Genomic DNA, 144,179 nt, shown 5'->3' on the forward strand with positions numbered 1-144,179 from the left:
GGTATTTTGTTATAAGTAGTGCCACACTTCACAATATGATCTATCAGAGAGCAACATTTAATTTCAAAAAGGACAGGTTTTTATGCTCTTTGAAAGTTCCAGAAGGCTTTCAAGAAAAAAAGACTATAAATCAAAAGACAACATTGGCCCAGGCCTATTTCAAACAGTTGCCCTTGATATGATTCACTGTTCTAAAAGCAGTTGGTGTTAAAAATATTCTGAAACTAAGGAAAATATCAACCTACTACATCATTTGTACCCTGTGCCATTTATATAAGGAAGCATTCTGATTTCCTGGTAATATCACTTAAATGGTTTTCCATTGTATTGCAGGAGGAAAATGTTTAAAGAATGTTGAAATGAAACAAAGTGGTACTTCTGCTTTCAAAGATTAACCAAATACAGTAAGTCAGCGATTAATATCTTATATTTTTGTCAACTCTCTCCTGAGCTGTGAGATTTAGAATGTGTGTGTATGTATTGTATATGCATGTGAGCGTGTGACAATGTGTCTTCCTTCTCTTTCCAGTGCATACAGCTTCAGCACTGAAACACTGCCATTTACTCAATCTTCTATTTCCACCATGTGGTTTATGATAAGCCCTTCTGGTTTTTGAAACCTGCGGTGGGTAGGAGGGGCAGTTGCACTTTATAAGCTAAGGCAGCCACAGTTCTAGGATCCTAATGTGATCGCAATGACAGCCGAAGCCTGATCCAAACATTCCCTCTGTATTTATAAGTTCTTTGATCCCAAGGCGCTGGCAGCGCGGTGTAATTAGGCTGTCAAAGCCGCAACACCCCGCCACCCTGTTACAAGGCTGGCGCCCTCCTCATCCAAGGGAGAGACCCTTGAAGGAGAGAATCTCTTCACACCGTTAAGCGTCCCCCTACGGTCTCCTAAGCCGCTCCTCGCTCGAGCAGCAGCAGCTGGCTGCACGGCGTCCCCCTTTGCTCAGGTGCCTGTTTCAGCAGCTCACACCGGAGCGAAGTTTTACCCCAGAGAGCCGAGCGCGGGAGGAGGGGGGAGGCTTTCTCCGAGCGCAGAGAAGTGGAAGCGGGCCAGGCTGAGAGGAGACTGAAAGGGCAAAACTCTAAAGCCAGAAGTTCTGATGAGTTTGCTGACTTTGCTTTCATGCCTCGGGAGCTCACTTGACCACGGCTCCTATGACAAGCTTAATAATAATAATAATAATAATAAGAAGAAGAAGAAGAAAATCTTAAACTCTCTCCTCCAGCTCCGTGCTTTCCAATGCAAAGAGCTCACCCTGAGATAGACTGGCTCCAGCCCCACCCCCTGTAAGCCCTGCTCCTGCTTTTGATCCAGAGGACTCCATCTGTGTCTCCTGTCAAGGAGGAGGCGCGGGGGGTTGTGGGGATGGGGAGGACGGCTTCGTCTTTGGATTCCTCTCCAGCAGCCACCAGTGGGTCTCCGGGAGGGAGGCAAAGTCTCAGTGCCTCCTCTGGACAGCCTCCGATGGAAGTGACGGCAGGCTCCAGCCGCTGAGCGGTGACATCCCCCATCCACACGAGCATCGCCCCCGCCCCCGCCCCATGCTCGTCTCCCCCGCGCCCGCTCCGCGCCCAGTCTGAGCTGCGCTTGGCACGGGGAAGGAGCGCTCGCCTCCCCGCCGCGGACCAGGGGGCTCCGCTACGTCAAAGGCCGGCGCTTGGAGGGGGGCACCGAGGCGGGGGGCCGCGCTCCGGGAGGAGTCCCCCGCGGCGCTGCCTGGCGCTCGGCGCCCTGTGATTGGAGGGCGGGGAGCCCCCCGCGCCGGAGCTGCCCGGAGCGCAGACAGACTCGGCTGGCCGCGCAAGTTCTCCCCAGCGGAGCTAGCAGCCGCCCGGGCACATGTCTGAGAGCGTCCAGCGAGGACTTCGCCGGCGAGCCACCCCCAGCCGTTTGGATTAAAAGCCTCACTGCAGCGGCCGATCCAGGGGAAGAGGAGGCAGGTAAGTGCCGGCTCAGACTGGGTGCGGGTGTTTTCGGGGGGCGGGGAGCCTGAGGAGTTGCAGGGACGATTTTTGGCTCTGATTTTATCCCCTCGTTCTCCCTCGCTAAACTGTTCCCAGTCCAAAGTCAGATGGTGCTGATCTGCAGAGTCAGGAGGTGGCTTGGCGTTGTTCGCCTTCAGAAGTTTCCTTTTCGCTGTGTTCTCCGGTCTGTGTATTTGGAAAGAGACTGTATGCAAATAGCCTGAGCTCAGAGAGAGAGAGAGAGAGAGAGAGAGAGATCAGTGCGGTTTGGAAAAGCCATCAGAAATACAGACACCAGATGTGACAGCAGAAATCATCGAGAAGTGTAATAACGATTTCAAAAAGAAAATAGCAAGACAGTCGCCCTGTTTCTGCAGGTAAGTCACGCAGAAAAAGGGAGACGATTAAACACTTCTGCAACATTTAGGAAGGAACAAGTCTTTTTTCATTAATTGATGCAAAACTCAAGTGGCTCTCTTTGTTGCACCCAAAATCCAGCACCAGGTTTGCAAATGTGGAAATGAGAAAGGCTTATTTCTTTAATTAGTATTCAGCTAGTAAGGTTAGCTCTGCAGTGCTTGAGTGTTTGATACGGACCCCCCGCTCCCCCCACCCCATCCATACACATACAAGCTGGTCCTTCTTTCTTCGAGTAGAGTACATGCATTGCTGGTAAGTGTTTCATGGTTTGGATCCTCTGGCTTCAAGTTGATAAATGGAGAAAATGGCTCCCCCCCAAAGATCAGTTCTTGCCCCTGTGCTTTCGATAAATGATGTAGTTCAGGTGAGTCAGGGTTATGTTGTGGTTGACTTCCCTGGTGATACAGGGAAGTTTTTTTGGGGTGGGGATGGGGGAAGGATTAATGCTACTGAGGCTTTCTGATTCTGTGAATTGAAACGTTGATACTTTAATCCATTTCCATTGCAAAGAAAAATCTTCTGCTTGATTGATAACTTCTCAAGTCAAAGCAGAGACTTGAAAGGGTAGCATATACTTTATAGTCCCTCTGACAAGACATACTGCCCTGCCATTTTTCAAATCAAAATGGGTAATCATAAAACTTGTAGAAAATAAATTCATTCTCAGGGAAGGGGAAAAATAAGAAAACAAACACAACCCCAGTCCTATAGCTAAACTGTCTTGAATGCCAATCTCTAGAAGCACCTCAGCTTGGTAATGAAGTGTAGACACTTTACTTTTCTCAGACTTTATTATGATTAATACTTTTTTTCTCTTTGCTAAATGTTTTGAAGTTAACATGGCAAGGTATTTTATTGCGTGGTCATTAATGAGAGCCAGATTGACAGATTACATTAATGGCAGAAAAATTGTGTAACTATAACTTGGTTGAACTGCTGCCTAGAATAAGGCTTCTAAGGATACAGCAGGTAAAAATTGATTAGGAAAGATCATGCTGTCAGCAACATTAAAACAGTTTTAAACAATGACAGCAGTGTAATTAGGCTGTTTAGAAATAATCTGGCCATGCCTCATTAAAACTAGCATAGTTTGACTGTGCTGGTATTACCTTTGAAATATTCAGCTAGGGTCCAAATGTGACTTCTTGTTGAAAGTCCTTGTCTAGACTCTCTAGCCCTTCCAGCTTGCAACTACCAGGGGATCTAATCTAGACAACCTTTTGTGTTTTTTGGAGCAGTGAAAAAAGATGAAAAAGTATTTAAGCAAGCAAACAAAGAAAGCCCACGGCAAAGCGGAGAACAAAAAGAGAGTTAAGAGCTGGCTCTGACAACTTCTTATATTAAAAAAAAAATATTGTCCTTGGTTTGAGAACTTAACAGACACAAACTTCTGATAGTGTTAGGTAAATATCAGAGTCAATAGTCTGATCTAGTTCTGTACACTGGAAGTCTTCTTTGATTGGACCATTTCCTGTTGGTGAGAAAGACAAGCTTTTGAGATTACACAGAGCTCTTCTTCAGGTCAAGAGGTCTGTAAACTGGAAATCTTGTCTCTCTCATCAACAGAAGTTGGTCCAATAAAAGATATTCCGTCACCCACCTTGTATCTCTAATATCCTGGGACTAACATGGCTAAACAATACTGCATACCTTGGAAACATGTCAATTAATGTGAAGAAAAAAAAACAATAATCAGTAATGCAAACCATTTACCTGCAAAAAAAAAAAAGCCATTAAGCTTTGCAGTTTTAATCAGAGGGCATTGTGCCCTGATAATGTGAGATATTATTGTAATTAAGGGTTGCTATGGGTCATTAGGACTGTGTTAACAATCAGATGACAGCCTCACAACTCTTTTAAGTCTACTTTTATTGATTTAATAGCAAAATGCTTTTACCCTTCTGTATAAAAGTGCAATTGTAAAGCATCTGTATAACTGCAGTTTATCCTTGAATTGACTGTAATGTCCTATGAACAGAAAGTGATGCAGCTTCAGTGAAGGCTTCTGTTTATCCTTCACATATGTGCTCAACACATTGCAACTTTTTATGTGTATGTTGTGTTCATCTCTCTCTGTTCAATCTTGTTAGCAGTCAGGCAGTAAAGATTTGAGGAAATCTTCATTAATATATATTAAAAAAACTCCATGTTACTTTACCCTGAGCCAAAGTCCTTATTTATTAAACAAACATTGCTGAGGGTTTCTTAAGGCTTCTCAACACACAAATTGCATCCTCTGTGCATAGAAAATTGTAAGTTGGGTATTTTCAACTTGAAGTGATTTGGGGCTAAATTTGCTACTTAGGAGCTAGTTTATGAGTGCGGTGTTGGCTAATAAGTTTTCATTTTGCATTTCATTGGCTATTTCTAAACCTGATATTCTGATACCATTTTCAATGGATCCAACTTCTTAGCCATCTAATTTGTCTTAGATGATCACATACAATTTGTTTATGTCTGCTTTCATGTCACTAATGGGTATTACTTTCAAGTGGCAATAAAGGATCAGTTAATTCTAGCTGAGGGAGGGTGCATAAGATATGTGATGATTCCCTCAATCCCTGTCTGTAACACCACGCTTAACCATAAGCAGTAATACAGGAGTGCCTCCTCTGGGGATTTAGTGGTTCTACAGGGAAATACCACAAAGTAATTTCTTTCCCTAGGTATTGTATGAAATTCTACAAACTAACTTAGAATGCAAAAATCAAACTAAAACCATTGCTGAAATTTTACTCTTTGTGCTCTATATTCACAACTGTAAAAATACTGTTAAATGTTTATTTTCAGATATCTACATAACTGATCAAGTTAGCATGATCCTTTACAACAACAATTTAATACAGGGAGGCTACAAAGAACTTTCATATGGAGAAAATGACAGACTTTTTAAAAGTATACTTTAAAAATAGCATTTCAGCCATATAATGTCACATAATCAACTCCAGAATACCATGGAAGACTGAATAACAATCACTTTGCTTTCTGTGTACATTCTGAAAGACTGTTATTTATTAAAGTCTGCCTGTTGTTTTTCTGTTGTCTTGCCAAATCCTTTCACCTGAGTCAGAGGGTACTGGAGCTAGTTTTGTGTAACAGTGCCATATGTTTAGAGTAGTGTTAGTTTTTTGCTTGATAACCAGATGCAGACTACAGGATGTGCACTCCATTTACAGTGCTCCCATGTGAATATTTAGGCCAGTTAGCGGCAGGAGGTTGTGGTCTGTAGTTGTAATGTCATCTGGCACAGGGAGTTAATGGGTTTGATCATGCTGGCTTGACTTGTAGACCCTCACTTGCTCAAAGGAGCTCTTTTTTTTGAGAAGAAAGGTAAAGCCAGCAGTTGCAATCTATACTATAATTATCTAGATTTGTTCTCATATCTTCACCCGTAGTTGTCTAAACAAGCATGGATTTGATGTTATTTAATGTAAAAGAGACACCTGTGATAGCAAAGCCATGTATGACACTCTTTAGAGCCTGCAGTCACTAAAAGGGGAATTTTATTTTGCACAGAAAATGATACCATTTCCAACTGGCATTGTAAAATAGAATGCCAAAACATAAATATTTCAGTTGTAGTAGCTCAGCTATCCAGGGGCTAACCTGCTGATTCCACTACGTTCAAGGGATCATGGTTCAAGTTCCAGTGGCAATAGTCAATTCTAGAATTATCTCAGCACAGAGGGTGTTACTTTATTGAGTGACTGACCTGTAGTGAGAAAATTAAGGGATAACTTTGCACTATTGACCCATCTGGGGCATCATTTACTGGATATTATTGTCTTGGTCCCACTTCAGGGATATTTCCAGAGACAGTGAAGATCAGGGTTAACCTCTGTGTATTGCCATGGTATTGAGAAGTTAAAGCCATTTAAAGAAAGGATAATAGATGTGGGGAAGGAAAAGGGATTAGAAGTGGTAAAATTCTTCAGTTACACTCTTAAAAAATTGTCGTGAGCTGGCTGGGAGACTTCACAACAGAGTATTACACTGTCGTGTGAAGAAATGTAGGATTAGAAAAACTTTCAGACTATCATTTCCAAGCCTAGAAGTATTTGACCACATGTATTGGGGTGTGAAAGGCAAGGAAGTTAGGGTGGGGCTGAATAGGTGGGATAGGAGGAGTAACATGGTTCATGGATTAAACGGGCAATGAGACAGTAGTAGCAATGTGTGAGTGGAGGCCTATGAAAATAATGAGATAGATTTTCTCTGTAAAACAGAGGAGGTGGTGGGAGGAACTGAGGATCTTCTATTGAATGGCCTGGAAGCTTGGGGAAAGCAGGCAAAGGAAGAACTTACACCTGGATATCTAGAAAAGGTGAGGGGAAGAAGTAGGCTCACCCCTAACCACAAACAACAAGAACAAGTTTCATTACTGGTACAGACATTAGCAACTGAAACAAAATATTGGGCCAGATCTTCAGCTGGTTAAAATTGGCCTTGTTGCTTTGAAATTAATGGACTTTGCCAGTTTAGAACATTAAGGACCCATGATCTGGCTCTTTTCTTACAGTCAGGATTGCCCTTCTGAAACAATGTACAATATTCATTCTGACACCATCAGATTGTGCTGGCAAAATAAAAGCATATCATTTCTCAGTTTAAAAGTGTTCACTGAAACTCCTTTACTTGTCGAGTTTAGTTCAAATGCAGTTAAAATCTTCTCAGTAGCAAGATTCCTTTAGACCTGTGATTTTTTTATGCCATGATGTTTTACAGATCAACTAGCTAAATGTCTGTGTGAGAACACAAAAAATATACAGTAAATGTTCAGTGGTCACTCCTTATGGATTTTTCTGATTCTTCGGGCTCATTCCATAACACACACATTTCAGCCGTTTTGAGATATGCCAGTAGCCAACAGAAATATTAAAGATCCTGGTCACAGAATATACTTCCTTAGATTACAGATTTTATCCCTTGAATTACAGTTTGATTGTTCTTACTGATGTTTGGCACTTTTGGCAGACCAGGGAGCTTTGCACAAAGTAAATTACAAAGCTGAGCTCTTCCTGAAAGTGAACTGGAGTGACTTAAAAACATATACAATCCCAAATTATTTCACACCCTGACATTTAAAAACTGACCTTTTCTGCACCCACAATTTGAGGACACACATTTGCACCCCAAATTTGTGTGGACACAACCTGTATCATTTGGATGTCTGACTACTGTACCTTTTTAAAGGTGTAATTAGGTACTTAGATGTTTAACTTACATCAGTTGCATCTGCATATAATGTCTCCCTCAATCATTTGCACCCGGAATGCTGTGTGGACAACCTTATTCAAAACAAGAACATTTTAAAACAAGATAGACAATAATTGAGAATCAGTTTCTCCTTCACTTGGTACCTAGTCCTTCAACAGCAGAGGACGCAAATGACACTTAAATCAGAGGCCAGAGCTGCATTCCATACAGTGCTTTCAATGTTGGTTGCTTCAAGTGAAGCACAGAACCCTACATTTATGCCTAGGCAGGAAAAACGCCTTGCAGTTTACCTTTTGGCTCCATCAAAAGGATGATATTCCGTATAGATGCAGCAGATGATCCAGAAGAGATAGTTATTCCCCATATGTCTATTATTCTATATACATACAGTGAGAGAGAGAATATAAGATGATATATATGAATATACTGTATTGTATATCTGTGCAATCACAGAGATATGAATGAGAGAGAAAATGAAATTCATTTTAATAAATAATTGTCTGTTCTTCCAGGAAGCAAAGAATATTATGCACTGGATATTGATTTTTTAAAAGGAATTATCATGTTGAAATACTAAACATGCTGGAAGGGCAAAAAAAAAAAATCCCTAAAGAATTAGTTCAGATAAAATATCATATATTAATAGTAAGAGGAATAAAATATCCATTGGAAAAAGTGTGTTGCCATTTATCTGAATAAAAGTAATAATAAAAGTAATTGGAACAATGAGACAGTGTGATAAAACTATTTGGCAATGGGTAAGGAATGATTTGTTCTGAAGTACGAATATTGTATATGCTGCTTTTTATTAGATTGTGTTCTCTAGAATATGGACTGTATTTTGGCTAGTGTTTTGGGTGTGTTTTCAGTTCCATGCTGTGGTGTGTGGCTAGGGACCACAAGGATGGCACTCCATATGGTGGTTTCCATACTTTCCTTCAGGTGTAAAAGAACGGGGATCAGAAAATGTTCAAGATAAAGGTTACAGAAATACTAGGTTTTAAAAGTCTGTTCAGAGCAAGACATTTCAGAGTGCTTTGTAGAGAGACTGTAACACACTATAAATATTTTACTGACATTTTTAATGAAAATCCATTTCATATTTTTATCTCTGATAGATATTGCTGCCTCTTTCAAATAAACAGATAGTTTATCAATAGCAGATGTCTGCAGCTAACCTGGTGTAACAGAGATGTTGAGTTGGTACTTTGAGGGTGCATTTACAATTTCTGGTGTGAACAGCACTTCCCTGGAGAACCATCTCTTAACTGAACTGAATGGTGGAGTGAGAAACATGTCATTCAGCCAGTGAACAAATCCTTTCCTGGTATTATTCATGCTATTATTTTTGCTGTTGTTTTTTTTTTTAATAAGACTATTGTCTTAATGTAAGGCTCACATCAAAGTTGAGCTTTGGCTATTCAGAAGTAATCATTCAAACATATAATAAATAATTCATACACCAGTTAGTTGAAACTGGCACTTTTATGTTAGTCCCACTGCAAAAGGAATCTTCCATGTTCCAGAGATGCTTCAGAATCGTAGCATTTAGAAATCAGGGTCATGAGATAATAAGTTGCTTATTTTCTTCATTGCCTGTAGCAAGGCACTAGCTCTTTACATATGGAGCTTTCAAATTACTGCTGCTTAGTGAACATGCTTAGTGGGTTTTTGGTTTATCCCACCGGTCTCTAAGTAGAGCCTTTCTGTTGCAAGGCAGTACCCATAAGGGATTACTATAAAAAGGCATTAAATACAGACTGTAATCAGAAGGGCTTTTTATTTTTTATTTTTTTTTTTTTTTTTTTTGCCCTCTAGCTACCTTTAGGAGATATATAGAAATTGCACAGCTAAAAAACAAAACAAAACAAAAACTCTGGATACTGTGCACAACTATCAGAAACTGTATTTCACTCAGTTCTAATAAAGATGGTTAGTAATACAAAAATTTACCTAAAACATTTAATGTGTAATCGGTAGTCCACTCAGTTAAGTAAACCATGCAAAAGATTAACTCTTTTTTTCTTCCAGGGCTTTCTAGATCACAGTATTTCACTCTGTATGAATTACTGTACTTGGTAACCATTTTAACTTCATCCTCATTTGCCCTCTTATATTTGACACATTTCTAATGCATCTTGACTGCCTGACACATTGGCCTGATAAGGAGCAGAAATCCTTACTGCAGGAGGAAACATTGCTTACATAGAGTTCAACCAGTCAGATGATATCTCTGCAATGTAAGACCTACTTTTGGCCCTCTCAAATAACTCTATTTTTATTTAATTATTTAGGTTAAAGGTTTTGGGAAAATAACCACTTTGCGGTATAATTATATAAATATATTTGATAGATCAAAACATATTTAATAAATGCAAGAAGACAGAGAGTATATCAGAATGATTTAAATCCATGTTTTGGTAAATTTCCCATGCTATTTTGAGGCATTTTGTTGGGATTGGTCATCTTTCCTAGTAAATTATGCCAGCTCCTGAATAACCAGAATTTTGAAAGTGAAACAGAGAAGATATAGTATAAGAAAATGTTTGTGTTACTACATAAGAATCATTCAGCCTCACACCAACATTGCATTGAACATATAAAATCAAATTATTTTCTGACCTTTTTGAAAATATAAATAGTTGCGTAACATGCTTCATATCATATCTGACACTTGGTTTTGAAATGGGAAAAAAATGAATGGGGAAACTCCTGGCTTTTTAGCTGATCAGATTCAAATCAGAACACATCAAAACATCTGGTGCACTGTGACTCAGAATCAATCAAGTCGTTCTGAGTCACCTTATACTACCTTCTATCACTTTAAGCCAACATATGTCCTATCCATTGGTATGAATCACTGCTGTTAGATGCTTTGTTCTTATGTGCTAATAATAACAAGTAAAATTAGCTGTAACAGAGAGGAGAGAAAAATCAAAGCTAGTAAATGTAAAATAATTAGAAGGAGGGGGAAAGAGAAAAGACTGTGTTAGGAAAACTGCATAAATCAAGAGAACGTTCATCAGAAAATTATAAAATTGTGTATGATTTTATGATTAAAATACAGATCAACCAGCAAAATTAATATAATCAAAGTAAGACAATATAACATTTCAAAGCATTATTGTATAAGCTAAAGTCTGTTAATACTACTAATGATGATGAGAAAAGTTTTAGTAAAGTATAAGATGCAGCAAGTGAAAGCTGAAAGCAAATGTATATTTTTTAACTTCCTGACAACAGTTCTTGTCTTTTCCTCTGATAGGTACCTATTATACCATTTCTCTGGTGAAGGCTATTCAGCAGTGGTGACCTCTTCCAATTGAACACTCCACAAATTATTATCTCTGGAGTCCGGAGGCTAGAGCTACTGAGCCAACTGGAATTGCGCCCACCCTCTCATCAAGGTTTTTTCTTACACAGGGGAAAAAAAGATGAAGTTGGGCAAAGTGGAGTTCTGCCATTTTTTGCAGATAATAGCTCTTTTCCTGTGTCTTTCTGGGATGAATCAAGCTGAACTCTCAAGGTCCAGATCAAAGCCCTACTTTCAATCAGGGAGGCCGAGAACCAAGCGCAGCTGGGTGTGGAATCAATTCTTCGTGCTGGAGGAATACATGGGTACAGACCCTCTCTATGTAGGAAAGGTAGGGGATTTGATCAGCATTTGGAAAGTGAACATGCTTGTTTTCTTGATGCATTTTTCCAGTATGACTCTGAATTGTCATTCTGTTGACTTGGTAGGAGTAGGCCAAATGGAATACGTTTTTTTTAATAAAAAGATTGTTGGAATTAGATAAAAACAGTAACAATACCCTGTATCTTTGATTCCTCATTCAGAGTTTTTTTTCCCCAGAGCCATATATGTTAGCTATTAAAAAAAAGAATTAGGATAACCTAAGCATTTTACCATTGTTATCACAAATATGATTTTTAATTATTCAAATAAAGTTAATAGGTGCTCATTACACTCAACAGGACATTGATTTGTTACATAGCTATATAGCAACATAACTATACGTAGTCGTTTACAAGAAATAAGAAAAAAGGCAAACAAAGAACTGAGTTTCTGCCCTGTATTGCTTACAGTCTTAAGATCAGGGTCTACATCACTGAAGACAATGGTGAAAGGGCAGAATGGCAGGTTGTAGGTGGTGGCTAGGAGAATGAGGGAGTGTCTGGAATGCTGCTGTGCTCTGGCCTTCTTTGACAGTCATACTGGTACTTTGGGGCATAGCTGGCCAGTAATCTTTAGCTCAACCCAAATGCTGGGCTACACTAAAGGGGGCACTGGGCCAGTATAAAACAACCTCCAGCATCAGGGAGTCCCAAATGGTTCTTTTGTATCCCCTTTAGCTACATGGAGTGCATACTGAGTGTAACTGTGAAGCGGGGCCTAAGCTTAGTCAATGTTTTGTAGTGGCATGTAATATAGCTCCATTAGTACCTTTCCAAATGAGAAATGCTTAGATTTTATTTAATATCTCTGGTAACTGTTTATTAAATGAAAGAAACATTTTTCTCCTATTTTACAATCTAGTTTCTTATTAAGAAATATCTACAAATTAATAAAAGTAGTTAGTTTCTTGGCTAAATTAAAGCAAACATAAAATACAATAAAGTAATTATTTCTGGCAAAATCATAAAAGTTTACAAGAAGTCGATAAGAAGATCCAGGGTCCAAATAAAATAATTTGAAGCGTACTGATACAAACACAATTAGGCATGTGAAAAAAAAAATATTTATGTGATGCGTCCCAGTGATGTCAAAATTACTCATGCTGTAAGTGTTTGCAAAGTTGAGAACACCTTGATCCTACCAGGTGCTTTAACCACATGAGTAGCGCCAAAAAGATCAAAAGAGGGACGGTTCATATGCTTAAAGTTATGCACATGTTTAAGTGCTGTGCTGGGCAGGGGTCAGAGTGCTGAGCACCTTACACAATTGAGCCCATAAAGACCTACTAGGATCAGAGATGATGAGATGATCAGATTCCAGTTATTTCTTCTTATAGGAGTTATGAAAAGGCCTGCTATATTTAAGGTTATGTAAGTGTTTCCATTCTGATATCCTATTTTCAGTCATTTGTGGGTTTCAGCCTTTGAGGTTGAAATTGTTCCAGCTTGATCTCTGTCTGAAGGTGTAGGTCTGTTTAAATATTCAGCCACTTTTGACTGGTGGTAGAAAGTTGAAGTTTGGCTTGGAAATAGTCCTAGCTGAGAAATATCTACAGATATTTTAGAGAAAGTTGGTTTTGATTTGATCCATTGCAATTAACATTTTGCACGTGTTTAATACATTTTGCATGGAGTTCTCATTATAGCAGTACTGTGCACAGGTAAAGAAGTCCACACTACATGTGCATGGCTAATTTAGTGGTACAGTGAGGTATTTATTGAAGGTGCATAGTGAATGAGGCAGAGGCACTCCAAAGGCACTCTTGCCTCATTTAGGGGTACATTTCCAGAAGTTGGACTACAGTATGAGCTCTCTGTTTCTAGGTACAATTTGTATGCTGCCTATTTTTCTTTTTCATCCACAAAATGATTTGCTGGTACCAGAACTCATATTTGCACCAGAAAATCATTTTGCAGATGCAGAAAATATAGGCATAAATTTGCATGTGGGAAAACGACAATGCTTTACTGAAAAATACCCTTTTCTGTGCATATTGTAAGATAAGATGCACAGATCATAATGTTAACAGGAGAGGCGATCTGTAGTGTGGACTTCCTATGGGTCAGATTGTGACTTTAGCTATGCTTCCATGGAGGGGAGTGAAGGAAAGCAAGGAGTTACTTCTCTGTATGGGCTACTGTAACACTAGAGTGAGCAGGCATGGGTGAGCTGCTGCTTCCACCTCCATGCAAATGGTTGGTGAGTGGACAGGTGGGAGTGGTGATTGGGTGAGCCTTGCACCCCAGTTTTCGAGGAGGGGGGAAATAAGCTGTGTTGGGATAGTTTACTTCCCTTATGGAGCAAGGGGGAAACAGGAACAAACTCAAGTCACATGCCAATCTGCTCTGCTCTTGGGCAAGCTCAGTTGTGCATAGCTCCTTGTTCAAAATGCATTGCAAGATGCCAGTCCAGGTCTAACTGCACAGGACAAGACACCTTCCTGCAGCCCTCAGAAACTGTGGGGGATAAAGTGTTTCAATAATATTTATACAAATAGATCCACATTACAGTATGTGTTTTCCTATCATTTTATTTAAGAAGACCTAGGCATTTCAGTTTAAAAAGCAGTGTTAGGAGGATGTTAGAATTGCATGGGAAATCATGCAAAGTCACAAAGTGTCCACGTTAAATGCATGCTTCACATTAATTTTGTCCTCTTCTTTGTATGCATTTTGACACATCAAGTACATGATGACAGAGGGTGAAGTCATAGCCCCCGTGAAGTTAATGGTCAAAGTCCCATTGACTTCAATAGAGCCAGGATTTCACCCATAATATTTTTTCAAATGATATAATATCATACAGTTTTTCTAGACTTTAGGTGAATATATGGAGTGTTTTGTAATATTGCATTTTTGTATCCTTAAACAATTTTCCCTGCCATAATAGATCAATATACTTTTATATGAAACAGGGCCTGCTTCTTCTCTTACATTGGTGTAAAGCAGGTGTAGCTTCACTATTGTTGGGGGAGGTACATCAGTTTAAAACTGTTAGAAGACAACAGAGAATGAGACCATTAGCCTGTTTATATACATTCTTTTCTCTCCAAGGTTAGAATTTTAATAGTTTAGGTCTGTCACAGGGAAACTCTACTCACCACTGGGGCACCTCCTTGTGGCTGCATCTGTGGATTGCTCTTCACTCAGGTCTGACACCCCCTTCTGCTGGTCGCTGCACACCCTGTTGTTTTTCTCACACTCCTTGTGACTCTGTCTTCATGGCTTGGCCCTCCGGCCAGGTCATTATAGTCTTCCCCTTCTGGGGTATCAAAGACTTTACATACTAGTGGCCTTAGGCAGTCTTCTCATTCACTTCCCTGACGGTGCCACCTCCCCAGTGGCTGGTAGGGGAACCTAGGCCAACTCGGTACTTCAGGTTCCAGTCTAGGGACCCTATCTCTAGCAATGGTGGCCTGTTCACTCCCAGATCATGTTGCTCTTCCCCTGGACTCCTTCCTACATCTTTCTACTTCTCAGTTCTGTTTTCTGGCTCCCTCGCCTCTCTGGGTTTTCCCTCCTTCCAGGGATTAACTGCAGGCTACCTGGCACTGTAGCCCCAACACCTCCCTTCTCCCAGGGAGTGATGGCAGACTACCTCCATGCAGCCCCTTTCTGTTGCCAGCTTCCTGTTTTTATAAACCTGGCCTACCCTCTCCCCCAGCTGAACTTCATCAGCAAATTAGGTCTTAGCACTACCTGACTTTGCTCCAGTGGCAGCCTATAGGTTATTTTTAATTCTGCCCCCTGGTGCATACGTGTTTCCCATCACAATGGCTCAATCCTGCATTATGTTCAGTGCCTCCTGGGATGTGCTTAATACCTAGCAGGATAAGGTGCTTAGCCATATACGGCACAATTTCTTTCCATCCATCAGCACAGCATACCTCAGGTACAATTCAGGGCATGCAGCAGTTAATTATTTAGCAAATCTAACTGAATAAGAAATTATTTAGCAAATTGAGCTGAGCACTCCTGCATATGAGAGGTGAAATGTAGGGGATAAGCCAGTGAACTCTGAAGCCAATTTATCTGGAAACTTAGGTGGATTATATTTGTTGTTAAATGTTTACTATTACTCTGCAGTATTTTGTGTATTTTCCATATAAATGACTTTAATGAAGTCTGTTTGGCATACAAATAATAGTGCACAGTACTAAACAATTCTATGCATGTGTGTCTAAAGTTGTAGAAAAATTGTGTGCTATTATATTGTATTATTTGAGAACCAATATGTGATCATGTAATTAAAGTCTGTGTGGAAACATATATTCCCCAGGGGGCAGAGTTAAAATTGTACGTGCAACGATAGCTTGGGAATTTTCTGTTTTCTTGATTGCTTAACCATGTAACCCTAATGTTTTCTTAATTTTGTTTTTTGGATAAAACACTGATAAGAATTTCCGTCTCCTCAAGAGCATTGTGAGAAATTGTATGACACCAGATCTCATTCAGATGCAACCACTTCCATTTTTTGCCTGTCTAAACAAACAGACAAACAAAGAAACACACAAACAAATCAGAAAAAGAGAGGAAGACTGTGAATGGGAGTGTACTAGTTTACAGTCTGAATTCTGGCTTCACTAATTTAATCAGTGTTTGTCTAGAGAGAGGCACTAGCTGCAAAAATCAGATCCAAACGTGGATCTGGATTCTAAAATTTTCTAAAATTGGGAGCAATTGGAGTGGTGCTGTCCATCTCCAGTTCTCTGCAATACGTTTAATGAGATCCATTCTTTTTTAATACAATCTCAATAGGATATAAATGATTCTGCAACCAAAACAGAAAGGAAAATATATATGAATGAGCAGAAAGAAAAAAAGAAAAATCCCTGTGGACTTTTAAGTGTCATTTTACAGATGAGGAAACTGAGAAAGAAAGATTAAATGATTTGCCCAAGGTTATTCAATTAGAGAGTGTCAGAGCTAGATTTAGCACTCAGGACTTGTTGGCTCCCAGCCTCATTTACTTATTCGTTAGATGCCTCTTGGTGCTTCCTCTTAACTACTTGAAGTTAAAAAGGCATTTGGACACAATTTTCAAATGTGGGCCAAGATGTATAAACGGAATTATTATTATTAATTTATATTGCAGCAGTGTCCTAAAGTCCCAATCAAGATCAGAGCCCTGTTGTACTCGATGCTGTACAACATGGTAGACATGGTCCCTTCCCCAAAGAACTCAAAAACTAGGGCCCTAATCTTACAACTAGCCTGTGGAGACCACCATGGATGAGACGGTGGTAAGTAGTTGTCATCCATTAGGCCTGAGCTCTTATGCAACTCACACTTTCTTTTGAAGTGTTGTCCTCTGTCATTCTATCCCACCAGTCCCATACCCGCTACTGACATGTGCAGGGGACAATCACCTGCTCCTCTCCTTCCTCCTATTTTTTATAATGGGGTGGTCAGCTGGCCCACTTACCCTATCTACAGTTTTTGGGAGGGGAGATTGGGCAAATGGGCTCATACTCTATGTTTATTAAATGTTCTTAATTGGAGCCAGATAATCCACATCTCTTCCCCTACATTCTACACTGTCTCAGAAACACTTACTGTGAAAGGCCTCTGACTTCTCTGTGGCTGAAACATGCCAGAATCCTGTGGACTAGTGAGTGGGTAGAAGACCATTAGCCCACTGCCTAGAGGGCCAGTACATTTAAGAAAGTGTATATACACGCAGTGTGCCATTTGGGAAAGGGAATCTATGGGTAGGGAAATGGAATGGTCCAAATGTCTCCTTTCTTTTCTGTATGACCAAATGGGAGAGGGTAGCGTTTTTTTTTTTACAGCCCTGTCAGGCCTCTGAAAGAGGGTTACTGGGGAGAGTGTGCTCTCCATCCCTTTCTCCTTGAGACCAGGAGAGGAGATTTATTAGGGTACAGAACATTTCTTTTGCCTCCCTATAAAGGTAGGAGATGGGGGCTTGATGAAGGAGGGATGATATTCGCATACATTATTAATACTGTGCCAAAAACATACAGCACACTCTACAGAACATGTAGACTAAAGCAACAAAGAGCTACCCCAAAGAGCATAGCCCACCATTTTCAGAAGTAGTCATTTATTTTGTGGGATTTAATTTTGGGGTGCCCTACCTAGTATACTTAGACTGAAAGGCCAACATTTTCAAACTCCTACCAATATGATGGTACACCAGTTCCTGAAGAGGTGAGGACACTTCTTCAGTGAAGTAATGTAGAAAAGCTGAAGACCTCGTAATACAAAAATATTGGCTATTCACCAATTATTAGAAATTACCACCAAAGAATTTGTCATTGACACTGTGGAACAAATTCTCAATTGAACTCTGAAACTGCAAGGAAATGCCAAGCAATGGCCACTTACATGTGGGCTCCCAAATACTTTAAGTGTTCTTGCACTATATTTCCTAGCCATGTTCCTAATGTCTTTCTGGGAAGTACGAAAAAGTAGCCGCACAGTAATTTCAAACTCACATGGAGGAAATATGTATATTTGAAGTTTTTCTTGTCTATGCCTTTTTCTGTTGCATAATAGGTATAAGCTCTATTGCTTTGTATATTCACAGTAAACTGTTCTGGAGATTGATAAAACAACTCTGTTGTGCTTCTGAAGTTTATCAGTCTCAGCAGCTCTTTATTGCTTCATATAATACAAAGTGATAACAGTTGATCCTTAAGTAAAAAGGGACACCACCATTCTTGTCAATGATATTGCACTGCAAGTGCTGCCGCTATTTGGAACAAATGAGAAATAAAATGAATCTAAACTCTACTTACATATCTCAGCATGTCTTTTCTTACGGGCTGCGCACAGCCACACTACCCATTGTACTGTAGGGCATACAAAGGGCTGAAAGCTCCCCTCTGTGTTCCTGGCCAGGTTTATGGGCTTGTGTGGTGAGTCATGGCATGGGCCATGGCTCTATTTCCTCCCCACTACCTTAGGGTGGGTTGTGTTCCCAAGGTACAAGAGGCGGAAGTAGTCTTTGCAGTCCCCTAAGCATAGGGAATGTGATTGCTCTTTCTGGAGGGGACTTAATGGGAAGAAGATTCCTTACACTCTCACTCTTGCACCCACACAAGGGCCAAGGACAATTTTGACCTAATTTATTTATTAGAAAAGATAGCATGATTGAAATTTGCGTGATTGATTTAGTTGGGGATTGGTCCTGCTTTGAGCAGGGGTTTAGACTAGATGACCTCCTGAGGTCCCTTCCAACCCTGATATTCTATGATTCTATGAAAGAACTAACAGGGGATACCTACTGAATTAGGAACTGGACAGTGTCACTTTTTTGATCCTTTAGCATAAGATACAACACTGACATTTAAAGTGACGTATTGTGGAAGGGAAAGTTTTATGGAAGTGGTGACATCACCAGTAAGTTAAGTTGCCCTCACCTGAGCCTTTTCTTCAATGTCACAGTCATACTATTTAGATAATCTTTTAGTAGCTGTTCTGCATTTTGATTGGCCAGTGGCCTTCACCTATAGCATTATGCTTGATGTTTCTTTGGGAAGTTATTTTAAGCTACGTTTTAAGGGCTTCTCTAACTATATAGAGACGTAAAAGCTATTTTTGCAGTGACCTACTGTAGATGCAGGTCTCACGCATGCTTGGCTAGTTATCAGAAAATGCCTTTTCTATATGAGGACATGAACAGATTTACAATTTTGAGGACAGTCAAGCTCATGCTGCTTCAGCTTATATTTTTTAGTTTATTTGTTTTCCTTTCCTTCTGTTTTGCACTAGCATTTCCCCTCCTTTTCATCTTCTGAAATTGTTCTTTAGTTCTGTACCCATCGCTTTTGACCATCACTAATTGTACAGTTTTACCTCTGTCATATACTTTTATTGTTGCAAATTACTGACATCTGAAATGCAGAACCATTAAATGGAGGTTATTGGTAATGTTGTTGAGCCTAAAAAAAATGAATCCTACATTATTTTAAACTTCATGCACTGATAACTGTTTGTCCCACCTTTAAGATCTGTCTCATTTGTGGTCAACGACAGGTCAGGATGTATGTTTGGAACCCTTATCCTCCATACCAGTGCCTAGCTAGCTGTCCATAGGGTCTTATCCAAAGTCCGGTGAAGGCAATGGGAGTCCGTCTATTGACTTTAATGGGCTTTGGCTCATGCCCCTTGTGAGGTGATATCAGAAACATGCCTAGCAATTCTGATTCTTTTACAATCTGCTAGCATAGTGCATCTCTTCCGGGCAATCTTTCTCTTTACTTTGACATCTTTTGCCAAACCTTCCTGAAGCATTTGACACAAATGTCTATCTGCAGGCCCATCAGGCTTTCATTCCAGGTATTAATTATTTTTCATCTCTCACAACAATAAAGTGATGCTAGACCTACTGCTGTTCTATAGGCTATTACTTGCATCATAGTGCTTGTGCCGTCTCGTGTACGCTTTGTTTCTCCAGCTGTTAGATAACAACCTTGCCTTCTTGTCACAACCCTTTGTTTCTTCCATAATTCTAGAGACTTGAGAAAATGTTTCTAATGGAAAGATCCAATACATAAAAATCATATTCCTGAGCGTATGTGTGAGTGCATATGGGTCTTTTTTCTGTATGAACTTTCCCTCTTTGTTAAACAGAATATTTATGACTTGTTTAAGGACACTTGGAGATCCTGTATGTTCTAGTTTCTAAAGATTAAAGGCTCAAAGTTTGCTTTGAGTGCACAGTCAAGTGAACTTAAACATAATAGAGATTTGTGTTGCAGAATTTCCTCTGTGTAAGTGTACATCTCCTCTACACTGACAACATACTTGAGAGGAGAGGGTGCACAGAGTGTAGGAGGGGTGCATGTTGGGGCAGGTGGAGCTGAGTTCTGTTATTCCTGATTAACTCACCCTTCCCCATTAATGAGTGCGTATTACAGATCCTCCTTTGTGTCTGATCTACAGAGAAAATGTGACCATAAAGCTCCAATTAGAGAGGATTGACTCTTTAGTGGAAGCTATACAAGCTAATGCTTTTAGCTCTCGACATCTCTGATTAAGTCCTGAGTGTGTCAGCCAAAGTGGTGGCCATCACATGAGTTCCAGCTTCCACCAATGGTAGAAGTTAAAGAAGGTCTCCTGGTGTTCTAGCTTCCAGTGGGGGTGGAGGGATGAGGATCAGTGAGCAACAATCAGTTCCCTGTATTTTCCATTGCCAACTACATCTGAATGGGGAATTGGGGAATAGGAGGTTCTGTGTTCCAATAAAATATTTTATAACCTTTTATATGCATAGAATATCAAAAATGGAATGTAAAGCTAGATTCCTCACTGTATCTTACTTTTCCCCAACCCATGTGTGCATATAACCCACTCCTAGCTGGGCACACAGTAATAACTAAGTTCTTCAAAGTAGTTATATTGTATCAGTTCCACAATTCCATATGCACTGTATTTCAGGAACACTATAGCTGATTTATATTTGTCAGTACTGGTGAAAGTCTACATTCCTTTACATTTCAATATTTATGTCCTAACCCAGATTATCTATTTTGCTGTTTGCTTTGTATTAAATGAAATGGAACATCGGAAGATACATTTACTTTTGTCTCATTCATCTGTGCTGTCTGAAATGGGAAAACAAAAACAAAAAACCCAATGCCTAAACAACTTCTTAATAAAGGGGAAAAAGCCTCTCTTTTGCTCTCACTGAAGTCAGTGTCCTAACTCCCATTGATTTTAGTAGACGTAAGCCATGGCCCTAATTGCTTACATATTCTTTATGTTCATGTTCTATTTGGTGGGTAGTATTAACTTTTATAATTTTATAGTTCAATTAACTACCATAGCTGGAAATTTTCTATTTCTAATTCTTTCAACTTCAAAGAGCAACCATTATTTTGTTATATGCTCTTTATAATATTGGAGATATTTTTCAGTACATTCATATGAGGAAGAAAGGAATCATACAGTTAATTGAAATTAGCATCAGTGTTTTTGCTGTACCTTTTGCTTTGGACAAAAAATATATTGCATAAATATTTTGCTGCTAAGCTATACACTATGAAAGGGCTAGCAGGTTATAATAGCATAAAATGCATAGTTTATTTTGCCCCCAAAACATTGATAGGAGAATGATTATGTATGGATTTTTATTTTAGGGTAGCTATTTTTTTTCAGATGCAAAAAGGTGCAGAATAACCATCAGTCTTATATCCTAAATATAATATTAATGGCTTGCAGTACATATTTGCATAGCAATTGCACTTTTGTTAGTCAAATTCAATACATTTCCCTTTATAATTCTTGGTTATATAGAAAACATCTCTCTTGCTTACCAAAGTTTATTTTCTTCCAGTTTAAAGCAAACAAAAAGAATACCTCACTTGTTTAACATTTATTTTGTACAATCATTATTTAGGATAATTAATTTTAGGTTAGGAAAAGCTGATGAGGAAGACCAACAGGAAATATTGAAGGAACATGTGGTAAAATGGTTGGGGCAACCTAAACTGGAAAATACATGTGCGCTAAATAACCGTGTATATTCAAGACTCAGTCTCCCAGGTGTTTAGAGACAAATTTTGCACGTGCTGCCTTGGATAAGCCCAGTGCTCAATAGTGTTTTGAAGGACTGGACCATTGCGGCAGAGACCTTGTCTTTGTGTATGTGTGTATATCCTAAAATACATGGGAAGACAAACAGTGCTAATGGAACAGGAAAACACTGAGATACAAGTACAGTTCAGTAATTTGTGATAAGTACATGTACCTTTTGAAGGTACATAAGGGTCACAGAATTTGCCATAATGTGACTCTCATTCTGTGTTGCTCAGTATTCTGCCTCCAGGGGGGACAATACTGGCTGCTTCAGAAGAAGGTGAATACTCTATAATGTGCTTTTCTGATTGTACAGTGGGGTGGAGCTGAAGATTCAGTCCTGATGCCTGTATTATATTGGAGATACAAGGGAGAGTGGCCATTCTGCTCGGGGACGTGGCCAGATGCCCATTCACCTCGGGTGGGTGTTGCAACCCTGGGTGTATCCTGCCACTTTTTAAAGAGGTGCAACCTGAGATGATCAGTTTACACTCTGAAGCATAAGTGCTACTGACTCTGTTACAGCACGTGCATAATTACCTATGTTATTTTTAGCCATAAAATTATTCAGTCTGTTTTTTTAAAATCCAGTCACAAGATTTAACTCTACGAGTTATTAAACAAAGAGTGCTGAGAATTGCTGGACAACAAGTGGCAATATATTCCACAGTTTAGCAGTGGGGAAAAAGCACGCCTTAACTTCCTAAAGTTCTGTGTTCTTCATAGACTGCAGCTTATCTTAGTGCTTGATAGAGTTTCCATTAGATGAACAGGATAAATTTTAGGAACAGGAAAAGAATATCTGGACCAAAAATTCTACCCTTTTTTTGTGGGCTGAGAGAAATGAATAAAGCCCTACATTTGCCAAGTGATGTCTGGGTTTCTGACTTCCCCTGAAATGAACTGGAGTCACTTGGCGTTATCATCCTTTCACATCTGTGGAGATCAGGAGCAACTGCATTGATGTCAACGGAGCTATTGAGTTACATTGATGTAAAACTGGTGTGAGTGGAAGGAATCTTGAGCCCACGGGTTTGTGTCTCTGTGTAATGCATTGGGAAATTAAGAACAAGTCTGATTCTTAAACTGTGTCTGCACTGCAGTCAGGTTGTATTTTGCTCTCTTGTGTGATAGCTAGGTCGCTAAAATTATCAGTGAGAATACAGCGATGTGAGACATGGCATGGGTTACGCAAGCCTGCCTGGGTCAGTACTCATGTTGTAAGCCCACTCTGAATATTGCTCCCCCATGTCCTCCCTGTTTTTTTTAGCAAGCTAGCTTGGTTAAAGCTAGCATGCTGATTTCTACATGAGCTGCAAATTACACCTCTGGGTGCAGTAGACTTAGATACAGTATATGTAGCCTCAGATACAGTACAAAGAGGATAAGCTGTTAAAATATTTCTCACTGAAATATTAACTTGAAGTTTCTGTCTACTAGTAAATCAAAGCCAGTTCGTTTTTTTTCTATAAGGTTACACGAGTGTTCTGTTAATATAATTTTAGCTTGTGATTCTACAACAATGAAAAATTTTCAATCACAATCTGGGAAGCATATACCCAGTTTTTTGCCTAGATATGTCACAGCAGCATACATAGGATACCATAAATGAGTAAATAGTTTTAACTAGTTTTACATTAAAGGTGCTTAAGTTACATGGTATAAACTTCCTTGAAATTCTGTGATGCATTTTTATGTTTCCCTTTTAAGTTACAGAACTGTGATACTGTATGCGGCTTCTTTGAAGACCATTAATTAACTCCTCTCACTCCTAAGTGTTTATATTCTTCAAATATTTGTAGACTGTTATTATGCCCCTTCCCACAACCACTTAGCTGTTGCTTAGTCAAGCAATATGTATATTTCACTCTTGTAATTTTTCCTCATTAATCAGCCCTCTAGCCCAGTCATTCTCAACCAGGGGTACCTGTATCCCTGGGTGTATGCAGAGGTCTTCCAGGGGTACATCAACTCATCTAAATATTTGCCTCATTTTACAACAGGCTACATAAAAAGCATTTGCGAAGTCAGTGCAAACTAAAATTTCATACAGACTGCTCTATATACTGTACACTGAAATGTAAGTACAATATTTATATTCCAGTTGATTTATTTTAAAATATTGTAAAAATGAGAAAGTAAGCAATTTTTCAAAAATAGTGTGCTGTGACACTTTCGTATTTTTATGTCTGATTTGTAAGCAACTAGTTTTTAAGTGAGGTGAAACTTGGGGGTATGCAAGACAAATCAAACTCCTGAAAGGGATACACTAGTCTGGGAAGGTTGAGAGTCACTGCTCTAGCCCTCTGATCATTTTGTTGGTTTTTTTTTTCACTCCATCCAATTTTTCAATCTCTTCCTGGTAATGAAAAGCCCAGAAGTGAACAGTATAGTATAGCTTCAGCTAAACAAGAGATGCAGAAGGAAACTCTTACCTCCTGCTCCATTATATTATTCAGATTTTACAACTCAAAAGTTGCATGCCCCTTTTTATACCATATTATATTGCAAACTGATGTCCACTACCACCCCTGGATGGAGGTCGTTAAGCTTAGCTGGCTTTCAGGGTTTTCCCCCCCTGTTGAATGCAGCGTCCTTCTCCTGAGTCACCCCCTGAAGGTGCAACATACTTATGTGAGAGGCATTATATGGTCAGTGTTCTTGAGAGAGTGAAGTCCACTGCACCACTATAAAGTTTTCTCTGGCAATGGAAACAGTAGCTCTTGCAACTAGTTGTTCCGCTCTCTTTTCCACAGCTAATGTCATGCTGAGTATGACAGAGCAAATAAGGAAAGGAGGACATCAGGGTTACTTTCTTTTAGGGGGAAATAATAACAAAGACTACAAGGGGCTCCACAGTTCAGACTGCCTGATGTGGACTGACTAGCTAGCTAGGATTCCTTAGATGCCCAAGTACATCAACCTCTGACTGGTGTGAATACCCCAGGAGATGCCCCTTTGATCATAGTTTAGTTAGTCAGCAAACCCTTGGGGAGAGGACAGGCGGGGTGTTGGATTTTTATTTGTATTGGATTTAAAACTCCTTGATTTTAAGCGCAGGATCACTGTTGGCTTATGTGACTTCAAGAACCAGTTCAACATGTCGTTCTCATTTGGCTTGTATTCTTGAAAATGATTTAAAGTTGCTCTTGATCCATTGGCTGCACTTTGTAGACCAGCTGTATGCCAGCAATAGCCAAAAGAAAAGGGAGCTCTTAAAAATCTTATTTTTAGCCTTAATCTACTAGCTGGACCATTAGGATCACATGCAGAAGCCTCAGTGATCGAAGGGAGCAGACAGCTGGGTTTTGGGGTCTGTTAATGGATACACTGATGTTTTATAGCCTATTATCTATTCCTTTCAAGTCCTTTTGCTTGAATATACTTCCAGTATACTTATCCCCCTTATTTTCCTGTTCCTGGAGGTATTTATGATCATAGTTTGTGTGTGTGTGTGTGTGTGACGGGGGGGTGTTTTATTTATTTCTACTTAGAGCACTGTGTATATTATGCACTGGAATTTTTCAGAGGCAGAACTTTCTCAGAAAGTTGTCAGAGGCAGGCTGACACCAACTGTATCCTCAGGGAGTTGGAGGTAACACTCTGAGTCCACTTGATTATTAACCCAATTCCAGTTGCTGCTAGACCAATGACACATCAAACCAGGTCAATGACATCTCAGCCTAGAAACCCAAAGCCCTTATGACCAGCCAGATAGTGCTGTTTAGTGGAATAGGGTTTTCATTCAGTATTACTTTGTATTTTTCTAAGCTGAATTTCATTTTAATGTTTTAGAAATTCTCTAGTTCCCTTTTTATTATTTCTTTGGTCTTACTAGTTTTTTCAACTCCTATTAGTTTACTATTGGTGACTTTTATTAATATGCTGCTTACATCCTCTTCCAGATCATGTAGATGTTTAATAAAACCATGGGTAACATTTTCAGAAGTCCCTAATTTACTTACGAGTTTAAATCTCATTGAGTTTCAATGGGACTTAGACTCCTAAATACCTGTTACCTCTGAATATGGGATTTAGGCTTTTAATTCACTTAGGTGCTTTTGAAAATTTTAGTTGAGATCTCACACTGATTCCTTTCAGTACCTCAACAGATACCTTTCCCCAGGTTGATACTTTGGCATTAATCATTACATTTTGCTTAAGGTCCTTCAATTGATTTTCAGTCTATGTGTGTGAGTTTGTGTGCAAGCTGATTGCAGCAAGTGTTTGTCCTCCTGTATTGCCAGGTCTATGTACATCTAAAATTCCTCCTTCCACTGGGTCCATTGCTAGGCTAGATTTTTGTCTCAAAATCTAGGGTTCCAGGGGGCTTCAAACCAAGTACCATAGCTCATGTTACCAGTTGCTGTACTTCAGAGAGCTCAGATGCTGCCACCATGTTTCTTTCACAAAGAGTGAAGCTGAATGCAGGTTAAGTTGAACAATTGGAACTTTATTAAATCCTGTGGACTTCTCTGTCCATGCCACTGAGTTGCTTTCAGCCTATCTCCCTGTGTTCCATGTTTCAATGGTGTCCCCAAAATAAAAGGAAAGAGGGAGATAAACTAATTACATCAGATCCCATTGACCTCTCAGGAAGGCTGCCATCTTGGCTGATGCACCATAGCTTGAACTAGGAACCTCCAGAGTTAAAAACAAGAGTCTTGATAGTTTGAGCTGAAGAGCCAACACTGTTTGGTCGGGGCTGTGACAAATTTATATTCTCCGTGGATTGGGCACAGAGGGGGACCTTTAATACGCACTCACCAGTGGGTTACATTCTCATGCTTTTCATGCAAATATTGGTGAAAATCTTAAGTCATAAAGAGAAAACAGGAACATTGCCTTGTACCACAGTATTAAGAATTAACAGTTGTAGTTCAGATTCACTTCCCTGGAAAATTACTTTACAGAATGGTTAGCAAGATATCATGTGAAACAAATTATGGCTTGATCATTAAGATCGGAAGAATAAAGTTGTAATAAAGAGTGGAGTGATTAACAGTATTAAAAGTTTTCATTGAGTCCAACATTATAGCAAGTGTAAATAGCCCTTTATCCATAACAAAACAGATGTGTACAGTGAATTCAAGGAGAGTGGTTGTACAGAGTAATGGACTGAAACCAGACTGTTTTTCCAATAATTAGATTGTTCTGTTGAAAGTGTGAGTAAAATTAATGATAGACAATGTGTTCAACACTTTCCTAATCCACTGACAAAACCAAGATATGCTGCTAGCTTAGTTGGTGACAATGGAGGTATTGTAGTTGTTTATATCACATAAGATTGGATAGGATTTTCCAGTCCAAAAGAGTAAGAGATTCTTTAATAATATGTGACAGAGGATAAAATGATATTTTAGCAGAGATTTTAAGAGTCTGACATTCATAAATGCCAGGGTATATTATTTTAACTCATAGAGTTTTACAGAATCTTGGAAAGAGAAATTTGTTTGTCCACATTTGTGTCCCTAAAATCTGTTGTAAGTTTATTGAACTGGTAAACAAAGAAATGTTACAATTCTAAGATTGTAAACTCCTTGGGGGCAAGGGCCATCTTTTTGTTCCATTTTTGTACAGCACCTAGCACAGTGGGGTACTGGTCCATGTCTGGGGCTCCTTGGAACTACCATAATACTAATAAGATGTATTACTGCTATTAGTAATAATAATGAACTAGCACATATAATTCAGCTCAGAGAGCTCTTTGATATTGATAATTAAGGAGAGGAAGTTCATACCTTTAGTTGGATGTCCTTTTAGAATGTTTCAAAGGGTTCTTCTATATTTCCGTATATTACTTTGCTTATGGTGTGATTTTACTCTAAACAGTGACTGTGTAAAATGGTGCTTGCTTACACAAGAGATCAGCTCCCTGTGAGAGTCATATCTGCTTTCTTTGGTGACAAAAATAATTTTTTCTGCTCTTTATTTCTGTTAGCCCTGCTGAGCCAACAGTGCTGAGAGAGAGAATGAGCTGTTTTCTATTTGTGTGTGTGTGTGTGTATCATCTACAGAATTCTTTATGAGGTTCTAATGAGTTAATCCTGTGTAATCCAGTTGCAGGCAATGTGACTATACATTTGATGAGGGCAGAATTTGAAAATCAGACAGTTTTTCCTGGTGTAACTGCAGGACTTTTAGTTCTAGTGATGATGCAGCAGAATGGTAGAACACAGCTTTACAAGACTTGATTAAGGTTGCAAGATAGTTTGCTTTTCACTTGTCCACTGAGCCCATTTGATATGCAATAAATTGAGAGGCAATAAATACAGATTCTCACAATGCCATTTTTAACCAATCGTGTTTCAGAGTACAATGCACTTTAAGAGCAAAACTGTTTTCCTCTGAATATTTTTATTATTATATTTGTTTTAATTGGTAGGGCTGATTAAATCAGTTCTTTGACCAGTACAGTATTTAATTCATGGTGTTTTTGTTTTAGACATTTCATACATACATATTTCCCCTCTGTCCAAACCAAAATTTTATCATTTGCATAGGCTCAAGGCCTTCCCGGGCTTTGTTACTAGGCTGGCACTCCTCTGTTGTTGCAGTGACGAAAAATGGCATTTGGATAGCCCCTTCTTGCTTCCTTATCCACTTATCCATCCAGCTTAGTGTGATGAATTGGGGCTATATCTGTATGATTTTTTTTAATTCAGATTCATAATATGAAGTTGCATAATGAAAAACAGCTGTGTCATGAGTGCCTATATGTCCGTCACTGCTGACAAGTTCTGTAGCACCAGAGATATAATGGGGTAGTGCTTAGAATTCAACAATCCTATTTAGACACAAACACTTGAACTGCATCCTTAGAAAACTAGTCTTAGGTTAATTCCTCTGAAGGGAGGGGGGAGGCACGAGCAGTGGAAATTACCTCAAAGACAGAACAAAGGAAGCCAGTTGGGTTTAAGCAGCTAGCCACACAAGAACAGGAGGAGAAGACAGAAAGAGAAAATGTGCGTAGGCAGGCCATTTGTTTGGTTTTAAACCAGACAGTCCGCTTTTTGAATGGCTTGTTCTCCCGTTCAGTGCTGACACAAAACGAGATGAGGGTTTGTCCGGCATCAGATGGGGGATGCCACTTTGAAGAGCGCACCGCTCTGCCCCCGCCAGCCTGACATCACATGCTCCATGCATGCAAAATCACATCAGCAGGGCAGAGCGGCACACACTTTAAAATGGCATCCTTCATGTGATATGATTTCATATGCACGATGAGAGCAAGGTCATGCCAGTGCGGACAGAGTCACACCATTTCCAGAAGTATCAGAATGTCCTGTATTCTGGAAATGCATGAGTGGCCACCTTAAGTGTGGTGCAGGGTAGAACAATGTCACAGAAGTGGGGAAGGAACTCCATGAGGGAGAGAGACCAGCTATAACTGCATGAGGAGGGGACATCTTGCCTGCCTGGACCCCAATGGTCCCCCCCCAGGGCTCACAAGGGAAGGGTGAGCTAGAGAGTGAGGGATATTGCAGTTTCAGGTGTTTCCTGTTTTGTATGATCAGTACTCTTCTGTGCTTTGCATGATTAAATATATGTCCACACTTAAACCGCTACAGCAGTGCAGCTGTAGTGGTTTAAGTGTAGACATATCCTTAAACTGTAAACCAAAAGCTTCACACCTTTGGGGTGGAGTTTTGACAGAAGGGTGTGTTTAAGAAGTAGTTTTCTGACAGTTTAGCACTGCACCCAGAGGGGGTAGGTGGTGGGACAGCAGGTTCCAACACTCAGAGGCAGATGCCAGATAGAAGGCCTGCACCCTGAGTGTGCACCTAGGAACCCTCAGATTGGGGCAGTGGCTGGATTCCCTTTAAGTTCCAGAAGCATGAAACAAATCAGGGATCAAGAACAGCAGAGGCTTGGATTCCTCTCACAGTAGTCTTAGTGTGTGGATAGGGAGGGATGCTCTCTCGGATCTATGACACTTCATAATCCATTTACACATTCTTCACTGGAGTCATTTAGTCCTCCCTGTGTTTGCTTAGTCATCTGTAGCAGCATAGCAGACCCAATGATTCCCAGCTCCCTCTTAGATGACACCATAGGTGGCCATCAACTCTAATTCTGAAGACTATTCATGTGCTGTAAACTACATACTTTAAGTCTGTTAACATATTTTTAAATGGAAGAAAAAAGCTCCCTGTCTTCTCCTCTTAACAAATATGATTAGAGAGGTGCATGAAAAACAAGATAAAACAGCAAGGCAGAACACAGGGAAAAAAACAACAACGCAGCATTCCATTAGTGCAGGAATACTGGGCACTAGTTGCCTATGGATCTTGGGGGAAGGGACACGAGGCAGGAAAACTGAGCGCAGAGGACACGAAGTAAAAGGGGCATGATACTCATTTTTTAAAATAGAATTTTGGTAATGGTGGTTGAGGGCATAGAGGGAATTAAGATCAAGCCTTGAGCTGATCATTGAATTGATCAAATAGAATTTTCCATTTCGCTCTAGTGCTTGATTTTAATTATGTCTGAAATTTACTCATCCATGTTCTTCATTAATTTGACCAGTGTGCTTCAGATTTTTAATGTTTTTATTTTAAATTTATTTATTTGTTTTATTTTAGACAGCTAGATCTCATTAATTCATAGGCAATGCAATTTCTGAAGAGATCACCTTGTTATTTAAGGATGGTTACTGTAACATGCTCATTTTAGGTAGGGGAAAAGATTGGGACCAACTATGCTTAGGTAAGTGAAAAAATAGTAATAAACATACAAAAGCATAATTAACATTTGAAAGATATATATCAATGGTTTTAAAGTAACATTTTTATTTTTGAAAGTTATAAATTGGGTGAAAAATTGGTGCAGTCCTTTAAACTCCCTTCAAATATACAGGATTTGGAGCAATGGGGAAATGGTAGATTATTTTCCTCCCTAAAAATATAGGGACAGATTTTCAGTTGGTGTAAATTTACATATTTCCATTGACGTCAATGGAGCAATGCTGATTTACACCAGAAGATCTGGCCTGGAAGGGACTGCTCCCTTAAATAGGGTTAATTAACATGAACAGAGTGTTAAATAAAACACCTGTTATAAAAAAGCCCACAAGAAGGTGTTATACAAAGTGAAAATGCTTTGTGTAAAAAAAAAAAAAGTACATTGGCTTTAGAGTACTATAATTGGTGACAGAAGGCCAATCAATGAGACAATAATCCTGTAAAAATACTGGAAGATCAGATTGCTTGTAGAATTAGAAAGCTTTAACATGGTTGCATGGAAGGGGATAGCAAAGGAGTTGGAAACATTCCATATGCTTTGTATACAAAGTAATTAGATTGCGATCACTTAGTCCAAGAGGATAGAAATGATACACAATTCTGCCAAGATGAGACATGCAAATTGGATCAATTAAGCTTTGAGAGTGCTCAAACAATCTGGTGGAGAAGTTTACATGCTGTGTCAAGTGAAACTTAGCAAAGATCAGTCTTGAAAGCTGGGGGCAAGTATTACACTGATTTAAACTCTAATCTTCAAAAACAACACATTGGGGATTCAGGTTTAAAAATGAAGTGTTCAGACACTGAAATAAAAGTTTCCTTTAGGAAATGGTTGGTGATATACACAATCAAGAAGTATCAGAGGCATGCAAGTAACAGTAAATTTAATAGAGTTGATGTAGATGGGAGGAAACGTAAAGAAACTGATTTAGTTTGCAGTTAATGAAATAACTAATGCAAATAACTCCTCTACTTTCATGATGATCACAATCCTTAAAATACATGGAGTGTCCTCTTGGTATACTGGGAGTGCACTATCATTTCTATTCTTATCCTACCAGAGTTCATTCAGAGGGAAAAACAGCATGAAACCGATGATTAGATAAAGTGCTCTAATTTCCTCAGTTTTGTTTGGGAGTCTTTGTACATTCAACTTGCTTATACTATGGGAAATCTTTTGTTGGGGTAAAATGAAATATTTGTGTCATATAATAAGATAAATATTTATGTAAATCTGAAGTTCCCAGTGACATGGAATAGTGGAACCATCAGAAATGAGCTTGTGAACTGAAACTTTGAACATTTCCAGTAGAAACCAGACAGCTTTCAAGATTAGCACAGAGACTTCACAATTTGAATTTTAATGTAGATTCAGCAACCCTACATATCCATAGTAAAACAGCACATGCCATTTCACTAATTTCTTACCATTTGGTTGTAAATTGAACATAAATCCATTATATCACCAGCAATTAACAGTGGAGGCTAATTTACAAGAAACACAGAGACAATGACACAGATATGAAACATAGATAAAAATAATGTCATTTTCCTGGTATTAATGATCTAGGTCAGAAAAGCTTATATATACACAGAGATAGCTTTGATTTTAGTCAATTAATGTCTGCAGCTGATCATATCAAATGCTACAGGGTGCTCTTTTAAGGAAACAAGATGTACTGATAGAACAGGAGTGAGATGAGATTATATTTATTTAACACTCTGCATATTCAAAGGAATAGGAAGGGGAAAAAGAAATGCTGTCCACTTCAACTACCAGACTGGCATTACACCAGTCGCTATAAACCCAATCCAACTCCTGCTGAAGTCAGTAGGTACTATAAGCAGTTAGTCTGATAATCGCCATCCATACCACAGGTAGGTGGTTTGTTTTTGTATTTGCCCCCTTCCACTCGTTCCCAGTCACCTACAGTAAAAGTGCCTATCAAAATGCAAATCAGTACCCAGAGACCAATCTGGTTATATCCAGAAGTCCCAGTAGACCTGCAAATGTTAATGTTAAGAAAAAAATTGAGAAGAAACCAAACCATTTAAAGCACTTATTCACTGGGGATTACTTTAAATGATCTGAACAATTTAAGACAGACTCTGAAACATCCATATTTACAGTGCATACCATACTTCAGCTTGTTCTGAATACTGAACAGTTACACTATGAATTTATATAATAGAATCCCGTTGACTTTTAATGTTGCTTTTTGCAGTTAGTCTGTGCAGTGCTTCCCTCTCATAACCGCATTTCTGTTCATTAAAACACCCTTGCTTTGCATGCACATTAAGGCCCCAGATCAGGAAATCACTTACACATGTACTTAGCTGTAAACATCTATTTAAGATCCATTGACTTCAATGGGAGATTTAAGCGTGTGTTGAACCTTCGCAAATATGTCTGATTTCCTGACTCAGAGCGTTATTGACACAGATTTGGTAAGATGTAATATTGATTAAATTACTTAATTCTTGTTAGTGAGGTTAAAGTTTCAGCAATGTACTGGTTGACAAAAAAAAAAAAAAAGAAATCTTGGGAAGAAGAGAACATGGAAAATCAGTATAAATAAAAATGAGTAAGATGAGAAAAGATGAAGTGAAAAGGTACTATCTTGCCCATAACTTCTGACTGCATAAAGGGTAATGTCATCTATCCTTCCATCTGGTGGTCTGCCCTACAGAAACTGCAACTTTAAACAAACACTAGTGGTGGCTGGTGGAGAACACTAAAAAAGTGTTATGATTGAACATCAACCAAGCCAGTAGCAGTGAAGAACCACTACCCACCCTAATGTATATATATTCACTGAAAGCAAGAGCATTAAATGAAATGGGCATCAATGACCAGTGATTTGATCATTCTCCCAGACTACTGCACTGGGCAGAGGAGCATGGGGAGGAGGTGACCAGCCCTCTGTGGAGAAAGAAGTGGTTCGGGACAATTTAGAAAAACTGGACAAGCACAAGTCCATGGGGCCGGATGCGCTGCATCCGAGAGTGTTAAAGGAGTTGGCGGATGTGATTGCAGAGCCATTGGACATTTGAAATGAAGGGCTAAACAATGGCAGTGGATTTTGCTATTATTTTTTTTTAATGGACTTTACCCAGCACTGGCACTAAAACACAACACCAGCATCTAAGGGAGCATAATTAAATTGTGAGGTACACTAACATAAGAAGCTGAGCTATGCACTGGTTTCATATGTTACCCTCTGACATATTAGGAATGGAGTGTCTATGGCATGGTATAGATTTTCATTGGTTCCCTTTTTTTTGGTAAAATAATTTACCCATGCTAAAGCTCTTTACCCATGCTTCTCAGCTACTCTCTTCTTTTAATTTCTTTGCCCACTCTCAACTCCTTGCTGTTTGTCAGTGATGTGCCATAAGCATGGAATAGCCACCTATTGTACGTACATTAAGGCCCTGATCCAGGAAAGCACTTAATCTCATGATTAATTTTAAATCTGTGAATAGTCCCATTGAATTTAGTGGGAATATTCGTAGGAATAAAACTGAGCAAATGTCTTTAGTAATTCTTTAAATGAATGAATGAATGAACAACCCTCCTAAACCTAGTCTGTGGCACATTCTAAGTATAACCATATAACTTCCTTATACTATATAGCACTGCACTGATTGTAACAGACTGTAAGCTTGTCAGAGCAGGGACCTGTTCATTGTTCAGCCCAGATCACCCATACAGTTATATGGTTCTATATTTAATTATAGTAACTTGTCTTTTAAGCAAAACAGCTAGAGTTGAGCAAGATGTCTTATAAGTGTGTGTTATGAGTGGGATTGAAAGTAAGAAGAGGGAGACAAGCGATGATAATGTTATTTTATTTTAATAGTTTCATAGATTTTATTTAACAACTCTTTAACTGTTTTCAGGGAATTAAAGGTTAGAGTGGATTTGGACCCAGTTTATTGCATCTGTTCTGCATTATAAATCTTTCATCATTAAAATGATCAGATCACACATAGTGCTGCAGTCCAGTACTTTATAGACTTCTACAAAAACAATTAGTCACAGTAATTACTTTGACTGCTTTACATTTACACACTTTACCATTTTCACCCATCCTATTAGGGTTTCAGCACCTCTCAGACCCACTGATGTGCACTGTAATATTACAAGAGAATTTTCGGTAACATTAAAATTTCAACAGCAAAGGAAGTGTCAGTAAATGGATACAACATTGAAACAAAACAAAACAACAACAACAACAAAACCCATGTACCCTCCAGGAATCTGTTTCTCTGTATTAATGGATTAATGTTCTTCGAAAGCAGGTTCCTATGAGAAAATCATTATCAACCAAATAGTGCTGCAAGCTATTTTAGATAGTTCAAACGGAAAAAGAATAATCTCTCTAAACTGTAGATCAGTAATTTGACAAAAAAGACCACATAGAGTATATAATATGGTTTATACTCTGTAAACACATGGAGATTTGATATATGTACATATTTGTCTGTACATAGGACTATGTTTTATGCCAAATGATTTTTCATTTCTAAATTAGATATTATGGACATGGACAAACACGTACAGTGTATGCTTATCTACCCACTCTTCAAGTACTTACATAATAATGCTGTATATTATGAGTGATGCTACTATTGTATCTACTTCTGAGGTCTTTCTTTCCTGGTTTTTTTTGGGGGGGTATGGGGGGGTCTAAATGCTCTAAAAATGTTGATGGAAAAAATATACTTTTTTACGTACCCCAGACTCCTGTGTATTTATTCAGGTTTAGAATATCATGATTAACTAGCAGAATAAATATTGTGGCAGAACTAGCTTTCCTATAGGTAGGTCGTTTTTTTTTTTTTAATTTTCTTTTATGTATTCCCAAAAGCAGTGGGCAGGGGGAAAAAAAAATATTGCTTTTGCAGAATTGCAGTTGCATGTACTATGCAGATTCCCCCCCCACACACCCCCCACGAAGTACAGAACCGAATCTTGCAATGTCAAAAAGAAATCTGAGTACTTTAAACATTAAATAATTAATAAACAAAAGGAAAAAAACAACACTTTTTCCTCTAATATTCTGCAAACTCCATAAAAAATAGATGACTTACATAATGCAATAAAACCATGCAGTTTCTGGAAGAGAGTTCGCTCTTTCAAATTTAGTCTCTCTTTACATTATGCTAGCTAGTGCTTCTGGATGGTTTCCAATTGTGGGAGTAGAGGTGGGAAATAGGATTTGTTTTACATGTTTGGGGAAAATAATTTGGGGCAAATAGTTTAACCTTGTCAAATGCACTTGATACCTCGAGCTGCGCACTAACATCATAATCCCACAAGCTGCTCCATGTGAGCTGACCTATTGAAGTCAGTGGAGCTCTGTGCAAACACAGTGGTCCTTCTACATGGAACACCTTGTAGGATTGGGGTCTATGGTATTCATTTATTACACTGCATTCCTAATGCCTATTCACTTTTATAGGAGTTATACATGTGGAATACAGGGAGCCTTACAGAATTTGATTAGAAAGCTGAAACAGAGGGTAGCTGGCTTTTATTTTACAGCTTCAGTGCTTCCTGGCAACAAAATGAATCAAGTCACTGGACTAGTAAATACATTGGCATAGTAAATAATATCAGGAAACATGGTGCATTATGAATAGACATGGAGTATATGATAAAACCTGTAGCATTTTGGAAGAGAGGTATGACTCTATCTTGACATTTAAAGTAAATTAAAAGGTCTAAATTTGCCTTCTCCAGCTAATGTGAATAATTATTCAGTAACTTTTAAGTAGAATTGTGCTTCAAGCATATTTTCGCACTATTTGTTTTCATAAGCACTTGTATGAGCAAGGTTGGATCACTGATATTTGTTTGATCACAAAATGAAATCAGTTTTGGGTAGAAACAGAAGTAATTTATATTGGTTAGGTCAGAGAGAAGAAACAATACCATATAACTTATCTGGTGAATTATACAGTTTGAATATTGAAATAGTAATACTGAGTACTTGAAGAAATATTCACAGTAAACACAGTACTGTAAAATGCATGTTTCATCTAGTACATTGTTCAATGTACATTATTTTCCCTGTTCTAAGTTACAGCCTGATTGACTTCAGTGGAGTTGCATGTGTGTAAGTGAGGGAAAAATTGGGTTCTATGTATGTAACCACACAGTTATCCCTCCTTCTTTGCCCATTTCCCATTATGTAAGTGTGATGTTTCCTGTGGGCTGTTGGTGGTGCTACAGTACAGAATTGTTGCTTTTTAAAATTAAATATTTCACAATTAGTATATAAAGATGTACAGTATACAAATGTTTTTTACCACTCAGAGCTTCCAAACTGTCATTTAAGAGCGTGAATGACAAATGACCATTTTGAAGCATGACAAAGCATGATGATGGCCCATTAAAACTCCTCAAGAATACTCATGGACTACATATGCCACTCAGCTCCATCTACAACAGCAGCTGCCTCTGTGCTGTTTCTCTAACTGTGCTAATCTTAATGGGCTTGCTGCACATTTCCTTGCAGCCACAGGGCATCCAGTGCTCTTATTAAAACTGGGGCAGGGGAAGGCAGAGGTTTAGGATTGCAGCATCTGCAGATGTAGAGAATTGAGAGGACCCAACAAGGAGATTTATATCTCTGTATGACATTATATATTATGTATATATTTAGGTGAGTGAGATTGCTTGAGAGGAAAAAAGTTGTGTACATGTTATAGAACATGTGTGTGACTTGGCTTCTGTTATCACATCCAATTTTCTGTATTTTCTTATTAATTGTTCAACCTCCAGTCCTTAGATGACAGTAACTCATATTCCTAGGGGGACCCTGTCATCTGAACTTGGTGTTTCATTCAGAAACCTTGAGGGCTTACTTAAATTATAACTGAACTTCTTTGAGGAGTAGGTTTAAGAATATTGGCTTGGATTATGATTGAGTAATAATTTATCAAGCAATACAGATGTGTTTGCTTCAACATTACTTTATTTTATTGTTGGTTCAATGACTGTTCAGTTGGGTCCGAGGATGTTTAAAAATCTGATATGGGCTATACCGTGTGATATTAGCACCATATAGTACCAGTCTGGAAGGACAGACAGGCTCTGTGCTTCATAAAATCTCTTTGGCTACTTTAAAGATATAAAGGTTAAAATAAAAAGTGAGTCTTTTAAAAGGAAATTTATAATGCTTGTGGAAGTTAGAGGTTTGGCAGTCTGGTGAAGTCCTCCTTATTCACAGAACAGGTACTGCGTATGGCTTTTGCAGTGCATGCATCACCAAACTGTCCCATCAAATGTCTCAACCCTTGACTTGTAGGAGTGAGAGGACAGTTGAGTCTTCTTGTCAATTCAAAACTTGGCCTCAAGAGATAGCAACTATATTTCCTTTGAGGAAATGAATAAAATTCTTAATTTTTTATCTCTGTGACCCAGTGCCTACTCTCAGCTCTGGCCCCTTTGTGTTGCTCTAGTACCAAAAAGGGCCAGAAAACTTCCATAACAGGATCAGTGAAGAGTCATCTGGCATATGTGTCACAGTGGGTCACAGATGAGTATATCAGATTCGGGACAAACTGCTGAAAAATAGGGCAGAATTACTCCCAAACCGGTGGTTATTCTATCGTAAAATATACCAAGCCAGTAACAAAAGTAAACTTCTGTCTCACCACACTGGTTAACAAGAAGTCTAAAATGCATCAGTGATAAGTCTAAAATGAATCTTGAGGCATTCCAGCCCTTGCTTTACCACTGGACTCTATGATGAGTGGTTACTGAAAACCAATTTAGTCACATATAGGGTCTTCTAATCCCAAGAGATCAGCCACATAGCCAGGTCAATATTTAACTCAGATGTTATCCAATAATCTACACTGTTGCCAATCCTTTATTATCTAATATCTAAAGGATTATTTATAAGAGAAAAGAAAAGAGAGAGGAGAGAGTTAAAATGGTTAAGGAAGTCTTATACATACAATCATTGCAAAGTTCTTGGATCAGGTTTGTAGCAGTGATGTTACAGACTGGTCACTTGTAACGTCTGTGGTAATTTCCAAAAGATTGGAAGGTCCTCTGACCATAGTAAATATGGTCCTTTTATTGTAAATCCGTAGTCCAGAGATCAGAGCAGGAAAGAGGCAAAGTGGAGATGCTTCCAGGGTCCTTCTTTTGTACTTTCTCCCATGTGGAGGGACTGCTTAGTTTATGGAAAATTACAGGCACAAGATGGAGTTCAAGGTCACGTGAGCAAGTCAAATACCCTTGCATGCTTCGATGACTCACAGAAGCAGCCATTACCCATATTTTGGCTAAAGCATCCACAAGAAGGACCACCAGGCGGGGAGAAGCTTCTTCTGTGGCCCATTGTGAGATTTAAGTGTTATTTAATGGGCCATCAACTTGAATAGTTCATTCACAATGTGTTGGCCAGATTGGATATAAATTACCTTGTGGATGTTATCTCAGGAGCAAACACATTTGATATATAGATCTATATAGCCAATATTCATAACTTCAGATACAAAAATGATACATGCATATAAACAGGATAATCATACTCAGCAAAACATATCTTTTCCATTGACATGTTACATGACATACTTTGTACAAGATTTGTTGCAATTGTCTAACAGTGGCAATATTAATGATGCAAGTGGTCATATTTCAATCATACAGCATCACAGTAGGAAAGCTGGTTGGCTAGAGTTGACATAGCCAGCCCTATGCGATCTCTCTGACTGCCCATTGTATCAGAAGGGCTGCAGAGGCAGGAGATGGTGTGGCAATCATCAGCCAGCACAAATGCCCTTAATGGGGGGCTCTCAAAGCTGGCATAATTTAGAGCAGCCCCCGGCTGTTCTAAATTACTCTAGGGGCTCCAGTGACCCAATGCAGCCCGGGAGGTTAGTGAAGCACAAAAGTTGCTTAAAGCCATATTTCCATTTTCCCACTCAGCTATGCTCTGGAACAGAGCTCTGGAACAGCTGAGGATCTGAGCCTGTGACTCTAAATTTTGAAAAATACTCTAATTCTTTTCACTGCTCTGTGCATGTGTGGGCACTTGCATTTTTCCTTTTTTTCCCTCTAGCACCTGGTTCTGCTGATTCTCAACCTTTTTAAATTTACTACAGCCTTCACTGTGCCTCCCAATATATAATTTAACTGTTAATACAAATTTTCCCTGGAGAACATAGTTTCTCTGTAAACACAGGGTAGTTACAGCAAACATTTACAGTTACATGATGCTTGTCCAGCAGCAGAAAATGTTGTAAACATTCATAGGATATCCCTTGCCCAAGATGGAATATTAAAAATGCTGGTGAGCTGCTACCATTCTATCCCAGAGATTCTTTCTCCACCCCTAGACTGCAAAATCAGCCCCATTCACTACTTTATTTTGTGCTTTCTTTCTTTTATACCATCTCCATAGCTCTTTATTTTTTCTTTCCATTCCTTTTCACTTTCTATCTCTCCTGTTGTCTTTTCCCTCCATATTCTTCTACCCCCGTGCCTTCCCTCCTCCTCTGTTATCACTCTGACCTCCATGTCTGGTGTGCCCACTGCTTCCTGTCCCCATATCTGACATCTGATTTTCTCTCATTCTCCCCATATATGGTCTATGGCAAACAAAGTGTCTCATGGCCCGCCAGGGATTTACCCTGAAAAAGCCGTGAACCAAGTTTGGGAACCCCTGGTCTATGTTGTCATGTCTACTCTATTCTTTTCTCCCTGATGTCTTTTTTCCTCACATTTCGCTGCTCCCCTTCCTGACCCATATGGATCTGTTCTCTCCATTATCTGCCCACGTCTCTGCATTGCAAAGCCAATACTAGTCTCTTCTGCCATCTACATTCCATTCGGCATCTGCTCCTCATTGTATCTTCAGGCCAGTGCCCAGCAGATGCTGTGCTCTGGGTTGGACCAGGTTCTGAGTAGTCCTTGATGTTTCTGCCTATGTTACACAGAGTGAATGTGTGTTTACTGTGGTGCTACTTCCTCTATGGACTATGGTCATTTCTGCTCTTATATGACAAGATCCCAAAGCAACAGAGCCAAACACATGTGTCAGAAGGGTGAATAGTGCCATTGTGCCATAATTATCTACATTGATTCCATTCACGCATTGATGGCATTGCTGAGAGTGAAGGCTTGGACACCATGACAAAAGCCAAGCCTTTAGAAAGCATATTATTTAGAATAGGGTGGTTTTTTCCCCTTAACATTCCCTGATTAAGATTATAGTTATTTTTGGACATCCAATTGTATTTGGTACTTTTCTCTTTACTTTATCCCTTCCCTATATTGATTCTTGTATTAAAAAGCAGAACATAGTGTTTTTCCCCTGCGATCCTAGCATTGTACAGCAATGTAACATAAAATAACAAAAAACAAAAAAAACAAAACAAAAGGAAACATTTGCCCTCCAGGAGTTGTTCCTCAGTGTTCTTTGGAAGCAGGTTTCTAAAAGAAAATCATTATCAGCTGGGAAGTAAAATGGCTAGCTTCTGGGTGTGAGGTGAATGATGTGAATTACAAGCCGTTGCTGATGTCAGTTATGTGTATTACAATTATCTATTTCGATTTCACATGATTTTGTGATGAGGCAAAATGTCAATTCATGATATATGGTTAGATTTTCAAAAGTGCGCAGTACCCAAGAACCCATTTTGAGAACAATAAGGTCAATAAGTGGGTGTGAGCCGGGGAGAGAGAGCACCCTGATTTTAACAGGAATATGACAAGTCTGCAAATCAAATTTAACTTTGCACTAGCACTACATAGACTAATTTCATTCCAGATTTAAACTTTTACTCAGGTTGAAATTATTCCAATTCACTGAGTCTTGTTCCCCAAACACCCTCCCATATAACAAATATTGTACAGGTATATATTTTATGGAAATATGTAACACATTTTAAATTAACAATCACAATTCAAAAGGCCAATACAAACAACAATATTAAAATATATGACAAAATTGCATAGTTACAATCAAATAAAATAGTAAATCCAATAATATTAAGTATTTAAGTAACAGCATTGTTGTTTGTGACCATTTAAATAAACAAAATGGAAAAGAAAGGAGGCAAGCACATTGCTAAGATCATTTTGTTTGAGATTCCCCCTACTTTCATTCCATCTTCAGACAATTTAATATTTGAAAAGTGCCTTTAGTTTCATCTGGGCATGTGGCTGTGCATTCCCTCCCAGCTCCCTTCTCAGTCTTGCCAGTGGGATGGCAGCAGGTAGTTGTGAGTGTGTCCCCTTCACTTCACAATCCATCTCCAGTCTTTTTGGTGAGATGAGTGTGTGGGGGGGGACGGGAGGAGATGGGGAGAAGGGTGCTGCCAGGGACCTAGCTCATCCAAACTGTTGGCTGGACATAAAACCTGAAGAATCCACAATTGTAGAGCCAAAACAGAGAGTTCTGCCATTTTGTCTTTCTTTATTACTTCCCCCAACCCTCATCCTCCTATCTCCTCATCATCCCTGCTCAGTTTTAGTGTTAAGACAAGAGAGCAGGTACATTTGTGTCATCTCCACAGTACAGAGAACTATGAATGAGAAATCAGTTCTCCTTTGTCCCCCGTCCCTTTCTCATACTTTTCATAGTGGGATAGGAAAGCTGTGAAGTGTGGTGACTCCTCCTCAAGAGACTTTCTCAGTTATGCTGAGAATAAGTATCTATATTTGATTCAAAGCCCAATATTTCTGAATCTCTGAATACTGCAGCTTCTCATACTCTTTCTCTCTCCCTCTTTCTCACCACAGCCTTTGTGATCCTGTTGGTGGTGGAAAGCCTGCAGCTCCTCATGCTCTTTCTGTCCCTATGTTTTCCACTCTGCCCCAGGCCTTGCATCTCTGGACCTTGCAATGAAACAGCAGCCATTAACAATCCTGTCACCATGAGGAACAGCTTCAGATATAGATTTAAAATATATTTAATGTTAAAAAGAGGAAGACAGGAATATTAGCATTCCACCTCTTTTGAGGGAGTCTGAAACCAGGGAAATAGCAGTCCATGCCTCCAGAAGTCAGGGAGAGCCTTGCTGGTTAGACAAATTGACTCTGGTGCACAGGTATCCATAGTTATTGATGAAATAGATTTTTAGCTCTATAGGAGATACTACAACAGCACACAATAATGCTAAGTAATGCAAAATAATGTTATCATTGGCCCTGTGAATCACAACCTACAAGATGGCTGAAAGCAGAGAGCATTTAGTGTCAGTGAATCTGAAAGAAATTGACTAGACATTTGTTAGACCCTGAATGGGAGAGTAATTGTTGTCCTAACTAAATAAATACAAACACAGTAGGTCAGACTGTACCCTAAGCTTTAGCCCTTCTGGTTCAGCAGGACCCATGGGTGTAACTGAGGGCAAAATTTGGTTCATTTTTTGATTAGAGAAGTAGTGTCTGCTGGTCAGAATCTAAAGAGCTCACTGTATCTCTCTCTCACACATACACACAAGAATATTTTAAAGTGATTTTTTTTTAGGGCTTGATCCTGTGAAGCGCTAGGTGACCTTTATTCCTGTTGATTTCATTGGGAGTTAAGGGCTCTCAGCAACTTGCAGTGTCAAGCCCACAGTGAAAATAATTGCCATTAGTGATACATAAACCTCAAAAAAATGTGTATATGTAATTCAGATAATTACCAAACCTCTGGAGATCTCCTCACTCCCAGCAGGTTCACATGACCCGACTTTCTAGAGTTGTTAGTTCTCCCTAAATGTTTGTGATTATGGTAACATCCTCCCACTGTTAAGGGTGCATTCTGTGTTTTCCCTTTTAGAGCCTGGTGCCTTCACTTTTAGTTCTTGTGAGCTCTTGTGCACAATGCATGCCAGGGAAGATTAAACCACAGAACCTACAAAACCTAATAGTAGATGTGCGTGGGGCTCAGCTGAGAGGCATCTGGGCCCATACAACAGATCCTGGAAGATAGAGATAACGTGACCTAGATCCCCACATGTGTGTATGTGTGGTGTAGCTAATGTGAGGGATTGACTAAAGGTGGACTTGCACGGAGGCATTAGGAATTGGGGGGAACATGTTGTTCCTTCTTTAAATGAAGAGATCTGAAATCCTTGAAAAAAAAAAGTTTGGGGTTTAGAGAAAGTAATGAAGACCATTCCCCCCTAATTATGGCCCCTTGTAAAGAAATCTGTGGTTGGTGGGGTAGGAGATCTCTGTGAGGTTAAGATCACTGGATTGACTACAAACTGTGCCTGAAAGGCAATGAGTTAGGGGAACTCCAGAGTGGGAGTGGGCAAAACGTCCAAACCCTTTGGGATCCTTGGGACCACCCCCTCTGCAGAGACATGAGTCATTTATGTTGCTCTACTGGATAACCTCTCCCCTGAAATCAATGTATTTGCACTGCTACTGTCTGAGTCCCCTTTTAGGCTTCTGTGTTAGGTCCCTCTTGGATTTCTATGTGGGAAATCACAAGTGCAGTGGAGGGCCTATTGGGGGCAATGCCACAGAGCAATACTACTCTACCTTACACACAATCTGAGTTGCAGAAACTCTCTGGAGCTCTTCCACGCAGAGTTCCATAGTAGGGTTTTCCTGGAAAACAGCTGGCAAAGAGTGCTGCAGAGGTGGCACCATCTCCTTTTGCGTATTAATCCCCCGGGATCAACCCAGGTCAGTTACAAGGCCAAATATTAATATTTAGCCCTTCCAAGGGTCTCAAAGTGCTTTGCAGACATGTATTAAGCTTTACAAAGCTTTAGACTCTGACCTGGGTAAATATCATTATTCCACTTTCAGTCGGGGAAACCGAATAACAGAGTGTGACTAGTCCACAGGCACATTAATAGTCAGTAGCAGAGATGGAAGTAGAGCCCAGAACTCCTGGGTCTAAGTCCTGTGCTTAGTCTACAAGGTGAGTTACTTCCTCCATCTTAATAGTAGACTTACACTAAAGAGATCTAAAGCAAGGCTGATGTGTACATTCTTCAGCTTTCTGGATCCTTTCAGTACAGTTGAATTTTTTACATTGTTCCTTGCATGGAACTTTCATTTTTCTCATGCCGGTATGAAAATACTCAAAAAAAGTGTTTAAACAAACTTTTTAGGTTGTTCTTATAGAATGAGAGCACCACATTGCCTTCTGTGGTGATATACGGTTTCCCCTAGGGTTAAATAAATAGGGAGTGCTTCTGCAGCTAGTTGAGGCCGGGGCACCGTTTTTTAAAGATTTAGAAGAACAAAATATTCTGTAATTTTAATAAAACAAAATGGGCATTGAGTGTAGCTCACCCACAGCCTGAATTTTGTAGTATCAAAGAACATTGCTGGTCACTCTTTCAGTCTGCAAAGTATCAGTTGTCCGCTAAAAGCTCAGACTGCAGTCCATCTATTAAGATTGGTAGAAGGAGCATACTGCAACTGCATAAATAGTAGCTACCCAGGGGCTATAAGCTAGGTAATGTATATGTAATATGTAGCTCTTTATTCACTGGAAAAATTCAGAATTGGTCTCCAATTTTTCACAGCTGAAATGACACAGGCCTTTTGCAATTGTATTAAGTTCTGACTCAGACAGCAATTTTCTGCCCATGAATTCTGGCAGTGATTACAATCCTAGTGATACTCCCAGCTGAGAAAAAATATATATATTAGTGATGGAAAGAATGATAATGATGATGGTAAAATACAAACAGGCTCAACCTGCGTTTGATATGGGGGTGAAAGGTGTTCCAAAGAGGATAAAAGAAGCAACCAGTTTGAATATCTTTGTCATCGTCCTCAAGTAACATAATCTTTTAACAAAACAGCAGGTGCTAAAGTGCACATGACTAATGTTTTCACTTGTTCCCTACTGAAGTGTTTTTTGTTTGTTTGGGGCTTTATTGGGGGGGGGAGGGGGCGGGGGGGAGAGTTGGGGATGTGCATGTGTGGATTCTGTTACCTTCCCATTATAGCTACACTCTGACATTCATGCTGTGAAGTGGTAGACATTATATAAAGGTGTTAGGCCATCTCTTGGTTCTTTTCATCTTCTAGCCGAATACCTGTGTGAAGCAGAGTTGGTTCTAGCTATGAAACGCAGCTGTACCATACAGTGCTCTTACTACCTATGTAGGTGCAGATTGGTTATACTGTTCCTGTATTTTAGGACAGGCTTTAGATGATGTATAATGAATAAACTGATATCATTCCTGGAGCATAGAAAGGTATGACTGTTTTCCAGGTTTTTACTGATCTACACTTCTGCCATTTGTATTACAAAATTGCATTTTGCTCATGTTTTGGATGGAATTTTGTGAACTTTATCTTGATCTCAATGAAATGATAATTTTTAGCACTAGTGCAACTCTTTGCAGGCTGGTAAGGGTTATCCACATTTTACGTATGAGGAAACTGAGGTATAGAATGAAGTGACTGGTTCAAGGCCATACCATTTTGTTAGTAGCAGAGCAAGACTCCTTGATTCTCTAATCTGTTCTGATTCTCCCAGCCTATGTTGTACAATGAACACTGGGAAAACTATCTTATAGCTGATCTAGAGTACCCAAAAGGTAAGAGACAATTATTGAGATTTAGTTGATAGTAACTTTCCTCCAAAATCACAAACATCCTGTCAGATAGGCATTATTAGCTACTAAATGGTTACCCATATTTAAGAACAGATAGCATTATAGAACAGAAATACAGCATGAGGCTACTATTGTTTTGAAATGACATAAAATGCTTTTGAAAGTGAGATTGCATACAGAAAGGAAAGAAATGTTCTTGCTCACAAGAGCTAGCTGACAGATTCTAATAGTCTTTCACATGCCGCACACAATAAACATTCAGCTTATCTTTCCAAGAACAATAGAATTTCATGTACTGCTGCATGACATAAGAATTAGTTTTACATATCTCCATATCACTGACTCTCTTGTAAGTTAATCTCATCTCTCATCAATTTTTCACCAGCTTCACTCTGATGTTGATAAAGGAGATGGCTCCATCAAATACATCTTGTCAGGCGAAGGGGCAAGTTCCATTTTCATTATTGATGAGAACACGGGGGATATTCATGCTACAAAGAGGCTGGATCGGGAAGAGCAGGCCTACTACACGCTCCGAGCACAAGCACTAGATAGGCTCACTAATAAACCTGTGGAACCAGAGTCGGAGTTCGTCATTAAGATTCAGGACATCAATGACAATGAACCAAAATTTCTGGATGGCCCTTACACTGCTGGGGTTCCGGAGATGTCTCCCGTGGGTAAGTAGAGAATACATTGTTCATGTCTTGGGAAATCTGTTATTATCTTTCTTAAAACGTCATTATTTTTTACAGTATCACACCAAGCTATTTAATTATCTATGAGCCACCTGCACCAGTTGGATGTTTGCAGGCTTGATGGGAAAATAAGGCTTTACAAAATATTTATTCTTTCAAAAATGTAGAAAAACTAAAATTAGCTATATAGGGATTTAGACAGGCATTTTATGGTGTACTTCTCATTTCAGTGCCCAGACCTTTGTTTTATAATTCTCATTAAGAACAGAAAGTTTCACACCTACGCTCTGGCACAGAGAGGTGATAATACCTCCTTTTTTATACAAAACTCCATTATGAGCAAATTCCTTAAAAAGCCATTTAGTACATAAAGTGTTTAGTATGTGTTGTTTATATTGGTGTGTTAGAACTGTATCTCATCTGTAATAGCCAAATTATGCTCTGTGGGAACATGTGCATGGACCCAAGAGCAGAGCTTGGCCCAACTTAAGAGAGTTTTGAAGTTTATTGCAATTAGAGAGTGAAGCCTTGCAAGAAGTTCAAGTATTCTGCTGGAAGATAGCAATGTGAATAAGGCACATCTAAACCCTATCTACATTCAGATCTATTATTTAGTCATTTTAAAAGGACCAGCTCCTCAACAGGTGTAAATTGGCAATGCTCTATTGGCTTCAATGGAGCTATGCTGATTTACACCAGCTGAGAATCTATTCCAGAAACTGGCTCACTTATAGTGAGTTTTGTTCCGAGCTAAGGGCTTGTCTATGCATAAACTGGAATCGGAAAAAAAAAAAACCCCGAAATCGGTTGTAATTCAAACCTTTTGTTATTTCAGTGCAACTGTATGTGTGGAAACTCTTCTTTCTGATTAAGACTGCCCTCTATCAATTTCATTTAAATTGATTTTTTACTGATTTAAGTTATATCAAAATGGGACATTCAATCTGAATGAACAGTGTCCACACACAGACTTGAACTAATGATGTGAATTACAATCATTTTAGTTTTTTTCAGTTTGACTTTTGTATGTTGGCAAGCCCTATGTTACTGTTCCAGAATGAAAGGAGTAGAGAGACCAACAACAACAAAAAATCTCTTGCTTTGGAGTCTACTTAAATCATTAGTCACCATTACAAATAAAGGAGACTCACTTGAAATCAAAAATATTAACAGAGAGAACATAAGTAGAACGTTGCTACTGCCATTTGATTTTACTTAGCAGAAGTCATAGATTGATATTTTGATATCAGTTGATATTTTGCATTTATCCAAGGTCATTTCATTCTAGGTCAGTGTCAGAAGAGGCAGAAGCAACATTTAAAGGAAAGACGGAGATCAATATTCTTGTAAAATATTAGGGGGAAGGTTAAGGGGCGAGATACTTCTAAAAACTGTTTCCTACTGCACTCTGGAAAGAGAAGATGATTCAGATAATTCAAGAGACTTTTAAGAACAAATAATCCAAAAGGTTAAGAGCAATATATTCATTACCAAGAAAAGCCAAAATACCAATTTTTTAGACTAAGTGGCCTCTCCCAGGGTTAAGCTAGTTTTACTGCAGCATCACTGTTTTTAGTCATCTTTGTACTAAATATATATCGTTTAGTATATACTAAACAATAGTGAATTTATCCAGCGTCAATTTATCCAGAGCACAGCAAGAAGTAAGGTTTTAAAGCATTTAACTTGTTCATCTTGCACCCTAAAGAACGGTATCTCCATCTTTCCTCCTGGTGTAACTTCTGCCTTTTCCCACATTGATTTATATTGCTAAGTGACCATGGGTAAGTGCCACACTAAAAGTGAGGGCTTCCCTCCTCCCCCCCCCAAAAAAAAAAATATAGTAGGAAACAATCTTATGGTTGTGCATTTGAAACTGGATTTTCACCTGACTCTTTTGCCATTTGATAGAAACACACACTGGTGTCATTATATATGGTAGAGAAAACACACACTATTGTTTAATGTGAGCTGCTTTCACATATTTCCTTGCTGCTTCACCAACATAAATGACTGGGTGAAATTCTCCCCTGAGCAGGGCATCAGCACAAAGTATATATACCATTTAACTCCTACTTAACTCCTCAGCATAGAGCTTAAGTGGGACTTGAGTGGTGTGGAGGCCTTGTGCTGACCTCTGCATGGGACTGAATTTCACCTCCTTTGAGATTTCTAGAATAATACATTTTAAACATCTTCAGAGTTTGCATTGTAGTAATACTGAATACTGCATTAATATTGGATTAAGGATTTAGTAGCATGAAGCCCTTGTGTGGCATTTATCTTATACAGTCACATTGATTCATAGTTTATTCATATTACATAATTTCTAATTAAACATCTACAGCATTCATGAAATATTAAGGGGGAACAAAGTATCTCTCTCCTATTTTGTGTAAAATTATATCCATGACAAGGATTTCTTAATTGAATATGAAACAGAATGAAAAAAAAATCACAGGTTTATAAACCAAAATGAACTATAAAAGCATGAGAACTATAACCCCCCACTTCCAAATAGGATTATTATGCAAGCATAATGATTCTACATTACATTTTGCAAATATTTTAGGACATTATCTGAGGACTATTGAAGCCAATCAGAGTCTTTCCTTCAGTGGGCTTTGGATTGGACCTTTTATGAAAATATTGGGCAGGGGAATATCTTCATGGACTCAGAGAACTGGAAGGGACCTCGAGAGGTCATCTAGTCCAGTCCCCTGCACTCATGGCAGGACTAAGTATTAACTAGACCATCCCTGAAAGGTGTTTGTCCAACCTGCTCTTAAAAATCCCCAATGATGGAGATTTCACAACCTCCCTAGGCAATTTATGCCAGTGCTTAACCACTCTGATAGTTAGGAAATTTTTCCTAATGTCCAATCTATATCACTAAATCTTGATGGCTTGCAAATTTTTCCATGGAACTAAAAAAGCTCCAAAAGTATGGCCTATAGGAATGTCAGAGACAATAAAAAATGTTAAATTATGGATAGAGTTATGAGTGACAATGTATTTTGCTTATTTTAAAAATGTAACAGAATGTTATATTCTAAACAACAAAATAAACCCCTTTGCGAATGGATCTAATGATGTAGGCTGGAATTTCAAAAGGGCTCAGTATGCAAAAGCTTCCACATAGGCATCTAAAAAAGTGGATTTGCAGAACACTTGAAAATCTGGCCCTACATGCTTCAAAAGTAAGGAGACTGAAAATTAAGATTTTTACGCCTACCTTAATTCTGTCTCTTTACTCTGCCAGTTTTTCACTTACTCACAAGAAATCCTCCCCATTGCCACATAAAAGAAACATATCTGTCCTGTTACATATGTGATGTATAATGGTATGGGCTTTCATTGTATGATGATTTATTAAATTCATTTTTTTAATCTGTTCCTGTGCCACAGGGGCTTACAATTTAGAAAAACAACAACAACAACAGACCTTTATCAAGCATTGCCAGTCACTAAATAGGGTTTTTTTACACAGGTTTTTCTTAATGGGCCATGTCAGCCCTAAAAACAATCTTCTCCCCAATATTCCTTGCACAACCTCATTTTAAACCCCTGCCCCCATACCTCCACTTTTTCTCAAGGTACTTACAATCTTTAAAAAACCCACAAACACACAGTCCCAAATAAGCTCCTCTGCAACAATCAGTTAACCTCAAGCCACCTTTTATCAACATGAATAGCCTACGAGAATAGGTGACCTTTTGCAGCATGTCCTGAATGGCACCAAATCTGGGCTCTGGTGAATCAAAGTGGGAATGAATTCTAAAGCCAAGGGTTCCTCACTCCAAATGTCCTGCTGCTATCCCCCCAATTTTTAAATAAGAGAGTAGTTAGGTCACGTGCTTCAGGTTATTATAACTGTCTCTCTCTCTCTATAGTAATATTTGCTCCCTGCATGAAACACCATTTAATAAGCACACTGCCCCATTCTGCATTAGCTGTATTTTCTGTAAGAGTTTAAGGTGTAGCCTAATTACAGAGGTCCTACCTGGAAGTGACTAAGGCATGGATAATTGTGGCTAGATCCACATCTAAAAGAAAAGGAAGAAACCTCCTTGGCAAGTACAGAGGATAAAATAACTTACACTCTTATTTTTGGCCAATACAAGTATAGGGGAACCACAAGACATTGTGAGGATGTGTATTTTGCTGTGGGTTCCACAGCCCACATATGTAGGTTGATATGGTGCAGATTAATCTTTTGCTTGTATATGTAGCTTGGAATCTCTGACCAATCTTGGGATGGTGAATGAGATTCATTGGGGCTCCCAGTTCATTAGTGGTGGCAGAGGGGAATAAGGTGTGGTGTGGTTTGTATGTACAGTATCAATTGCAAAATGTATCATACCTACCTCATACCTGGAGGCCAGAAAGGGTTTGGGTCTGTGGTTATAAGTAGTAAGTGGGTTCACACTTTACAAGCCAATATGTAGAACTGTCCATGGAATAGTGAGGTTCTGTAGCACATATTTGAATATTATATGAGGAAAAGTGGTCGGAAGTAACAGGTAGCTTTAAAGTTGGTGTAGGAATCTTAACGTCGAATTTCCTTACTTAAAAGTGTTGGTTTTGAAATGTAACTACTATAGAAGAATCTATTATTTTTTTCTAAGCAATATAGATTATTGTCCTTAAATCTATCTTAAACTTTTGGCAATCATTCTTTTCTTTTCTTTTCTTTTCTTTTCTTTTCTTTTCTTTTCTTTTCTTTTCTTTTCTTTCGTAAAGTAAAACTTCCAAGTACTTTCATTTCTTTCCACTACTATTTTAAATTATTTTAATGAAGAACTTTTGAAAAAGAATGAAATAAAAATCTTGTTAACTTATATATATATATATAATCTTGTTAACTTATATAATAATGGTTATTTATATAATGATACAACAGCTGGGGGTGGTAGTGTATGTTCTAGTCCTTGAAAGACCCAGAAGCAAGACTACCAGGACTTTAGAGTGGTAGCCGTGTTAGTCTGTATCAGCAAAAACAACAAGGAGTCCTTGTGGCACCTTAGAGACTAACAAATTTATTTGGGCATAAGCTTTCGTGGACAAGAACCCACGTCATCAGATGCATGGAGTGGAAAATACAGTAGCAGGTATATATAAACACAGTACATGAAAAGATGGGAGTTGTCTTACCAAGTGGGGGGGTCAGTGCTAATGAGACAATTCAATTCACAGTAGAATACCAAGGGAGGAAAAATCACTTTTGTAGTAGTAATGAGGGTGGCCCATTTCAGACAGTTCACAAGAAGGTGTGAGTAACAGTAGGGGGAAATAGGTATGGGAAATTAGTTTTTGTAATGACCCATCCACTTCCAGCCTTTATTCAGACCTAATTTGATGGTGTCCAGTTTACAAATTAATTCCAGTTCTGCAGTTTCTCTTTGGAGTCTGTTTTTGAAGTTTTTTTGTTCAAGAATTGCGACTTTTAAGTCTGTTACTGAGTGACCAGGGAGATTGAAGTGTTCTCCTACTGGTTTTTGAATGTTATAATTCCTGATGTCAGATTTGTTATAATTCCTGATGTCTGATTTCTCTATGCAAAAGAATAAATGGACACAAATGTGATTTTTCCTCCCTTGGTATTCTACTGTTAATTGAATTGACTCGTTAGCACTGACCCCCAACTTGATAAGACAACTCCTATCTTTTCATGTACTGTGTGTCTGTGTGTGTGTGTATATATATACATATACATATATATATATATACACACACACCCACACACCTGCTACTGTATTTTCCACTCCATGCATCTGATGAAGTGGGTTCTAGCCGACAAAAGCTTATGGCCAAATAAATTTGTTAGTCTCTAAGGTGCCATAAGGACTCCTTGTTTTTTTTTTACAAGGGCTTTGTATCACTATCTGCATTTTCTGAGAGCTACAAGTACTTAGTCTCCAAACCCTTTCTTTTACTTCCCATAGAACACATCCTCCTCCTAGGGGTAATTTTCTGTACACAATCTTCACATAGAAAACTTTCTATCTGAGGTGATTTTATGCTGAAAACTTGCTACACAAAGGCTTCTACATGCTAAATATCATATACATAAATAAGTAGGTTGCACACAATATTTCTTTTGTAAAAAGTCCTTTATAGAATATCTGCTCAGAAACACACATGGTAGAAAGATTTCTATATGAAGGTTTCCTACCTAGAAAGTTTTCTGCAGGAGATATTTGTATGAAGGGACTTATTTTCACTCCAAAGGAGAGGCAGGTGCACCAAAGAAAGGTTTCATAATTTAATAAGTCCCTGACTTATTCCTCTCCTGAAGTTTAGAAGCTCAATTGGCTTCATCAATGGAGTTTGAAAGTACACAAGCACAATTAAATTTGAAGAATTTACAAGCTCCCTATGTTGTGGCTGCAGAGCTTGTCATTTCCTTGCAGGCATTTATTTGCAGACCTTGAAAGAACCATGAGCAGTGAACAAAGACCTTACTGTCTGCAGATCTTGTAAGCATCACTGGCAATATTTGCAGACCTTGTAAGCTCCATTGACAATGCTTAGAGACCTTGTAAATTCCAACATAGTAAGCCTGGCATTCACAAGGAGCACAGAATGTTGAATAATGGTTATAATATTCATACACTCCAAAGTTAGGGATTCTGGCAGGGTTACACTAGGCCCCTGTTAGCTTTCATTGTAGAACAAGCTGTAGAACCAGTTTAAAGTACTGAATCAAAGGCCTTAAGTACGCACCAGGTCCCTAGGTTGCTGAGAGGAAGGTGACAAAAACCCACCATTCCCTGTCTAATCTGGCAGTGAGAGACAACTTCTTTCCAAGCTCCCAAAAGCTGACTAGCCTGATGCATGCTCTAAGGCCCAGAAACCCAGTCGTTCTCTAATCCCAAACAGGGGCAGGGTGGGAGTTGTTCATCCCAGATGCAGAATGGCACCTCAGGCAAAGGAAAGGGCTTATTAACCCTCCTCTCAAATGTATGGGAGCCAATGGGCTTCCTCTGAACCCTTTCAGCCAGCCAGCCTCCCCTCCCCAAGCCAACGAGGAGGCTGACAGCCCACAAGGAGGAGAGAAAAATGAGGAGAGGCAATCCTTAAAGGGGCCAACGGTTTTCTTTCCCCAGTTGGCCCTAGACATGGGAGGGTGGTGGGGGTGGGGCATGTATAGAGTTGTTGCCATAGCTAATAATGAGTTGGGGTCTCAGCCCATTTCTGGGTGGACAAGTGTTTACATAGCAAATGACCATCACAGTGGGCCCTAATGCATTCCCTTGTTGGTGATCTGATCACTGAGGGCAAACATTAAGTGGTCATAGGGAATGAATGTCCCTCTGATACCTAAATGTGGTCCCTCCAGTTCAGGACTGAGCTACATTGATGGGGCAATGTGGGGTGGTTCTCACTGCCATTTACCATCGTGCACCTATCTTGTGGACTACTAAACCACTTACGTCACAACAGCCAAGCCAGCTCTTTCATCAGAATGGAAAATAACCGTAAAGGCAAAATATTAAAATATTCAGTAAGATCATGTACTTATTATACATTTGATGAGGCAGTTTTAAAGGGCAGTAGTGAATCTGTAGTGACGTAACAAACGTGTATCATAGCAGCCTCTAGTAGTCATTTAGAAAGGTTGAGCTGACAGTCTGAGTAGGATCAGTGTGGAAATGTAGTGTGGGCAAGTCACAATGTTATGTGGAACCAGAGGGATGAAAAAACTATAACATTTTTGTAAGTCTAGTTTGTTGTATTTATGTAATTCAGAACTGTGGGACAGTTAACTAAAGCAGTGTCTTAAACCTTTTACAGGAACTTCTGTGGTTCAGGTAACAGCTACTGATGCAGATGACCCTACTTATGGCAATAGTGCCAGAGTCGTTTACAGTATTCTGCAAGGACAACCTTACTTTTCTGTGGAGCCAAAGACAGGTAACTTTCTCAGGTTCCCCCACAGATAAGTCCACAGTAATGCTGAGGTATAGTTTATACCACATTTGTTTGAAACTCAGACGGGATACTTGCTAGTGCAGTGTGTTGTTATAAAAATGAATTGTGGTTTTAGCACTCTTATTTCCATATGTCAATAACATGTTCAGTTTGTAAATTAACAGCACGTATTTGAAACATATAACCATTTGAAAATATTTGTATCTGTCCTGTCCCTCGCTGTGATCTCACCAGCTTCCTTGTCCATTGCCCCTACACACACCAGCCCTCTTCAGGCTTCCTGAGATTCCTCTTCTGTATGACCACTTTTCTCAGTTTCCCTTTGTTGCCAAATACTTCACTGTGGGGCTCAACTAGTCTCCATATCTGGATGGGGCCTGGCCTAGATTGCTCCTTTGAAACCTTGAACATTTCTGGATTGTCTGTAGTTGTTCTCAGGTGAGCATAATTCTCTGGGCGTGCCTGTTTAAGAAGTCCCAATGGCATGCAAGTAGCCAGCTCAGCACCAACACACAGCCATAAATCAGCTAGGCTCCAGGATTAAACCTTGCTCAAGGTATGGGAGTTTAGGCTGCTGTGTGGGTAGGGTGGTGGATTTGCAAGGAAAATAGTTAAAAAATTCAGACATTTCTTGATGAAAAGATCAAAATTTCAACATCACCTGAAGCCTATTCCCACTTTCCACCATATCAGTACACGCCCGTAGGAACACAATGAGCTTAAGCATCAGAGAAAGTAATTTCCGGCGCAAATTTTCAAGGTGTTTGTCACACACCACAAATTGGTGTAATTTATTTTACGTAAAAGTGGACTGTAACAAACACTATGGTTTACACTGTGGGCTTGCAAGCATTTTGTGCAGAAGAATCCATTATTCTATTCCATTCTGCTTTGATCCACATATTGTACTCATCACTGTGATATTGGTAAACATTTGCCATTAGTTGCTGCATAACTGCTGCAGTTATTGTTATCATTATTATTTTCATTTAAGCATTCATGATATGCTGTACAAGGCATACAAATCAAGACTTGCCTCCCTGCCTGATTTGATTTTGTACTCCTCTCATTTCTGCGTTTTTATTCCCTTCTCCCATTTTGTAAATGCATGCCCTTTTTGGGTGTCTTCTGACTCCAGATTTCCTCCTCAGAAAGTGAAAATGAAAATTCGGTGAGAAATTTCAAACGATTCTTTTTAAATTTTATTGACAAATTTTCATGGAAAATGTTTATCTTTTTTTTTTTTTTTTTGACCAGGGCTAAAAACAAGCCATTGTGCTTTTGAATGCCAATAATTACCTGGCACATTTTTCCCAGCCACCACCAAAAATAAATATTTTTTAAAAACAATTTTCTGTATGTTTCACAGAAATGTATGAACTTTTACAGCCAAGTCATTGTGCACATGTCCTTACAGTCTCCATGAAGTCTGTGAAAATTATCCATTCTATTGTATCGGTTCTTATGAAGACAAAATTAGTAACTTTTGCCCTTTCTCTTTAAGTGTGTATCTGGTCCCTATCAATGTAGCATCTAAGTACTCAACAGTCATTAGTGAATTTACCCTCACAATGTCCCTGTGAAATAAGGAATTCTCTTATTATCCCTGTTTTACAGTTAGCACAAACTGAGGCACAAAAAAATAAAATGATTTACCCAAGACAACGTAAGAAGTCGGTGGCAGTGCTGGGAATGTAACTTTTCTGAGTCCCAGTGCAGAGCATTAACCACATGGCGAGACTCTCTCCAACACTTCAACAATGCCTGAATTTATGGAAATGAGCTATATTCTGGTATAACTGCATTCGCATTAGGGGTTTTGTGCCATGGCAGCTATACCTGTTTCTAAATCGATATACTGGTATCCAAAATTTGTATAGCACAGCCTCTTAGACAGTGGCATGGTAACTTCTGCTCAATCAAAATCTTTGAAGAATGCTACTGAAGTGTTTTGTTATGTTTTTATTAGTTGTGATGCCACAGTCCTCTATGTACATGACAATTATATTCCAGAAATGATGACTAGCATTGGAAGCGTTATGACAGTAGCTACAAATGACCAAAAGCAAGCAAATCAGAACATTTAGAAACAGTTAAAAATGAATATGTTGTGAAATTAAGTATTCATTTTTTCCACAAATTTGTTGTACCATGAAATCTATTTGTAAAGCAAATATTTTTGCACAGAAAAGTTTAATGCGGAGCCCTGCGTTCACAAGAAGTGAAGATAAATAGAACGGTAACTAAACATTTGACAAATCTCCGATGAAGTGATATGGGCCCCAGTGTGCCTCTCCTTTATTTTGGTTGTTTGTTTCCTTTGTTGGTGACACTAAGCATTGGTAGAGTAAATGCCTGCCCCTCTGGAAATCAGAGTTAGCAGCTGTACAATGTACGAAACATGAAATATTCATAAAGTCATTGTGGTTTGAGAAGGAATATTTATTTATCTGATACATATCGACAGAGCAGAATGGGTAACGCACTCGATTTTTTGCTTCTTTTTTTTTAAATTTCAAATCATAATTACAAATTGTATGTAAATGACTAAGTGGATATAACAATAATATTATTTCATATATTAGAGTATTTCAGTTAATACATCAAAGCCACCTCTTTACATGGGGTGCTTTAGAAGTTGCAACTGTTTAAATAAATAGCAGCCAATACAAAATAGCTTCATTTGAAGGCATTAGAAGGATATGAGATTAATGATACTAAGAATCCATTTGGTCAATGACAATTTCAAGACATTTGTTAAATTCTTCACTCAGTGTGGAATCTTGAAAAACAATAAAAATACATGTTTCTCCATATCACCAAAATAGTGGGGAAACGAAGCTGTATGAGAGATCGGATGGCTGAGGACCCAAAAGATGTGCAAGTGCCAGCAACTCCATGAAATCCACCAGGGACTTTTATATTGCTATTGATTTCTCATAGAAGGCTCTCATAGTACAGTGATGTGTGGCAGTATAAAACCATAAGGCAGAGAAAGCCTCTAGCCTATGGTACCATTGGTTGCAAATTGTTGCCTTCTGACAGCAGTGATTAGTGGAAACTTTGAAATGAGTTTGTGGGTTCAGTTCAGTTCAGTTCCCAGTGAAAAAGTACCATGACAAAATTTATACTAATTACCCCCCTTCTTGGCACTCTCAGCAGAGATGCAACGGATTGAATGGACATGGAAACTGACCCAGAGGTAGTTATTTCAGACCAAGCTTCAAACAATTCGCAGGAGCTTACACTACATGGCTGATGCCTATGTAAAAGCTTTCTATGAATAAACTACTTTTCTTGGTCACTAATTTCACGATAGGAAAGACCCATCTATAGCTGTTGATGCTGTCCCATATCGACATAACAAGTACCTTCACCATTGTACCTGACAATATATTATAGATATGGAGAAACTAGTCCAAATATCATTGTATCTCATTACAACACTATTCTTTTAAGGCAAACATAATGTTTCTGTCAATATATTTACCAATAATGAATGCAACCAATGATGTGTATTTTGTTGGTCTCCAGGTATTATCAAGACTGCCCTTCCGAACATGGATAGGGAGGCCAAAGACCAGTATTTACTTGTTATTCAAGCAAAGGATATGGTTGGACAAAATGGTGGACTGTCTGGGACCACATCTGTAACTGTCACCCTGACCGATGTCAATGATAACCCACCACGGTTTCCACGGAGTAAGTTACTTTATGACAGTTGCTACCTTTTCTAAATGTTCTGCATGTTGTACATTACGTGCTGTCTGTAAAATGGAGCTTATCATCCTTATCTCCACTTTAAAGTGCTTTGAGATCTCTGGATAAAAATTGTTATATCACAGCTAGTTTATATTTTTAGTAGTATTAGTATTATTACATTGGAAAAATCTATCTTGTTTACCAGTCCACACATAAATATTTTTCAGATCAGTTTACACAGTGATGCACACTATGTAAATGTATTAATATCTTTTGCTCTTTCACTGTCAAAGGAAAGATAAAAGATTTATAGTGCAGCGTTTACTTCTGGGATTTCAAGATGCATATTTTTTTCTTTCTTGCATAAACTTCACATTCCTTTGGAAATTCAGCAAGATTTTTCTTGTGCAGACAGTCAGTGTTTCATAAGAAATCAATCTTGGAAGAAACAAAACCATCTGCCCTCAATTTACTTGTGTTGACCAAAATGGCTCTTGACTTAAGCAAGAAGAGGAAAGAAACAAGTATATTACCAAATTCGAGGCACCCTGTTTATAAATGACATTTTATCTCATCCCTTTTCTTTCTTCCAATGGTCTTCCTTGTAAAGTCATTGCTACGGGAAATTAGAATAATGTGCAGAATGTATTCATGCCCAATCTGGCCTCTTCTCAAGTGTATATGAAAAACAAATATGTCCAAAGAGAAGGAGAATTAGATTTCCTGCCACCAATTGCTTGTGGTATTAATAGAACAACAGTGAATCTATTTCTGGAGGTGAGAATGGTATTGGCTGCACACTACACTCCAAAATCTTTTCTAGCTGCATTGTATATCACTTTCTACTTATACTACAAGGTTGAAATTTTCAAGGGAGAGGGAGATGTACTCATTAAAGGGTCAGAACCTGAGTATATCTCAAGATCCAGTCATGTCAAGTATGGGCAGGGCTTCCTTGAGATTTACAGTTATAAAAATTAGGACTAATACTCATTCTATTGGCTTTTATTTTATTCCTCTCATATTATAGGAAATATACCAAAAAAAATCTTGTTCTCTTGAACCTTTTTAGTAACAGTTCATCTCATTACTTCACTCCTTAAATTTAGAGAGATGCTGTCTAAACAATCCCACAAACCTGGTGGGAGAGAGTGGAGGATGGAGAAATGATACCCACCGTCTTTCACCTCAAAGAACAATTGTTCTATTTTTCAACTAAGACTTTTATGTGGTACCTTCAACAGAGTTGTAAAGTTAATATAAGTCATGACCCCGGGTTCAATGATTGTTTTAAATTTTACAGGGTCATATCAGTATAATGTCCCAGAGTCCTTGCCTGTGGCTTCAGTGGTGGCCAGAATAAAAGCTGCAGATGCTGATGTGGGCCCAAATGCTGAAATGGAATATAAGATTGTGGATGGTGATGGCCTTGGAGTTTTCAAAATTTCTGTTGACAAAGATACACAGGAGGGAATCATTACTATTCAGAAGGTAAAATTCACTTTTCTTTTTTTTTTAATTTGTGGTTGAGCAAGACCAATGTAGTAGGTATAAGGATGAGACTGTATGGTTAAGATGGGGAGGATCCTCACCTGCTGTTACTGGGTCATGTTAGCAGATCTCATTTTGATTTCAGTTTTTCTAAAAAAATGCCTGAACATCATTTGTACTGAGCCCAATGATCTTTGGTGGGTTTTTTTAAAGCCCCAGCACCTATAGAATTATCTGAGAATTTCAGCTTTCATTTATTAACAGGTAGATTTCTAGCCCTCAAGATTGCAGAGAAAAGGTTACCTGAGGGCACCCTTAAGACTCAATAGCCAGAAGGCAAATAAAAAGGATCCCAAGTTTATTATTTTTTAAAATCTCATGATTTTTCAGCCATTCTCATAATTTTTCGGGGCCTGAATTCACAATTAGAGCTGTGTAGGATCCAGAATTTCCATTCTGTGGGAAATTCCACCGTTTGTTTATATGCTGAAGAGGTGATTTCTGCATGATACAATTGCAATGTACTGCCTGATCCTGTGAAGGTACTGGCTACCTCCTGAGAGCTGCTGAACCCCCCTGAAGTCAGAGCAATGTGAGGATATTCAGCTTCCCCAAAAAATCAGTTCCTAATACTGCAACGTGATTTTCAAATATCCTCTTTCAAGGCAGAAGCGATCAAGCAAACTTCTTGCATACTGTGCTGATTTCTACTTAACACATATTTGAAATATAGCTAGTGAAAAGTTAGCCTTTTCTTTGTTCAGCAGCCAAATTCAATGTGGCTTCTTCAGCTTGCTCATTTAATGTCTCCAAGTACAGCTCCAGAAGATTTATGCCTGTCCTAGAGGGAGAACATTTGTCAGTGTCACACTGAACAATATTGAATCAGTCTGGGGTCTCTGATGATCCAAGTCAGAAGCTGATGCATATGTTTTAATTTTGCTATGAGCCTGTAGGCATGAAACTTAGACTCAGAGAATCTCGATTTCAGTGTTGTACGGAGTGGGGTAGATAACTGCCATTTATTATTAATTATTATTATTATCTCTGTTGTCATTGTTATATTTATTGTTGGGTTTTGACCTGTCCTTTTCAGTGCTGAAAATTTGGTCTGAAAGGTGCTTCATGAAATGCCTGGTGAACCACATTAAAAAGGTTACCAAATTTTGACTCACTCTACTACTCCATTCTGTTAACCGTTTTGAAACCTTTGTTGGGACAAAAAATAGTGCCTCAGAAATACAATAATCTTTTATCCATTTTCCAGCATCCCATCCATTTTCTTCCTTTTAGCAGCCTGGCCTCATCCGGACTCTAAAATCTACCTCTTGGACTCTAAAATCTACCCTTACAGCATAGGGCAAGCTCAAGACCCTCCACAGTACATAAGCTCCACACTGGAGTTGCACGAGGGAACTCAGTGTGGGGTGGGTATGTAGAGATGCCTGTGCACAGTCGAAAGAGCCTCCTTGTTATGCTTGCATATCTCATTGCAAACAACATTGAGTGAGGGGGACGGGGATTGGCAGTGGAAGACTCCAGGACTGATTCCAGGCTTGGGGCAAGGATTTCATTTCCCAGTTCCCCTTTCTCTGCAGTCCACTTACACAGAATTCAATTACGGGTACTGTATGCAGGTGGAGTGGATTTCAACTATAATGTCGAACATGCTAGCTCACAACTGAATCAGCCAGACGGTGTCACTGCATGGTAACATGACTGAGCTCTGCATAGAAGTATAAGGGAATGAGTGTAAGTCTGTAACTTGGAACTTACCTAACAGCAATGCTGTGCTACCAACTGCAGGAAGTATTCTACACAAGGGTCTGTAATTCATTGCCTTCTTCCCAAAAATCAGAGTAGAAATTAAGGAACAAAATTTCAAAGAAGCCTCAACCCAGCCTCAAATTTGTTTGCCCATAATTTAATGCATAATGTGTTTGTGTGTACAGTTGTCATTTGTGCACATAGATCAAGCAATTAGATGTCATGGGAAACACTTCTGAATAGGGAGGCTTGTGTTCAATGTACAAAAATGCATGTGTAACTGTGCACCTTGGCTTTTGCACATAGTTACTATAGTCATTTATGCAAACCAGGCAAATGGGCATGCAAAGGACCACTTGCTGTCAGAATAAATACAGGAACACACTTGGCTCTCTGTTTAATATTTGACTTCCTGCTACTTGATTTTCACATAGAAATTATGATTTTACTTTCTGGCTTTAGTAGGGCACAAATTTAGAGATAATTAAAATTTTGGTCCCATTGCTAAAGGTCTAGGTTTTGCTTAATCATACACAGAGCTTATAGAATCATTAGTTAAAACAAATGAAGATGAGATTTCCTAAAAATAAGATATCAATGTTATAGAAAGAAATGAGATTTAGGGATATTAGCAAATAAAGCAGAACTTGTGTACATTAAGACTGAGTGGGAGAATGAAAGAAACTACCCAAGTCAGCAAAAGATGTAAATAGTGTGTAATAAAATAATCTATTAAGGAAAGAGCTGGACGGATGTTTGGAAAGGGCCAGACACTGGGATGCTGATATTAAGACTCAGAAGCTAATTTATAGTTGTGTATTCAGTGAGATTATTTGTATCTACTAGATCTTGCCCATTTAATATGGGTATTGTCTTTGCTGAGGTTGAGATTGAAGTATGAGTTTTGAGAGGGTTGTTTTCCTCCCATGCACATTTCAACACATCTCTTCTCTGCATCTTAGGGGCACACGTTCCAAAACAAGGAGTTGTAGCCTTTGTAGCTGTACTCTAAACTTCATGGAGTATATTCGGCCCTCACTTACACCTTTTCATTCCTACTCAATTCAGTGGAGTTGCACAGGTATAAGTGGGGGCTCCATGTAGGCTGATTTTAGATGAAATCTTTTAATGGTGGGAGATGCACTGGGGAGAAAAGTGGATCTTCTGTTCTCATGGTTCATGCTGCCATGACAGGACCTGGGAGGACATGGTGTTGAGAATGCTTTACTGCTGCTGCCTAGTGCCTGAGACAGTGCACAGTAACTGACTGGACTCCTAGTCACATTTCATAGCGGTTAGTTGAGGCCCCATTTGAGGCAATATTTGTTGTGACAGTAGCTTTGCCCTCTACTTACATTCCCCTGAGCATTCGGGGGAAATGGGCAGAGGGAAGAGAGGCTCCCTACATCTTCTTCCCACTCTTCCCTCGCAAGACAATAAAAAGCAAGATTTGGCCAGTGATATATTAGGCACCATTGCTATGCATTCAGGACAATGTAGAAGTCTTTCATATAGACCAGTAGAGACTCTGGGGCTCTTCTTTCCCAGAAAGTTTTGGAAGGACACCCTTCCCTACCCCCTCAGTTAATGGAAGAGCTGGGAACAAGATCCATCTTTTCATTGTGTGCATGTGCGTGTGATGCCTTACCCGACTCCATGCCAGGCAAACTAGGATTGGACACCACGACTGGATGAACAGGAGAAGCATTCAATATTTAAATTTGTTTCAAGCTCATGCCACATAAATTAATTGTTTTTATTTTCTTTTGATTTTGGAGATCGTTCCTTGGGATAAGAGCCATGTCTTCCACAAATCAGAGCACTCTGTTGGGGATTAAATAATAATAATGGATGAAATCTTGGAACATTGAAATCAATGGGAGTTTTTCTATTCACCAAGTTTAATCTAGTAAATAATAATAATTATAGAAATGAGCCATTTACGTGGCTATTGGCATTTTAAAAAAACCAACCAACCAGCAAATTAAGTCCCTTCTATATCACATGGCAGATATTATGCATTTGAATTACTAATCTGCTCCTTACCTAACAATGCATGCACTCTGTGTATGCGGAAACATTTTATCCTGCTTATATATAGAAACACACATACCAATAAACTGATACATTGTTCCTAGCATGTCAGTTTTCATTTACTGCCTGAAATCAGGACTTGAAAAATTTACCAGATATGTGTGAGTCAGAAGGCAAAACCTACTGGTCAGAAGCAAGTACAAATAATGAATGAATGAGGACTCACTACCAACATCCCAGAGGCAATGGCCTCATGCAAAACCCAGCCCACACCTATCCCCAACCACTGGAAGAATGGAAAGTGTTGGGACTAGTAGCAGGGTGCTGTCCTTGCAACCTGCTTAGAGTGTCCATCTTTCATAGCAACTCCTGACTAGTAGTTACCTAATCAGTTTGGAGCCCCTTCCTCTCTCCACCATGATTCCCCCTCTCCCTCACCAAACCAAACCAAACAATTCTTCTGGCTACTGGAAGGGAGAAAAAGGTATGCTAGTTTTATTTTCTCTCCTAGCACAAAACTGCCTTCCTGACCTTTGTAAGGCCATATTTGCATGACTAACTCTTCACTACTCCCCTGGCTGTTGCAAATGGAAGGAGAGGTTTTTTGCTTCTCTATGTGTCCTCTAGCCTCAGGGTCTGTTTTTGTTACCCTTAGTGAATAGCTAAGTAAAATCAATGAGAGTTAGGCAATTCACCTACTTAGGTGTTTTGTAAACCCTGATAGGCACCTGTATGCATCATTAGGGACCTAAATTTCTTTAAACATCTGGCCCTACGTCATTTTTGAAAATGGAACGTAAGTACCTAACTCCCTTAGGTGCTTTTGAAATGTTTATCCTTGGTCTCTATGTGCTTCAGTTCTCCATCTCTGAAATGGGGATGATAGCTTTTCCTTTCCTCACAGGGCTGTTGCGAGGGTACATATTTTAAAGATGGTTTCAGAGAAGCAGCCATGTTAGTCTGTATCCGCAAAAAGAAAAAGAGTACTTGTGGCAGACTAACAAATTTATTTGAGCATAAGCTTTATGTTTTTTGTTAGTCTCTAAGGTGCCACAAATACTCTTTTTCATTTTAAAGATGGTGAGGCGTGAGGGGCATTATCAGAACTATGATTGATAGGAAACTTTTTAAAGTTTAAAATCTACAGATGTGTATGGCACGGAGTCACCACTCACAAGAAAAAGTGCCGGCTGTACTTACTAGTCATGCATGAAGTTTTAAAACTTTGCCTATCATTCTCTGTGTTGGTCTCCCTAACTTTTTTGTTGTCTTTTAAAAATATGAATGCTTAAAATTCACTTTATTTTTTCAAAAGGGATATGACTCTGTTGACATTGTGGGTTTTATTTGCTGAAAGAGTGAGCTGAAGGGAAATGGAGGGGACATGATTGTAGCAGTTGCACAATGGACAAAGGGAGCATGACTATGGGCTTGTCTCCACTTATCTGGGGATTGACCCATGGCGACTGATCCACCAGCGGTCAATTTAGCGGGTCTAGTGAAGACCCGCTAAATCGACCACCAGTCGCTCTCCTATCTACTCCGGTACTCCATCGGAATAAAAAGCATAAGGTAAGTTGATGGGAGAGTTTCTCCTGTCGACCTAGCATGGTGTAGACACCGCAATAAGTTGACCTAAGGTACGTTGACTCCAGCTACATGAGTAACGTAGCTGGAGTTCCATAACTTAAGTTGACTTAACCCCGTAGTGTAGATCTGCCCTATGACTGCTCTTTCTATTGTTCGATTTTGGTGTTCTTGAATGAGCTTTATTCATGTTTAACTATTAATATTTTATTTAGTAAGGACCCATATAAATTACATACACACTCTAGTTAGCAGCATTTTGAAGGGAAGAGTAATTTTCCTACTGATAAAGTAATTGTAGAAATTATGTCTCATTCTTCTCCCCAGAAGAAGCTCTGGAGTTGAAATAGAATTTGTGGAAATGGAATCATGGTTTGATCAGTTATTACCCCCAATCACAATAAAGGAAACTTACTTTTTCAAAGTGTCTGTACAGAATTGTGCTTGGACAATTGCAAAACAAATTTGCACTGGCCGTTTACACAATCCTCACTGGTGTACACACATCAGATGTTTTGAACATGCTTCTCTTTCTATGTGAAAAAAGCATACATACAATTTTGCACAGGCCATAAGCATTTACACCTAAGGATAATGGGTGGAGAAGAGAATCATGTGTACTGATTTCAGTTTTATTTACTTGTTTTTTAATTTAATGTATAAAAGAGCGTCTGTACCCATGTTGTAGGCAACAGTTAATCTTACAGTCAGAAAAACATCACCCCATAACACAATACATTAAGAAAATGATCGTACAAGGCACTTGATAGATAACAAAGTCTCTTATATCCATCCCATCTCACTCCATCTAAAAGTTTGTCTTCCCCAGAAGTCTTGTGAAATACAAAGGTTTTAAAGTGGTAATGGTAGTAGTAGGTAGGTTGTGCGTATTTTATTTTATTCTATTTAAATAGGATATATAATAAAGTGATAGAGATTGATCCAAAGCACTTTGAAGTCAATGGAATGACTTCAGTGAACTTCAGAACAGATCTTTACTGCAGTGAGAAATCCTGAAAAGCAGTTGGAAGATGATCATACTTGATTTTTGTCTAGTAACAAGTATCAAGAAGCAAGATTCACTTTGTAGGGCTGCTGTTGAGTTTGTCTTCATTTTCCTCTCATACACCCCCCCCCACCCCATCACCAATATCACCACCCAATTTGAACGTTAGATGAAAAAAATTGAAAACAAGTAATGCAAAGTAGTTTATATGTATAATTATATATATTGTGTGTGCGTGCGTGCGTGTGTGTGTGTGTGTGTGTATGTATTGCTGTTAAGAGATTATTTTAAAACCTGAGCTGGCTACTAAGAGTAATATTGGCAATTATAAAAAGAGGGCTTTTATGAGTGAGGTTTTGAGTGTTAACATTCCATTTTTTCCAGCTAGAAAATTTGCTTTCAATTCTGTATCAGAGTTTACAATGTAAGAACTTGAGCCTTTCTTGGTTCCTTTGAGACTCAATGTGCATTTGTTTGATGTACTATGGTTTTCAATATGAGACCTCAACTGGGCTTAAAAATGGGATTTCCATCTCTGTAAAATACATTATTACAAAGTTACCATACAGTAAAAAATGAGCATTACAAAAATGGGCTTACTGTGAAGGGTAACTGCATATCCAGCTTCTGTGCTATGGGTGACTTGTTTTGTAATTTCCTTCAGATAGGACAAAATCCCTATCCCCAAAAAAGAAAGGGAAAATAAAAAAAGACAAGATGAATGGAGCCTGTACAGGATCTAATCAGATAACACTAATGCACAGATATTAATGAAGCTGTCAAGCTCTATTCACTGTACTGAAGAAAGAACTAAAGTATACATTGTCCTTTTAACCTTCAACACTGATGTAATGATTTGTAAGCTTTTGGCTTGGTATTCTTTTATTGGAAACTGTGCTTCTGTTATAACATGCAGTAATGAGGGGATAATCTGAAGGCCAGTTAAATGACGCTCTGTATAATATAAGCATCTAATATGCTAGTTAGATTGATAGAGAAAAAAAACAGCAGATCTTTCCAGTGTATTTTTCTGTCTTTTATTAGTGTCTGTAATGTGCAGTGTCTTCGTCATTTTCTATATTGAAAGTTAACCTTTTTTGGAACACACGTTTCTTCCAGGTCAGTAATAATATCTATTCCTTATACCATAAGTGAGAAAGGGTTTTCCATCCTCCCAGATTACCTAAAGTGTGTATCTTGATTTTCTGCCTTAAAGCCTGCTATAGAAGGCACAAATGTCCTATGCATGAGAGTTTGGGAAGTATATCCTAAGGCAGAATCAAACCCTTAGGGCTTGATCCTACAAATGCTTCCTTCTGATGCTGCTTCATCTTATTATTCGGATATCATTTTGCTGGATATTGTACACACATATGCTAAGAGACAGTCTCTGCTCCAAAGAATTTGTAATCTAAAAAGACAAGGCAGACAATATTATTATCCCTATATAATACCCATACTAGAGTTATTATGACCTCCATATTACAGATGGGGAATTGGGGAACACAGATATTTAGTGACTTGCCACAGTTACACGGGAAGTTTGTGACAGTCAGGAATTGAGCCCCAGACATGAACTGAAAAACAGGACATCTTAATCTCTACTGTAAGTAGTTCCATTGAAGTCTGCGTGGCACTACTCACAGTACAGTAGAACACATTCCTCTGCTGGCCCCCTGTTCAGGACTGAATTTTACTCAGTATTGAGCATTTCTTTTGCTAGAAAGTATTTGTAAGGTTGGGTCCTCCTTTAGCAGTAAATTAGAACCTGCTGAATTAGCTATCCTAGTAACTGGCTTGACAATGGGTTTGAAAATCTGTTCTCATCATTTCCTGATAGCTAATGAGTAATTCAGTCAACAAACATATTTCCTCCATTGTTGAACAATTGCTGATTGTTTTGCAATGTATAAATATCTGGACTGAGTTCAGATTGTTTTCACAAGCCACTGGATAGTATTTTAGCAAAAAGATCAGTTAGTAATTTTTTTAAGGATTATTTTCTTTAATCAAGGAAATATATTCTTCTCAAAAATAAATATTCTTCATAAACTAATTTATGCAGGCAGATTCCACTATTACTATTATGAGCATGAGCAATTTAAAAGATCTAAATAATGATCGAGTGCTAAATGGTAGACCTTTTTATTTATGTATTATATGAGCATGTGGAACATGCATTCAAGAGTGCTTTCTTTGAGTTGTCTAATATAGACAGGAAATGCCAGTAGCTTCATATACTATAGTATACTGGGATAGACTACTGAAGTAAATCTGGAATATACTTGTAACCCCCACCTCTCAACTCCCATACCATAAGGAGGCCCATGAAATTTACCTGGGACCAGCCAGGGCTGAAGATTGCATCCCAGAAGAGTTACTACCCTGTTGCCAGGCAACCGTCCCTTAAACCAAGAGGAAGCTCAAGGGAAGGAAATAAAGCAGCAATCCCAGATGTCCTGAAATAGTGGAGCTTTGACTAGTTCTTTACCTAGAGAACAGATGCCTGGGAGAGAGCAGGTAGCTCCTCCTTCTGGGGTGTCAGTTGAAAAGGAAAAGAAAGAGGGCGGGGAGAGGTGAAGCGAGCCAGAGAGGAAAGGCGCATCCAGCTCCCCTCAGAAGATTGACTGATTTTTTAAAGTTGCCCCACAGCTGCCACAGCCTAGCAGGAGAAAAAGCAGAAAGCTTATAGGTAATCTTGTCACCCAGTGTGAGGAGGGTTTAGAGCTGAAAAGCTATTTCTGATATTTGCAGATCATCCGATCTCACAATCAAAATACACATCAGACCATAGTGCCTGTAGTATCTAGAGTTGCACCACAAATAGGTACCTGCACTTGGGACTGACATGTTAGAAGGATGTGTGATGGGTTCGGTCACAGAGACCCCCTTGGGACTGTTACCTGATGTGCTGAAACTATCTCTGAGCCTGTTTTCCCTGATGGCTTGGAACTCCAGAACCCTGCCTTAGCCAGACACACTAGTCTGCTGCAACAGGTCTGGTCCACACCCCCAAAGCTGCAGGCTTTAACTGAAAACCACTCAGCAGGTATTCCTTTCTCCAGCACCCAGACACCCAGCTCCTAATGGGATCCAAACCCCAAATAAATCCATTTTATTCTGTATAAAGCTTATACAGGGGAAACTCATAAATTGTCCACCCTCTATAACACTGATAGAGAGATATGCAGAGCTGTTTGCTCCCCCAGGTATAATTCACTTACTCTGGGTTAATTAATAAACAAAAATGACTTTATTAAGTATAAAAAGTAGGATTTAAGTGGTTTCAAGGTATAACAGAACAAAGTAAGTTACCAAGCACAATAAAACAAAACACGCAAGTCTAAGCCTAATACATTAAGAAACTGAATACAGATAAATCTCACCCTCAGAGATTTCCGATAAGCTTCTTTCACAGACTAGACTCCTTCTTAGTCTGGGCCCAATCCTTTCCCCTGGTGCAGTTCTTGTTAGTTCCAGCTCAGGTGGTAACTAGGGGATTTCTCATGACTGCAGCCCACTTTGTTCTGTTCCACCCCCTTTTCTATTTTTGTCACAAGGTGGGAATCCTTTGTCTCTCTCTCGGTTCCTATCCTCCCTTCTAAATGGAATAGCGCCAGGTTTAAGATGGATTCCAGTATCATGTGACATGTTCACATGTCCTGTGAGACTTCATTACCCACTGTCTGGCACACACATATACAGGAAGGCTTACAAGTAAACAGAGCCATTTATAACCAATTGTCCTAGTTAATGGGAGCCATCAAGATTCCAAGCCACCATTAATGGCGCACACTTTGTATAGTTACAATAGGACTTCAGAGTAACACTTCATATTTCTAGCTTCAGATGCAAGAATGATACATTCATACAAATAGGGTGAACACGCTCAGTAGATTATAAGCTTACTATATGCTCAAATAAATTTGTTAGTCTCTAAGGTGCCACAAGTACTCCTTTTCTTTTTGCGGATACAGACTAACACGGCTGCTACTCTGAAACCTGTCATTATAACTTTGTAATGATACCTTACAAGAGACCTTTTGCATAAAGCATATTTCAGTTACATTATATTCATACTCATAAGCATATTTCCATAAACATATGGAGTGCAATATCACAGGATGACTTAACAACTAGAATCAGGGAGACTTTGAGTGGTTGTGTTAAGTGACTAAAAAAGACAAAAAAAGAAGAGTTTTATGGTGTCCTCTATGGATACCTGTTTATATATTTTACAAATCTAGCCATATTAATATATATTTATTTAATATAACTTGTTCCTTGCATTTTTTGTGTTTATAGTTGCTATTGTTTATATAAAGTTTATTGAAGTGCTTGGTAATTTATACTTATTTATGAAGGGAGTACAGTATTCATAGTTAGGATGGATCATCCATTATTTCCTAGGAGGCGCCACTGTTACGGTAGCAATTCGACTAATCCATATCACCAGTGGGGGGAGTCATGAGTTCATCGGAGAGACCCACATTGGCAGAAAGACCCAGGACCTCACCCCATACGTTCTGAGTTTGTACCTGCAGAGGTGTCAGGGGGATTATATACTGTATGCTTTTTTCTTTATCCTATGAGGCCAGTGATTCATTTGTTACTTTCTGCAGAGATCTGGGCCCCAGTTCAGCAAAACACTTATACACACATTTAATTTTAATCACATTAGTTATCCCATCTCTGTTCAGCAATGGCCTGATCCGAAGTCCATTGTATTCAATGGGATTCCTTCCTTTGACTTCTGTGAACTTTGGGTCAGCCAGTCCCATTGACTTGGAATGTGTGCATTTAAATGTTTTACTCAACGGGGAGCCTGGAAAGGATGGTGTAATGAAGAACTGTAATTCTAGACAGACTTAAGCTGTCTCCTACAGTCACCACTTCTCTTCCACAATGTAATGTTTTCCCTTTTCACCTCTTGATATCGGTGATCAGTTTTGAAAAATAAGGTTCTGTTCCTAAAGGGTAGTGAGTATAGCAGCTTGAAAATTGTCTGACAGAACACTATTCAGTCAAAAAATACAGATTTGAGGGAACTGAATCATTCTGTGGGAAGGTGTTGATTCTGTTGAAAATTTTGATGCAAAACTAGGCAGGGAGGCAGTCTGTCCTGAAAGCTGAAATATTTCACTTCAGTTCTCCTGAAATAGAAGTTTTCACAATTTTTCCTCCTGTGAAAAATGTTGAATATTTGACCTTTTCTCTTGATTTGGGATGACTTTTTTTCCCCAAAATTCTAAATTTTCACAGGAGGGAAATGCCCTTTTCTGGGGGTCAGGTGCTGAACACCTTTTGCAGGGTGCTTAGTTACCATAGTTACCACTGATTTCTTTGAGAGTTGAAGGCTTCCATCATCTCATCGGAGGTGCCCAGCACCTTCCAGGACTGGCAATTCACAAGAATTAATGATGAGCCCAATTTCTTTCTTAAACATGTATAATTATTTCTGTGAACAAAGTCTACACTATATTACTAAATGCATTTTCCCATCAAAAATGTATTTTAAAAGTTTTTGGACCATATTTCTTTAGCAAGGGTCCCTGTAAGTTTAGGAAACTATTAGCACTGAATGCCCCATACTGCAGTCTCACTGCCCTTCAGATACCCTAGTAAGCCTGCTTGTAAAACATATGTAAACTACATGATCTTAGTCATTCATCCTTCTCAATAATGAACTACCTCTCTCTTATGAATATGTACACTTATTTGCCCTTTATTGTTTCACAATGCATCCTCTATCACTCCTGTATCCTTGAATTACAATCTAAAAGAGAAGTCTGTTTCTGCCCTTAGAAAAAGAGGCCAATAAATGGTAACAAAATAAAGGTGCATGTCAATGTGCCAAATGAATATTAATGTGTGGTAAGCAAACCAAAGGCATAGATATGTTTTAATTTTTAAACTTACCAGAAATTTTAATTTAAATCATTTTTATGAACTGCACGTAAGAACAGGAATATCTGTAAAAATTGACCTTTGAATCATACTTTTTTTTTTAACTTCTTGTGCCCTGCTCTATTTGAATGAGGCTTTGCAGAGTTTATCTGATGAGGTATATTGTACTGTTTACACATTTTCTTTTAAAATGGAATTCCTTCTGAATCTTTTTTTCTTTGGAGTGCTGATTTTGGCACCGATGTTAGCTGGTCACTAATATCTGATAGAAAGATATTTTACTCTGCATCCTGGTAATATATTTCCACAAGTGTGATGAAGTCCTCCTGTAATCTAAAACATCTTACTTCAACATATCCCACTGTTTAAGTATTGTATGCAACCTAAAACCAACCTAAAATTCTAAAATCAAAGGGACATTTGAAACATAAAATGAATGTATTTTTTTAAAATAACTGCTACCAGTGCGATGCAGCAGAGAGTTAGCAATAGGTGATATATAGTATACAAATAAACCCCATATATATATACATACATCTAAAACACATATACATTTTGTGTCCAGTGTTTGTAGCTCATAATATGGTCCTGTGAATTACTTGATTCAGCAGCATCAGAATTTGACATAGGGTGAAAACCTGGCCCTGTTGGAGTCAGTGGAAGTTTTGCCATTGCTTCCAATAAAGCCAGAATTTCACCCACAGAATATATTGGTTGTTGCAGAATTATAGAGTGAGATGTTAAATTACCTCTGTATTTGACACTGCGACATTGCGACTGCTGATGAAACACCATGTCCAGTTCTGGTGTCCTTACTTTCAAGAAGGATGTTGAAAAATTGGAGAGGGTGTAGAGAAGAAACAACAGAATGATTTAATTGGAAAACCTGCCTTACAATAAAAGACTCAAGGAGCTCACTGTATTTAGCATAACAAAGAGAAGGTTAAAGGATGAATTTTCAGCATCTGTGAGTACTTACATGAGGAAAAGAAATTTGATAAAGGTGTGTGTGTACCAAATGTGAAACCTGGGAAGCATGGAAACTTCAAAAAACTTATACTGATGTGTGTCAGACTCTGTCACAGGGAATATTTATAAACATTTGTGAGCTAGGAGTTGTATTCTAGCTCTATGGAGGAGAGTTACCAAGCCTCCTCCAGGAATTAAAGTCAGTGGGGTGTAATTACTGCAAATCTCAGGACAGGTAAACAACTCCAAAAAACTGTCACCCCCTGAGGGTAATTGCATATTCTGTTTCAGACCACAGTCAACAGGTCCAGGAGTCAAAGAAAGAGCTTTGTGTATAAAGGCTCATTCTGAACTGTCTGAGTGCCTCTCATTTAGATCCTTAAATTGACATGAATTTGTAACCCAGAGGGAAAACCCTGCTGGAAGGTTTTAAAGGACTTTCAACTTACCAGGGTCTCCAAGCGGAAGATGGGTAACACCTGGTAAGCGACTATGTGTGTAGACTGTTTCCTGTTTATGATATATTTTCTCTGCAATGATTTTTTCGTAAATAAATGTACTGTTGTCTGAAAACTGGCTGGTCACTGGAAGAGCAGAACAGCAGGCAATAGACTAAGGTCTGGCTGCTGGGATAATCATAGTGAATTACAAGGGGGGCAGCAAACCTAAATCCCTAGTCTGGAGGAAGAGGGAAGAAGGTCCCCACTCACAGAGAGGTGATGGCTGGAGGTATGAGATCTACCGGGGAGCCCTTGAGCAGATCCCAGAGGCAGCAGCAGTTCAGTTAACCCTGGAACTGTGACGGGGCTTCTCAATCTATCAGACAAAGGAGTAACAAGAACCTGTGACTGGAAGTTGAAATTAAATAAATTCAGACTAGAAAGAAGGCATTTTTTTTAAAAAAATCAAGGGTTGTGAGGGATTCCCATAAATGGATATTTGAAATCAGGATTGGGTTTTTTTTTCCTCGAAGATATGCTTTAGTTCAGTGGTTCCCAAACTTGTTCCGCCGCTTGTGCAGGGAAAGCCCCTGGCGGGCCGGGCTGGTTTGTTTACCTGCCGCGTCCACAGGTTCGGCTGATCGCGGCTCCCAGTGGCCGCGGTTCGCTGCTTCAGGCTAATGGGAGCTGCTGGAAGCGGCGCAGGCCGAGGGACATACTGGCCGCCACTGCTTTAATTCATGCACCACTATTGGACTTGAGGCAGGAATAAAATACAGGGAAATTGTATTGCTGTGTTATAAGGAGGTCAGAATGGATGATCACAGTGGTCCCTTCTAGCCTTAAAACCTACAGATATATGTTCCAGAATAAAATATTTTCTTTCTGTTTTGAAGTTGTGTTTCTGGCCTCATAACTGTGAACATAGGCTTGAAAATGTGAAGCAAGTGCAAACCAATAGATCGACGTTTTCCCAAATCTTCAGACAGCCTAAAACACTAGCTCTGAGGGGTGTGAGCTGCCCTATTCATCTTTATGTTTTTTAAACTCTGAAATCTTAAGTTAAATAGCAACAATGTTAACTCTTTTATTCCTGAGTATTTTAGCAGAAATATGCAACTTATGTCACACCTTTGCCCGGCTGCCACAAGCTCCAGCTACCCCCATGGTGATTTTTATGATTCAGTTAAACATTGTCAGTACGATCACCAGCCACAGATTGAAAATGTTGGGACACTACATGTTAAACTGAAATTAATATCAAAATAAATGGAATGGGGCTAGTGTACTGACTGTATTATTCATTTGCATAGCTAGCTCATTAAAACCTCAATTTTCTAATTGTAAATGAAGCTGCCACTGCCACAGCACAGTGCCACAGAATTCAAACACTTAGCTACAGAATTTGTGTGCCCTTTGCCTCAGAGTTCCCAGGCTTTGCTCGAAACATATCAGCTTTTTATCTTTAACATTTTCTCCCTCCTCTCTGTGCCATTGTTTGGAACCTAATTTATTTCACTGGTATGGGTAGTTGCGCTAGAAAATAAGAATAGCCTTAACACATGGCAGGTTTCTTGTTCTCTCTGTAAGCCTGATGCACAGCATATCATATCAGTTGCTTCATTGCCCTATTTCTGGAACATCTCTTAGATACCATATGTACCACAATGCCTGCCATGCTACATCATGATAGCGGCACCATGCATACTGATACTTAATGGCTGACACATGTGGATTCCTCAGATTGTTGTATTTCAGATGTAAAACTAAATGGAGGTTCAGATTCAAAATAACTGTACTTGTTTTTGTAACAAAAATTAAAAAAACAGTTCACTCATCTATCAAAATTACAGTAGATCAAGAGAATCTATTTTAATACCTGAACTGCTCAGAATGACTGACTTGGACATGTTTTTTGAATGCTTTAGGCTCTGATTCAAGAAATCATTAAACATAGAATCATGGAATCATAGAAGATTATGGTTGGAAGAGACCTCAGGAGGTCATGTAGTCCAACCCTCTGCTGAAAGCAGGACCAACCCCAACTAAATCATCCCAGCCAGGGCTTTGTCAAGCCTGACCTTAAAAATATCTAAGGATGGAGATTCCACCACCTCCCTAGGTAACCCATTCCAGTGCTTCACTATGCTCTTAGTGAAATAGTTTTTCCTAATATCTAACCTAGACCTCCCCCACTGCAACTTGAGACCATTACTCCTTTTTCTGTCATCAGCTACCACTGAGAACAGTCTAGATCCATCCTCTTTGGAACCCCCTTTCAGGTAGTTGAAAGCAGCTATCAAATCCCCCCTCATTCTTCTCTTCTGCAGACTAAACAATCCCAGTTCCCTCAGCCTCTCCTCGTAAATCATGTGCCCCAGCCCCCTAATCATTTTCATTGCCCTCCGCTGGACTCTCTCCAATTCATCCACATCCTTTCTGTAGTAGTGGGCCCAAAACTGGATGCAGTATTCCAGATGTGGCCTCACCACTGCTGAATAGAGGGGAATGGTCACCTCCATTGAACTCCTGGCAATGCTCCTACTAATGCAGCCCAATATGGCGTTAGCCTTCTTGACAAGAAGGGCACACTGCTAACTCATATCCAGCTTCTCATCCACTGTAATCTCCAGGCCCTTTTCTGCAGCCAGTCGATCCCCAGCCTGTTAGCATTGCATAGGATTCTTCCATTCTAAGCTCAGGACTCTGCACTTCTCCTTGTTGAACCTCATCAGATTTCTTTTGGCTCAATCCTCCAATTTTTCTAGGTCACTCTGGACCCTATCCCTACCCTCCAGTATATCTACCCCCGCCCCCAGTTTAGTGTCATCCATGAACTTGCTGAGGGTGCAATTAATCCCATCATCCAGATCATTAATGAAGATGTTGAACAAAACCAGCCTCAGGACCGACTCCTGGGGCACTCCAATTGATACTGGCTGCCAACTAGATATTGAGTCATTGATCACTACCCGTTGCACCTGACGATCTAGCCAGCTTTCTATTCACCTTATAGTCCATTCATCCAATCCATACTTCTTTAACTTACTGGCAAGAATACTGTAGGAGACTGTATCAAAAGCTTTGCTCAACTCAAGGTATATCACATCCACCACTTTCTCCATATCCACAGAGCCAGTTATCTCATCATAGAAGGCAATCAGGTTGGTTAGGTATGACTTGCCCTTGGTGAATCCATGTTGACTGTTCCTGATCACCTTCCTCTCCTCCAAGTGCTTCAAAATGGATTCCTTGAAGACCTGCTCCATGATTTTTCCAGGGCAGATGTGAGGCTGACCAGTCTGTAGTTCCCCGAATTCTCCTTCTTCCCCTTTTTAAAGATGGGCACTATAGTTGCCTTTTTCCAATCATCCGGGACCTCCCCTGGTTGCCACGAGTTTTCAAAGATAATGGCCAATGGCTTTGCAATCACATCAGCCAACTCCCTCAGCACCATCGGATGCATTGCATCTGGCCCTGTGGACTTGTGCATGTTCAGCTTTTCTAAATAGTTCTTAACCTGCTCTTTCAACACTGAGGGCTGCTCACCTCCTCCCCATATTGTGCTGCCCAGTGCAGCAGTCTGGGAGCTGATCTTGTCTGTGATGACCGAGGCAAAAAAAAGCATTGTCTACTTAAGCTTTTTCACATCATCTGTCGCTAGGTTGCCTCCCCCATTCAGTAAGGGTCCCACGCTTTCCTTTACCTTCTTCTTGTTGCTAACATACCTGTAGAAACCCTTCTTGTTATCTTTCACTTCCCTTGCTAGTTGCAACTCCATTTGTGCCTTGGCCTTTCTGATTACATCCCTGCATGCTTGAGCAATATCTTTATACTCCTCCCTAGTCATCTGCCCAAGTTTCAACTTCTTGTAAGCTTCCTTTTTTTGTGTTTAAGCTCACAGAAGATTTCACTGTTAAGCCATATTTTCTATTCTTTCTCCACATCAGGGTCATTTGTTCCTACACCCTCAATAAGGCTTCTTTAAAATACAGCCAGCTCTCCTCAACTCCTTTCCCCCCCTCATATTAACCTCCTAGAGGATCCTGCCCATCAGTTCCCTGAGAAGTCAAAGTCTGCTTTTCTGAAGTCTAGCGTCCTTATTCTGCTGCTCTCCTTTCTTTCTTGTGTCAGGATCCTGAACTCGACCATCTCATGGTCACTGCTGCCCAGGTTGCCACACACTTCTACTTCCCCTACCAATTCTTTAAATGCATAACTTAAAACACATGTCTAAGCCCATCCCTATTCAGCAATGCAGTGAACTTCCACATGGAATTTAGAAAAGTTCATCTCCTTTTGAACACAATAGGCCAAATTCTTCTCTTATTTATGCAGGTATATACAGTGTTTCAGGTTGTACTGTAAAATTAATGTAAACACCGTTGACTTTGATGGACTTACTTTGGCTATATATATCAGTGTAACTGAGAAGAGAGATTGGCCCACAATGTATGCAGGTTAGCAGATTTATGTTTTGGTTCTGATTTGGCTAATAATTTCCATAAATACTGTTCCTCCAAGTGTGTATAAAGACGTTTTGCAGATATCAGCAGGTTATTGTTGCAGGGCATTTCAGGTGTTAACAATTGTTTCCAATATCTGTACAATCATACCAATTTTCTGTAAGTATTTTATAGTCTCATGAATATAGTTTGAAAGTGTAGCTGATTAACCAAACTGCAGACTTAGCAAGGCTTCAGTCCCTTCATTGTTGTCTAGAAATGAATGCTTCTATAATGTAGAAGGCAGCTCGGTAGCTAGGCACTCAGTGCATCTTGACTCTATCAGGCTCAGACCTTCATGGTAGCCAAAGACATTACATTGTAGAGTATGGGCATATCACTGTGATTAATTCACTTCTTTCTTTCAGGGACTTCTGTTGCAGCAGGATGTAATATCAACATCAGTAAAATTTGTCCTCTAGTTTCATGGAGGCTACTATCCAAATCATATCCTTGTGTTCTGGAAAAGATTATTGGGTCTGGAATATTGAGTGCTGTGTGTTTCTTATTGACTTCTAATATAGTATTGTCTGCGAAAAATATATTTATATAGTGGATATTAATGAGGCAAAACCAAGTGAAGCAACTTTTGCGTAGACTGATAAATAGTCTAGATCAAATGTTCTCTGGGCTACATCCAGATGCAATATGCTACAATGCAGACAATACAGTGTGATGCTGATTTGCGGCAGTGCACTGTATCCAAACTGCTTCTCCATTTGGACCACCGCATTGGTCAGTATCTTCCTAATACTGTCTCAAAATTCTGTCCAACTGTTGTAGTCTTTTAAATGATAATTTCTAGTGAGTAGCTCCTGCCAAATGTGTGGCCCTAGACACTGTAGTAAAAAGGAAATAATAAAGTGATATTATATGGATGGTAAATACTCATAACACAAAATGAAGGAGTCACACACATTAAAAACATTGGGTGAAATTCTGGCCCTGGGAAATCACAGGGATTTCCTCCACAGAGAGGGATTTTCAAAAATAGTCATCACTGGCCATCAGCTTTAGTAGGAGCAGAGTTAGCCCAATGCCGGGCATTTTTGAAAATCCCCTTCAGACAGTACATCTCATTTGTCTTTATACGTTTCAATAAGTGTTTATTAAAACCACATGGTAAAGTTTTGTTTTTTGTTTTGTACTCTCACTCCATTTTGGTTAAGCAGCACTGGCTTCTTCTGTTGAATTTTTGCTCTTTCTCTTTGCAGTTGCATGTTGTTTTATAACTACTAAATTAATGCACTGATGGAAAATAACTTTAGCTTTAATTGGCAGCCTTAGAATCAATCAAAATATCTTGGATTAGACCAAGGGACATACTGCAAATAGTGGAAAGCTAAATGCTAAAGATCAGTAGTTTTCAATGATCTGCCAGTCAAAAATGCTGCCTGGATACCAGTGGCAGAGTTCTTTATATATATCTATACTGACATTTGTAAATGCAAGAGCTTTGCTGCACCATCTATTTAATTAGTAATTAAATTTCAAAATAACTTTCTCTTTCTAGGAGCTGGATTTTGAAGCTAAAACAAGCTATACACTGAGGATAGAAGCAGCAAATAAGCATGTTGACTCTCGCTTTCAAAGTCTGGGGCCCTTTAGCGATATGACAACAGTGAAGATAATTGTGGAGGATGTGGATGAGCCTCCTGTATTTACTTCCCATTTGTATTCCATGGTAGTGTCTGAAGCAGCAAAGGTTGGCACCATCATTGGAACAGTTGCAGCCCATGACCCTGATATCTTGAACAGCCCTGTTAGGTAATTATGAGGCTTTGTTTATGTATGTACATACGTACGTATGCATGTTGTCCTTTGATGTCATTTTGTCCAGTGTATTTCAGGATTATTAATTTGTACCAGAAGGGATTATTTCGTTTTTTCAGCATATGTCTGTGCTGTTTAAAAAGTTTGTTTATTTTGACTCCAGTGTTGCAGTAGCTTTGATAAACAATTTATTTAAATCTCTTTAAAGATATATATATTCAGGTTTCTGAAACAAAAAAAATCACTTGATTATCCAAGTTCAGCAGCGGTCGGGAAGAATCCACAAACCATAGTTTATGTCCCTATTAAATCAATTATGCCAAACCTATTATAGAGAAAACTATGTACAAAAAAGAAGTGATACATTTTCTGGATGCATTGACAATGTGTATGTTGTAGAATTTGTATTCAAAAGAAGAACAAACTGGAGTTTCATTTGTTTAGCAAATTATATTTTTATAGTTATTTGTTTGAAAGATATGTGTTTGCATTATTTCAGCTTTATTATTCAGCTGCTTCAGGCTCACTCTTTCTATTACAATATAATGATTAATTACTTATATATGTAGTGTATACAGTCCATGCTTTGTATAATTACCAGACAAAAATGATTTTTAAGATAAAGGTTGTAAATATATAAAGAGTGGGATTTTCAAAAGAACTTAGGAGCACGAGTCCTATTGATTTTCAGCCTTAGGGGCTTCTGAAATTCCTACCAGTAGCCCTTAAGTGAAAAGACCTTATAACTAGGCCTTACAGTAATATATATGAGTAACAGTAAAAACAAAAACATTTTAATATTATAGTGCAGAAACTTGGACCTGAGGTTCCACAGTGCAAATTGTCCATATATCATAGAACTGGACAGAGTCAAGAAATATATTTGGTGGCATGCGGACGATGAAGACTCAGCAGGGGTTACAATAAGTATAAATGGTGTTCTCAACAGGATAGAGGGGATGGCTCAGATACGTTGGCTGTGTGCCTTTTACTGGTCCCACTGAGGTAAAATATCTGCCATCACCACAGGGAAAGATGTGGTCACATTTCCCTCCTACAAGGGAGGGAATGAAAAATCTGTTTCAGGTATTTCCCCCCTTCTCTCTGCATGTTTAGTGGAGAATCTGCCACAATATCATGCTTGTAATCCACATATTATGAACATATGACAAGGTGCCACATATAGAGAGTGAATTTTATGTTTGTGGTTGTGTGGGGGGAGAGGAACAGTGACAGAAAAAGAATTACAGTGATCTGGCTGTGTTTTAACTTATGTGATCACTTTCTAAGTACTGTATAGGTGTTAATACTAGATGTCACAATGCTATCCACACGATAGAAGACAGTATAATAAAAGTTTTATGTAATATTTCTGTCCCACGGAAATTCTAACCTATTTGAGACCCGTGGAAAATAGGGAAATGTATTTAAGAGAAAGTTGCTGTTAAGTGTTATTATTGTTAATATTATTCATTTGGCATACACACTGAAAACCTTATATGGTACTAATTAATTATTTCACCTTTTCTGCTGTTATCTAATTTTTATTTACACTTATTAAAGGTGATTTTGTCACTGTGTTGTGGCTCTGACTTTACAATGCAGCAACCCTAACGTAAAAATAAAGCATGTATCTCACATGAAGAGGTGATGTATGTGTTCTCTCTCTCTTTCTCAATATATATTAGCAACAGATTCAAAATAAATGTACAAACAAGTACTAGATGGATGAGTTGGCATGGACTTACTTCTGAAATTTATCTTCACTAAGCTGTCTCTGCCATGGCAATGTTTTCTGGCAGTGTTGTTAGCATCTGGTTTATAAAATTTGGTTTTAGCAAAACTGCAAGGGTTAGTGTTAGTTCCAACTTCCATCTATATGCAATCCATCCTCACTGCTCTCTTTTTTTCCTGTAAAAGGGTGAGAGTCAAATTTTTAATCTCACTTTTGTCAATTTGCACCACTCCAGCAGCACAAAGCAGCCATAAAACTAGGTTAATTGGCATCTTGATGATTTCTCTGGGCTGAAGGGCATCCCAAGGTTGTGTAGGACTCAGGGGTAGAGCAGGCCAAAATTTTTAAACAAAACTTTTTTCTGCCAAAAATGTAGATTCAGCTACATCAAAATGGTTCACTAATTTGTTTCAGTTTCACCCGATTGTTTGTGTAAAAAACAAACAAAAAAATCCTTTCCTTGAAACATTTTGTTTCAACATTTACAAAACTTTTTTTTGATTTTTTGATTCAAAATGAGTTTTCCTCTTGAAATTTCCTTTAGTTTTATTAATTAAATAAAAATGTTTAAATACTGCTCGAAATGGAAATGAAATTTTATTTTTTGATTTTTCAATTGTTTGAAAATTTCAAAAAATGATTGTCTTTGAGTTGTCCCAAAACAGTTTTTCAGAATTACAAGTGAACCAAAAAATCTGTTATTTGCACAGCTCCACAGAGGGGGTGTGATTGGAGAAAGAAACCACAGAAATAGACAGGATGTGCCAATGCCATCATAATCCCTGGGTGCCGAAATCATGCCGTGAGAAACCATTGATATAAATTAGAGCTGTTCTGAATCTGCTATAATTTACATAAAGGATCAGACTCACCAGGATTGGAAGAGCATAAAAGAGTCTTTTACATATATATATAATATATATAATATAATATATTACTTTTCTTGATCCATTTAGGAAGTTTAGATGATTATTTCAACAATATATGTTCGAAGAAGGAAAATGGATATTGACAAAAGAACTGAATTTATACATATCTTGAAATTTTGGGTGGGATATTGTGGTTATAAGATTAGACACTTCTAAACCTTGACATCAAAGAAAAATAGAGGGTGTGGTAAGAAAAGCAGGGGTTATCTCAAAAGGTACTGAGAATTATTGAGGTTTGAAATAGCTTTGGCGAAAGACCTGCCAAACTAATTTTCAAATACAACTGATAGTAAGGAATTAAAAGATTAAATCACATTGAGATCGAGTTTTAGAATCTGAGTATGGATGCAGTACTTGTAAGTAAGTATTAGGGGAAATCTCTTTTTCAGAAACATTCATTTTTTTTCTTCTTCTAGCCATATGTGTTGCAATTTATGTAATCTGTTGTTTTTAAACCAGTAAATCTTTGGCTCATCAGACTGCACAGTGATAGTGTTAATAACTGGAAAGCCTGATGTTTGGCAAGGGACTGAATCCCTACTGCTGGGCAAGACTGACTGCATTGCAAATGTGACAGGTACAGCATAGTCTCTAGGGATAACATGCCAGCCATGAAACAGTTGATGAGCATTGCTGACCAAATACACAGCAGTTCTGGCATGGAGAAAAGGAAACATTGAAATAGAAAACACAAGAAATACAATAAAATAAAAAGGAGTGTTTGCTGATGAGAAAGGGAAAGTTCTAAATGTTGAATGCCAAAAAGTTTTCATTAGCGCTTCTGTTGCTATAGAACCCTCAGCACATAATATTCTACAGTAAAGCAACACCAAGTGTATAACAAGTTTCTGCTCCAGACAACTTGCAGTCTAAAGGGACAGATGAAAGCAATGTTGTACAGCACAGAACAAACTGGCATAGTACAATATAGTACAAATGCATAATGGTATATGGTCATTATATCTGGGAAGTGATCTCGTTGAGATATCTACTGTAATTCGACCGTTCCACATTTTTACAAGGTTTGATCAGTAATACACCACAAGTGAAGTAGTTGCATTGTTATGACAGTAATTATAACGTTTGGCCAGATGATGATTCTTTAACTCACACTGAGTAGTAAATAAGCATGGTATGTCAAGAAGTCATTGTTAGTAAACCTAAAACTGCATAATCCCATCTCCCATTTTCACACAGGAAAAGTAAACAATGGACAGGGTTCTCCCTTTCCTCTGTGTTTTCTGCTTGTTTTCTGTCTCCTCCTTCCTAGCAAACAATATGTTAAGCCAAGAAACTCAATGTGTTTGTCTAATGACAATAAAGCACCAGGAGCTGGCAGTCGAATATGTAATCCCCTGACTTCCTCCAAGTATTTTTTCCCCAGACCCATAGCACAGGGTAAGACAGGAGCTCTTCCACGAGTGACAGAAGTTCTGTTTCTGTCAGTGCCAGCTCTGCTGGGAGCTGCATGAATTTGATACAGCCCTGTGGCAAGCTTCCAATTGTGATTCATATTAGGTTTGGGTTCAGGAGTATGCTATTCCATGAATAAATGAATGGCTACCTTAAGGAGGAAAGTAAGAAAAGATAAGGAAATACCTGTAACCTCACTGAAGAAGGCATTGTGTATGGGAACAGAGCCAGCATCTCTCAGCACTGTTCACTTTGTAGCCTCAAGAGGCTGCACATACAGTTTTGCTTCTTCCAGAAACCTGAGCAATACTGGAGAAAAAGAGTCAAAAACGGGGGAAACAATGAGTGCTCTTTCTATCTAATGAGAAATTAGTGAAACGTTTTGATAAACTATAGTTGAACATAGATCAGAAGTTTTCTTTAACCTTTCACCTAGGTACTCAATCGACCGAAACACAGACCTGGAGAGATATTTCAATATTGATGCCAACAGTGGAGTCATTACAACTGCCAAGTCTTTGGATAGAGAAACTAATGCTGTTCATAACATCACTGTCTTGGCTATGGAGAGTCGTAAGTTACAGTTTAAAGGTTTTATACACAGAATGAACAAAAGATTCAGGTTCAATTATAATAATTGCTTGATGGCATTGAATAAAAATATGAAAATGTAGACCTATATATCTGATCTCACTATAGATAATGTGATGAGGACTGTGTTGTAAATAAGAGATAGATAGATAGATAGATAGATAGATAGATAGATAGATAGATAGATAGATAGATAGATAGATAGATAGGACCTACCTACCTACCTACCTACCTACTCTGCCTCACACCTTGTGCAGTCATTTAGACCTGTCTCATTGCAGACAGGTATTTTATTGATTAAGACATGTCCTCTGAACTCTGTGATTATCAGTTTACTGTGCAATACCCCTTTTACCACAGATTGGCAATTGTCTTGCACACCAGTAGAAAGCATAGGTCCGTATTGCTAAAATCCATGATTGCTTCAATTTGGGGATGTAATTCAGGTTTGAGAGGAATTACACCATGTCTGCAAATAAAGGTGCTAGATTCCTAGAACTAGATTCACTCTTAATAGTAAGGGAATTGCAGGGAGATTGACTTGGGTGGGTAGATGGTACTTCTCTTATGCTACCCACAGTTACAGGGAAGCCATAAATTATGTCATAGGCCCCCTGAATTACTGAGGGGAATTAACTGAATAAATGCGTCTCATATCCATTCTAACCATGCCCCATCCTAGATGAATGGTACTATGCTGACTGGCTGTGAGCCCACTCGAGGTGGCTGGGTTTTTATGTCACCTCATTCCCATCCCCCCAGGGACTTTTTGCTCCTGAGGTTTATACATTGGAATTTGAATTTGACCCCTATGGTGAAATACGGTCCCACTGAAGTAAATGGCAAAACTCCCATTGTCTGAAAAAAGGCCAGGATTTCTATCCTAGAGTTTATTTTTCATTATGTTTCTAGGGGGTATTTTAATTCATTTTGACAGGTGTGTGCACAAGACAAAATGCAAACGAAAGGCATATTGATCCAAAAAATAACTTGTAAAGAGTCTTTGTTTGTTTATGTGTTTGTTTGTTTTGCACAGAGAACCCAGCACAGATTGGGAGAGGATATGTGGCCATCACTATCCTTGACATCAACGACAATGCCCCCGAGTTTGCCATGGAGTACGAGACCACAGTCTGTGAAAATGCTCAGCCTGGCCAGGTGCAGATCGATATTTCCAGATGTTTATTCACATTAGTTAGGCAGTAATTTCTTTTGAAAAGATGCCAGCTTTAAGATAAAAGACAGTCAGCTTATTGCAATACAAATGACACTTTGCTTAATATTTGTTTATGCTGCGCAGTCATTGCAAAGTCTAAAAACTCCACCATACTGGCTATGGTGAAAGAGCTGCAGAAATAAAAATTAGATGTGCACAAGCCATGTAAAACTCCAGATGTCCTTGCATAGCAAAATGATGCTTTTGTTTGCTTGATTCTGTACAGGGATGAGCACCCTTAATTCCCACTGATCTCACTAGGCAGTAAGAGTACTCAGCACTTCACCTCCTATATCCTCTAGCACTCCTAAAACTTAAATGTGGGTGACATAAGTTTGGCTGAATTAGGAAAAAGGGGTCTAAGGGGCACAATATCCCCTGTGACAGTTCTCTTGTATTAGAAATTGTACAAGGTTGCCCTCACAAGGTGTGACTTTCAGAGGTTCTGAGCACCCCTTCCTTGCACACATTGACTTCAGCTGGAGTTGTTTGTCCTTGGTACCTCTGAAAATCAGACCCAAAGAGATCCATTCACATTGCTCCAACCCCTCACCCCCTAGAAAACTGGAGGCCATTTTATTCCTGAAATTCACATCATCCATGTACCATCCTGGATGCAATGGCCCTCTGTATGGAGGATTTCCACTTCTGTGTTATCTCCCAGAGTCTCAGCCTTCCACCTCTTTCATAAAAGACATCACTCTTCTGTCCATTTTTCAAAATTACAACAAAATTTAAAACTACAACAGAAATTAGCATGATTAGCCTCATTTGCTCAAAAGAAACCTAGAATTGGACCAGCAGGAGTCTTGTAAGCCATAAAAAATTAAGATGGACTGACCAAATTGCATATGAGTATCTACCCACATTGTCCCCGGCTCTAGTCAATTATTCCAGATACTCATGACCACATATTCACAATTTATAAATATCAAAGACGTGAGTCTAGTGCAGTGGTGGGCAACCTGCGTACCGCATGCGGCCCATCAGGGTAATCTGATTGCGGACCGCGAGACATTTTGCTGACTTTGACTGTCCACAGGCACGGCCCCCAGCAGCTCCCAGTGGCCGCAGTTGACTGTTCCTGGCCAATGGGCCCTGCGGGAAGCAGCGGGCCGCAGGGACTTGCTGGCCGCCGCTTCCTGCAGTGCCCATTGGCCGGGAACGGTGAACCGCGGCCACTGGGAGCTGCGGGGGGCCGTGCCTGTGGATGGTTAACGTCAGCAAAATGTCTTGCTGCCCGCAATCAGATTACGCTGATGGGTCGCAGGTTGCCTACCACTGGTCTAGTCTGTTATATTTTGTATGGTTTGTCATGTTTCAGAAAATGTTGATTAAATTAATATTCAATTCTGTTTTATTCATCCTTAATTAACTCTAAAATCTGGGCTTTACATTTACACCTGTGGTTTACAGACACAGTGTGGCATTAATTGCACCCACTAATAACTGTGAGAGGCTTGTCTCTCTCTCTCTGGTGCTAGATTATATCCACTGTTATTTTCACACATAAGGTGTCCCCTTTCCAACACTATAAAACTCTCATTCCTATCCTTAATGAGTGGTGATATATTAGATCTTAACCTGTCACTGGATGAATATTGGCTACATAGTGCCTCGGGCCAGTGCAGTTTGGGGTAGAGGAAGGAAAGCAAAAGTATTTATCTTGCACCGTTTTCAGTGGGGAGATGGGAGATGAAAGTTAACGGTGTCTAAAATTGCTTACAAGGTTGAAATGTTAGAACAAGGTGTTGGGGGCAGAATGCAAGTCAGATGGCTGAAGGTGCATGATAAATGCAATTTATCACTTGACCATGAGCGCTGTGTGCATAGGGCATGAGTGTATATACTGCTTTGTATTATATAAAATATAAAACTCAATATAACTTCAACCGAACTCTCTCTTTTCAGGTAATCCAGAAAATCAGTGCTGTTGATAAAGATGACCCACCCAGTGGTCACCAGTTCTACTTCAGTTTGACAGCAGAAGCAGCAAATAACCACAACTTTTCTCTGCAAGACAACAAAGGTAAAAATATAAATGTTGTTGGGTGCCTTAGGGGAGCACTGACTTAGGCGCCTTAGGTAACCACCACCCTTTTTTCAGACACATAGTGATCATCATTTGGGTGAACTTCCCTGCCAGGGAGGACATTAATTAAAGAGCAGTCTGCCCCCTAAGTAACTTTTATCTAGAGATTATCTGTCAAGAGGAAGAAACTATTTAAATCGTTTTGAGCCTTGAGCTAAACAGCGGGGCTTCAAATCTTTTCTTTTTCCCCCAAGTGCCTTTTCCCCCTTTTTTCCCTGTATTTTTACGTCTTTATCCAAATTAGATTTTACCTTGAGGGCAGTGACTGAAAAATGTCCTGGGCCTCATGTTTTATTAATATAATTCAGGGCATAAAGAAATGAGCCCCAAAGACATGGCAAAATGAGAATTCCTTTGGTGAAACCCCCCCACACACCTTTTCAGCAACTGAATGTTGTTTTTGGAGGTGAAGGCTGAGTGCTCATTTTTAGGCTACCTACAATATTTACACATGCTGTTTAGGACTGTATTTCCCCAAAGATCTACACAGAGGACCATCATTGGCATCACATTCCCACTGGTGAAAAGAGATGAGAACACATTCCTAATTGGCGTTCTCATTAGTTGCTGTATATGTATGGCAGCTGGACATTGGCAGTCTGCTTAGCTAATGGTTGAAGCAAATAGAATACAATAGACCCCCATCTCACTGCTGCACTGCTCTATTTGCTCTGCAGTGTGAAATGGAGTAAAAAACTTGCTCTTGTAATAAAATAAACCATTAACCATATGTTGAGTGAAAAGGTACTATTTTTATGGACAATTTTTCAAACTGTATCCACACTTTGATTCACCTTTTGTCCTGAACAAAAATAAGAATACAAACTAAATATAAAATGAAATGAAGTGTCTTTCCTGGACCACAATACAAAAAATCAGCCTGTTGATAAAGAGTCTTATTCAGCTGTCCACAGTTTGTTTTTCCAATGTGCTTAACTTTACTTATATGAACAATAATAGGGAAGTCAAGTAAGCATATGCTGAAGTGATTTTATAGATCATGACCTAAAGACTCAAATGCATTTATTATTATTAATATTATTACTTAGAATACATTAGCCCTCTGAAATTCTAGGCAGGGTTCTGGGACACACTGTGCAATGTACCATAACATTGTAAAAATACACTCTCTTCCCCAGAGAACATACAATCTAGATCAATACATCCCATGCCACAGCAATAAAGTCAACAGAGGTGTAAGTAGGGCAGAAGTTGTCCGTTTTTGATTATCTAACTTTGTACATACCAGACTTGTGTGCTCAGAAATAATTGCTCATACTTTCTAATGAGTGTGTGCAAAAGTGTATATGTACTTTTTCATATGTACCACAGAGGGACAATAATCCCTGTATGTCAGGATTTGCACAGACACACACAGTTTTGTGCATCACTCTGAACATCTGGGCCTTTAAAGCACTTAAGCATATGCTTAAGTTTAGGTATGTTGGTGCCTTGTTGAATTCAGTGGGACAGTTAAGCATGGGTACAAGTGTTTACGGATCACAAAGTGTTCATTTTACTGTAGTTAATATTAGGAAAAGTAAAATAATTGTGTGTTATTCTGAACTACTGAAACTTTAAAATAAGGAAGAAAAAGTTGCAAAAGCAGTCAGTAATACACTGTTCAATTGTTTTAATGTATTTTAAAACATGTTTAATAAAACATATTTTAAAAGTGCAATACCTGCCAGATATACAGGTTTGATTCTTTATTATCCATTCATTTGTTGAGTGCAGTCAGGAACCATCAGCAAATGGTCATTTCCCACGGTCTTTCTTCAGGAGGGCAAAATTATTATTTACATCTCTTAAATTGTAGGACTAAACATTACAAATCAGTTGTGACAGCCATATCTCTTTGAGCAGCTTGATAACATTTTAAAAACCTATATTTGGGTGCTTGAGAGCTGTTAATTAAATCGCCGCTGTTCTACTATTTTATTGTTACTAGAGGCTATATGGCTTTTTATTTTCTTATGAAAAGATACCTGAGAGGTGATTATGGATTTTGAAGTGATTGGTTCCATTGCCATATGTCTTTAAGTCACTAGGTGCACCATTCTGAGGAGCTCACTTGTGACCTTGAATATATAAACGAATTGTCCTTTCTAGGTCAGTTTTAAACTCCTGTACTCTGGGTAAGCCTGAAACATGTGCAGACTCCCATTATAGATTCTTGCGTGATTTCTGTACACAAATGGGTCTTGGTGCATGCAGACAAATAATTAGATGTGCTATTACCTAATTATGCATTTGCACACACAATTATGTGTTTGTGTGTGTGGATGCCATGTTTTTTTTGTGACCCAAGCTGTGACAATGTGGATTTCAGAGGTTTATTCTCCTCTTTTCCTCTTCCTGTGTGAATCTAACTTCCATTAATATCAATGCACATTTACGGTGGGGAAACAGAGCCTGCAAAATTAGAAGTGAAATCTATGTGTGGATACACTGTGTAGCTACTTAAAGAAACAAGTGAAGTGCAAATTTTTTTCATTTAATTTACTGTGCCCCACCCCTTCTGGGATATTGATTCGTGAATGTGGCACTGCAAGTGTGATTAAAGTTTATAGGCCTCCACAATTCCAGCATAAGCCTTCCTGGTAAATACAGGCCTTAATGGTTTTTGCATGGGCTAGAACTAGATTCTCAAGCAGAACATATCATCGCAGCTCCTTATGGTGGATGGCCAGGACAAAGAAGTTAATAAAATAATATAAAACTTAAAGTCCACCAGACAGAAAAAAAATGCATTTTTACCTGTGGACTATTCCTTTAGAAATTCTGAGTGTCTTACCCTTGTCTTTTTCTTCCTCTAGACAACACCGCATCTGTGCTAACCAGGAGAAATGGATTCCGGAGACAGGAACAGGCTGTTTTCTACTTGCCAATATTCATTGTGGACAGTGGCTCGCCCTCACTTAGCAGCACCAATACCCTCACTATCAGAGTGTGTGACTGTGATGCCGACGGCACAGCCCAAACATGCAATGCGGAGGCATACATCTTGCCTGCAGGACTTAGCACTGGCGCGCTTATAGCAATACTGGCTTGTGTCCTGACATTGTTAGGTATGTCCTTGGTGTTTTGTTCATTTACACCCGAAGCACAGTACAACAACAAACAAACAAAGCCCCCTCATCTCATTTATTGTTTATCCTCGGTTTTCTTTAGGGAAGAAAAGCTAATAATCCAGCCACAGAGGCATTTGATAAAATGTAGGCAAATAATGTCAAAGGTAATCTGCCAGAAAGTAATGGTAGAAGGAATAATATCAGTTGCAGCTGATATAATAGTTATAGATAGACGTTGCAGGTGAAAAAATGGATTAATGAACATCTCTCTCGTTGAACATAATATAGCTGGTAGCGTTCACATTACTTACTGAGTATATAATATGCAAATTTATAGACAGTTTGTTTCTTTTAAAGATATTCATTTATAACATTTAATGATTTGCAAAGAGCAAAAGACTTACAGCAAATGTCACAAATTAATTTATTGATGAGAATTAGCATATTTAATTGAGTAGCATTTGCATGATGTCCTTTTGTTATACCTGCAGCTGTTAGCACAGTTGCATTTTACATTCTGTGTCAAAACTGAAACTAGAGAAGGGAGGGAGAAAAGGTGATTTGGAAATTGTGAAATCACACTAGAAGCTTAGTTGTATCAGGATTTCTCACTTCCCTGTGGAGACTAAAGTGAAATTGACTAGGCTGTGACAGTATTAAAAACTCAAGATTGTGGAGCAGAAAAGGGAACCAAGGAGCTTCCCTAATCTTTTCACACCCAGTGCAAGATTCTGGTGCAGTCCGAGTCCCAGTGTTGCTTGAGGCCCCAGCTGAGCACATGCTTAAGTGCTTTCCTGGATCAAGGCTTGTCTGAGTACTCTTGGTGAGCATATCATCCCAAAAGGAGCGGGGAGATTGTAAGGTCCACAGTTCGGTATCGTAGCCACAGAGGTAGCTAAAATACAGAATCAGTTTCGGTGGTTCCAACTGATAGGCTTTTACTGTAGTTTCCTCCACTACGTGTGCAACAACTGGATCCGGCAGTGTCCCCTTCCTGGTGTTGGCTACTTTGAAGTCTCTAAGTGCAGTCCATTGCCTCTCCTTCCCTGCAGGAGCCTGCATAGTGAATTAGGTGCATTGGTGGAGAGCAGGCCACACCTCCCCGAATAATGCCTTGTCCCTCCCTGAGACATCATATCTTCTGGTACTCTGCACTGCCCAGACAGGCTCAAAACTAACAGGCAGAGACTGCCTGGATCACTGTTAACGGAACAATAAAACAACAAGAGTATTGAGAACCCAGTCAATGTACACAGTGGTTGTACACAGGTTGTAGCGTTTCCTGTTTCTGGTGTTTTAAGCCTGTGACGGGCAAAGTATGGAGCTTTTCAAATTTGTTCTTTACTCATTTTGCTGTACTTAAATTGCTCCTTCAATACTTAATAACAGTTTGTAAGATTAATAAGGTTAAAAATGGAATGGAGACATATGGAAAAAAAAATATCACTGCCCTGATCGTCAGCACAACTAAAGAAAGTTCCTGAACACATACATGCCCTCCAATATGTGCACATTTGGATCAGTGACTAAGGGCCAGATCCTTATCTGGTATAAATTGGCATTGCTTGGTTGAAGTCTACAGGGAGGTGCAAGTTTGGCCCAAAGTGATTTACAGAAATACAATTTCTGTACTCATAGAAAGCCACTCACCCAGCACTCTCATACCATCATTTCTGGCATATAAATAAATGAGATGGTTATTTTCAAAGTCCTGTAAAAACATACCATGGTTTACAGGATTGTTGTGTGTGTGTGCGTGTGTGTATTTCTTAAACAGGAGACAGTGTTTCTCAGGGAAGATATTCAGTAGAGACCCAACTTATTAATTGTCAAGTTACCAGGTAGTAACTTGCTTATTCTATTCAGTGCAACAGGGTTGGAATGCAGCAGATAACTCATGGCACCACAGTGCTGCTTCTCATCTCTTTGAGACTGTTCACAAGCACTGGCAAAGAGAAGAGGAGAGGATCTCAGAACATATTATCTAAATAATTTGTTCTGCAGCATATGAGGGACATGTCTGCTTGCTGCTTGGCTGTTGATGTTAGGTGTCAGAAGAATTGACATTCACTACATTTTGTGGGGTTTCAAAACTGACCACCTGAATATCCCCACAAAGCTCACTTTTACTTGTCTGAATGGACATTTGCATGGCTGAGCCCCTTACCACTTTGTGCCTACAAAGTCACATTTGGATGCTTACATGCAAAGCTGCCGGTGCATGTTAAACGGCTGGCATTGAAGTTGTCCTCTAGTGAATGCCAGAGTTAGAACCTCAAAGTAGAGAGGCCAGAGGGGTGAGCTTTCCCCGCCCCTAATCTGACTGATGAAGATTGATTTCTAAACTCCATTCCACAAGAAAGTTCCAATAGTCAGTCGATTCCTTAGAAAAGCTGCACAGTATCAACTCTGCAGCAGAGCTGTTGTTTTCAACAAAAACATGGCTGTTACTTATGCTATGAAAATACATATGAAAAGTACCATGCTGGGTGTCATTCACTTTATACTGTATATAATTCTTTTAAGAAATAAGAGAGGAAATCTTTAACTCCTTTGAAAATTATATGGTAACTTCATTCAGTGTAATTTATTTTTCAGTTAACATCTCACAGATGCAATAATAAGTGTTTTTAGAATAAGCATTTAACATAGTGTGTAACTACAATTTTATTATATGTGAAAGCTCACAAAAAGAAGTATTTGCATGTAAAGTTACATATAACTTATTTCCACAGCTCAGGAATTTCCATTACATTGAAACAGCAGGTAAAATCAGAAATCTGGTTAGTAATGTGCTTTCCCTATTGGTAGTTCCATACTTGAAACGGTAACCCACCGTCAGCACCCACTTTCCCATCCCATTCTAAAAAAAGGTCTTTGCACCTCATTGTATACACTTCTATATGCTATACTGTATAATAATACAATGATTAAACTTCCAAAAGTAGATTTAAAAATTAAAATAAAAGTAGATACAAATTATTTATTAATTGTTAATATTATTGTACAACGAATGGGTCCTAATGAGATCAGGGACTCTTTGTGCAATTTTGGTACAAATACATTGTAAGACACAGTCCCTGTCCTAAAGAGCTTACATTCTAAATAAAAGATGGACACAGGATGTGAAACTGACTCAGAGATTATGGCCTGTATTTCTTTAAGTAAATGGTGTTTTGGGGTGAGTTAATATTGGGATACCCAACCTGAGATACCTTGAAGGGGGGCTGATTTTCAGATGGTGCTAAGAACCTGCGCTCTGAAAATCATCCCCTGCTAAAATCTCTCAAATTGGGCATACAACATTACCAGTCACTTTTGAAAATTTAAACCAGGTTGATTTACTCAAGGTCACCCAGAAAACCTCTGCAGATCTGGGAACAGATCTCCTAGTCCCAATCTGCTTTAACCACAAGAGCTATCTGATTGCACTAGCCATGAGAGTGTATGAATTAGAAGGCTACTGAGGCATTTCTTAGATGGTTGAAGATACCCAGCCTTTAGCTTCAGGATTCATAACACATCCAAGGCATGAACCAATAGTTTACTAATTCAAAGCCTGATGTGGTTTATTGCTATATTAGAGAATGTGCTTAAGGGACTGTTGTATGGCAATGGGTATTAGCTGTATGACATTCTTTATAGCCCTGTTTGTGGTCCTCTCTTCCGGGTTGTCTTTTGGCTATTATTAAATCTTTACAATGATGCAGCAATTGCCTTGAGTACAAAATGAAAGTCTAGAACAAAAACAGAGACAGGGAGACATGCTGGGTGACAGCCTACTAAGATAAGTGACTTCAAATTTACACACATTGCACAATGGCTTTGAGAGGCAGTGACTTCAACAGGAATATACTTGGGACTGGTCTACACACAGTTTTTGCATTGACTGAACTGTATTTGTTCAGAAACAGCTTACGGTAAATGGTTACAACCCTTCCTATGGTTGCAGTGACAGAAAGGTGTTAATTATTGGCATAACTGCTTTTGACAAAATGTATCCAAACAAGCTGTGCTGATATAAATACATTTATATCTGTATAACTGCATCCACATAAGGGCATTGTAATGATTTAACTCAATTGCTTTTTTCTACCAAGCTAGTTAAATTGGTACAAAATCTGAGTGTAGTCCCAGCCATTAGTTGTTCTGGTTGTTCATGGATTAGTTGTTTGTAACAAATGGCATTAGGTGTTTTGCTTATTAAATATAACAACCAGTGATGTTATTGTCTGTGTGGTTGTTTAGAGTTAATATGTATACCTAATGCTTGCACTATACTTTTATTTCCATTGTACAATCTTTAAAATTAGCTTTTCTAGTCATTCAGTCAGGCACTCTTTACCGCCTTGATCACTGGTTCTGTGATGAACATGGGAAAGGAAATAGGCCGTAATGGGAAATAGACTACATTTAAAATCAGACGTGCTTGCTTTAGGTACCACAGATATTTGGTTTTGGCCTGTAATAATCTCCACAGTCCCTGCAATGCAGCTAAGGCTTTGTTCATTTAGAGGTTAAATGTTATTGTTCATAGCTGCTGGAGTAGTTAGAAATTAATAATCTCTTCAAGCCATCTAAATGCTAAAATGTTTAACCTTTTGAAAGACTTCATATTTTTCTTGTCTTCAAGCAAGAGTGGGATGTACAAGGCATACTACATAAAACATTCATTTTATCTTGATCTTTATTGTACCTTTAGGCAGGCGTATCTACTAAGTTTCATATTTTTCACTTATTAGCAGGTATTTAAATCTCAAAATGAAGTCTGCTCAGCATGACAGGAGTGTGAAAACACATTTACCCTTGACTAAAGGAAGTGATTAGATGCTTGCTACATGGCAATAAAAATTGTCACACTGACATGGTAAAACATATAAAAGAAGAACTAAAAGATGGAGAAAACCCTTAGTTCTGTCTATAGTGATCTTAAATTAAATCACAAATTTATCACTGATAGCAACGTAATTTGTCTTTCATTTAAAAATATCACTTTTAGTAAGAAAACCTGTTAAGAGTGAAATTTAACCATTGCATGTAGGAGATAGATAGATAGATAGATAGATAGATAAGATTAGATGGGGGAGAGACAGTGTACATATTATGTTCACCATACTATAATTTACAACAAAACAGATTCTGCTAATACAAAAATGTTTGGCAACTACTCTAAATCTCTTTTAAAGGTCAAACTCCTAATATTTCAGACTTATGTAAACGTGGCTCCGAATAGTGTTCGCCAAACCATTGCCGCCTCAAAGTAATGTGTGTCTTTCTTGTGCCAGTAGATGTCATGCAAAAAATATAGGCTGGTGCCACAATAATTCACAATCACAAGGCATCTGCTAATAGATGGATCATTAGATGTACGCCCTGTAGCTATTACATGAAAAATAATGCATTGCTCACTATATTTGTCAAAAAGAGAAAACTTCAGGAAGAAAACTTGTTTCAGTCTTACTTTTAGAAGGCACAGAAGGTGCCCAGGAAGGAACTGCAAAGACCGGTCTTCGAAGTCTGATTGTGCTGTAGGCCAATTTGACACTGGGCTGGAAAAGCTACATAAGGAGGATGGTGTGGTACTTCTAAACAGAAAAGAAGTCTGAATGGCTTTGAGTTGCTTAGGTATTTTTACCACCTGACCCACATCTTAAATTATGCCCTGTGTGTAGCTTTACTCCTTGGTAGAAAATACCTCCCTGAAAAGATGTTCTTATGAGGATGATGTACTGCACTGATGTCACACATGAGAATACTTGGGGAAAGTTCACGTAGTTGGGAAGTGTCCCAAGGTAGTTATTTATGTATTTAATGCCCATAATTTGTCTTTGGGTTAATGGTATCTAATTTATATTTCATTATGTAGTTGCTCAATTCAACTACTCTTACTATTGTGGTATGCCCTAATATCGCTATATGTCTGGTTGTGCTTCTGTTTATATTATAAAACCTTATGTTCAGTGTTTTGCATTCTGAAACAAAAGTTCAGTCCATGAAGAAGCATGGCATGCAAAGAATCAGCCCAAAGGAGAACTGAGTTCCTTTAAACCAAAACTGATCTAAATTAGCTTTCAGGAACTTTTCCCTTTAAGAAGTACATGTAACATCCAGCAGAAGTACGTGAGTGCTATGGGGTGAAGGATATAACCCCGGATCATGCATTTTTTTACAAAAATATATTCTTAGGATAGTTTAAAAATAGCACCAAGGCACAATGCTATGAGATAGGGTGGAAGAGCAGCTTTACCACCGAATGTCTTCTGATTTTTACAACCTTAAGTATACATTATAGCTCCCACTAATCCCATCAAAGTTATTCAGAGGCTTCAACCTTAAAATTAAAAAAATCATTTTTAGGAGGATAAGTAACAGTCTGTCATGTCTCAGACATGAATTTAGTATTCACATTAATCCCTTCAAATTATGTTTATGAATAGTACCTGTTTGTTTACCAAAAACATATTTAAACTGTAAATGACTGCAAGTATATTACATGCCTGGAGTGAATCCCGTCCTTATACTTTGGCTAAGTATCTATAAATTAATCTTGGCTTTTAAGCTGAAAAAAAGAAACCCGAAGTATCAGAATTTTTTAAATCATTACTTTCGGGGTTGATCCAGTAAACGCATGCAGCCTTAGCAATTCTCATCACATATTCACAGGCACCAACTATGGTATTTTGCACATTAAAGCAAAGTGCAGTCTAATACAGAGATGCTTTTAATCCATGAACTCAGGCTTATATTAGACATTATTTAATAACTCAGAGTTTCCCAATCAAGGAACAGGTATTTTATCAGTGAACCTATGGTGGCATACTTTAATTCAATCCCTTCCCAAACTACGGTTGTTAAAATCATGCAGTATCTTTATGAATGCGCTTTTACCACTTGGGCAATTAGGAGTTCAGAAAAAGGTCTCTTTTTTCATTTTGTGGCTGTACGATTGTAATAATCAGCCTCAACTGGCTCTTAAATTTATGTTTAGCAGATAGCGTGGGATATAGCAATAAAGATGAAGACGTTAAGTCAGAATTACTGTGGAAATATATTCTGTAATATCTAAAAGGTCTTTGTTTAAAAGCCATTTTAGAACCTACTAGTGATTCAAAATCTAACTGCATGATGTGGGCATTGTGTTCCTTGGATAAGGAAAGGATCTGTGTGGTATAAACTGAGGAATAGTTCCTCTACTGGGAAAGATCTGAGTGGAGGATAAATTCAAACTTCAGCATCACTAAAACTTTGGTCTTTTGTGTTCCAGTGCTGGTCTTGCTGATTGTCACCATGAGACGGCGGAAAAAAGAGCCACTCATTTTTGATGAGGAGAGAGATATCAGGGAAAACATAGTCAGATATGATGATGAGGGTGGCGGAGAAGAAGACACGGAGGCTTTTGATATGGCTGCCTTGAGAAACCTCAACATCATCCGAGACACCAAGACCAGAAGGGATGTGACTCCCGAGATTCAATTCTTGAGCAGACCAACTTTTAAAAGTATCCCAGATAATGTCATTTTTAGGGAATTTATCTGGGAGAGACTAAAAGAGGCTGATGTGGATCCCTGTGCCCCGCCATATGATTCCTTGCAGACGTATGCCTTTGAGGGAAGTGGCTCAGTGGCTGAGTCACTCAGCTCTTTAGATTCCATCAGTTCAAACTCTGATCAGAATTACGATTACCTCAGTGACTGGGGGCCTCGTTTTAAACGACTTGCGGATATGTACGGAACTGGCCCTGACAGCTTGTACTCATAGCCTTGGAACCTTTCTATGTAAATGCACCGAAGAAAAACAAAAACTTAACATCTGGACAAAGGCAAGTTGTAAATATTTCTCCATTTTTAACCTTTTAGGTTTTTTTGCCTTGGTGAAGCATATTTTCATTAGACTTGTCCTAGGGACTGCACTGACCACACAGATCCTGAGCATTTGATGGCATTTTTGATAAAATGAGACGCTCAGCCATATCCAAATAGATAGCAACCCTCATATACCTGCAGAGGCAACTAACTTCTAAGAGTATATAGTGCACTGTGACTTCAATGAGCCAATGATATCCTAGAGATGCCTTCACAGTACTGCCATGTCTAGATTGTAAAGTCTCTAATAAGGGATAAGTAGAAGAGGAAACAAACAAAACACAATATCCCATTCAAAACAGTCTTACAATATTGTAGTTTTCTGATTAAAAAAAAACGGTTGGCAAATTTTATTTACAGTGTTGCATACAGCTTGCTTGCTCAAAAAACCCCAAACAAACAACAGACAAAAAAAAAACAAAAAACCCAGCAGAATATTTTTATTGGTGGCGATGGTGGTGAAGAGAGCTATTTAATCAGAAATCTCTGTAAATACCTAGGTTATCAAAACAAACAAAAATAATTGCAAACCATGCTAAGAAAACCTGCAATATTTGTCATCATCTTACTGAAAGAATTTACAATCCCCATAAAATAAAAAATATGGAAAGGGATTCTTAACGTTGAAAATGGGCTTGTGATGCCTGTGTAGGTACACAAAAAGTTGCTGTCTATTTGTTATTTTTTATTGTCTCTTCTGATTTGTACAGGAGAATTTATCTTTTGTTTTTTTTTTTAATTTGACATAGAGAGTTATATTTATTTTGGAGCTCCAGTCTCCACGAAATTCAGGTCCATTTTACTGCCTCATGGTATTACACGCGTCAGAACATGCTGATTTTTCTCCAGTCTCAGATACGTGAAGGAAATGAAGCATGGAAATGGAGAAATTACAGTACAGCAATCGAGCCCGCCATTCATCTCTCAGAAAGGAGCACAGCTACAAGGACACACAGTCATTCTTCTGAGCTATTACCATGTCTGAGACATTTGAATAAAATATTTGTACATTGCATTTTCGAAAGAAGACTCAGAGGTAGTTGGGAGTGTCGTTAGTGCGAGATTTAGTTTTCAAGGTCACATGTCCTATGCGCTTGGAAGACTTTAAAGACCGTGCTTTTTTCTCCCCTTCTCTTTTGCTGTTAATGAATCACAGTGAAAGACTGTTTAAAATTTCTTTCATATGTTAAGCAATGTAATGCTATAAACTCCAGAATCCATCTTTTGATCCTGATTCACATAAATATTTTCCCCAGAGGAATTAACTTCACAACACATAATTTCTACACTGATTCAGGAGTGCCAAAATAGAAGGACAATTGCAGTAGGTTAAAATATTGTACAATTAAGAAGTAGGGTTTCCTAGAATAAGACTTTTTTTTATAATTCTGACAATATTTATACTTCATCTTTCATGATTTATTATTAGAAAATAAGGCATATATTCAAGTAGTAATAACGTTTTCTTTTAATATTCTTTCCATTTTTTTCTTTTTGAAGCATATGTAGATGAGTTCCTAAATAAGGCCCTGATTTTACAAACATTATTCATGTGTTAAATTTCAGTGACTTGACTTTGCTAGGACTTCAGCATAAGTGTTGAAGGGTCGGGGCCTAAGTATGCCACAAGTAGTTCACTCTGAAAGTGCTTCTTTCTGAAAAGAGGAGCCTTACAGTGAAATCCTAATGTATGGATGCACATGGGGGTGGGGGAAGATATCCTTAAGGCTTTGTAATTCTTGCAATCCAGCATTATCAATTAACTATGTGAAAGTGGCCTTCAGCCTCATTAAAAACATAATTTTGATTATCTGCAACAGAGTTATTTAATTTGGATAACGTTTTTGTAGACAATCATTGCTTCATGATTGAGTAGATTTGCTTATAGTTGTATTAAATCTATATATATATATATATATAGATATATAGAGAGAGAGAGATAGATAAATAGATAGATAGATGACCGATTTTGTAATGGAACTGAAAGATAATTACCCATGACTTTTAGTCACATATGTAAGATTTTCAATAAAAGAAAGTGAAAAAAGTATCAAGCGTATGCAGTTCAATAAAAGTAAGGTGTTATGTTGGTGTTAAATCAGCAAGGTGCTGGGAGAACAATTTTATAATAATCTCCTTCTTGGTGGGAAGATAAAAAAATTCATGCGTTTGGATTATGAAGTCAAAAGTGCTGATTTTAGCACATATCACTCAAAGGAGATTTCAGTGTTATTTAAGTAAACAGCACAACTGCCTTGCTCTTTTCCTGTTTTATATTTATAAAAAAAAGTATATCCCCTTTCTCATAAAAATGTGTCAGCTTTGCCTTGCATTTGCTATGGGAAGAAATCTGTTCCACTTTATTTAATGCATTGAAAATTCTTGCATGTATCCATTTTCCATTACCCAATTTGAAGATGATCCTGAAACTCTGTTGTTACAGTACACACATTTGTCTGCTGGGTATAAAAAGTATTATATTTAAAAAATCTCTAATATTTGATGAGAGATATTACTATAGTACATATAATGCAATTTTTAAAAGGACTTTTCACAGCGTATCACAATTATGGTGTTTCATATTTTTTCATTGGATTAAAATTCTTTATATTAGGGGGGTTTGTTGTTGTTCTGGGACCTAATGTTGAAAGCCTTATTAAAGACTAAGTGGCTGACTAACTATAAGATCTTAAGAATGGCTAAAATGGATCAGACCAATGGTCCATCTAGCTCAATATCCTGTCTTCTGACAGTGACTGGAGCCAGATGCTTCAGTGGGCATGAATAGAAGAGGGCAATTCCGAGTGACCCATCCCCTGACATCCAGTCCCAGCTTCTGGCAGTTGGAAGTTTAGGGCATCCGGAACATGGAGTTGAATCCCTAACCATCTTGGCTAATAGCCATTGATGGACCTATCCTCCATAAACTTATCTAATTTTTTTCTAACCCGGTTATACATCTGGCCTTCATGACATCCCAGATTGACTTGTGTGAAGAAATACTTCTTTTTGTTTGTTTTAAACCTGCTGCCTATAATTTTATTGGTTGACCCCTGGTTCTTGTGTTATGTGAAGGGCTAAATAACATTTCCTTATTCATTTGCTCCTCACCATTCGTCGTTTTCTAGACCTCTATTGTATCCCCAGCTTAATCATCTCTTTTCTAAGCTGAACAGTCCCAATCTTTTTAGTCTCTCCTCGTACAGAAGCTGTCCCATACCCCTATTCATTTTTGTTGCCCCTCTGTACTTTTCCAGCCCTAAACGGTGAAAGTAAATGGTGCTACTTCTTTTTGTGTGTCCCACAAGGACAATGGAACATTCCTGAAGAGCTCTTTTGAACAGACTTTCCTTCACATTTTTTTTACAAAGTTTTCATGAAAATTTTGAAAATTTCTAACTAGCTCTTGTAGTTAATGAGAGTTCACTGAAGTCCTCATTTGGCAGAATATCAAACAATCTGCCACCCATAATTAAAATGTAACTCCTTCTGTTCCCGCCAAGTCACAACTGAGTTGTATGGTGTGCATGTCTAGCTGAAATTCCCCGAGGCCTTTACAGTTGTCTCGCAGGACTATTGACAAAGTTTGGGTAAAGCTGTCACACTCAGGTGAGATTATGGGCCAGGATCTTCACTCTGCTATAAACATGTACATCCACTGTAATCAGTGGAGTTACTCTTGTGTAAAACTGATGTAATGGAGTGAGTAATCTGACCCTGTGTTTCTTATTACCAAAGGAATAAGGTCAGTATCTACACAGCACTAATATTCAAGATAGATCTCAGTCTTTCTTGAAATAAATGATCCCGTTAGATGGACTGATGTGATCACTCCAGTACTTTTACCAGGTGTCATGACATCAACTGTTACGAAAACAGATTATTAAGGATCAAATATATTATTGCTTCTGTTGTGTTTGCTTTTTTTTCCACTGAGGCTTTTTTCTTCAAGGATTTCTCTCTTGAATCAATGTTTCCCTTCTAAATTACTTTTCTTTATTGATTTTCTGTGTATGCACACTTGTCAATATCAAAACATTTCCCGTTCCTCGTTTCTTGTACAGATTATCGGTGAAACCATGTTGTGCAATATAAAATACCAATCACTTATGTTTCCAAAGTACCCACCACTGGATGACACAAAGTCAAGTGGTATTTTCTGACATGGTCATCATGAAAAGCAAATACATTCCAAACCACACAGTTGTATGCACTTGTAAGAATACTGCAGAGCTGAAATGGGAACACACTGCTGTTGACTGTGGTTTCCAGCAAATCTATGATCAAATTCATGGTTGTAGCTGATCACATGGATGATTTTTTTTATATAGAGAGCACTTCTCCTTGAAGGGCTATGCCCATTTTAAAAATCTGTGGATAGTTATACTGATCTGAGGAATGCTAAGCAGCTTCACATTCACATCAGCACAGATAGCTGAAATAAGGATCACACATAAATGATACCTAACTGTAATATAGCACTTTTTCATCCATCCAGCTCAAAATGCTTTGCAAAAGGAGTGAAACATCATCATCCCCATTTTACAGATGAGGAAAGTCAATGAAAGCTAGGAACAGAATGCAGGTCTGCTGAGTCCCAGTTCAGAGCCCTGGCCATGACATCACATCCCCTCCCACATTGTCCCATCTCGGCACATAGATCAGTCTTGCCTATAAACAACTGTGTCTTAACTCAGATTCATCACAAGTGCAGCAGGAAACGTTCAGCACTGTTCACAAAAAATGGTTTTAGGGACGGCTAATTGTCCTTGTGTTCTCTGAGCTACAAGAGTCAGAGATCAAAACAGAGTCTGTATTATCCAGCATATCCTCTAATGGCTCAATTCGCTGTGTGAGACAAGCTTGCCAGCCAGTGTGTGTAGTAAAGCACCCTGGCTAGGGAAAAATGTCATAGTTTAAATTAAGTTTTGGCTTGCTAGGGAATCATTTTCTATAAGATGAGTGGGATACTTGAAAATACAGGAGAGGTGTTACATGAAATCTGCAAACTCATAGATCATATTGTTACTGCCAGAAAACAACTGGACAAGTATTGCCTGAAGAAATCAACTTACCTAATTATTCTGAAGATTCTGCAACAAAAGAAAGGGATGTGTGGAAATCACAAGAAAGAACAAGTGCAAAGTACTTCTATCAAGTGAAATCCTGTTGTCATTTTGACTAACATCTTCTGACTGTTTGCTCCAGCAGCCATAATAATGATACATAAAGGCCGTGTGCTGCTCCTTGTGAGGTATCTCCACTTCCTCTTTGCAAACTGAATATCTGAACTGAAGAGAACACTGGAGAAACCTAGAGTACTAATATTGTAAACATAGATATTGCTCTCTATAAACTCTCAAATCAGTGGAACATTTGCTTCCAAGTAAAATATAGTGAAAATATTTCTTAATCTATGTATACAGATTGTTCTAAAGAACCAGAAGCCAATGGGGTCATGTGTCATTATGCATTTTATCTTTATTCTCCTTAGATCCCAATAGGGAAAACACATCTCCTGCAATTAAAATGTGCATTTAACCATCCCACACACTTTTTTTTTTACGGAAAAGGACCCAGCGTCAGTGTGTATCCCAAAGAATCAGGTCAAAGAATCTTCCCTAAAACCTTAGGCCATCCCTATGCATAATGGTGTGATAGCAGTGAAGAATAATCATTTACATGTGTTGGTGATTGTATCACAGGCCCACCCCAAAAATGCTATGATTGGCTTTGATGGGAAAATCTGGTATGCTTATAATATGTTTGACACAAATGAATTCAGGAAGTGTTGGAAATATTTCTGGAACTCCTATTCCCATGAGATTTATAGTCCATTTGTTGCATATCTGCCGTAGTCTCAAACTAAGAACACAGAGCAGTTCACTTTACTCACTATGATTGCGAAGTTCCTCTGAGATGGAATGATTTAGCAATTCTATTTTACACGCAGCAACATGCCACAGTTTAAGTTACAAGAGAATTTTAAGCAGGAAGAAGCAACTGGGATTTTATTTGAACCCCGTCACTCTTCCAAAAAGCACAATGCTAATTTCCAAACAGATCCTAGCTCTCCTTAGTTACAAGACCCAACAGCTTGTAAGTTGCTGGGCCCCTCACTCCTCCCAACTATAAGGGATGAGCGAAAGAGAAGAACCAACCCAACCCTGACTTCTCCTCTGCTGGTTCCTAGAGAGAGAAGATCACGAGTCAGTATAGCTCCTCCATCTACTTTTCTGCCTCATAAACATTAGTGAACTTATTCTTACAATATCTCTAGGAGGGAGGTAAGTTTAAACCCTATTTTATGGATGGGGACGGGAAGTACTGCGTAACTAAAGTGGCACACTGATTCTGTGGCAGATCCTAAATTGAAATTCTCAATCCTAGTCTTGTTCCTTAACCACAAGAACCATCCTTCCTCTTCTGGATGTAAGAGGAAAGGCACCTCCTCTCATCTCAGGGGCTGGGGAGAAAGACCTATACACAAAGGAACATCAGATGACAAGGTGTTATAGTGACCATTAATAAGGTTAATCTGTCATTAACATCACCATTCATATGGTACTCTAGGGCTAATACTTCACCTTCAGAATAGTGTCATTTTCTACTAGTTTTATTAATAATGTTTAGGTGTTTAGCAAAACTAAACCTTAGGAATTTTTGAGGTTCATTACCTTTAACATGGTTTCTTCACTATAATGTATAGCATTCACTTTATCTATGTGCAGAAAGAGAACAAAAGATAGAAAATTAAAGTGAACCAGCACATGTGCAAAATGCCCTATGTACACTGACATTTATTGCCTTCCTTTAATTACTGCTTTGCCTCAGTACTCCACAATACACTGAGAGCTTTTCCTCTTATTGAGACTAACTGCTCATCAGTTAGGCATAAGTGTGCTATAAAATTAGACATTCAAGCCACATTAGACCATTTGAGTCTGACAAGATTGGGCAGTCTGAATTGTCTTTTTATTTCCTTACTGATTAAAAAAACCAACCCTACTGCATGAAAAATAATATCACATTGATGAGGTGGTGGTAGGAAGAAAGACGTGTCCATTAATACACAAAAGATGAAGGGTAAAATCACCCTCAGTGAAGGATAGTAAAGGGAGAGTGATAAAATGACCATTGAAAGTGGCAGGAGAAAGGATAGTTGGTCAAGTTCGATGCTCTCTCCTTTCTATCATTGCTTTATTCCCCTTCCTCTGTTAAGAGTCACTTTTCCTTGGCCTACCATCAACCAAGCATCATCCACATATTTTATGGTACTACACCTCTCTTACTAGGATGGTTTTAATGGCATAATCTAGTTGCTTTCAACATAGTGCACTTAACCTTGATGTCACAGATAATACACTTGCTCTCACAGGTCATTTCTGAAGATTGATACCTCTGCACACACTAAATATGAATAGTGTTGCAAGAGGTTTATATTTTTGCATGATGTACAATACTGACTGGGAAAATAGCATTTCACTATTTTCTAAAATCCAGAAAATGTGCCTTGTGATACTGTAAGAGATCTTCATGTAGGGCCAGATTCTGATGTCCTTACACACACTGAGTAATTCACAGGCAATTCCATTAACTTCAGTGGGACTAACAGTGGGGTAGGGTACTATTCAAGTGTATCACAAAACTTTCTGTTTGTGTGTGTGTGTGGGGGGTCACTTAATTGTCATTTTTGTTCTAATAAATGAAATTAATAGAAGGGGGGGAGAGAGGAGGACAGAGACATGAAACAGAAACGTTTTGCCTTGCTGCTTTCATTGTTTCAAAAATGATCCAGTGACAAAAGGGAGTAGTTTTGCAGGAATAAAATTTCCCCAGGGAAAATGAAATTGCCCTATGGATTAAAAAGTTCCAGTCTTAATAATGCATAATAATAGGAATGATACCAGATAGCAAGCATAATGGGAAGTATGAAATTCCCAAAAGCAACACGTTTTTGCCAATGGGTATTTACCCATACTGATCCTTATCAATGAATGAAGTCCTCAGAAGAAATGCATTTTGTTGTTGCTGTTCGTATATTTAGTAGGGAATAGCTCCATGTCTTTTGATATTTTGTTTTTTTCCCCCTTCAATTCCTAGCAGTGTTTGACTGTAGCATACGGCAAACACCCAGAGGGATAAAAAGGTGTCCTTCCTCTGATGGTATATGGTAAATCCAAGGACATTGCAAGAATTCATGCAATGTATGAGGCTAAAAATTGCTTCCTCTCATTTGAACTAAATAGATGTGGAAAGATGTGTGTTTCTGTGTTCTTTTTGTACAATTCCTGTTGGTCCCCAAGACACAATATGATTGAGGTTTTTGTTAGATATCATTTTTCTTCTTTGGGTACTTATTCATTTATTCTCCCTCACAGTGAATGTGTATATGGTGTAGAATAAGCAAGCAACACAGCTGAAGCTTGGAAATAAGAAAAGGGATTTAATAGTTTCTTCCTCTTTACTATTGGGTGATCTTGGCAAACTGGTTGCAAGGAAATGAAATGCTCATATTTCCAGAAGGGACAATTATCCTACAATGTACAGGGATCAGCAACCTTTGGCATGCAGCCCTGCAGGGTAAGCCCCCTGGCAGGCCACGCCAGTTTGTTTACCTGCCACATCATCAGCCGAACCTGCGGACACGGCAGGTAAACAAACCTGCCCGGCCCGCCAAGGGCTTTACCCTGGCGGGCTGCATGCCAAAGGTTGCCAATCCCTGTCCTACAACAATACAAAAATATAAAAATAAAAATTAATAATTGTGAATAATTAATCATAAAAATAGATGAATAAACCATAATCCAATTCTTATGACATGGCGCAACCCAATACCAATGATTAGAACCAAATATCAACACCGATAACTGGAAGCCAAAGTTTAACCTGGACATTCTGGTCCAGATGCTGCATCACTTGTATGAAGTGACTTTTATTCAAATACCTAGCAGCAGACCTGGTGATGAATCAAAACTCAAAGTGCTGCACTCTCATGGAAAGATCCTGAGATAAGCAGCAGCCTTAGGATTTCCATTTTCCTTGAGGGTGGAAATAGTTTCATATGGAGTTGGAGGTAAGGGGTTAAATTCAATGGCAGCTGTGCACATCTAGAGCTAAGGGCAAAAATCTGACCCTACGAGCATTGCTGCAATTGGATGATTAGTTGAACACCATTTTAAAGAACCCCTGGAGGCTGGAAGAGGAATTCGATTGTAGTACTGAATGTAGGGTGACCAGATGTCCCAATTTTATAGGGACAGTCCTAATTTGGGGGGCTTTTTCTTATATAAGCACCTATTACCTCCTACCCCCGTCCCAATTTTTTACACTTGCTGTCTGATCACCCTAACTGAATGATGCTATAGTGGAAAAAGTCATCAGCCTCACAATGAAAGGGGGATGATTCACTGTGTTGTAATGATGGATTACAAGGACATAGAGAAAGAAATTGTAGTCGTGGACATTTTAGAAAACAGTAATAAAATGTAAGAGGTAAGAAATGTTTAATATAGTGCATGAAAAAAGGTCATTAGGCCCACCAAGGTTCACAACATGACAACATGGTTGTGTCCTCTGCTGGTGTATATCAGCAAGCATTGAGTTCAGTCAAGCTACACAGGTTTACAGTAGCTGAAGACCTGGCACAACATTTTCAGGTAAAGGTAACAACTGTGGTACGTCTACCATTTCTGTATGCACATAGATGCATATCTGTAGTTATTCTTTATTGAGACAATGTGTGACTGTGTCTAAATCTTGTCAATTCTTCCTTTATATCTTCTGTAAGGTAAGGCCTTTCCTCTCCATCCGCATAGCTAAAACTCTTGTCCATGCTTTTATCTTCTCATGTCTCAGTTATTGCAACATCTTTTTCTCTGGCCTTGACAAATGCATTCTTGCCCTGCTCAGACTCATTCAGAATGCTGCTGAAAAGGTCATTTTCCTAGGTCATCGCTTTGATTATGTCACCTTTCATTTTGCAACGCTCCTTTGGTTCCCCCTTCTCTGTTGCATCAAGCATAAGCTGCTTGTCTTCACTTTGAAGGCCCTTCACAACCTATACCTATCTGTCTATATCTACCTGTAGTCTCTGTCTTATATGCTTCTTGGGGCACAGAACATCTTTTTGTTTTGTGTTTGTACAGTGCCTAGTACAACGGAGTCCTGGTCCACGTCTGGGGCTCCTAGGTAAATAGTAATTAATAACATGGTCAAGCAGCAAGGCCACTGGGCTTGGAGTCAGCAAACCTGAACTCTATTCCCAGCCTACCACTGACCTGCGTGGGACCTTGGGCATGTCCCCTCCTCTGTGTCTTCCATATTCAAATCTACAGATATAAAGTTCTGTATAAGGGTTAGTGTTCTAATTCTAAATACAACACATCAAATACTATGGCTTTGTACCCCCAAATAAATGTTTGTCAAGTTTTTAATTGAAGCCACTGCACATAATAATGGGTAAAATTCAGCCCTAGTATAAGGCTGGAGTAAGCAGTTTTAGGGTCAAATTCAGCAACAGTGTAATTTAAATGTTGGTTATAGGACAGCAAATGTGTGTAAGTGGCAAAGGTGCATAGCTTGAACTGAGCTGGTATTCAGGCTGTGTTCAAAATGAATGCAACTTATGTGCCAAGGGACATAGAAGGAAAAACAAGTAACAGGAGCAAGGAAGTGCTTTCGCTATTTCAGAAGTTCCTGCAAAACAATTCCTCCTTGGTCTTGATATACTGATGTCCCAAACACTTTCAGAGGGGAAAGGTGGGAGGCTCGGATAGCTGTTCATTTGTTTTCCCTTTCAGGTGCTTTTTCAAGTTCCTAACCAAGAAATCAACACCACTGGGCCTCCAGAAATATAAAGGGCAATGTCTGCTGCTAGCCTGTCTGCTCAGCCCAGTTGGATACAGTGCTATGCCCCAAGTCTTTCAGGTCCTTGCCCAGGATGCAGTGTTTTGATCTTTTGTCTAAATTTTATATTTAAACAATAAAAAGCAGGTCCTCTATCCACACTAGCTACAGCTTCTAGAGGCTCTATCCCTTGCCACTCTGTGTTGAAAGAAGGTGAAGCCCATCCAGTCCCCCGCTTCAAGTCTTACTGCAGAAGCCAAGCGAGGCCAAACCAAGCCAAGACCCTCCCCCAGATCTCCCTTCAGCTGAGTTCTCTCAGCCCTTTATAGGGATCGATCTAATCCTTTCCCAGCTGGGCCTGATAATTGAACAGAGCTGGCTGGCCCCAGCCTTCCTGGTACAGGCAGTTTTAAGGAAGAGTTTATACTTTGTTCCTGAAAAAAAACCAAGTTGAGTATATGAATAAACAAAGCCCAATATTCAATTGGCGATCTAAACTGGTGAATGAAGACATATTTTCCTGTATGACTAGGAGGAGGGTTTGAGTGTATCCTTCTCTGCTTTTTTTTCTTTTTTGTGGGGGAGGGGGAGAGCACAATATCTGATACTTGCTCTAAACCATTCCAAAACCAAAATATTTGCTCTTCAGAAGTATTATTGTAAGTCCCAGGTTGAATTAATTTCAGAGGGTAATACATTAAAAATTCAGGGAGGGGCAACTGCATCAGAGGAAAATAATTTCATCCTTCCTGCAGTTCAGTCATATAAATCAGAAATTAACAAAAAATTGAAAGCTGAGCCTCTTCAGAAAAAGGAACTCTATTGTACCCCCTGCAGACAAGTCATGTTAGCAAGCAGCATGGAGGAAACTTACATGGCTGCTGTTGCATGCCCCACACTGGGTACTCTCCTTCATGCCTCATCCCTAAAGAAAACATGACCCATACTTTGGGAAATACCAATTTAAATGTTATAATTCTAAGGAAAACAGTTCAATCACCTAAGACATCTTGGGTAAGTTCACGTAATAAGTTATAAGAAAAGGAGTACTTGTGGCACCTTAGAGACTAACCAATTTATTTGAGCATAAGCTTTCATGAGCTACAGCTCACTTCATCGGATGCATACTGTGGAAACTGCAGAAGACATTATATACACAGAGACCATGAAACAATACCTCCTCCCACCCCACTCGCCTGCTGGTAATAGCTTATCTAAAGTGATCACTCTCCTTACAATGTGTATGATAATCAAGTTGGGCCATTTCCAGCACAAATCCAGGTTTTCTCACCCTCTGCCCCCCCCCCACACACAAACTGACTCTCCTGCTGGTAATAGCTCATCCAAAGTGACCACTCTCCTTACAATGTGTATGAAAATCAAGGTGGGCCATTTCCAGCACAAATCCAGGTTTTCTCACCCCCCCCCCAATTTGTGGATTTGTACTGGAAATGGCCCACCTTGATTATCATGCACATTGTAGGGAGAGTGGTCACTTTGGATAAGCTATTACCAGCAGGAGAGTGAGTTTGTGTGTGTGTGTTTTGGGCAGGAGGAGGGGGTGAGAAAACCTGGATTTGTGCTGGAAATGGCCCACCTTGATTTTCATACACATTGTAAGGAGAGTGGTCACTTTGGATAAGCTATTACCAGCAGGAGAGTGAGTTTGTGTGTGTGGTTTTTGGAGGGGGGTGAGGGGGTGAGAGAACCTGGATTTCTGCAGGAAATGGCCCACCTTGATTATCATACACATTGTGAAGACAGTGGTCACTTTTGATGGGCTATTACCAGCAAGAGAGTGAGTTTGTCTGTGGGGGGGCGGAGGGTGACAAAACCTGGATTTGTGCTGGAAATGGCCCAACTTGATGATCACTTTAGATAAGCTATTACCAGCAGGAGAGTGGGGTGGGAGGAGGTATTGTTTCATGGTCTCTGTGTATATAATGTCTTCTGCAGTTTCCACAGTATGCATCCGATGAAGTGAGCTGTAGCTCACGAAAGCTTATGCTCAAATAAATTGGTTAGTCTCTAAGGTGCCACAAGTACTCCTTTTCTTTTTGCGAATACAGACTAACACGGCTGTTACTCTGAAACCTGTAATAAGTTATAAAAATAGTTCTGCTTTGTTATTTCTGTTTCCTGATTTGCCAACATATGTGATTGGCCAATACAGCAAATGTTTCAAATTGTGAATTCTACAGTCAAGTAGACAATTTGGGAGAAATTTTCTAGGTAAAAAATGGCTTTTCATGAGTATTCATGCTGGTGAAGCTCAAGTGCTCAAATATTGGTTGAAAGAGAATTCAAAAGTATTGGAAATAAAATTATTTTCAAATCAAAATGACTGTCCATAAAGACATGTTTTCTGTTATGAGCTCTGCTCTATAGAAGATCCTATCCAAATGAAAATTCAAGAGGAATTGAAGTTAGGACACAGGTGGTTAACGGCCCTGCTCTTTCACAAAGTCCAGTAGGATTTTTAGCAACCACAAGGGGACAAAGTCTTGGTTTTAGATCTCATCCAGCAGAATACACCTTTAGTAGTGCAATACCATTCTTTAATTCTGTGCTGGGGCAATTGTTCAATACTGACTCAGAAAGCAGAGTACTACCAACCATTGAATAGCCAATCACTCTGGGGAGTATCACCTACACTCCCTAGAGCGCTTCCAACGAATTATTGACTAAGTCTAACTTTGCTTAGTCTATTAAATGTGGCAAGATTGACTGTAGAAGAAAGGGAGGTCATATGCAATCTTCACCTTTTCATGTTATGTTATTATAGTGAAACAGATCACATCAGCCTTTTATCCTGATATGTCCAAAGCACTGCATGGGTTTTCAGCTGCACAATTCCCTCTGAAGCCACATAACCTAAAATTCTTTTGAAGACTCTCCCTTGATCTTACTTGGGGATCTTTGGTAGCTTACATAGAAAACTTTTATGATCTCTAATTATTTTTCAGTTGCCCTGCTTCCCATCTCTAGCTGCTGCATGAGGAGACATATCATTGGTCAAATAATACACCTTCTCTCTTTCTTATTTGCAGTTTTTATAAATCTAGTCACTTTGACATACAACATGAGCCCAATTTTAGCACCAAACTATCTTTCTGATTTAGAAGAATAATGAGCTGGCTAAGTTTAGAAGTGTACAGTATACGATTATCTCTCATCAACCATCCCATGTGTTGTTGTGGGTTATTTTTGTTTTGTTGTTGTTTTGCTGTTGTTTATAAATGAGTGCTTTTATTTTTGCTGACTTTTACATTCCAAGACACAAAGCAAATTAAGTACTTTTATACATATTATCTTAGGAGTCAGAGTGACACATCATTTACAGCCAACAGGCAGGACTGTGAGTCATGTACAGGGTGACATGATGTTAGAATATGAGGCTACAACCCTCACCAGCCCAGAAACAGGATGTCTTGTTTACAACTGTCTGTATTCATCAGAGAGCTGTTAACTGGGAAGTATTAAATTTAGTGCACTTTAGAAAATGTAAAATGGAGCACAGGAGACTGAGAGTATAAATTGTATTCTACAGGCAAATAAATCTAACCTTTTCCCAAGTCTAAAATAGGTATAAATACGCAGTGTAATGTTAGAAGACAATTTAGAGGTCAATCATTGTGGTAGTCCATCAATATTTTATAGGGTTGCCACCTTGGTGGCTTGAAAATAAATAGCTAGTCACATGATCTCTTAGACTTCCTTTGCTCTTGCATGCCTTCACTCTTCCCTCTGTTTCTCCCTCTCTTCATTTCCCTTTGCTTTTTCCCTAATAAATTGATTTTATTGTACAGACGCTCAGTCTTATAAAGGTAAAGATTTACCAGGTACACTTGCTAACACAGAAACAAAATCATTGGGCTGAAAAATTAGACTGCAGTCCTGGGCCCTTTAATCAGTGCCTCTCGAAGTGCTTCATTCTCTTACGGTTGTTTAGAACCAAATTCTTCACTGATTTGCATATGGAGGTTGTATTTGGTATAACTCAGTAGAGAATTTGGCCCTTAACCAAGTGGAAGACTGAGACGAGGTGTTTAAAAAATACACCCCAATCTACTCTTGCCTTTCTTCCTATCTTTGTATCCTTAAAGCTTTCAAAAATAGATCTGCTTTGTAGAAGAAATGATTAACAGGCAAAAAGGAGGTTATGACTCAGGAGATTAATAATTACCTAAGAATACTTCCCCTGTACAGTAAAATGCTCATTTGAATGGGGCTCTGGTCAATAGTCTCTGAACTGCATTATCTTCTGGTGGCTATTGTGTGGTCTGTTTGAAATGTTTGTTGTACGAGTCCAGTTCATAGAGGACAACTGTCCACATTACAACTTGACCATGAAACTTGCCCCTTTTTTGGCAATTTCAACATAGAGGGAGAGTATTGAATTGATACAGAGATTAAACTATTTTCTTGCCCTAGAACTGTTCCCTTCAGCTCATTTTTGAGCCATGTTGGTGGAGAGAAATTGGTGGATACTAGCCGCTGGTCAGCAAGAGCAACATAAGATTTCAGATGCTAAAGGATGGTAAATTCAGCATCTTTCATGAGCAACACAAAAACAAGGAAAGTAAAACAGCTGAGTAGGCTAAGACAACTCAGGCGAAGTTATGGTCACTTATAAAAACTCTTCTGATATTTAATCAGCTATCAGGCTTAACATTCAAAACCTCCAGCAGTTATGTTCTAAGGTAGGCTTCAAGTCGTCACTAGCATTTATGCCACGGACCCATTTTACCTTTTTTTTAAAAAATACAATATTACTCCAGTTGGCTAAGATTCCAGCATTCTCTGGTTTTTATATCTTTGTACCTCAACTTACAAAAACTGCAGATGTTCACAATGTATTCAGCTGTGAGTGTACATTACATATAAACTTTGTTGATCAACTTACCAACCAAACAACAGTCAATGCACTGCCAGGGCTGTTGAACTTATTTTGCAGATGTTGAAACACCCAAATTAGTTGACTGACTTGTGCAAAGACACCAAATCAATGTTAGAACAGGAAACAGAACTTGGATTCTCTGACTCCCATTTTTGTGCTTTAGCCACTAGACAATACTTTATTGTTCAAATTCGGATAATATATAAACATATTGATAATAGCTGTGGGGCGTAGACCCTTTAAATCTTTGGGGGCCTGATTCCAGTCTTACTAACACTTTTCATTCTAAAATATATAGTGAGAGAAACTCTGCTGAAGTTAATGGAGTTAAATATTGTCTAGGATCAGAATCAGGCCCTTGCATTCTATTTTGTTGCCCAGGAAAATTCATTTGCACAGCCATGAAATGTATGTGAAATTGAAAAATTTAGGACATGAAAGAATAATATTCTGGCTGTTATAGTTAGTTGAATGCTGCATATAACCACATCTGCCAAGTCCCTGGCTTTTAGCCAGAGGTGCTGGCTTTCTCCTCTGTCTTCACACACACTTTGGCTCACCTCTCACTACCTCCAGCTTTCCTGGCTGGCTATCAGAAACTTTTTTTTGTGTTATTGTTCACTTTCTGCCCGCCACTGAGGCCAACACTCCCTGCAGCTGATAGGCAAGAAATAGGTCACCCTGGCAGAATCTTCCTTTTCACAGCTCTGCACGGAGCTCTCTGCTTCTCAACTATGCTTGCTCCTGCTCCATAGCTCATTGTGGAATTGGAGGTGTTGAAGAGAAATGAGGAGACAGAGCTCCTTTTGTATATGATATCATGCGGCACCACTCCAACACCCTCCTCTTCCTCCGTGGGGAACGGTGCTCCAGAAGGGCAGGCAAGCAGCAGTGAATGCAAGGGCAGAGGATCTATGAGGGTAGAAAAAATGATAGCCTGAGAGCGAGGAAAGAGGAAACATGAATCTGGGTGTTGATTTTGATGGAGTTGGAGAGGAGATTTGTATAGTCGGGATCCATTTGAATTTTATAGTTGGGATCCATTTGAATCCCCAAGGCTTTTTGGTGTGCCAATATAGGCAGGTCTGGACCACCTCTACAGGAGCCCTTGTTTTATTTTTTGGGGTTTTGTTTTTGTTTTTATTTTTCCAGTATCTTTTCCTGATATATTCTGATATAGATGGTAGTCAGGGAATTTGTTGTACCTTTAATTGCTTTTTATTTATTTATTTATTTATTTTTATTTTTGACTTTGAGCAAGTGTTCATTAGTTTGTACATAATAGCTTTTTTACCAAAAATAATTTATTGTGAGTAAAGCCATTCATCTAAGGAAAGGAGAAAAGTTAATGCCTTGAAATATTAAAATAACTTCCTGACAACTGAATCATGCTATATTTTAAAACTGTAATGTAATTGTTTCCCTTCATCAGGGAAAAGCTAATAAAAGTATAAGAATTAAGATCATAATACTGTACATTTATATTGAGCTTTTTTTCTGAGGATTTCAAAGCACTTTGCAAGCTTCCCTAAACCCAGTAAGGTAGGTGTTAGTGCCCTATTATCCCATTAGAGACTGGGCAATGTGAAATGTTTAAATGACTTGCCAAAGGTCACATGGCAATTCATTTGCAGAACCATAAATTAGAACCCAAGATTCCTTGCTCCTTGTTCCCTCTTTCCTGCCAAGCATCTTTCTTGTAGACAAATATCCTACTGCTTAGTGTTGATGTGAAATAAGAGGAAATGGAGGCCGCCTTGTATGATTTTATGGGGGCTTGTCTATATGGTGGGGTAATGCACTCAACAGGGGTATGCTTTCTAAAGTGCACTAATGTGCTGCCTATAAATTGGTTGGTGTAGAGCAAAGACGGCAGGCGAGCCGATTTTCAATGGCACGCTGCTGCCGGCCGGGTCCCGGCTGCTGCCCCTGCTCAGCCTGCTGCCGAACCCAGGCCGGGACCCTGGCAGGCAGCAGCATGCCATTAAAAATCCTGCCTGCCCCATTCCGCTCTTCTCCGCCCTCCTCCCATGGGGGCAGGGTGAAGAAGCTTGGTCCTGCTGGCTGCTGCTGTAGGGCAGGCAAGGTCCCTCCTCCCCCGCCTCTTCCCCGCCATGCTGGGTTCCTGCCCCTCCTCCTCTCCCTCCCTGACGCCCATCAGCTGATGGCCCTTGTGAGGGAGGGGGAGGAGTGGAGCCACAGTGCACGCTGCTCCGGGGAGGAGGCGGAAAAGAGGTGGGGACAGGGCCATGGGGACAGGGGGTGGAATCAGGACATATCCCTTCCAGCCCCCTGCCATGAGCCACTCAGGGCAGGGGACTGGGAGCACCCCCATGACCCCAGCCCACACCCGCAGCCCTCTGCCCTGACCCCTGCACCCTCCCACAACCACCCATCCCTCTGCCCTGACCCCTGCACCCCCCTCACTAACCCAGCCCTCTGTCCTGACCCCTGCACCCCCCACACACCCACCCAGTCCTCTGCTCTGACTCCTGCACCCCCCTCACACACTCCCAGCCCTCTGCCCTGACCCCTTCACCTCCCCACACACCCTCCCAGCCCTCTGTCCTGATCCCTGCACCTCCCCACACACCCTCCCAGCCCTTTGCCCTGACCCCTGCAGCCCCCACACACCCACCCAGCCCTCCGCCCTGACCCCTGCACCCCCCACACACCCACCCAGCCCTGACTCCAGCACCCCCACACATACCCAGCCCCCCCATGCCCTGACTCCTGCACCCCCCACACATACCCAGCCCCCCCGCAGCCCATGCCCTGACTCTTTCACCCCCCGCATTCCCACCCCCACCCTGAGCACCAAACGGGAGCTCCTGCACCCCCACACATTCCCAACTGCACCCCTTGCACCAAATGGGAACTTCCCAGGTAAGCGCTCCACACCCAAACCTCCTGCCCCAACCCTGAGCCCCCTCCCTCATTCTAGCTCCTGGCCAGACCCTGCATCCCAACCCCCAGCCTGCTCCTTCATCCCTAGCCCTGTGCTCAGTGCACTCCCACCCTCAGCTCTGTGCATAGAGAGAGGAAGAGAATGGGCTAGAATCAGGGAGAAGGTAGGTACCCACTCTGTGTGGGCAGGGCCAGGATCCCAGACCGGCAGCGAGCTGAGCGGGGCTGGCAGCTGGGACCCTGGCTGGCAGGAGCCAGAGGATGGAACCCCAGACTGGCAGCGGGCTGAGTGGCAGCAGGCTGAGCCGCTTAGCTCACTGCTGGTCTGGGGTCCCGGCCGCTGACCCCACGTAGCCCACTGCCGGTCTGGGGTTCTGGCTGCCGGCCCCTTGCCAGCCAGGGTCCTGGCCGCAGGCCCCGCTCAGCCTGCTGCCAGCCTAGGTGAACGGAACCCCAGGCTGGCAGCGGGTTGAGCGGGCTGGCGGCATAAGATCATCATTTTAATTTAATTTTCAATGAAGCTTCTTAAACATTTAGAAAACCTTGTTTACTTTACATACGACAATAGTTTAGTTATATAATATATAGACTTTAGAGCGAGACCTTCTAAAAAACGTTAAAATGTATTACTGGCACGCGGAACCTTAAATTAAAGTGAATAAATGAAGACTCGGAACACCACTTCTGGAAGGTTGCCGACCCCTGGTGTAGACCTTGCTGGTGTGCATTAAAGGTTCCACAGTATGCTTTAACACAGTACTTTTTCAAACAGTAATATGTTAAAGCACAGTAGGGAACCTTTAGTGCATGCCAGCAGAGTCTACATGGACCAATTAATGCTCAGGATGCTAGTGTGCTTTAGAAATCACACCCACCCATAGGTCAGATTACCCCTATTGTATAGGCCAGTTCTTAGTTCACGTCATGACAATGCTGCATGGATTTTACCTTTCTGGGCCCAAACGTATAAATAATTTTCTTTTAATTTTTCTCCTGTAAACCATTCTGATTTAAGAAAGATGCAGCTGTGCATGTGAATAAGTAAAAAATTATAATAATAAAACTTTGCTCACATGGCAACAGTGGTTGACTGAAGAGTAGTAAGGAGTAGCTGTGATAGCGAAGGACTGACTGCATTAAGAACTTAAACAAAAGTCAATGCTGTATTAGATAGAAATGTGCAGGAAAATAAATACTTTCAATCTAAATATACATATGCTGCCACTGCTGTTTCCGCGGTAAACAATGTGCCACTCTGAACTGTCATTCCCCAAAAGGAGCCGTAACTTTCAAGGGATGCAGAAAGACATTCAGACCCACAACATCTCTAACACCAATTAGTTATTTTAGTTGATTTTTTTTCAGTCCTAGACCTTTATATAAATACCATGCACAATTCCCTCTCCGTATGGGTACAGAGAATGAATGGTAAACTATCAATCTTCTGGCTATCTTCATCTCTGTTTCTTTCTGCATAACCTAAGCTATAGTAAGTCATTAGCAATCAGTACCAAAAAAAAAAAAAAGAGAGAGAGAGGCTGAGAAGAAAGGCAAGTCAAGGAGCCGGGTGAGCATTTGCTGGAGCTCTGCTGTCTAACAATTTTGAAGCTCTTGTCTGTCAACCATTTTGTAAATCCTGTGCTTTTGCAAAACTGGGCAATCGAGTAGGAACAGGATTGCAGTTCTGAACAAGCTGCGGGAGGCAGTGCGTCTAAAGCCTGATCTGTACTTGAAACTTAGGCTGACAGAGCAACAGTGTCAGTGGTGTAAAAACACAGCTAGGACAAAGGAAGCGTTTTTCCATTGTCCTATCTACCACCACTTGGGGAGGCAAAACCCCTTCCATCACTGTAGTCTAAGTCTAAACTATGGGATTACAGTGGCATTGCTAGATGCTGCTAGAGCGCCGGTAGTATAGACCTCACCACAACCTTTTAGCTTGTGCGGTAATTTATACTTGTACAAAGTGGTGTACCATTCTACCATTCTGATTTTTACTCGACTCCTTTTTGCACAGATATAAATGATTACGTAAGACAATGGAGAATCAGGCCCATTCATGTTATGGGGACAAAAACTAGGACAAGGATGAATGAGCGCATTTCCATAGATCTTAACTTTGCAATAAGAGTCATCAAATAATATGTATGAAAGTGAATAATTATAACAAATATTCAAATTGTGTAAAATCTTCTAGTAGGATACCACTGTATTAAAAGCTATTTGCAAAAATATATTTCTTAGCATATCATTATCAAATGTCATAGAATTATCTCTGCAGAAATCTATTTGAAATATGCACTAATTGAGAAAACTATAAAGTTATTACTTTCAGGACTCCATCGTGCGCCTATTAGCATGTCATTCAAACTGCTGGTGGACTAAAAAATCCAACAATGTATGCAGTCAATATACAATATTTCTTTGTTAATCTTTTATATAGTCCCTTTGTTTATCTTGCTGCACATAACTTAGTTAATTTGTCATATACCCTGAGGCTGCTTTACCACCAGAGATTGTGGTTTTGCAATTTAAACAGCCTTTGTGGGATTATTCTTGTACATGGTGAAATAGTCCAGACAAGGCTTTTACAGACATGATTGACTATTTGTTTCTCATTCTTACTCATAATCTTCCTTCATAAATTCAAAATAGAGTCCTTCAGCTAAAGGCTGTTTAATTAGCTGTATTTGAACACTATGGCTCAGAGCCATCATCCATAATGTGTATTTCACCCCTGACAGATTATGGCCCTGAAGACATTGTAGCTGGTCATAGGAGGAATGCTGTAGTGTAAGGGACTTAAGGGAGGGCTTAAGGAGGACAGTACACCACCACCCACTCAAGTTCTGTCCCTGACACCTTGCAGACCCAATTCCCTACAGAACTCCAGTTTGGGGAACTGTGTGGAGGCGATGTGTCTATTCCCTCCTAGTGCATATGGGGCAGAGGTCTGATGGATCACTATAAATTGTTTAATAATTAAAAAATATTAATCTAGGACTCAGTTATGCTTTGGTAGTTTGGAAAGGGGCAGAACTTCTCCCAGGGCAGAATACACCCCCTGCTGCACCTGCACAGTCAGATAGCTCCACTGGCCAGTGAAGAGAGGCAGTATGGGTGAGTCTTCCTGGCAACTTTTGAGGTATCTTGTGTTCCAGTGCTCAAGATGCAAAGAGAGAGCAGCTTCCAAGCTTCGGAATGCAGGTTTGTCAGATTACAAAAGGTGTATCTAGCAGATATTCTTTGCCCCAGCCTCATTTTGTACATCTGCAGAACAGGCAAATGCAAATCAGCCCCTAACAAATGTAAGGGGACTGTTGCCCCCTTACTAACATTCACTGGGGGTCTTTTAGTTGCTAGCTCCCAGTACTAAAAAGGGGGAAGGGTCGATGGGGAATCAGGACCCTGAGACTGACAGCCCCCAGGAACAATGGGGAGAAGCCTATGCTCCAGGTCAGCCTGAATGACAGGGTGGGCAGGCTAATCAGAGAGTCAGGAGCCCAGAGAGGTCCCGTCCTCCGTGTGAGCTGGATTTGCCTGGGTCAAACAGAGTGGGGCTGAGCTAAGGAGAAAGCAGGGGCCCAAGCTGAGCTGGAGAGCAGAGCTGTGCCAGATCCAGAGGGACCAGAAAAGCAGCTCAGAGACAGCAGACCCTGTCCTGGGAGCAGAGCTGCAGCCCCAAAGCCAGAGGCACAGCCCAGAGAGAGCAGACTTGCCCTGGGAGGAGAGCTGCAGCAGCCAGAGCCAAAGGGGCCAGAAAAGCAGCCCAGGAAGCAGGTCAGTGCTGGGAGCAGAGTCACAGAAGCAGCCTGCAGAGCAGACCTGTCCTGGGAGCAGAGCTGCAGCAACCAGAGGCAGAGGGGCCAAAGAAGCAGCCCAGGGAGCTGGAGGCAGAGCAGCAGCAGCAGTGCAGAGATAGAGTGGTGGAGCTGGGGCTGGAGCAGTCCGGAGCTGGGTGCGGTGAGCAGCTGGGGAGACCAAGGGGGACCCTGGGCAGCAGGCCCAGCACAGGGAGACGCCTCAGCCAAGAGGCTCTGCGGGCCAGGCTTGGATCATAACCCCGACAGGGCAGGGGCGACACTGGGAAGAAGGGTCCTACCACTTAGAGCCTGAGAGCGTGTGGCCACCACCAGAGCAAGTGTCCAACCCACAGCATCCCTGCAGAACAGCCAGGGCCTGAGAAGAAGGCCTGGGACTTACAAGGAACAGACTGTGAACTGCCCTGACATTCCAGAGACACTGTTTGTGATGTTCCCTGCCACAGAGCGGGTTGATGTGTTTCCTTTAACCTTTCCCATTTTTCCTTATTCTTTTTAATATTAATTGTTGATTAAATAACTTGCATTTGCTTTAACTTGTATGTAATGGTCAGTGGGTCAGAGAAGTGCCCAGGGCAGAGAGAGTACCCCAGAGTGGGGACACCCGAGCCCCTGTCCTAGGTGACTACAGCAGGGTTGGGGGTCGAGCCCCCCAGGAATCCTGGGCCCAACCTTGTTGGGGTTACGAGGACTCTGCCAGACAGGAGAGTGGAAGCGGAGTCCACAAGGGCAGGGAGGCCACTGGGTAAAGTACAGAAGCCAGGAAGGTTCCCCACAACAGCGGGACTATTCCCCTGTTTACACAAAGTAGTACAACATGTGCTGAACAAACAAATCAAAGAATTATTGTCCTGATGTTAATGCAGGAAGTCCAGAAGTGAAATACAAAGAAAATTTCATTTAGCTGTGTTTAAAAAACAAACAAAAAATTATACAATACGTTGCCTATTGTCCAGTAGCTTCGACAATTTATCATCAATTTTCCCCATTGTGTACTCTATAAACTTTAAGTGGAGTCTGAGTGAAAACTGCACAGATTAATGAGTAGGCAGCTGTTTAGAATGTTAACAACAAGCTGCCTAAATTTACAGTCTAATTTTTAAAGTAATTTTGATCATCTCACTGTTGGGAGGCTGGTCACTGTATAGTTAATATCACTTCATTTCAATTCTGAACCTTAGTTTAAACATTCTATCCATGGTTGTTTTTCCTCCTTTTTTCTTTTTTAAACAAGAAATAAATAAAAGTAATACTTAACAGCTATGAGCCAACAACCACTAAGATGAGTTCTCTGATGACAACTTAACTGTGAAACATCATTTTTTGTTCTTTGGACGGCTCTCAGAATCTTGCTGTTTTCAATTCCTGCTTTTTGTTTAGCCCCTGTGGTGGCTTGATTACATGACTCAGCAGAAGGCGTTGGGCCTGATCCAGAGTCAGTGGAAGTTATTACATTGTCTTCAATGGGCATTTGATCATGCTACTGATCATTAGTTGGGGGAAAGGAGCCATATATTTAGCTGTGGTGTCCCTAGGTGGTTTCCACTGCACAGAACAAAGATGCAGACGAGACAGTAGGGACTTTGAAGTCTGAATTTAGGTTCACAGCCAAAGAAACAGAAGCAGCAGCAGCATTCCCCAGCTGTGCTTATTACGATGGCACAACAGTTATAATTACCGAATTTCTATATTTATAAAAAACTCATGCCTTCAAAAATATCCAGCTGTGCTTTTATCTACATACGGTATGTGACCATTTTCTATAAATAGAGAACTTTTGTAGAAATATTTGTTAACTGTTTGTTAAAATACAAAAGTAGATCTGTTATAGGAATGCTAATGATTTTTTTTTTTTAAATTCCTATGAACATAGCTTATCAGAAACACCAATATAAGACACTGGCATTTTCACTGACCAACAGTGCAAGCATTCTGTGCTTTTGACCTGGAGGGCTACGTAGAGCTCAGCTGCAGTATGGGCTATCTTGATAGGAAATTAGCAGATCTGTAGCGTTTCTGGCTAGTCTGGCTAATCTACCTAGTCACATAAGTGATGAGCATATTGGGACCAATCATGAAAATGCTGGCATCAAGCAGCCCATCAATGATATGAAGAAGCTGAACATCTAGCAGAGAACACATACACCAATGCAGGATAGATGGAGCATTTCAATGATTTTTTAAAACAACACCACCTTTGCAATAGGTTTCAGAGTAGCAGCTGTGTTAGTCTGTATCCGCAAAAAGAACAGGAGTACTTGTGGCACCTTAGAGACGAACCAATTTATTTAAGCACCTGTAGAGAGAATATTGTCAGTAATTAATGTATTGTGGATTCAGGGCAAAAGCAGCCCTGGGTCAGCATCAACACCCTGAAGGCAATGAGAGTGTCTGGGAGCAATCCAGCTGAGAACTTCAGGGAGTTGTGAAAGTGTTTGCAAGCAGCTTCTTAAGAAACATTCATCTAAAAATGACTACCTATAAATGGATTATAGTATGTAAAAAGCCACATGCCATTATATCATCAGTGCCAGTGCAGTATTGGATCTTTTTCCATCTTGGCTAATAAGATTTGCCTTAAAATTTGTGCCTCTTTTGACCAATAAATAAATAAATAAAAAATCCCCCAACAACCCAGCAAATAGCAAAAAACTGTTTATGTTAGAAAAAGTGTTTCTTTTAGTTAATCCTAATGGTTCTTAAGACTTTTTATATAGCATTTGCATACTGTTCTCCATGCAGTCGGAGCTACAATATATAATATGACTACACAAATCCTGCAAAATAGATTGCAGCTTCCTGCTGATGTACCATCCCATTTCTGCCCCCCGGACTGAATAAAGGGTTAAGGTTAAGGTTTAAACTATTAGCCTGTTTCTCTGTAGTCACTTGGGTTCCCCTGAGGTTTTAAACTTTTCACCTGTTAGAAGCTCTTCATTTTTAAAAAGTACCAAAGGAACCCAAAGCAATAAAAATTTGGCAGAAATCCCAATGTCATCAGGAAAGGGTGAGGAGAATTCAGGATGCTAAACTACCGCTGAAAATGTCAGCAATTAAAATTAATTAAAAATAATTAAGTAACTCTCTCCCATCTTCTTGTTCCCCATGGGTGTTTGTTTAATTTTGACATTACAGTTGCAGTCAACTCATGCACCGATGGAAAACAAGCTACGGATCCAGGTCTAACAGTGTCAGTGATCCACTTATTTTCATTCTTATTATCTTTGTTGTTCTTGGAGCAAGTGACATTATTAGGCCACATTCTCTTCTCATGTGCACCATTGTAAAAATGGTATAACTCAATTTGAATAAACCCAGGAGGAAGCATACCCCGTGGATAGGGCACTGAACTATGAGTTAGGAAAACTGTGTTCTATTCTTAGCTCAGACACTTACCTGCTGCATGACCTTTCATCAGTCCCTTCACTTCTCCCTCATTCTGTTTCTTCTCCCACCCTCAATCATATTCACTGCCATCTCCCTCTCACGGTAAGCTTTCAGTTACTGACATGTACTATCTGCCCTGCTCCCCTGCCATGGGGCTTTTGTGTAGCATAAGTGACCTCATTCACTCTATCACCTCAAAAGGTCCTTCCCAACAATCTTGCATTTTGTTTTTCCTCACTGGAATCAACACTAACAACAAATGGCCTATGTCAAAAAATCTTTCTTCAGCATGTCTCTCATACCAAACTTATTGAACCAGCTGACTCGTTAAAACAAGTGACATGCTCCGCTACAGATTGTCCTATCTCCTCTGTACTATCCTCACAAGAGTCTTGATTTAAATCACTTGTCTTCCATAGAGGGAGCAAAGCCAATAGGTTCTTGGGGATCACATCTATATGTGAATAACAAATAAGGGGGTAACATATCTCAGTCATTCATTCTCCTGGTAATGTATCTTCATCATAGTTTTAAATGTCCCTGTGATGGCCCTCGTTCAGGGGGTTTCTTTTTATAAGATATTCTCCTCTCCTTACATAACTTCTCAAGGTCTTTTGTCTCAAGACCATCATATGAATGTGCTCCACTCATTGGGTCTATTCTTTGACATTTAAAAACTCTCAATATCAAGTTTAAGCTTTTAACAGCTCTGGATTATGATCTATAAATCCAGTTGACCTGTGGCATGTGAATCCTGCCAAGACTATGCCAAATGGCTCTTGAGAGAGAATAGGAGTCATAGGGCAAACTGGTTGTGAGTTCTATACTTAGCTTCAACCAACAAATATAAACTCCCCAGCCTTATCATGGAGTCACAGACAGTCCCCTTGGATATTCAGATCTATTTTGTCAACCAGGCAAGCTTGATTCTGAGATAGATGGTCACTTTACATCAAGGATCACAAAATATTTAGGTTACTCCCATGCCAAAAGGACCAGTCACTTACACCAGGTCAATTTGCACCTTAAATCTCCCACCAAAGACAATGCTTGTAGACAATCCTCTAACAAACTAACTAAAGGTTTATTAACTAGGAAAAAAGAAATAAGAGAATTATTTACAAGGTTAAAGCTGGTAAGCACACACACACAAATGAGATACAATCTTAAGTTCAAAAGGTAATAGAAGCTTCTATAATATGCAAGCGTTTATGTCGTTTGGGGCTAACCCAAGCCAAGCAGCTTGGAGATTGGTTGCTTACGTTTAGGCCCATTAGAATCTTTGCCCATTAGAGTCCAACCAACGTAAAAATACCCTATCACCCTAGAGTCCAAGTTGATGGGATGAATGCTTCTGCACATAACTTCTTCATGGGTGGGTAGGTGGTGCAATCAACAAAATCTTTGTTCCACAATGGCCCATTTGTATTCAATAGTCCTTCCTGATGGGCAGGAGATAACACCTTCTCTAGGAATCCAGCATTTTGCATTAGGTGCAGATTTTTTTTCCTCTTTGGTGAGTTACAGAGTTTTAGAACAAACATTTTATAGTTATAGAGCAAACACTTAAATATTACCTTATAGCATTGGATACTGCTATTATATGTAGGCGTAATACATGCAGCATCCTATAAGCATTTCATAAAGTCTAAACACTAAAAACGTTCTTATAACACGAATATCTATTTTAACCGTACTAACCCACAGGTCAGCTAGACTGGTTTCCAGCTATGCATTGTTTCATGAGGCCCGGGGTCTTGGCATTAGCTGGCATGTGCAAACACTAAAACAAGAGCATCCCCAGAACAAAATCACTCAAAAATCAAGTCTACACCTGCAAAGCACAAAATTACCTCTCTTCTCTCAGGCCAATCTCCCCACAGAAACTCTAGTGTTAGTGCTATTGTAATTGGCTCCACCTGGTGGAACGTTGCTGTCAGCTACTCATCTCATCAATCTGGCCCTCGCACCATTTCCTCTGTTCAGTAACCAAAAAGCAAAACTTACCAGTTGCCAAAAACTGAAACCTTTTGGGATTTCAGCACCTGAAAACTATGTTTTGTTTGTTTGTTTGTTTTAAGGTTTGGCGTTTTTTAATGGAGATATGAAAAACTTAGATGAAAATCATTTTATACAAAACTGTTTCCCATTGAAAAAACTTTTAATTGAAAAATGTTGACCAAGTATAATTTTTAACCTCTCTTCATGAGTTCAGCAAATCTGGGGGTCTGGGCCAACATCTTACTAGATGAGGGTGATATCAGTTTTCTCAGACTCTTCTCTAGTCAGTATCTTCTCTTAGTCTCTATTGTTAATGTTATGCTTGCACTAGCAAAAGAATGTGTAATGCTCTTTAGCAATATCTTAGCCTTTATGGCTTCATTTTTCACAGCTCAGTAAGAGAATTTTCTCTCGAGGATACTTGCTGTCTCATCAGGTCTTCCCTTATGTAAACTACTTTGCACCAATCCCTCTATTTCCTTTAATTTATTTCCTGAACCTCATTTTGAATCAGTGTCTTTTCTCTCCTCCTGTTGGTGTACTGGGAATATACAGTCACATTAACAGGTGCCTTAGTCAGCATAGATTTCAATGCTACAAGACCTAAATGTATGGCACAAGCTTTCTTAATGTATAATAAAGGTCAGAGCTAGCCGTATAAATTTTTAGATAAAGTGCAACTATAACCCACTGGTGAGTGTGGGTTACAGTCACCCTCTGTGCCTGATCTACAGATAATATTAGGCTGTTATAGCAGTGGCTAAAGAGAGCTGTGTCTTCAGCTGAAGCTGAATAAATTAACACTGCTAGTTGTGGCGGTCCACTGTTGAATCCTTGGCAGTGGTCAAGATGGCAACCATCACAGAAGAATCATATAGGGAATTGGGCACCAGTTTCTTGGATTCACCATCCACCCACATACTGTAACTGTTCCAGGTTCAATCTTCTTCTGATAATCCAACCATCTCCACATCAATTTCCACCCATCTTTCTACTTCTTGGTTTTCTTGCCATGTGAAAACCAGTGGCCTGACTTCCTGCAGAAGAGTGTCAGCCCCTCTCAACATTTTAGCCTGCCTGCATCCTCTTGTTTCCTCCTCCTTTGCATGCTTGTTCTTTCCCATCTTAATCGTAACTCATTTACTCCATTTCCTTTCCCTTCCACCCAAGCTTTTTCTACTGTGTTGACTACTGGTCATGAGCCACGTGCACCCACACTTCTGGAATCACCTGAGAACCAATTTGAACAAAGATCCAACACCAAAAAATGTTAGGGCTCAGAGGAAGAAATAAAGTGGCTTTTTTTCTGGTACAGTTTCTGTTCTCTTCTGTATAGATTCTTATACCACGCTCATCACTGTAGCAGCTGAGCTCTTGAACACTCTAACTATAATTTCAATGTAAATATTTTGCATTTCTTGTGTTACTATAATTTACATTCTTAGAATGCGAAATCATACCAGAGTTTTTGATTTGTGTAGGTTCAGTGGATCTTCGTTTCAGTTCCCACAAGTTTACACCCATTAAATTCTGCTTTGAATTTTGGGTTCAACAGGATGTAGCTCTCATCTTGTAAGATCTCATCTTACATCTAGAGGCTACTTTTCAAAGGTAATTAGCTTACCTATTTTGACTTTTCCCATTTTATTCAAGTAGCTCAGTGACCCTCTATCCAATGTCTTCTCATGAATAATCCTTTAAAGTGGTATTTGGCTACTGGTGAGGGGGCAAAATGATATGCTCAAACAGGCAAAAATGTCCTAGTTGGAATTTTACACCTAAATTCCCTAAATTTCAGTGAGTTTCACTGAAACTTGGTGAACCACTGAGAGTTGCATGTTCATAATAAAATCAGAAGTTGGGCTAAAGTTACCAGCTGTCAGGTTTCGATAGAAAAGTCTGATAACCCCTTAATTTACTGCAGATTTTTATATAGTATCTGTACAAACATTTCACAGTAATATTAATGACCAGCATGATCCCGGCTTTCATTTGATACTTCACATGACATTCTTTGGTGAACCAGAATGTACACACCAGAATCAGGACATTCCTGTAACCCTCATGCCAGTTGGCATTAAGGGGTTCTTGGGTCACACAATGCTGGCCTTTTGAAACTTTCAGAATACCCTTCCTCATTATGGGTCTGATTTAAAGCCCACTGAGCACCACAGAAAAGCCCTCCTTGATTTCATAGGGCATTGAGCCACACTTTATGGGCCAAATTCATCACTGACATAAACAAGCACAATTGTAATGAAGTCAGTGAAGATTTGCTTGTGCCGGTAGTGAATTTGGCTCTAGCTCTCTGAAAGAAACATGGCAATAAAATGTTCTTTAAATGTTTGTGTTTTTATTGGTAATTTGTTTTTACATTAAGTTTTGCAAAGTGCACCCACAGTTTTGCAGACTTTCACATCTGCTACATTTACCTGCATTGTTGAGGTTCCTCCCCTCTTAAAACAATGAAGAAAAAAAAGTTTCACTGTGAAAAGTGGAGGCAGAGAAAATTAGTGCGTTTTTTCACTCCCCATCTCCAGTAATGATAGTATCTATTTTCTCACACTTTCATCCTTTGACCCTCATGATTTCATTACTGCTTTGCTAGCAGTTACCTCAGTTTCATCAGTTAATGGTGACAGGGGAAGCTTTCCTTTACAAGATCTTTTGTAAAGAATTTTACTTTGGGAAGCTAACTGACATCCCAGCCATTTTCGTAATGAGCTATTGATTTTCTTGTGCTTTCTCTCTATGTGAGACATGGGAACTTCATGTTTTAAAGATGCTATAACTAGGGAAGCAATTCAAACAGTATATTGTGAACCATATTTTGAGGTCCTATTAACTCTTGTTTATCTTTCTCTTGCTATTATTGTTTTCTTAACCTTTTAATGCTCTCTCTACCATGCAGACATATCTCCAAGGACTTGATAAACCACCACAAGTTTTAAGTTCTAAAGTACCCTACAACTTTTCAGAGACTCCTTTGTCTTTTCTGAGACTTCTGAAAAGTGGAGCAAAAATATTCTAAAATGGGAAGAAGCAAACAAACAAACCCCGAAACCTCACCACAAAACTTTTGTTTTTTCAAGAGAAATGTATATAAACAAAATAAACTAGATTAATTTATGGAGCAGACTCTCTGTCCTTATCCACTTCATTCATGAGGTACAAGGGAAATGGAAACCTCCTCTAACCTGCTTGGGATACCCGCAGCGAGGAGCAGCCCCTATCCCCCCCACCCCCCCAGCAGGTATAAAGCTAGGAGAGCTGACCCCTATATTGGGGTTTAGAGGCATAGGGAGTTACTGGATAATGATGTTTCCTCTCCCCCGCCCCCTCTAAAGTCAGTGGGAGCTGATGGGTTTTTAGCACTTGTGAAAATCAGGCCATTCATTTAGTCAACTAAATATGCATTTAGGAACCTAACTTTTAACATCTTGGCTTTTTCTCTTTCTCTTCAAATTCCAGTTTCTCTGTCTCAGGTATACATTTTCAAAGGCCCAGCTTCCTTTAGCATGCACATATATTGTACTTGTCTATGCACAAACTTGTGACTGCAGCGGGCAGGTACAAAGACCTGTACAAACACTAAATAATTTAAAGTCTGCAAGAAAACATGCTGTTTATGTTCACATTGGTTGGTGCAAATTCTAACATTTGTGCAAACCAAGATATAAGCATGTGTTAAGGCTGCATGCAGATATTAGAATCTTTGACACATGCACACAGGTGCATTTTCACTTTCATTATGTGAGCATCAGTAACTTTATTGGCATTTGGAGCCCAGGTAGAAGACGAGATGAAAGTGTACCCAACAAAGGGGATATGGGGAAGGGAAGGCTGGTATTGCCCATCCTCTTTTTAATCAGATATGGTCCTGAATGTACCCACTGATAGGCATTAATTCTGAATGCATCTTTTAATGAGTCACCCTTTCTGGATAGCTATACAGCTATACATATACATATACATAGTCACCCTTTCTGGATAGCTATACATACCTAAACATATTCAATTTTAAACAGGCATTAAAAGCATCTGCTTTGTTGCCACTTATTTAGCTAATATTATCAAAAGGTTCTCTTCATAAAAAGTAAGAAAGTCCTCAGAAATGGATTAAAGAAATCTCGATCCCAAGGCACCCACCCACCACAGCCTCTCTGCCCATGCTCTACCCCCACCCCTGCTTTGGAGGATTTTGGCATATATCCACACAAGAGCCATATACTAAATTTGCAAGTGGCTTGCAAGTGCTCCTTTTTTGGGCAGGCTGGGGATTCTTTTCTCATCATACCAGTGCTTCCTGCCTCTCAAGCTGGCTGGGTTCAGTTCAGGAGTGACGATAGAGCCCTCACTCACTCAAACAGAGGATTGTGTGGGTTCCCACCATCATTACCTCAGCATAGCATGGGCCAGTTGCATGCATGAGAGACAGCATGGCCCCACAAGCAACAGCACGTGATATCCCTGGAGCTGCAGCTGGTCCTGTTTGCTCTTGATCATGGGTGTGGAGTCTTCCCTGGTTCTAAAAGCTGCTGTGCCTTCCTCAGTTGAAGATGGTCTGCAGACTCCACAGATGTCACAGACAGCATGGGTTCACTTTTTAAAGATTTTCTTCGTAGCCATGAGAGCTAGAAATATTATTTTTCTAAATGAAAGCTTAGTCTGATATAATCACATGACCCCAGGAGCTGGAGACAAAAGCACAGGCCTTTTGTTCCTCCTATTGTTAATCTAACCCTGGACATTTCATTCATATATATATATATACATTGCATAAATGTTCACCATTTTTGAAACGGTTGAGTCTCCTCCAAAATGTTCCAGACAACCTATTTAATATTCATAGCGTGCAACAACAACGTAAAATAGATACATGTTCTTGTCAAGCAGGTCACCGCTTTCAATGTATTAGGGAAAGTTTCCTGAATGGAGTCAGAAATTTCCAGCAAGTAATATTAATTTAAGTGTCCACTGAATTAAAGCACATACAGTAAGCATTATGATGGGTGTCCTCATGGTCTGAGGGTTTACCAGATTCTCCATCAACCCATTCATATTTGACAGCTGGTCATTTATTTTTATTTTATTTTGTATGGTTTGGTTTATAATCATTGACCAAACGGAGCCAATGCCAATTAATGATTGTCACCTATCTATTCCTTCACTAATATTTGAGTATCTCTTAACCTTTCTTTGTTTCGTTGTTTCCCTTCTATTACTTTAATTGGCTTCTGGTCCCCAAGTAGTAAATTGTTTGATTCTGTGCTCGTAGAAATGTAGCCAACTTTTTAAATCCCTTCATTTTTAAATATTTAATGAGTCTGGAAAAATCACCTTCACAAAGACCTTTCACATCATTCTATAAATAAACTAATACAAAGCCCAGAAGTTTTGACCTCAGTTAGAAACTGAAACTTCAAGCAATTAAGTCAGCAATCATTATCACATAGGTGTATAGGAGGTTTTAGGAGATAAGAAAGGCAGAAAGCACATCTTTTTTTGATTGCTTCCCTGGAGTTAGCAGTTATTCTCCATAATAATTTGTTCTCTTCCAAATATTGCACCTAATTCTATTGCACATTTGTGGGTTTTTTTTGCTAATTGTTCCTATTGCTGCTTCTTGATCGTTGATTCCATCTAACAACTAATCTATGTGTAACGACTGAGATTCCCTCTGAATATCCTCTGTTCTAAAAAAATATTGACTTAATGATTCTTTCCTTTTTTTTGAGTAATTAAGGTCCCTGACCCCATCTAAAAGAAGGTGAAAGGTGTAAAAGTTAAGGAAAGTGAGCAAGTGATTATAGTGGCCCAAGGTGATGTAACCTGGAGTTATGGAATGAAACTAAGAAAATAAAAGTGTAGTTGAACACAACTTTTTCAGTAGTTGACTGTGAAATAATCTTCCAAGAGCACTGGGGGAAGACTGTGTCATTAAATAACAATATGTAGTAAAGGACAATGGGGTGGGGAGGAGGAAAGAAGAAAAAAGAAAACACACAATAAAAGAAGACTCTAGAGAGAAAATGGACAGAAAAAAGACAGATGGTGGCAAATGTGTCAGGAGATGGCAGGAGGGGATAAGGGAAGGAGTGCCCATGCAGCAATTCATCCTAAGGGGCTCCACCAAAATTACTTGGGAGCCAGTGTCCTAAACAGAAACAGAATGAATACAAAATGAGAATCTATGGAAGTTTGGAGATAGACCAACATCAGATTAAGGCAGCCTTTTGATGTCAAGTATTAAGCAGTGAGAACAGCTGCCTCTGGGATTGATGGATGCATATACACATGGTTGTGAGCATCTGGCCTTTGTGTGAAGGAATAGCTGAGACTCCCCTTACAATAGAGGAAACATCCACCATCTCTCTCTTTAGTCTCACTAAAGCCAGGGAAGTGAAATGTGACAAATAGGACTGCTTACATGCTTTAAAGGAGTCACATGCTGAAAATACCTTGATTAACTGGGACTTAATGACTTGCCCAAGGATCATAGATGGGCAAGAACAAAACTAGAGTTAGAATTCAGCACCTAACTTTGAGCTCTCTTGACCACATCATGTTCTCTCCTACATTATTGCTAGATTTGGTTTTTATAGGGAACTGTAGGAGCTGAGAATGCTCAGTCCCTCACAGAAATGGATCATTAGTCTCTTCATTATCTTTAATTTCAAGCAATTTATTCTATCCCAGGAGCAGTTCTGCCAAAGAGTCCAACTTCATCTATCTCGATAGGATGCGTCTTCCCCCTTCCTGTCCTCAGTGATCTGTAAACCTTCTATATTATTTCATATTTAGCCCCTCCCCCCATGATTTTCACTCCACTGCCATGTTTCTGTTAAACATGTTCACTTAAATGGAACAGTCACCTGTCTTTGTCATTAAAGGGCACCTGTTTGAAGAAGTTAAAGACCTCAGAGCAGCATATCCAAAAGGTTAATGGCAAATGAAATGGTGCATTCCAGTGTCACTCTGGACCTCATTAAAATTTAGTATCAGCTACTGGTCTTTTTAAGATTTCCAACTTCCATTGAATCATCTGATTCTACCCTTGTAATTTCGTTAATAATTCAAAAACTTTTGTTTCATACACCACAAGTCAGCATCACGCTAATAACGTTAATATTACCAGAATATAAAAATAAGGGAGTTCAGCACACAGGCAGAGGAAGAAGACTGGAATCAAGCCTTGTAGTAGCAATCAATCAAAGAGAATGTATTTTCCATTGAGGAACATCAGCCCGCTAAAGAGGACATTGTATTTATTTATATAATTAATATTTTATCATATGCTAAATAAAATGCATTTATATTGTAGGGAATATTCTTACACAGTGCAGCTATAAAATGCAAATAACAGATCATATAATGTAGACATTTCAGAGTTGTTTAATGTCTGTGAGCTAATACTATATCACCAGACTTTGCCATTCAAAAGATAGAGAGAGAAGAGTGTTAAAATGTGTGTGTGTGTGTGTGTGTGTGTGTGTGTAAATCTTCATCTCTAGACTTTGACACAACTTGTCCACAAGTGGAAGATAAGTAGGGTGCAACTTTCTCAAGTTAATTAGCTAATAGGGCACCAATTATTTTTTATTTATTATTTTTACTTATATAGGATGAAATTTAACCGTGGTGTAAAGATCCAAAAAGAGACCAATGCACCACCCAGGTAAGCAAGGACTCAGACTTAAATGGTGCACAGACCTTGTCTTTGCCCACTGCACAAGAGTGTTAATTTCATTTCTTGTACCAGAGGTGTGCTAAAGTATTTTACAGAAAAACATATAGACAAAGTCTCTGTCCCAGAGTGACCAGACTGTAGAAATCTTTTTTGTTCTGACCTCTCACATATAACAATATCTAATGAAGTATGTAACCTTACTAAGACATAAGCTAAATCCCCAGTTGGGATAAAACGGTCTAGGTCTAGTTGAGGATCTTGCTCTTTAGAGTGTTGACTTCAATTTCCAGTTTTTTTTTTCAAAATTATTCTTTTGACAGTCATTGCAGCTCTTAGGAAGTATCTCTTTTCACTTTGGCTTAGAGAACAGACAAACAGTGTTTGCCAATGATGTGGCTCTACACAGAGAATTTAAAGAAAGTCTGAATAAAGAGGAAAGGAGTACTTGTGGCAACTTAGAGACTAACAAATTTATTTGAGCATAAGCTTTTGTGAGCTACAGCTCACTTCACTCACTTTTGTGAGCTACAGCTGTAGCTCATGGAAGCTTATGCTCAAATAAATTTGTTAGTCTCTAAGGTACCACAAGTCCTCCTTTTCTTTTTGCGGATACAGACTAAAATGGCTGCTACTCTGAAACCTGAATAAAGAGGAGTGCTAATAAATCAATTCCATAGTGAACCCAAGTGTCATAAGGTTTAGTCTCACAATAGTAACCCCAAAAGAGTCATACTAGTATAGGATAATCTAAGGTTGTGTATTTTCCTTACACTTACAACGTCATACAAGTTGCATAATACACATATGATACAACTGAGTTCTGAACACTCATAGAATCATAGAATATCAGGGTTGTAAGGGACCTCAGGAGGTCATCTAATCCAACCCCCTGCTCAAAGCAGGACCAATCCCCAACTAAATCATCCCAGCCAGGGCTTTGTCAAGCCTGACCTTAAAAACTTCTAAGGGAGGAGATTCCACCACCTCCCTAGGTAACGCATTCCAGTGTTTCACCACCCTCCTAGTGAAAAAGTTTTTCCCAATATCCAACCTAAACCTCCCCCACTGCAACTTGAGACCATTACTCCTTGTTCTGTCATCTGCTACCACTGAGAACAGTCTAGAGCCATCCTCTTTGAAACCCCCTTTCAGGTAGTTGAAAGCAGCTATCAAATCCCCCCTCATTCTTCTCTCCCGCAGACTAAACAATCCCAGTTCCCTCAGCCTCTCCTCATAAGTCATGTGTTCCAGTCCCCTAATCATTTTTGTTGCCCTCTGCTGGACGTTTTCCAATTTTTCCACATCCTTCTTGTACTGTGGGGCCTAAAACTGGACACAGTACTCCAGATGAGGCCTCACCAATGTTGAATAGAGGGGAATGATCACGTCCCTCGATCTGCTGGCAATGCCCCTACTTATACATCCCAAAATGCCATTGGCCTTCTTGGCAACAAGGGCACACTGTTGACTCATATCCAGCTTCTCGTCCACTGTAACCCCTAGGTCCTCTGTGAATTACATTGTATATGATTAACTCAGTCTTGAGCAGTGGATCAACCACGGATTTTTTAATGACCACATACTAAGCCTATGAGTCCTGAGTAGTATTCATTGCAAGATCTTTTTTCAACAATAACATCATTAGGGTCTTGACGTCTGTTCCAAAACCTGGGTACATTTCAGCATATGCAAAATCATATAAGATAGTCCATCACACACACAATATGGGAAACAGAGTGGGAATTTTACCGTTGGCGACAAAGTGGCATTTGTTTAAATGAGTCACTTTCATTAGATCTATAGTAAAAGAAATCTTTACTGAGAAACTATTGGAAGATTTCACTTTATTTGCCAGTATGTCCACAAAAGAGTGAATACTATATGCTAGAATACCATATGCCATAAAACAAGGGAGATTTGCCAATCTGCAGACAAGATCAATCCAATAAAATTGCTGGAAGCAAACGGGTGTCTTAGCATTATGCCTGCAGCATGTGTGCAAGGCGTTTGCTTATTTTCTATAAGACAATTGGAGTTCTCTTTCATACATGGGCATGAGGTTAGCTTGTGTTATGGAAGTACAGTATATGGCTCTGAATGTTTCAGAATCCATAAAGAGACATGATTAATAACTGAGAACTACTCATAAATATACAGTAAGAATCATATTGAATGTGATGCTGTATAAATGAAGGTTGGGTTGATTAAGTTCTCCAAGTGAGGTACAGATTTGTAGTTTCTTTATAGAAAATATTGTATTTTTTCCTCCTCTTATAGAAAATATTTAGAATCTCTTCATTCTACAGGGAGTCCTCAAACTTTCAACACAATTCGTTCCTCAGAATTGCGTTGTGAGTCAAAACGTTGTAAGTCGAAACCATTTTTCCCATAGGAATCAATGGTATGAAGGGGGGATTGGTTCCTGAACCAAGGATTGATACACTATTTTCACCACAATAACCCAGATTTTTGTACTAAATGAATTATCGATGACGAATGTTGCAACATCAATGTATTTTGTAAACAGCATTCAAATAAACATGTAAAATCACGTATGCTACTCAGGATGCTGGCAACACAGGCTCAGAAAGCCAGGGAGAATGGCACATGTGCTGAGCCTCAGCCAGTGACTGTTTAAGCTTTCTGATTGGCTGAGCCCAGGGCCAGGAGCCAATCAAAAACAAGCAGCACCTCTACTCGACAACAAGCTACCCTACTGCCTTAAAGCCAATCAGAAGTGACCCATTCCAGCTCCATACCAGTATAATCACCAGGAAGTGATTTCAAGCGAACGTTATGCAAATCGAGCATCATAAGAGAAAAACAGGTGTCATAGGGGTGAAACGGGTAATCAGTTGAAAAACATCGTAAGTGGCATCCAGCGTAAGCTGGGTGTTGTAAGTCTGAGGACTCCCTGTATTTGAATAGATACTTGTGAATTTTCCAGGGTAACATGCAGAGCAAACAGTTCAGTATCAGCATGATGTTCAATTTCATTGTGCTAAACCTCCCCAAAACCAAAGATGGAACAATTTCCATCTGTTTATGCTGGCTAGAATTTTGCAAAGAAAAGGGGAGGAAGTTACCCGTCACTAATATCTGTGAGACAATTTTAAAGTGTTGTGTAGGAATTTCATGTACAATTTATGTTTGTTATTGAATCAGTGCACGAAGCTCTGGATATGCTGCTTTCTATCATAACACTGTTTTTCAAACACTTTTCATAGATGATAAAACTCAGTTTACATGGACTATGAATGTAACATTCTCAAAGGAATATTAGGGCCAAACTGAACCTCAGTACTAAAACTGGTTGGAAATTTTCTGACTAATCCTTCAATGGAACATAGGCAGGTTTTGAAACTTTCCTGCTGGGCAGTTTCCACCGGAAATCTGCCTGGTTTCCTGCCACCTCACCTGCTCAGCTCCTTGGCAGCCCACCTGACCAACTGCCTCAGAGTCAGGACCTTCCAGAGTCCCTGGATCAAGAGCAATCGTCTATGCAGACTGCTCCAGGGTCAGGTGCTCCTGGACTTCCAGCCTCCCTGACAGTGAGCCAGGCTTATGGCAGCCCTGGGAGCCCTGGCTCCCATCCTCATGGCTCACCCATGGTTCTCAAGACTTGTCAGCTCCCAGGTCTCCATCAGCAAGCCAAGAACCTAGAAGCCCTGAAAACCATGGTGTTGTATCAACCAAGCAAGGTACTAACAAGTTTCAACAGGACTTTATTTTCAAAGTGGAAACCTCTTTACCAAGCTGCTGCTGCACCCTCTGTAGCTTTCTCCCAGCCTCTCAACTCCTCCCGCTTCCTTCCTGTTTCCTGTCCTTTCAGACTCCCAAAAGCCAGTGCTCCCAATTCTAATAATTACAAGCAACATCTGAGCACCACACATGGCTGGACCAGGATCTTAAGAGCTTGGGTTCCCAGGTGCAATTCCGTTTCAAACATTTTTAAAAAATTCAGTTATTTCTAAACATTTTTTCCAGAATTTCCCTTGTGTGTGTGAAATATCAGTTTCTATTCTTCACTCTGAAATGGAACAGGGCTGGGGTTTTTTGGTTTTTTTTTTTCATAATTTCTGAATTTTTCATAGAAGGGATATTCTGACTTTTGACCAGTTCTAGTTAATACAGTCAGATGTGGTTTTAGGATTTTAGAGGCCCTAAGTAATGAATAAGTTTGAGCATTTCATAAAACTCCCATCTCTGCATTGTTCTCCAGGTGGTATGGCTCTTTTATATCTTTCTACAGTTCTCCTAAAATTTATACTGAAGACCAGTCCCTTCTCCAGCTGCTTTGTGCTAATCCTGCAGTGCAAAGCTACTTGAAAGCCATCATAACAAGTTACCTGGTGATTCTCTTGGAGAAAGTGGGATATCCTTGAGTGTAGAAGTAGCATAGCTACTCTTTGCCAGCCCCTTTTGTTTTCCTGGCATGGAGAGAGGTGCGGGGAGTGGTGGGGGGGAATGTCAGAGGCACAGCCAGGTTGATTGGAGCACCGCTGTACCCTAGTAATACCCAGCTGCCAGAATAGCCCATTAGGGAGCTTTTGCCACTGGGCACAATTTAGAACTTCCCTAACACTGCTATAAATTATGCCTGGGCTCAACTGGCCCCCAGCTGACCATAGGATCCAGGGGAGAAGTACAAGTAACATAAAGACACCTTTGCCCTCCATAAGCAGTGCCGGGGGGTGTGTAAGAGTACAAATAATGGGCTTGATTAAAAAGGCACATTGCTGGGGATTGCTGTGAAGATGCACTGCTCTTGGGGGAGCAGCATAAAGCGTATTATCTACTGCATGAAGAGATAGTGTGCCTACTATTAGCTATCCCCTGCCCTGAATCACTGTGCATCTCTGTAAAGGATAGATAGAATTTGTCCCTAGATGATTTTCAGAGAGGGGATGGCAAACTTGTATGGGTGTCCAAGGGTTTCTTCCTTAGGAAGAGCATTTTTAGTGTGATCTGGCTCATGCCAGAGGCAAAACAAAGAAACAAACAAACCCTCTTTATGAACTAGGGATGACAATTGTCTGTAGCAAGGATGGATAAGTACTACTGAGTAAGGACAAGAGCATGGGGAGATGAACTCCACCAGAGAGAGAGGGAAATTGACTCTCCCTCCCTTTCAGTTAGAATGCCATTATGGACTGTAGGTGTTTCTGATGGTTCTGTTCTTCGGGGTTTATGGCTTCAGGTTTCTAGAGAGGAGTAAATTCAGGGAGGCTGTAATTTGTAAATTTCTACAACAAATTATTTGTGTAACCCCTGACTTTTTTGGGGCTAATATGTCTTTTGCAGATCTGATGTCTTTATTGTCAAACTGACATTGATTTCCTTTTCAGAAATCAAAAATAGGTTCAGGTAGAAAAGGAATCACACCATTAGTAAAGGTGTCATTCAGTATTTATAGGAAAATACAATTCAAGTTTACAAAGAAAATTATTGTAGTAATCTATTCAAACCATATCCTAACCTGGTACAGAGTAATCTTAATTATTAACCTTAAATTAGTTACTATATGTAGTCTAGAAACATAGACTCATAGGACTGGAAGGGACCTCTAGAGGTCATCTAACCCAATCCCCTTCAACCCACCCACTCAGCCCAACTAAGCAAAATTCAACAAAATATTACAACCCACATGAGAGTAGACTATTGTATTACTTGAACTCCACTAGGTAGTTACAAATGCGCAGAAAACAGAAAATGTGGACAAGGATTAAAGGCCAAATAAAAATAAAATAGAGAAAACAAGCAATCACATGTATAAAAAAGACAATAAGTATGAAGTTAAGAAAAAGAGAATATGGTAGTTGGATGTGAGTTTTATTAGATGTAGCCTGTATTGTTTTTCTCTGAATTTTCATCCTTCAAATGCAGGAATTATACTGAAAGAAATACTACTTTTCTTGATGTGTGTGTGTTTGCATGCATGCATGCAAATCCAAATGAGGCACCTGTATCAATGGTGGCTTGATCTGTCTTGAGTTACTTAATACAAGTATTCAAATGATATTCCTGAAAAGTCTCCATTTAAAGCTTTTTTTTAAGCATAAGATGCCTTTTCAACAAAACCAAAACAATTCATAAAAATACTAATTTTGTTCAATGTTTTTTTTTCATGGTAATAATTTTTCAAACATTATTTTTAATGTGGATGGGTGGGGGGAAGCACCTCCATATCTTACCTTTTTACTGGAAAAAAGGTTGAGAAAAATCACTGAAAATTTTGAACAAAACATTTTTATTTTTTTTATGTTAAATATACTTGTTTTTTTTCCAATGAGCTATTATCATTTGAGGGGCCCTCTGGACTAGTATCATTGTTTGTCCTTGCTACTGCCTAGGGATCTGACAGAAATCCTGTAGTTCTCTTAACACACACTTTACTCAGGCACCTCCCATTGACTTCTAGTAAAACTTTCATTTACTTCAGTGCTTCCATTATTTTCCTGAATCTGGAGGAGAAATTTGCCAAATCTGAGATGAAATGTACCAACTTTGGATAAATATTTGCAATTTTTAGAACTTGTATTTTGCTATTTTAGCTGTATGAATATATTAAAGAACATATAGTTCAAAAATATTTCAAATCCACATATCCCTGAAAGGTTTCAGAGTAGCAGCCGTGTTAGTCTGTATTCGCAAAAAGAAAAGAAGTACTTGTGGCACCTTAGAGACTAACAAATTTATTCACGAAAGCTTATGCTCAAATAAATTTGTTAGTCTCTAATGTGCCACAAGTCCTCCTTTTCTTTTTGTGGATATCCCTGAAAGACAAAGATGAAATGTTGCCAACATAAAAACAGGAGAAATTAAAATTGTAAAATGTTGTGACATTTCATCTGTCATGAGAATCTATTTCTCTGCTCAGTCCTAGCAAGGACTGCATTTTGACTGCAGAGTCAGTTCTATGATTAGTTGTTTATTCCATTTAAGGTACTCTTCCACGTCTATTAAAGACCATTGAAATATTTTTTGTTTTGTTTCTGGTAACCTTTCACAAGTCATGTTTTTATCCACATCAGAGCCCCAGTTTTAAGGTTGTCTTAGGGCTTTAGAATGTAATAATTAAATCTCCTCTCCTGCAAAGGCTGAATGTGCCTAAATGCATAAAGTTAAGCACGTACGTAAGTCTTACAGCACTAGAACCCAAATCTATAAAATTATGTTTCTGCTTCTTCATCTAGCTGCATCTCAGGACAACTGTAAATGCTTCCTTCTGTATTGAGATGTTGCCCTATAGATTAAATCTAAACTTAACATCTATAGTTTGGTTAAGGTTGTGAAGAAAGCAGCTGCTTTGTTACTTTAGTGCTTTTGCGTCAGCTGAAATAATTCTTTCCAAAACTATATTTCCCCCTCTTTACCACAAATTCATGGTTGCAAAAGAAAAAGGCAATCGTACCAGAAATAGCACAGAAAGAGAAGGTGATTTAGTGTAGCCATCCTTACAGCATGTTGTGTGCTGGCTGACTTTTATCTTGTAATTGTTTCTTGAATCTGCTCCTAAACCTTTTGTTCCCTGGGCAGCGCCATCTTTTGCATAACACACCATCAGTATGCGTTACTAATACATCACTGGCATGACAGCTTCAATGGTGTACTGAAGCAACAGCTCATCAGAACAGCAGCACACTCTGATGATTTATCACTGTAACACATCATCAGAATGAGGCAGTCTAATAATATATTATTAAAAAAACCTACACAGGTATTATGCAGGAGTGAATGCAATTTAGGCACCGGATTGAAAGTATGCAAGAACACTTCCAAACTACTGTCACTGATATTTGCATTCTTGCAGGGAGTCACATACTTCTCTCCTAGACACCTTGTCCATTTAGCTCTCACCCTGAAGCTCTAAGGAACATCTGAGGCTGCAACTCAGTGGTACTATCTTTTTGGTTTGTCTTGAAATGAGACAATGGTTTTACTATGCTCTAGGGTCTGGTTTTATTCACATCTCTGCCCAGGCTAATGGAGTCATAACAGATCTGTCCATAATGGACTAGTAATGTGCTTCGGAGAGATGCTTTCAGAGGGTGCATCCTGAAATATGATGCAGTCAAATGGGATTATATCATTTATTATCACTGGTTACAAGGTCAAAGTCATACAGCATAGGAAACATGAAATGAAAATTGGATATACAGAGACTGCATACTTAAAAATGATCTAGTAGATATGTTCTTGCTATTGGGAAGCTTCGCTACAGGGAAGGATAAAATAAAATGAAGAAAGTTTATGAGAACACCTTCTTAGAAGTTTTGGACTGACATTAGTTTTGGGGGTTGCCATACATGCTTACCAAATCTAATATCTACTGAGAGAAATCAGTAAAATCTTTCTCCTTTGGTCTCAGGTCTATTGGTCTCTTTAGGAGCCCACATGCCTTCTCTTCTGAGTACTCTGAGGAATATTGGCTGCATATCTGCCCTGCCACCCCAATTACATAATTTAAACATCTCACCCTTTTTTTACTACAGCAGTTTGTATGGCTAATAACAAAAGACTTCAGTATGTGCTAGGGGTATTACATTACCTGCAGATTTCCCCCATCCCACTAATCCCTGTGGTTGGGTCATTTAAATAATGGGATATTGGGATGTTCCACTTATTGAAGGAGTGCTTTTCAACTTGTATTACTTTTTTTCATATTCAGTGTTCTACATGAGAGACAAACAGGGCGAGACTCTGTTCTCACACCTTTGTAACCCTACTGATGTTAAGGGAAACTGCTCCTGATTTATACTGGTGGAACTGGCAGCAGGATCAGGCTTTTAGACTCCAGAAGGGGGAATGCAAGACTCTTTAGAAGCCATACCATAATAATAAAATAATAATAATTAATAATAAATAAATTTTAATGGTTAAGGCTTAATATTTTTTCATATAAGAACTAAGTTGAAGAGAGACTGGCAATAAAAGGATGGTTCTTTAGTTAACTCTCAGAGAAGAATGTTTTCTGCATGACTTATATAGGCTATTTAATAGCAAATATGATGCTTATATATTTTCAAAGTAGTGTACAAATCTTGGCAAACTAATCCATTTATGCTAATCCATTTAATGAAAGCACTTTAATCCAAGTGACCTTTCTGAGTCATGCAGAACTTTTTTCTCTTTCATGAAATCTTCTCTGCAAATCCTTCTTCTAGCGGTCATTTTCCTTTCCTTAAGAGCCATGGAATCACTCATAGGAGCAGAACTGCTTGAGGCCACTTAGGCATCAACCATAGATACAAATTATCTAGAACTCAGGAGGAAGCCACTGCATTTTTTTTCCCTTGGACTGCGGAGTTCAATGTATTTGTACCCTAGCACCAGTGCTTCCTTGGATCCTATTGAGGCTGCAGAGCATAGATCATCTTGAAGTATGAGGCACCACATCTCAGTGAGTGCTGAAAGAGACTTCAGATCTTTCTTTTTGAAAAGAGTCTGTTTCAAGACCACTACAGGTTCCAGAGCAGGAATTTATCTGTGGATTTGCAATGGTCCTTGGGTCCAAATCACTCCCCTACTGAAAAACGGCCCTAATTCTGGCTTACTTTTTATGTAGGGGCAGCACCAGTGTAGTCCCATTTATCCTTGAATTGTGTGAAGGTGCCTCCCATAGAATGGAAGTGAAGGCTTCAGCTCTGTTAGGGAATCATATTTAAGGTAATTGGCCCTCTCAGTTCTAATGGCTTCGTCTGCTTCTAGGGAACCCTTCTAGTTGAGAGTCTCTTTGGTCAATCATTTGCATTCAGCTTTAGTTCTCTGT

The 144,179-nt window shown here is 39.3% G+C and overlaps 1 protein-coding gene across 1 annotated transcript; it reads left to right on the forward strand.

The window, feature by feature from the left end:
* Positions 1-1,612: 1,612 nt before the first annotated feature.
* On the forward strand, positions 1,613-100,825 carry CDH7 (cadherin 7). The gene is made up of 12 exons (XM_074944696.1): positions 1,613-1,950; positions 10,877-11,255; positions 46,513-46,807; positions 54,623-54,742; positions 58,295-58,462; positions 59,766-59,953; positions 79,682-79,935; positions 84,455-84,591; positions 85,646-85,767; positions 87,737-87,854; positions 90,737-90,988; positions 98,256-100,825. The coding sequence occupies exons 2-12, from the start codon at positions 11,046-11,048 to the stop codon at positions 98,747-98,749; spliced, it is 2,358 nt and encodes a 785-aa protein (XP_074800797.1). The 5' UTR covers positions 1,613-1,950; positions 10,877-11,045; the 3' UTR covers positions 98,750-100,825.
* Positions 100,826-144,179: the final 43,354 nt, after the last annotated feature.

Source organism: Natator depressus, chromosome 2 (assembly GCF_965152275.1).
Source record: "Natator depressus isolate rNatDep1 chromosome 2, rNatDep2.hap1, whole genome shotgun sequence".
NCBI lineage: Eukaryota > Metazoa > Chordata > Testudines > Cheloniidae > Natator > Natator depressus.

What these genes read in the sequence shown, in the direction of transcription:
- CDH7 (XM_074944696.1), top strand. Translation starts at nt 11,046, where the DNA reads ATGAAGTTGGGCAAAGTGGAGTTCTGCCATTTTTTGCAGATAATAGCT. An exon ending in GAATCATTACTATTCAGAAG is followed by an intron (nt 59,954 to 79,681) that starts GTAAAATTCACT and finishes TTCTCTTTCTAG; the next exon opens with GAGCTGGATTTTGAAGCTAA. An exon ending in TTCTCTGCAAGACAACAAAG is followed by an intron (nt 87,855 to 90,736) that starts GTAAAAATATAA and finishes TTCTTCCTCTAG; the next exon opens with ACAACACCGCATCTGTGCTA.